This window comes from Heptranchias perlo, chromosome 17 (assembly GCF_035084215.1).
Source record: "Heptranchias perlo isolate sHepPer1 chromosome 17, sHepPer1.hap1, whole genome shotgun sequence".
NCBI lineage: Eukaryota > Metazoa > Chordata > Chondrichthyes > Hexanchiformes > Hexanchidae > Heptranchias > Heptranchias perlo.
In genome coordinates this window covers 3,706,626-3,820,283 of record NC_090341.1, presented here as the reverse complement: position 1 = coordinate 3,820,283, position 113,658 = coordinate 3,706,626, and the positions used below count along the sequence as shown (strand labels likewise).

Genomic DNA, 113,658 nt, shown 5'->3' with positions numbered 1-113,658 from the left:
TACCCTTAAATGACAATTAAGTCACCTCAGTCTCCTTTTCATGACTATTTCTAATGTCTCCTGCTATCTTGGTTGCTCACTTCCAATCATCTTCCTAGGATGGTGAATCTGTTACAAATAGAGTATACTTCCTATGGGTTTAATTATCCCACCTCCCATGAATGAATAATAAAAAAAATCCTTCGGTACAACTGGGTCTACACCTCAAAAATACTTCATTGGCTATGTAGCCCTTGACCATATTCCAAACAGCACTGTGGGGAGTCCCTTCACCATAGACTGTAGCAGTGCAAGAAGGGCAACTAGGGATTGGGAACAAATGCCAGCCTTACCAGTGATGCCCACATCCTGAGAATCATTTTTTTAAAAATGTAAGTGTTGGCCAATAGAAACTGCTGTCTAGTTATAGGTGACTGTTTTAACCAGTTACTAATTTTAGTAGACAACACCTCGCCTACAATACAGGTAAATGTACCTCACACGAGGCTATTACCAAATATCTACTGCCATTCAGTAACCAAGGAAGTAAAGCAGCCATAAAGATCAAAAAGCACATGCATGCACACTGCTTTTCCTCTTAGCATTTCACCAACAAATACACAAAAAGGTTAAAGTTCACATGCATACACTGCTATTAGGAGTACTGAGATCCTGTCCAATGACTGTTCATTTTTTAATTTACTAATCAAATGCAATTAGCCTTATGTAGCTAGTGGCTCTATATTGGACAACACTGCTCTATAAATGCAAGTTCTTTTCTGTCGCTCGTCTCACTCCCATTCAAAAGGTCAGATCGAAACCTCCAATACTGAATTTTGGAATTACAGACTTCTACGTGCTTCAGATCAATCAACCATTAAGAACGGGAGGTGCTTTTTTTTTGCACCCTTCTCTCCCCCCACCCCCCCCCCCCCCCCCCTCTCTTTGAGGGAGGTGGAGTGAAAAATGTAGACCATCGAGTTGGGACAAACTCTAGACTGGATATTCAAGACCCAATGAATGGTTGATTCCTCCTCATTCAGCCAATGTGAGAACTTTTAGGGGATTGGGGAAAACCATTCAAATCAACAAGCCCCAGTCCCTTTCTCATACATCTAATGTCAACTGCACCATATCCCTCATCTTTCTGAAAACACATCTTGTACAGTCTGTTTCAGTTTCCACCTCTGGTCACTTACTTTATCATAACTCTCTACCCTTTGGGTTAAAACATTTCCCCCTGACTTTCCTTCTCGCCCCCCCCCCCCCCCCCCAACTTCCTCGTTTTTAACTTGTGCCTCCTCGGGATTTGAAACCTTTGTCACAAGGAATTAATTTGTATAAATTGGCTTTGCCAATTCCCCCTTCATAATTTTGAAAACATCAATCAGGTTACCTCTAGGGCTGCTCTTTTCCACCCAGCCTGTGAAAGTTTTGTCACGAGGCACAAATAAAATGTTCTATTTTTACTGTGATTATCATTATAGAGGTGGGTCCTGATCACTTAGACTCTTGGAACCAAGTAGAGGGGCCTGGTGTTGACACTTGCCTCAGGTAATTACTGTGCAGTGCTCAATACCTCCAGGCATTGTCAGGTACTCCAGGAGGCTATAAACATACAGATCTCCACACCAAACTGCTTATCTATATTTGAAGATCTCAGTGATCTGGGAGAACTGTCCACCAATTTACAGATGATAAAGATATGTGTGGGTGTAAGGACCTTAGATTATTAAAACAGAAAAAGAAAGACTTCCATTTATATAGCGCCTTTCACGACCTCCGAACGTGCCAAAACTCTTTACAGCCAATGTGGATATCACTCTTGCCTGAGTCAGAAGGTCGAGGGTTCAAGCCCCCCCCACCCCCCCCCTTCCAGAGACTTGAGCACAAAATCCAGGCTGACGCTCCCAATGCAGTACTGAGGGAGTGCTGCACTGTCAGAGGTGTCGTCTTTCGAATGAAACATTAAAAAACCGAGGCTCTCTCAGGTGGATGTAAAAGATCCCATTTGAAGAAGAGCAGCAGGGGTTTCCCCGGTGTCCTGGGGCCAATATTTATCCTTCAACCAACATCATTAAAAACAGATTATCTGGTCATTATCACATTGCTGTTTGCAATTTGGCTGCCGCGATTCCTGTATTTTAACAGTGTCTACATTTCAAAAGTACTCAATTGGATGCAAAGCGCTTTGGGATGTCCTGAGGTGAAAGGTGCTATATAAATGCAAGTTCTTTCTTTTCTTTCATGGTCTGTGCTAAACTGGGTGATCTCAGCTGGAGCTTTACTGAGAAGGGGCAAAATCAGTTGGGGTACCACACTCTGAATCGCTATCCAATAATCCCTGATGTCATTTAGGAATATAGGAACAGGAGGAGGCCATTCAGCCCCTCGAGCCTTTTTCCACCATTCAATTAGATCATGGCTGATCTGTTTTGAAGATTTGAAGGCAGGATCAGGTTTGTCTGTGATATGCATCTCACTTCTCTGCTCATGGTTAGACACTCTACCAACACTCACTGGATGTGAGCAGTGGCGGAGCCAGTCGGGCTGGGGGGGTTGTGACCTTCATTTGAGGTCAGCCAATTTTGTATATCAGGACTTGGTCTAAACTGACTGCAAATAATTTACTCGCTTAACCATTAAATTCACGATGGTGTTGCCGTTTTGAGTCTGATATGAATGGCAACGCAACATTGGGCAATAAATGCGGCCATGCCAGCATCATCCATGCCCTGAGAACAAATTGAAAATAATCTTAGCCTCACAACAACCTGCATTTATACAGCGCCTTTAATATAGTGAAACGTCCCAAGGCGCTTCACAGGAGCGTAAATCAGACAAAAATTTGACACCGAGCCACATAAGGAGATATTAGGACAGGCAACCAAAAGCTTGGTCAAAGAGGTAGGTTTTAAGGAGGGTCTTAAAGGAGGAGAGAGAGGGGGAGAGGTTTAGGGAGGGAATTCCAGAGCTTAGGGCCCAGGCAGCTGAAGGCACGGCCGCCAATGGTGGGGCAAAGTGAGTGGGAGGATGCACAAGAGGCAACACCCTCGGCTTAGGGAAGAATTAAAAGCAGACAGGTCTCCCAATCCTGGTCATTGTGTAGTGGCTCTTGCTGAAAGGTGAGGATGGGGATGGATTGACATATGATGTCCCTTCTGCTAAAACTAACTGTCCAGGCTCAGATATGCAGAATGACCAGTGCATTGGAGTGCAGCAGATGTCAGTCACTCCAACCGATGGGCAGGCTGTCAGGAGAAGAGAGAAAATGACAGCGATTCTAACATGTTATGTGGAGAGACTGGAGAAGCTGGGGTTGTTCTTAGATCAGAGAAGGTTAAGGGGAGATTTAATAGAGGTGTTCAAAATTATGAGGGGTTTTGATAGAGTAGAGAGGGAGAAACTGTTTCCTAGCTACAGGAGGGTCAGTAACCGGAGGACACAGATTTAAGGTAATTGGCAAAAAAGCCAAAGGGGAGATGAGCAGAATTTTTTTTACGCAGCGAGTTGTGATGATCTGGAATGTGCTGCCTGAAAGGGCGGTGGAAGCAGATTCAATAATAACTTTCAAAAGGGAATTGTATAAATACTTGAAAAGAAAAAAATTGCAGGGCTGTGGGGAAAGAGCAGGGGATTGGGGTTAATTGGATAGCCCTTTCAAAGAGCCGGCACAGGCGCAATGGGCCGAATGGCCTCCTTCTGTTCTGTCAGATTCCATGATTCTAAGTTGCCAACTCATCCTCAACATCTCGCTTTAATGGGAAGACCCGAGGAAAGAAAGAGGATGCAAGAAATCTTCCAAAGATTGGTTAAAAAAATACAATGAAAATCGCCCACATTTGATGCAGCCAGGCCTGTAACTCAACTGTAAAAATATCCACAAACAGCGGCGCACAGCGGCAGAGTGTTGGGGAAAGTGGAAAAAGTTTCTAAAGAAACTTACACTTCGAAATGACACCACAGGAGCAAGTGTTGTCGTAACAACCAATCCATCGACTCGCTCCCTGGCCTCAATTAACCCCAAATGGGGAATAACTCTGCGACTTAACAATTAATAATCAAACTTTTAACAGAAAGGAGGCGGCGAGGAACAGGTTAAAACTCAGTCTCGATACATTTTACCTTCAATTTGTTTCATTTTAAAACAGATGAATTGTTGCCCGTCCATTCTTTAAATAATGTTTTAAAACCCATACAACTCTCAGTGCAGCTAAAAGACCAATTTAACAAAAGAAATTCTCTACGGAGTTTACAAGATGAATTCCAGATAATTTCGGATCGACAGATTTTCATGTACAATCCAAATTATTGTCAATCAATTCCGATTTACAGGGAACTTGGATATTTTAAAGACTCGCCGAGATTAGTTATCTGAACAGAATTTGAAATAAAGTAAAGGGGGGGAAAAATGTTTTGAAATTTTCAAGATTTTTAAAAAAATCAATTTGACCCAGAGAGGGACTGGGGATATTTGGATGCTGAGATTATCTTTAATGATGAACGTGATTTTTTTTTTGTAGATTATAAAGTTTAAATAATTTTTGTTCTTTTTTGTATGTGTCTGGGCTCAGATTTGACTCCCGATGAGAAATTCTAACTTACCCAAAAAAAAAAATCAGAACAGCGTTACTGTTAGCGGCCGCGCGGGGCGCGCACTGTGTTAGTTGCAGCAAATTAAAACGCAATTTATTGTAATATTTTGCACTGAAAGCCGATAATTGTGACCCGGTCGGACGGTACACCCTCCCTTTTATGTCGGGGCGCTGCTTTTATTAGGATCTGACCCCCGGGTGGGTTCGAAATCCCCCCATAAAGTGACGACCCCCATCTCTGGGCGTCCCGTGTGCGTGGGGAGCCGGTGTTAGTTGGAGGATATTTTGCATTTAACGTCTGCGGACCCGCCGCCCGCCCGGTGCACCCGGTAGAAAACAGCCCGGGCTACGACCCTGCCTCTCGCCCGGTCAAATCCGGGCCGGGGTTCGGGGGAGAAGTCGGTTGAAAGGCGGTGCAAGAAGCACAAGTTAATGCCGATCCTGGACCGGGCTGTTGATGTTTTCATTTACGTTCGCTCCGAGCGCCCAAATAAGCGGCTGCGCAAAAAAATCCTCCGCAGCTCGTCTTTCAGCACGAATCCTGCAACAAGAGGAGGAGGAATCGGTCCGGGCGACGCTGCATTTCTCTCCTGTGCATTCAATTTGATCGCATTTAACATTATTGATTGCAATTAATTATTTTTTTTTGTTGCAATTAACATTTTTTTTGCGGAATAATTTTATTTTTTTTTGCATAAATAACATGTCCGCAGAAGTGGAGACCGTGCCTGTTGCTCCTGCCGAAGAAGATGAGGAGAAAAGCCCAGCAAAGAAGGCAGGGGCCAAGAAGAAGAAGTCGGGCAAGGGCAAGAACCAGCAGGGCAAGTACAGCGCTCTGCTGGTGGAGATAGTCCAGAGCCTGGGCGCCCGCAACGGCTCCTCCCTGGCCACCATCTACAAGGAGGCCAAGAAGGTGCCGTGGTTCAACGAGCGCCAGGGTCGCACTTACCTGCGCTACGCCCTGCGGGCCCTGGTGCTCAACGGCACGCTGAGCCAGGTGAAGGGCAAAGGGGCCAACGGCTCCTTCAAGATCACCAAGAAGACGGACGGCGGACAGGCGGCCAAGAAGAAGCAGCAGAGGTCGGCGGTGGCGGGCACCAGCAGCAGCAGCAGCAGCCGGTCGACGAAGAAACCCAGCAAGAAAGCGGCCGCCAGCAAGAAAGCGGAGAGCAGAAAGAGCCCGAAGAGCAAGCGTCGAACCGCCTCCCCGAGCAAAGAGAAGAGCAAAAGCAAGAAAGGCAAAGCGGCCAAGAAATCCAAATCCAAGAAGGCTTAAAAGAGGCTATTTTTTTTTTTTTGTTTTTTTTTTGCAATTTAAAAAAAAATGCAGCTGACTTTTTATATTAACGTTTTTCGAGTCGTTGTATAATCTTTTTTTGGAGGGGGGGGGGGGTGGTATTTTGTAGCTTGTGGTCCCATCATGTGACGGCCCGTTTATGGAGAACGCGGGAAGATTTTATTTTGTGTATTTTTTTTTGTGCAAAGCCGATTGAAGTTTCCTCCCTCCCTCCCCGGGATTGGAGCATTTTGGAGTTCGATGTTTGTTGAACTAGAAGTTCTTGTTTTCTTTTAAACAAGGTTGCGAGTTTTATTTTATTTTTAATAATCTAAATCATGATAACCAAACCTTTCGGTGAAAACCTTCTCCCAAATGTTTTTGGTTAATTTCCTGCAGGTGAAAAAATTTTTTTTTTTTTTTTGCAAACTTTTTTATTTTCCAAAACTGGATTTGTATCTAAATTGGTCGGAATAACCTGACTTTGGATCACGGGGATGCAATTTGCTTTTGTTTAAAGTGGGTCCATAAAATTTTTGCCCCATTTTGTTTTTAAAACCCGCGTTAAGAATCATTTAAAAAAAAAAATAATAATTGGCAAGAAATAAAGAAGTTTTCAGGAAAGAAATTTCGGGCCGGTTTTTTAATTTCCCGCTGATTTCGCGGCGACGGGTCGTTTTTGCTTCTTTAAAAATTTTTTTAAATGGATGAGGAAACCGCTCATTTGCTGAACTGTCGCCATGGTAACAGTTTCGGCCAATCACCATGCTGCCAAAATTATTTGTTACTTTGAAGGCGGGAGTTGGGTCTCTGCGCTGATTGGCGGCTGAAATCCACCTCTTGGATCCGGAAGTCCCGGGTTTTAATTGTTTCGCGCCCTTGTTTTGCTTCCAATTCAAACTTCAACCGGGTTAGGAAAAAAAATAAACGAGTTTCTACCTGAAATGCAAAAGGGACCAAAGGTGAGAATTCATTTGCTCTCCCCCCATTTAAAAAAAAAAGAGCTGAAATTGCCCCCCCCCCCACTAAATATAAGTGTCGGTTTGTTTGCAGAGTACGTTTCGATTTTTATTTTTTGTAAATGCACGACAGTAAATCACGGTTAGACTCTCCTCCCACCCCAGTCTGTTGGGTGTGTGACCAGTGTCTCCGGTGCATTGCAAGAATCTTATCTCCAGGTGCCTTTCTTGCGGGTTCAGATTGGTTTATATTGGACGCTGCCGTGGCCGGGGATCCCATTCCTTTTTCAGATTGATTTTTCCGCTTGAATGTCTTGAGAACCAAGTTTTGAGCAGTTTGTATAACGTGTCACAACTGTGGAAATGTTAATGCTGTAACTCTGTAAACCCACAGCCATGCAAAATGAATAAATGTTTTAAAAAGGTGAAACACTGGACTTTTTTTTTCCTCGTCACTCGTACCCACTTCAGCTTCCCCCTGTGGGCGACTGCACCCGTCCCTGAGCCGTACAGATCAGGAAGATGAGTCCCACCGCCCATAATTTGTTTCTGCCTCCCCACCCTCATTAAACTCGTCGTCTCCTGACCTCACTCTCCTGTTTGTACAACCGATCTATCTCCTCTGACCTACTCCTTCCTTCGAAGCTGCTCTCACAGCCAGACTCAAACACTAAAACTTGTTCTCGAACTACCCTCTCTCCAAACTTGCGTTTCTTTCTGGGGTCCAGCACCGAGTTATTGCTTTACAGCCGCCCTTCCTGTACCAGCCCCTCCAGTCTGGGTCCTGGGACTGCTCAAAAGTTGCAATCAGCGTCCTGGGTAAGTACAGCCCGAGCCCCACCCGCTTCAATCGCCCCCCTCTAGCTTCCCATGTCACTGCTCTCCTGATCACTGGGAAAACATGTTAACGCAGATTTTTCTTGCTGGTGGAGGGCACAGAAAAAGAGGGGAGGAGGGGCTGCATTCTGAAATGTGATCTGTCCCCAACTGATTTTTCATCGGTGCACACTATTGTGATCCTTTACACCAGCCACTAGGATTTAAAGGGTTAAGTTACGAGGACAGGTTGCTTAGAGTAGGCTTTTATTCCCTTGCGTGTAGAAGAATTCAGGGGTGATCTAATTGAGTTATTTGATAGGGTAAATAGAAACTATTTCCTTTGCTGGGGAGAGTCCAGAACAAGGGGGCAGAACCTTAAAAATAGAGCCAGGCCGTTCAGGGGTGATGTCAGGAAGCACTTCCTCACACAAAGGGGAGTGGGAATCTGGAACTTCCCCCCCCCCCCCCCCCCAAGACTGGATGTTGGGGGTCAATTGGAGCTTTCAAGACTGAGATCGATGGATTTTTGTTGGGTAAGGGTATCGAGGGATATGGAGATGAGGTACAGATCAGTCATGATATACGTTGACTCCTGTCCGGGAACACCTCATTTTAAAAATTCTCATCCTCATGTTCAAATCCCTCCATGGCCTCGCCCCTCCCTATCTCTGTAACCTCCTCCAGCCCTACAACCCTCCGAGATCTCTGCGCTTCCCCAATTCTGGCCTCTTGCGCATCCCCGATTTTAATCGCTCCACCATTGGCGGCCGTGCCTGCAGCTGCCTAGGCCCGAAGCTCTGGAATTCCCTCCCAGAACCTCTCTACCTCTGTCTCTTCCTTTAAGAACATAAGAAATGGGAGCAGGAGTAGGCCATACGGCCCCTCGAGCCTGCTCCACCATTCAATCAGATCATGGCTGATCTTCGACCTCAACTCCACTTTCCCGCCCGATCCCCATATCCCTCGATTTCCCCTAGAGTCCAAAAATCTATCGACCTCAGTCTTGAATATATTCAATGACTGAGACGCTTAAGATGCTCCTTAAAACCTACCTCTTTGACCGAGGTTTTGGTCACCTGTCCTAATATCTCCTTATGTGGCTCGGGGTCAAATTTTGTCTGATTTACGTTCCTGTGAAGCGCCTTGGGACGTTTTACAACGTTACAGGCGCTGTATAAATGCAAGTTGTTGTTGATCTGATTGGATGGCAGAACAGGCTGGAGGGGCTGAATGGCCTCCTCCTGTTCCTGTTCTCCTTTTGTCCCCTGTGTACCTCAGGGTCTATCACTGGACCCCCTCTTCATTTTTGTGCATTTCCTTGGTGCTACCATTCACAAACAGGAGTCAGCTTCCAGACATACGCTAAACCACCCAATGCGCCCTCTCTGCCTTCTCCTGCTACACTCCCCCATTGCCTAGTCGATAGTAAGATGTCGGTAAGTCAAAATTTCTTCCAGTGTTAGTGTTTGCAAAAAAGCCATCTGCTTTTCACCCGTCCGTGCGTCTGTCGGACTCCCAACAATCTCGGGCTGAGTTTGCGGTCTTGTCGCACTGCGTGACCCTCGTGAGTTTCTATTCTTACGTCCGCTTCCGTTACCAAGACCACCTTGGTAATTGCCACCATCCCTAATCCTCCCCCACCTTCACTGAAACCCCATACGAGGCACATCCCTCACCCAACATCAGGTCATTTATCTTTTGCTGTGCGCAAATTGGCTGCTGCATATCCCTACATTATGTAGAATTACATCGAATGTACAGCACAGAAACAGGCCATTCGGCCCAACAGGTCTATGCTGGTGTTTATGCTCCACACGAGCCTCCTCCCTCCCTACTTCATCTCACCCTATCAGCATATCCTTCTATTCCTTTCTCCCTTATGTGTTTATCCAGCTTCCCCTTAAATGTATCTACACTATTCACCTCAACTACTCCTTGTGGGAGCGAGTTCCACATTCTCACCACTCTCTGGGTAAAGAAGTTTCTCCTGAATTCCCTATTGGATTTATTAGTGACGATCTTATATTTATGACCCCTAGTTCTGGTCTCCCCCACATGTGGAAACATCTTCTCTACGTCTACCCTGTCGAACCGCTTCATAATTTTAAAGACCTCTATCAGGTCACCCCCTCAGTCTTTTTTCTAAAGAAAAGAGCCCCAGCCTGTTCAATCTTACAAAGATTACACCTCAGAAGTACATTATTGGCTGTAATTAGGTCGTGAAAGGCGCTATAGAAATGCAAATACTGTCTTTTCTGATGCCTCTAATGATCACATGTAACATGTTGATTCCCTTCACCGGGGACACTGTTTATTTCCCCTTTTCCCCTTTTGATGGATCGGATATTCAGGATTTTGTGCCACAGAATCCTCACTAGCTCAGGTCTGCCACCTACTGCAGGCCCAGAGGTAGTGCAGCGTTAGCAAATGTGCCTGGGTCGGTTTTGTTCCTTGTTCCTCGATCAGCGGTGGCCATGATGAGTTTAGTCTTTGCTTTCTGCGGGAGTCGTTCTTCCAATAAAAACAAAAAGCAGAGAACAAACTGCAGATGCTGGAAATCTGAAACCAAAACAGAAAGTGCCAGAAACACTTTGCATCCGTGGAGAGAACGGGCAGCAGATATTTCGGAGTATCCTGAAAAATAAGAGGCTTGGTAATCGGATCAGAAAAAGGGGGGAGAGAAAAAACAGACAGAGGAACTGTACCCCAGTGAGAGTCAGTTTCTGTGGAACTGTACCCCAGTGAGAGTCAGTGTCTGTGGGACTGTACCCCAGTGAGAGTCAGTGTCTGTGGAACTGTACCCCAGTGAGAGTCAGTGTCTGTGGAACTGTACCCCAGTGAGAGTCAGTGTCTGTGGAACTGTACCCCAGTGAGAGTCAGTTTCTGTGGAACTGTACCCCAGTGAGAGTCAGTTTCTGTGGAACTGTACCCCAGTGAGAGTCAGTGCCTGTGGGAACTGTACCCCAGTGAGAGTCAGTGTCTGTGGGACTGTACCCCAGTGAGAGTCAGTATCTGTGGAACTGTACCCCAGTGAGAGTCAGTGTCTGTGGAACTGTACCCCAGTGAGAGTCAGGGCCCGTGGAACTGTACCCCAGTGAGAGTCAGTGTCTGTGGAACTGTACCCCAGTGAGAGTCAGTGCCCGTGGAACACGTACCCCAGCGAGAGTCAGGGCCCGTGGAACTGTACCCCAGTGAGAGTCAGTGTCTGTGGAACTGTACCCCAGTGAGAGTCAGTGTGTGTGGAATTGTATCCCAGTGAGAGTCAGTGCCCATGGAATTGTATCCCAGTGTGAGTTAGTGCCCGTGGAACTGTATCCCAGTGAGAGTCAGTGCCTGTGGAATTATTTCCCAGTGGGAGTCAGTGCCTGTGGAACCCGTACCCCAGTGAGAGTCAGTGCCCGTGGAATTGTATCCCAGTGAGAGTCAGTGCGTGTGGAACTGTAGCCTGGTGAGAGTCAGTGCCCGTGGACTCCCTGTCAAGAGTCATCATTCTCAGGAGCGAGGGGAGAACCAGGAAGTGCTCCATTTTTTCTCGTGAACCTTTCCTGTTGTGATTGACTGTGTTCGGGCTGCACACTCCATGTGTAGCAGAAACACTGACTCACAAACTCAGAAAGTTGAGAGTTTATTAAAAGTGAACTGACTTTCCTCTGCAGGCCTGGTTAAAATGAACGGGGTCTTACAGAATGGGTGTGGGCTCAATGTCTCGCTAGGCTGGGACCCCCCCCCGTCTCTGCTGCCCAGTGGTCACCAGTGGGACCTGATGTCTCCTTCATGGTGGGGACATCTAGTTGGATGGTTTTGCTATCTCCTCTGGGTGAGCCACATACAGCATTGGGGGTGACACCTGCCCAGATCCCCAGTCATGGGAGCTACACTGTGTGTGTGTGTACGGCGGGGCGGGGGGGGGGGGCAGGATGGGGGCGGGGGATCGAGACCAGGGTCCCCCTTTGCTTTCAATGTTCTCCCTTCCTCTCCTAAAGGTGCCAACTCTCGCTGGGGTGCGATCCCACGAGCCTGTTGTTCTCTGGTACATCACCCAAGTGGCTATTCCTTCTTTGTGAGCCAAGACGGTGAGAGCTAGTGGGCTCTCCAACCATGGGGGGCGGGGGGTAGCGCACGGGGTGGGGAGGTTCCATATAGTTCATAAGTTCAAATCTCACCACAGCAACGTGTGAAATTGAATTCAGTGAATCTGGTCGTTTATATCTCTCCCAGTCTACTGTTTTTTTGCCTTTGTATAAGTCCTTTTAGTTTTATACAATTTCTGACTCCCCTCGTTTGATCAAGGCTGTTTAATCACACACGTCCAGCTCTTGCCCTGTAGGGGTCTGTACAGGTCCTGGACTCAACGAAATCCCTTCTTTGATCACCTCCCACTGCTCATCTGTAGTTTTATCTGTTAGTCGTTCCGCCCAGTCTATTACGGTCGATTCCTGCCTCCTCCCTCCAAAGTCAGCTTTACCTAAATTAAAAAACCTTGTTTTGTGACCCACCCTCTCCCTCTCACACCTAATATCCAATTCAATCATATTATGGTCACTGTTAGCTTGGTGTTTCCTTATCGTTAGATTATTGACTAATCCTGGCTCATCACTCATCACTAAATCTCAGATGACCTGTGTTCTCTTGTTGGTTCAAGAACATATTGTTCCAGAAAACTGTCCTGAAAACACAGTCAAAAGCAAAATACTGCGGATGCTGGAAATCTGAAGAAACAGACTTAACGTTTCAGGTCGAAGACCCTTTCATCAGATCGTCACAACAGCAGTGAGTTCTGATGAAAGATCTTTGACCTGAAACGTTAACTCTGTTTCTTTCTCCACAGATGCTGCCTCACTTGCTGAATATTTCCAGCATTTTCTGTTTTTATTCCTGAATACACAGTGTTATTTCTGGGTCACTCTGAGGGACAGTGTCATTTCTGGGTCACTCTGAGGGAGTGTTGTTTCTGGGTCACTCTGAGGGACGGTGTTTCTGGGTCACTCTGAGGGACAGTGTCATTTCTGGGTCACTCTGAGGGAGTGTTGTTTCTGGGTCACTCTGAGGGACGGTGTCGTTTCTGGGTCACTCCGAGGGAGTGTTGTTTCTGGGTCACTCTGAGGGAGTGTCGTTTCTGGATCACTGAGGGACGGTGTCGTTTCTGGGTCACTCTGAGGGAGTGTCGTTTCTGGGTCACTCTGAGGGAGTGTCGTTTCTGGGTCACTCCGAGGGACGGTGTCGTTTCTGGGTCACTCCGAGGGACGGTGTCGTTTCTGGGTCACTCCGAGGGACGGTGTCGTTTCTGGGTCACTCTGAGGAAGTGTTGTTTCTGGGTCACTCTGAGGGACGGTGTCGTTTCTGGGTCACTCTGAGGGACGGTGTTTCTGGGTCACTCTGAGGGACAGTGTTGTTTCTGGGTTACTCTGAGGGACGGTGTTGTTTCTGGGTCACTCTGAGGGACGGTGTTGTTTCTGGGTCACTCTGAGGGAGTGTTGTTTCTGGGTCACTCTGAGGGACGGTGTTATTTCTGGGTCACTCTGTCCTGTTGGATTGACTGTCCATGGTTTGTTACGGTGACTGTGGTGAGGAGTGAGGCAGTTTAAATTTCAGCCAGTGTGAGGACTGAACCCTCCCAGAACATTTCCCAATCCCAGGATTGAGCCAAAGTGAAAAACAAACATTCCTCATTTGGGCCTGTACGAAAATTGTGCTTTTCCTGAAGTTCCCTCCGCATTCTCCTCTCTTCTCCTCTCCTCAAGGCGTTGACCTCTGACAGGAAGAGTCCAGTCCCACATCGTCCAAGTGGCCAATTTTCCAGGTGAGAGTTTGAAAGGTGAGCCTCAGCTGGCTGTTCGACTGTGGACGGCATCACAACCAAGCCCTCTCCTCGCCCGATGGCCACACACTCACGCGGAGAGTCCAAGATGGGCCATTTTATGTTGAACAGGAGCATGGGTTCTACCTGATGGTCCCTCTCCCCCCGACGCAGGACGACTGATGTCATTTGCAGCAACTAATTGCCCCCCACCCCAGAAGAGAACAAGAAACCTCTTACAGAGTAAGGGTGAAACCTGGGAACATGGTCTGTATGACTGCACAGATGACAAGGAAACTGGACAGGTCAGAGCTAGGAGCAAGGAAAGACAAAGGAAAAGAGACAGTGGGCAATATAAATGTTAAGTTTTTTTCCTTGGTAAATCTGGTTGAGTTGAGTCCGGTCTGTTCTGATTGAGCTGAGGCTGTCGTTATCCGTATGCCCCTGGGCTATTATGGGGAAATTCAGCCCAGGTTTTCTGCTTCTGTTCTCTATGCAGTGACCTCCCCCGCTCCCCTGGGAAGTGCAGGTGGGGGTTTTGGGCGAGGGTGCGGTGCTGGTCCCTATGCAGGAAGTGGAAAAATGTCACGCTGGGGTGCAGTAAGGGTCATCGTCTATCAGTGGGGCCGAGGCAAATTGTAGTCAGAGTGTGGAGGGAGCTTTACTCTGTATCTAACCCGTGCTGTACCTGCCCTGGGAGTGTTCGATGGGACAATGTAGAGGGAGCTTTACTCTCCGATAAAGCACTCCGGTACATTTTTCTAAGTGAAAGCCAAGTGCAAGTTTGTTTTTGTTGTGATTGCAGGGATCAGGTGGGGTAAGGTGGTGAAGGGATGATGGTTTTGAAATCGGCAGTGAACGTGACCAGGTTATTTGACTGTGGTGGGATCACAACCAGGCCCAACTGTAATCCAGGATGATTAAAACCAATTGTAATATGTCCTGTGCTCAGATTAGACACATCAGGGCATCAAACCTGGTACCTTCCCCTGGGGGAGGTGGCAGGAAATGAGAGAGACTTGTCAACAGGCATTGGTGCAATGAAAGGCATTGTATCAAATGCACTCTCCCCAGCTCCCATTCTTATGCTGCATGTCCACTGAATGATACTCACCTGTACACAGGTAAACGTAACCATTTTGTTGACAATTCTTGCCACAGCTGGTTAACCTGATGGGAATCACTGTAGTTTTGTGCTCCCTATCCCTCGGGCTCCTGCTCTTAGCCCAGCTGTTATTAAACACTGCAAACCAGCAAATAACTTGGATCCTGGAAACTATATAAATTACATAAATAAGGTAAAATATAAAAAAGTAAAAAAGTTATATAAAAATGTAAACTCAAAACTAAAAGTGTACATTATATATAAATTAAAACTGTTATATGTAGCAAACAGGAAACTTTGTTTAAAATTCAAATCCCCCAGGATTTGATGTTTACAAGGCAAAGAAATTTGAGTCAATTTAAGGGAAACAATCTTTCAAGAAGTCCCCATCCCAAAAACATGGATCTCTTTTCATGTTGATATGTTGCATTTTAATCTGCTTCCCCTTCAATAAACACAAAGAATCATTTACAGTTTCACAGGTTTTGCTGACAATCTTTCTTATTCTCCCCTCCCATGTAAATCTAAACAGCCAGTTTGGGGGGGGGGGGGGGGGTTGGGGGCTTTGCCATTCAGTCCATCTTCCTGTGCTTTCCCCCTCCCCTTACTCACATGCACCAACAGGAACCCAGGCTGATTTCTGTCCCACCCCCATCACAAAACCAAACCCAGAGGCCAGTACAGCACCCTTACTCCCATTGGGTGTCAGTCGTGGCTCAGTGGGTCACTCTCACCACTGAGTCAGAAGGAGTTGGGTTCAAGTCTCCCTCCAGGTATTTAAACCCATAATCCAGGCCGACACTCCTGGCGCAGTCCTGAGGGAGGGCTGAACTGTCAGAGGTGCTGTCTTTTGGATGAGACCTTTTTTTTAAAAAAACTAACCTCTCAGGTGAGCTTAAAAGATCCCATGGCACTATTTGAAGAGCAGGAGAGTTCTCCCTGGTGTCCTGGGCCAATATTTAATCTCTCAACCAACATCACAAACAGATTATCTGGTCACTAACTCAGCTATTTGTGGGATCTTGCTGTGTGTAAATTGGCTGCTGCATTTCCTACAGCAGAGACTACATTTCAGAAAGTACTTCATCGGTCGTGAAGCGCTTTGTGGCGTCCTGAGGTCGTGAAAGGTGCTATATAAATGTAATTTTTTTCCATTCTTACTGCGGCCCACTGCCGCTCAGCACAGCTTCAGCCTTTCCTGCATTGGACAGCCCAACGACTTTGCCCACCGAGCAATCAATCAATCTCCCTCCTACATTCCCCCCTCAAACAGCACTGTACCCAAAAAATGATAGAAAACATTAAAGAAATCCAAACATTCCATTTAATAAATTTTATTTCAATTAGTCCCCCCCAAAACAAAAAATAAAATCGTTCAAAAACACTGGATGCGAATAAAGTGCTAAAACTACAGATACAACAAACATCTCAGAATCCCATGGTTTTTCTCTCAGAAAAAAATGGGATAAAAGGAGCCTATTTAAACAGCAAAACATACAGTGGAACCTAGAGCAAAAAGTCAATTTTTTTTCGCAGTAACTACAGTCTCCGTATTGGAAAGTCAAATCAAAACTGATGGCGGAAAAGGAGAAAATTAATTTTCACACCGCGTTCAAAAACACGAACTCTCTCCCAGCCTCGCACACAGTCACTCGGCTATTTCTCGACTGAAAGGGATATCGATGGGGCGGGTTTTACTTTTAAAAAAAACACTAAATATAGCAGCTACAGCTCGGAATGCAAAATATGATTTCTCTTTAAACAAAAACAGATCTGAACCATTTCTTGCGGACTCCATAAAAGTAGAAACGAAAAATTCACACACACACAAAATGGTTATCCGACAGGCAGATTCCGCAAAGCAGAGCGGATTTTCTGACCAAGAGTCTTTTGTGTCGTTTTCCTCTCCTGGTTGGGTCAGTTTGTCGATCTTCGTCATGGAAATGAAACACTTTGTGAGCGGTTACATCAATACTACAATGAAATAAAGGAGAGCAAAGCGCGCCGAGACTGGGGTCCGTGATGAATTTGTTGGATTTATATATTCCCCCTCCCCCCCCTAATAATTTTGTTCCCCCCCCCCAATCAGAAGTTGCTCCACATCAGTCGCAAAACAAAACCCCCTCCATTGCCTCATTTTTTAGAAGTCTGGGTCTTCTTCGGTAAGAGCACGGCCTGGATGTTGGGCAGAACGCCTCCCTGGGCGATGGTCACCCCTCCCAGCAGCTTGTTGAGCTCCTCGTCGTTCCTGATGGCCAGCTGCAGGTGACGGGGGATGATCCTCGTCTTCTTGTTGTCCCGGGCCGCGTTGCCGGCCAACTCCAGGATCTCAGCCGACAGATACTCGAGGACGGCGGCCAGGTAGACCGGCGCCCCGGCTCCGACTCTCTCCGCGTAATTGCCTTTCCGCAGCAGGCGGTGGACGCGGCCGACGGGGAACTGCAAGCCGGCCCGAGAAGATCGGGACTTGGCCTTAGCCCGGGCTTTGCCGCCGGTCTTCCCTCTTCCAGACATCGTTTATTGCTGCTCGGGATACAATCGAGCCGCCTCGCCGATACAGTGTAACAATCGCCGATACAATGTAGCAATCGCCGATTACAATGTAACCGCTCGTCAATTTCTGCTACAATGTAACAACCAGGCAGCGCACGGCAGCTTCGAGAACCGCATTAACCCCGCCCCCCGCCGCGTCACCGCATATTAATAACTCAGCTCCGCGTCACAAACAACTCACTGTCTTCGATCGGATTGGTCTGGCGCACGCCAGCTGCCTCTCCCATTGGAGATAATTTGGATCCTTCATTTGCATATTGCCGCATACGCAAACAACCCATTGGATTGGGAAGGCGCTGTGTTCTTTGGATGGGGTTTGGGGGTGGGGCGTATTGGACGCTTTTCATCCAAACCATCTGTTCATCGTGTGCTTGAAGACAAAAAAAACCCCATGAATTATACACTCATTTATTTATTTGCAATGTTATATTCTCACACACCCTCCTTCCTTTTTTCCCCTGTGCAGTCTTGGTTCCCTGGACTAGGGCGCAGGCCAGCAACCTGAAACAATAACAATTTAACATCTTTAATGGAGAGAAAAATGCTCCATGGCAATTTGCAAGAGGTGGAATGGGCCCTAGCCACAGAAAGAGATGTTAGGCTTGATGACTAACAGTATTTCAATGAGCGAGTGGTCAATCTGTGGAACAGACTCCCCAGGGGGACGGTGGGAGCAGTTAGTATCGATTCATTCAAATACAAATTATTCAGAATGTAACATTTTTAGATCCAGTATATGAGTAATTTGAGACATGACGTGTGTTGAGTGTAACAGGCTCGGGAGGAACAGGTGACTTTGGACCTATGGTTCCTAAAGCTCTCCCCCACTGGGGGTTTCCCTCACCTCATGTCTGGGTCTGTTGTAGACTCACTGATGGAGATTGATTGCTCGGATTGGTTAACAATCCATTATCGTTGTATCCTGCGATTTACCAGGGTGGTAGAAGGTGAACTAGATGGACCCTGGTCTTTTCTCGTTCAGTAATTCCGCTGTTCCTATGCTAAAGAGGTGGGTTTTAAGGAGGGTCTTCAAGGAGGAGAGGGGGGCAATGAGGAGCTCAGGGAGGGATTTCTAGAGTGAGGGCCTAGTCGGCAGAAGGCCCCACTGGTAGGGTAAAGAGATTGGGGGAGAGGATGCACAAGAGGCCAGATTCGCAGAGTTCTATTTGTGGGGGGGGGGGTGAGGGGGGAGTTTGTAGGGTTGGAGAAGGTTACAGAGATCGGGAGGGATGAGGCCATAGTGAGGCAGGAATGAGAATTTTAAATTATAAGCCTTGGCTCTGCCAGTCCTTCCGTATAAACAACTGAGCTGCTTGAATGTGTACCAGAGCATCCAGATGGGATGGGAGGGGAGGGGAGGGGGGGGAGGCTGATCTTTTTCCTGTCACTTCCCCCCTTTCCCCCCACCCCCCCGCCCCCATTGTAGGGAAGCAGACAGCTTTGGTTATGTACTGCTGCCATGGCAACTTGCCCCAAGATTTAATATTAACTATGTGCCTTTGGCTGTTGTGTTATGTACTTAGGACAGGAAAAGGCTGTCAGGCCCATATGCACTCGTGGCACTTTATACTGGACTTGTCCTAGTGTCCCCACCCTTCCCCTCAACCCCCGGAGGAGACAGCAAAACACAGAGACCTGGTGTCAATTCAGGAATAGCAATCAAAGCAAATCCCAGGAGAGCCCCAGCCCATTGGTTATTGCCCAGAATCTTACCTTCCTTCTGTCGTGATTTTGTAATTTTTCAGAAATGCCTCTAATGTAGAAAGAAAGACTTGCATTTCTACAGCACCTTTCACAACCTCAGGACAGCCAATGACGTACTCCTGAAGTGTAGTCACTGTTGTAATGTAGGAAACACGGCAGCCAATTTGCACACAGCAAGATCCCACAAACAGCAATAAGATAAATGTCCAGATAATAGAAACAGAAAATGCTGGAAACACTCAGCAGGTCAGGCAGCATCTGTGGAGAGAGAAACAGAGTTAACATTTCAGGTCGCTGGTCTTTCATCAGAACCAGATAATCTGTTTTTAGTGATGTTGGTTGAGGCCCTTCTCAAGGGCAATTAGGGATGGGCAATAAATGCCGGCCTTGCCAGCGACGCCCACATCCCGTGAACGAATAAAAAAAAAAAAAAATATTGACCCAGGACCCCGGGGAGAACTCCCCTGCTCTTTGAATAGTGTCCGTGGGATCTTTTACATCCACCTGAGGGGGCAGACGGGGCCTCAGTTTAACGTCTCATCCGAAAGACGGCACCTCCGACAGTGCAGCACTCCCTCAGTACTGGTACTGGGAAAGTCAGCCTGGATTCTGTGCTGAACTCTCTGGAGCAGGACTATGAACCCACGGCCTGCTGACTCAGAGTCGAGAGAGTGACTCCCACTGAGTACCTCCCCTCTCAGTTAAGCACCACACCTGCTGGTGTCTCTATCCGTTAAATCTCTTTGTCCTCGGGGATTGTTCCAGATATTTTCTCGTCTGTGTTGAGTTATGGGGAGGAGCCAGGAAGATGTTTAAAGCGACACATTTTGGTGGAAGAGTGAGCGGGAGCTGGTATCTGAGTTTTTTTTTTTATTCGTTCACGGGATGTGGGCGTCGCTGGTGAGGCCAGCATTTATTGCCCATCCCGAATTGCCCTCGAGAAGGTGGTGGTGAGCCGCCTTCTTGAACCGCTGCAGTCCGTGTGGTGACAGTTCTCCCACAGTGCTGTTAGGAAGGGAGTTCCAGGATTTTGACCCAGCGACAATGAAGGAACGGCGATATATTTCCAAGTCAGGATGGCGTGTGACTTGGAGGGGAACGTGCAGGTGGTGTTGTTCCCATGCGCCTGCTGCTCTTGTCCTTCTAGGTGGTAGAGGTCGCGGGTTTGGGAGGTGCTGTCGAAGAAGCCTTGGCGAGTTGCTGCAGTGCATCCTGTGGATGGTGCACACTGCAGCCACAGTGCGCCGGTGGTGAAGGGAGTGAATGTTTAGGGTGGTGGATGGGGTGCCAATCAAGCGGGCTGCTTTATCTTGGATGGTGTCGAGCTTCTTGAGTGTTGTTGGAGCTGCACTCATCCAGGCAAGTGGAGAGTATTCCATCACACTCCTGACTTGTGCCTTGTAGATGGTGGAAAGGCTTTGGGGAGTCAGGAGGTGAGTCACTCGCCGCAGAATACCCAGCCTCTGACCTGCTCTCGTAGCCACAGTATTTATATGGCTGGTCCAGTTAAGTTTCTGGTCAATGGTGACCCCCAGGATGTTGATGGTGGGGGATTCGGCGATGGTAATGCCGTTGAATGTCAAGGGGAGGTGGTTAGACTCTCTCTTGTTGGAGATGGTCATTGCCTGGCACTTATCTGGCGCGAATGTTACTTGCCACTTATGAGCCCAAGCCTGGATGTTGTCCAGGTCTTGCTGCATGCAGGCTCGGACTGCTTCATTATCTGAGGGGTTGCGAATGGAACTGAACACTGTGCAGTCATCAGCGAACATCCCCATTTCTGACCTTATGATGGAGGGAAGGTCATTGATGAAGCAGCTGAAGATGGTTGGGCCTAGGACACTGCCCTGAGGAACTCCTGCAGCAATGTCCTGGGGCTGAGATGATTGGCCTCCAACAACCACTACCATCTTCCTTTGTGCTAGGTATGAGTCCAGCCACTGGAGAGTTTTCCCCCTGATTCCCATTGACTTCAATTTTACTAAGGCTCCTTGGTGCCACACTCGGTCAAATGCTGCCTTGATGTCAAGGGCAGTCACTCTCACCTCACCTCTGGAATTCAGCTCATGTCCATGTTTGGACCAAGGCTGTAATGAGGTCTGGAGCCGAGTGGTCCTGGCGGAACCCAAACTGAGCATCGGTGAGCAGGTTATTGGTGAGTAAGTGCCGCTTGATAGCACTGTCGACGACACCTTCCATCACTTTGCTGATGATTGAGAGTAGACTGATGGGGCGGTAATTGGCCGGATTGGATTTGTCCTGCTTTTTGTGGACAGGACATACCTGGGCAATTTTCCACATTGTCGGGTAGATGCCAGTGTTGTAGCTGTACTGGAACAGCTTGGCTAGAGGCGCAGCTAGTTCTGGAGCACAAGTCTTCAGCACTACAGCTGGGATGTTGTCGGGGCCCATAGCCTTTGCTGTATCCAGTGCACTCAGCCGTTTCTTGATATCACGTGGAGTGAATCGAATTGGCCGAAGACTGTATCCTTCCATCTCCCGTTACTCATTCATTATGGAGCTGCTTCTGATCCTCAGTTGTCCTCTCCCCATCTTGCTCCCTCTTCATCTGCTCATTTGATGAATTTTATTTTTTTTAAGTGTTAGTTTCCACTGGTTAAAACACTCGTGTCAATCAGACTTTCAAAAATTGACTTTCTTTTTCTCCCTCTCTTCTGAAGGCATTGACTTTCCCTGGGGGGGGGGGGTATGGGTTCCACAATACATAAAGGGCAAAAGAGTAACTCGGGAGAGAGTAGGGCCTCTTAAGGATCAACAAGGTCATCTATGTGCGGAACCACAATAGATGGGTGAGATCCTGAATAAATATTTCACATCGGTATTTACGGTTGAGAAAAGCATGGATGTTCGGGAACTTGGGGAAATAAATAGTGATGTCTTGAGGAGTGTACATATTACAGAGAGCGAGGTGCTGGAAGTCTTAACGCGCATCAAGGTAGATAAATCTCCGGGACCTGATGAAATGTATCCCAGAACGTTATGGGAGGTTAGGGAGGAAATTGTGGGTCCCCTAGCAGAGATATTTGAATCATCGACAGCTACAGGTGAGGTGCCTGAAGATTGGAGGGTAGCAAATGTGCCTTTGTTTAAGAAGGGCGGCAGGGAAAAGCCTGGGAACTACAGACCGGTGAGCCTGACATCTGTAGTGGGTAAGTTGTTAGAGGGTATTCTGAGGGACAGGATCTACAGGCATTTGGAGAGGCAGGGACTAATTAGGAACAGTCAGCATGGTTTTGTGAGAGGAAAATCATGTCTCACAAATTTGATTGAGTTTTTTGAAGGGGTAACCAAGAAGATAGATGAGGGCTGTGCAGTAGACGTGGTCTACATGGACTTCAGCAAAGCCTTTGACAAGGTACCGCATGGTAGGTTGTTACATAAGGTTAAATCTCACGGGATCCAAGGTGAGGTAGCCAATTGGATACAAAATTGGATTGACGACAGAAGACAGAGGGTGGTTGTAGAGGGTTGTTTTTCAAACTGGAGGCCTGTGACCAGCGGTGTGCCTCAGGGATCGGTGCTGGGTCCGCTGTTATTTGTTATTTATATTAATGATTTGGATGAGAATTTAGGAGGCATGGTTAGTAAGTTTGCAGATGACACCAAGATTGGTGGCATTGTGGACAGTGAAGAAGGTTATCTAGGATTGCAACGGGATCTTGATAAATTGGTCCAGTGGGCCGATGAATGGCAGATGGAGTTTAATTTAGATAAATGTGAGGTGATGCATTTTGGTAGATCGAATCGGGCCAGGACCTGCTCCGTTAATGGTAGGGCGTTGGGGAGAGTTATAGAACAAAGAGATGTAGGAGTACAGGTTCATAGCTTCTTGAAAGTGGAGTCACAGGTGGATAGGGTGGTGAAGAAGGCATTCGGCATGCTTGGTTTCATTGGTCAGAACATTGAATACAGGAGTTGGGATGTCTTGTTGAAGTTGTACAAGACATTAGTAAGGCCACACTTGGAATACTGTGTACAGTTCTGGTCACCCTATTATTGAAAGGATATTATTAAACTAGAAAGAGTGCAGAAAAGATTTACTAGGATGCTACCAGGACTTGATGGTTTGACTTATAGGGAGAGGTTAGATAGACTGGGACTTTTTTCCCTGGAGAGTAGGAGATTAAGGGGTGATCTTATAGAAGTCTATAAAATAATGAGGGGCATAGATAAGGTAGATAGTCAAAATCTTTTCCGAAAGGTAGGGGAGTCTATAACGAGGGGGCATAGATTTAAGGTGAGAGGGGAGAGATACAAAAGGGTCCAGAGGGGCAATTTTTTCACTCAGAGGGTGGTGAGTGTCTGGAACGAGCTGCCAGAGGCAGTCGTAGAGGCGGGTACAATTTTGTCTTTTAAAAAGCATTTGGACAGTTACATGGGTAAGATGGGTATAGAGGGATATGGACCAAGTGCAGGCAATTGGGACTAGATTAGTGGTATAAACTGGGCGACATGGACATGTTGGGCCGAAGGGCCTGTTTCCATGTTGTAACTTCTATGATTCTATGATAAGCACTCACCCAAAATGGTCACTCTTTATGTCTAAGCCTTAAAATACTTGAAGGGAAAAATTTCCAGGGCCATGGGGAAAGAGCAGGGGAATGGGACTAATTGGATAGCTCGTCCAAAGAGCTGGCACAGGCACGATGGGCCAAATGGCCTCCTCCTGTGCTGTACCTACCATGATACAGTGAGTACTAGTAGGCTATTCTACCATGGGGAGTATCACATCCTAGCCCGGTCCTGTACTCACACAATGTCCCAGAAACACGCACCTCCCGGGATTGGCCAATGCAGTTTCCATGATGTTGCTGTTCTCTCGTTCTCTGATAAGATTTCTTTCACAGTCTGCGTGAAATCAGATCAGGAAGGAAGGAATATTTCTACAGCACCTTCCACCACCTCAGGATGTCCCAAAGCACTTTACAGCCATTGAAGTACTTTTGAAGTGTAGTCAGCATCATAATGTAGGGAAACGCGGCAGCCAATTTGCGTACAGCAAGATCCCACAAACAGTAGCAATGTGATAACGACCAGATCATCGGTGGAATTAGAACTCACATTCTCTGGGTCAATAGACCAGTAACAATTGGGCGGGAGATGATGTGAGTTGGGTAAATTGATGACAAGGTAGATTGTTTGTAAGAAAGATTCACGAGGATGATCCCAGAACTGAGAGGTTATCAGGAAAGATTGAACAGGCGGGGGCTCTTTTCTCTAGAAAGAAGACTGAGGGGTGACCTGATAGAGGTCTTTAAAATTACGAAAGGGTTTTGATAGGGTAGACGTAGAGGAGATGTTTCCACTTGCGGGGGAGACCAGAACTAGGGGGCCATAAATATGAGATAGTCACTAATAAATCCAATCGGGAACCCAGAGAGTGGTGAGAATGCGGAACTCACTCCCACAAGGAGTAGTTGAGGTGAATAGTGTAGATACATTTAAAGGGAAACTAGATAAACACATGAGGGAGAAAGGAATAGAAGGATATGCTGATAGGGTGAGATGAAGAGGGGAGGGAGGAGGCTCGTGTGGAGCATAAACACCGGCATAGACCAGTTGAGCTGAATGTGCTGTAAATTCTATGTAATTCTACGCTTGTTGTAACAAGTACTGAGATTAAAAAGTTAACTTTTAAAACTCCTGGAGGCCGTTGAGATTGGACTCGGTCTTCACTAACAGGCTGCTGAGCAAGGAACAGAAACAAGACAAAGAGCAATTTCTTCTCTGTGCTGATAATAATGTCCTTGAGGCATGTTTATTGGCAACAGTGTGTGGACCCTGCTATCATTCCACACACGAGTGAGGAACTCACAGAGATAAAGTGAGTGGGATGTAACAATTTTTCAGACATGTTGATAAGAATTTGAACAAGGAGAGAATAAGCATTTATATTCCGTTGTTCACAACCTCAGGACATGCAAAGTGCTTTACAGCCACAATTAAGTACTTTTTGAAGTGTAATCACTGTTGTAGAAAACGAGGCAGCTAATTTGCGCACAGCAAGATCCCACAAGCAGCAATGTGATAATGACCAGATAATCTGCTTTGGTGATGTTGGTTGAGAGATAAATATTGGCCCAGGGCACCAGGGAGAACTCCCCTGCTCTTTTTTGAAAGATCTTTTTGGGATCTTTTACATCAAACCTGAGGGGGCAGAGGGGGGCCTGGGTTTAACATAGAAACCATACAAAAGATACAGCACAGAAGGGGGCCATTCGGCCCATCGTGTCCGCCCCGGCTCGAAGAACAACCAGGTGCCCATTCTAATCCCACCTTCCAGCACCCGGTCCGTAGCCCTGCAGCTTACAGCACTTTAGGTGCAGGTCCAGGTACTTTTTAAAAGAGTTGAGGGTCCCTGCCTCTACCACCAATTCAGGCAGCGAATTCTATACACCCACCACCCTCTGGGTAAAAATGTTTTTCCTCATGTCCCCTCTAATCCTTCCGCCAATCAGCTTAAATCTGTGTCCTCTAGTTCTTGAACTCTCCGCTAGGGGAAACAGGTACTTCCTGTCTACTCTATCTAGGCCCCTCATCATTTTGCACACGGCCCCTCATAATTTTGTATACTCATCTGAAAGACGGCACCTCCGACAGTGCAGCACTCCCTCGGTACTGCACCAGGGAGTGCCGGCCTGCATTATGGGCTCAAGTCTCTGGAGTGGGGCTTGAACCCATGACCTTCTGACTCAGAGGCGAGAGTGCTGCCCACTGAGCCCCGGCAAACAGCGTAATAAGGGGCAGGGTCCAGGACTGGGAGCTCAGGCTGATTTAAAAAAAAAATCTTTTCTCCCTTTGCCCTTGAGCCTCAGCTCTGAGAGCTCAGCCTGGATTTTCCTCTCCCTGCCCCAGGGGGACTGCGGACACCCCACCACGACCGATCTTCTGGGTCGGCGGTGGGGGGGCTCATCAACGATGCGGGTGGGCAGCACCGAGAGGGAGGCCGGGCAGCACTGCCGGTCTGAGCAGTGATACAGTGGGACTGGCAGCTGAAGAAGCACAACCCAAACCAAAGTGGGGGGCCGGGGGGCGGGGGGGGTGCGGGGGAAGAACCCCAAAGATCGGACCCCAACAAAGGTAAGGTTTTAGGGCCTGAGGCCGGGGGAGGAGGGGCGAGGGAGGGGGCAGGAGAGGTGCCCACCACTGGGCATTCTCTCCCTCCAAAAGCCAGCCTTCCGCAACTGCCCCCGGGGCCTACATGCTGCGGGTAAAGAAGGGGTAGACGGTGGTTGACCCAAAGGGAGTAGGAGTGGGGGGGGGGAGAGGAAAATTAAGGCCGGGGCGGAGAGGAGGTCCTGAGATTCAAGCCCTGGAGGCAGAGAAGAGTCATGAGGCTGATCCTCAGTGTCGGGGGGTCTGAGTTATGAGGAAAGACCAGAGAGACTTGGAGCATTGAAACCTGGAAGGAGATAACTAACAGGGCATTTTGTTAGACAGTAAACTGTACAGGAAAGGTAAATATCGAACAATATCTCAAGTTACTCCTTAACCCTAATGCCCACTGAGCCGGGGGAGTACAGGTGAGATGTTAAATTGAGGCCTAGTCTGCCCTCCCAGGTGGATGTAAAAGATCCCATGGCACTATTTCGAAGAGCAGGGGAGTTCTCCCTGGTGTCCTGGCCAATATTTATCACTAAAAACAGATTATCTGGTCATTACCTCATTGCTGTTTGTGGGACCTTGCTGTGCGCAAATTGTCTGCCATGTTTCATACATTAGAACAGTGAGTACACTTCATTGGCTGTGAAGCACTTTGAGACCTCCTGAGGATGTGAAAGGTGCTATATAAATGCAAGTCTTATTTATTTTTTATTTTACGAACTCACTATCCTCTCCTATCAGGGATTCCCCCTCACATTTAACAGTTCTCTTTTCACTGATACATTTGTAGAATACTTTACTGTTTTTAATAGTTTTTGAGATTCTCTCCTCGTGCTCCCTCCTTACTCTCCTTATCCATTCGCAACCCCTCAAATAATGAAGCAGTCCGAGCCCGCATGCAGCAAGGCCTGGACAACATCCAGGCTTGGGCTCATAAGTGGCAAGTAACATTCGCGCCAGATAAGTGCCATCTCCAACAAGAGTCTAACCACCTCCCCTTGACATTCAACGATATTACCATCGCCGAATCCCCCACCATCAACATCCTGGGGGGTCACCATTGACCAGAAAATTAACTGGACCAGCCATATAAATACTGTGGCTACGAGAGCAGGTCAGAGGCTGGGTTTTCTGCGGCGAGTGACTCACCTCCTGACTCCCCAAAGCCTTTCCACCATCTACAAGGCACAAGTCAGGAGTGTGATGGAATACCCTCCACTTGCTTGGATGAGTGCAGCTCCAACAACACTCAAGAAGCTCGACACCATCCAGGACAAAGCAGCCCACTTGATTGGCACCCCATCCATCACCCTAAACATTCACTCCCTTCACCACCAGCGCACAGTGGCTACAGTGTGTACCATCCACAGGATGCACTGCAGCAACTCGCCAAGGCTTCTTCGACAGCACCTCCCAAACCCGCGACCTCTACCACCTAGAAGGACAAGAGCAGCAGGCACACGGGAACAACACCACCTGCACGTTCCCCTCCAAGTCACACACCATCCCAACTTGGAAATATATCGCCGTTCCTTCATCGTCGCTGGGTCAAAATCCTGGAACTCCCTTCCTAACAGCACTGTGGGAGAACCGTCACCACACGGACTGCAGCGGTTCAAGAAGGCGGCTCACCACCACCTTCTCAAGGGCAATTAGAGATGGTCAATAAATGCCGGCCTCGCCAGCAACACCCACATCCCATGAACGAATAAAAAAAAAGAATAATCCCTCTCTTAACTTCTTTCCTTAGCTTCTCATATTCTCTGCTATTTTTATTATTTTAATTTGTTTCTAACCTCTTTATTTATCCACGGATTTCTGAAACTTTTTAAAAAAGAAAAATGGTAAATTTTTATTCTGCAACTTGACAATCTCCTTTTTAAAACTATCCCATTATTGACCTATCATCCTGAGTGACAATTTCTCTTTCTGCCTCACCTCAGCTAGCTCACTCCTCATCTTTCTAAAATTTGCCCTATCCCAATCTGGCACCTTTGTTTTTGTACTGACATTTCTAGTTGGACTTTAAACCGTTACTCCTGAGGTGCTCACCCACATTTATCATGATCAGATCATATGTTGAAACTCTACGTGAAGGACTGTAACTGAGGACATTAGGTAGGGTGATTAAACGCTTGGGCAAAAAGGTGGGTTTTCAGGAGGGTCTTAAAGGAGGAAAGGGAACTGGAGAGGTGGAGACGTTTAGGGAGGGAATTCCAGAGTTTAAGGCCTAGGTAGCTGAAGGCATGGCCGCCAATGGTGGAGCGATGAAAATCGGGAACGCGCAAGAGGCCAGAATTGGAGAAGCGCAGAGATCTCGGAGGGTTGTAGGGCTGGAGGAGGTTACAGAGACAGGGAGGGGCGAGGCCATGGAGAGATTTGAACATAAGGTTGAGAATTTTTAAATCGAGGCGTTGCCGGACCAGGAGCCGATGTAGGTCAGCGAGCACAGGGGGTGATGGGTGAACGGGACTTGGTGCGAGTTAGGATACGGGGCAGCAGAGTTTTGGATGAGCTCAAGTTTATGGAGGGTGGAAGATGAAAGGCCGGCCAGGAGAGCATTGGAACCTTACAACAGAGAGGGCGAGGGAGAGAGAGAGAGATGGTGAAAATGGTTTCCCTGTGAACATATGGATACTGACCTCATTCAGTGAGCTAATCTATCTGGGCTCCAATGATTCACACCACATGCTCTGCAGATAACTCGAGCTACTTTTCAAGGTAACATTACAAACTACGAACATACAAAATTGATGGGCTCCTTGCTAAAATCATGTCCTTAATTTCTATCTGATGCGATCTCTGCCTCAGTCAGGAACCGATCCAGCTCCCTCTTGAAGGCAGAGAGTCAGCTCCCACCACACCAGCCGGCAACACATTCCAGAGGCTCACTACTGTTTGGGAAAAGAGGAACCGCCCAACGTCCAGTCTATTCCCACAGTTTAAACTCATGTCCACTGGTCCTCCCCAACCTGTTAAACTGGAATAATCTATCAACAGGGGCGCTATCGAGCCTGTGATTATTTTATAGACCTCTCTCAGGTCACCTCTAAGTCTGCTCTACAGTAAATATGGATTTCCACAACATTCACCTGAGGAAGGAGGAAGCCTCCGAAAGCTTGTGAATTTCAAATAAAATTGTTGGACTATAACTTGGTGTTGTAAAATTGTTTACTACAGTAAATAGACCAAGGTCATTGAGCCTATCTGAGTATCATAAAATCATAGAAAAGTTACAGCACGGAAGGAGGCCATTTGGCCCATCGAGTCCATTCCGGCTCTATGCAAGAGCAATCGAACTAGTCCCACCCTTTCCCCATAGCCCCTGCAAATTTTTATCCTTTCATACTTTAAGCGAGGAATCATTCTTGTAGCTCTGGAACTTTTCCAAGGCCAGTGTATCACCCGCCATGTGGGGGGTGGGGTGGGGGGGACCAAAACTGGGTACAGTACTCTGGATACAGTCCGCCCAGCGACCTGTGTGGTGTTAAAATGATGCCCTTTGTTTGATGCTGAATGGTTCCATTAACACAACCCAATACCCTGCAAAACCAACCCGGTCCACGCGGGGGCGCTCGAGCCACAAATCTCTGACATCAGCGCCTCCACCTTGCGTCTTGTGCAGTGCCCAAGGGGTCCTCTGCAGCACCTTCCAGCTGCAGACGGCGAAAGCGCATCAAACGTCACTTGCTCGCCACGGCTTCTTAATGGTTTCATTTTTTTTATTTGAGGCGGCGTAGAGGATGAGCGGCGGTAGAAAGGAAAGCAAGAAAAGTGAATGTTCTAGGACCCTTTCGGGCAAGCGGAGGAGACAGCTTAAAGAAGGAGCTGGGAGGAGGGGGGGGGGGGGGAGAGGAGGAGGAGGGCGGAGCATGCGCAGTGGCCCGGAGTTCTCTGCTGGCGCCGGGGCTCTTTAGTTCGTCCGGCAGTCAAGCGCGCGCGGGCTTTTGAGCGAAGCGTCGGGAACCTTCCGGAACCTTCCCCGCCCACCGATTAATTCATTAATCAATCACCCTGATTGAAATTATTCATTCTCTCTTCCAGTTAATTGGTGATTTTTCATGAGGTAAAGTGGGTGGGAGGAGGTTATTTTAGTCGGTGTCCGAGCAGGAGCAGCATCATCACCACTTCAGTCGGTCTCCCGCTCCCTCGGTGTCGGGCAACATGGCCCCGACTGGCTCCTCCGCCTCTCCTGCGGAGCTCAAGACCCGCATCCAGACTCTCGTCGACTCGTATCCGGTGGTGGTGTTTAGCAAAAGCTACTGCCCGTACTGCCAGAAGGTGAGTCCGGGTCCGGGTCCGTGGCCTGTTGTGAAGTGGAATTGCGGTAAAGTACGATTAGTTCGCCTCTCCCTGGGGTAGTTTCTTGGGTGATAACAGGCCTAGCGTGTGAGAATATGCTCGAATCTCCAAAGTCATTTCGTCTCTGCTTACTGTATTTCCTTATAAATTCCTATATGTGCATTATATAGGCACTGCCTATGTAAACATGTCACGCTGTAATTGGTGCTGTAGTGCTCCCACCGGTGGGAGATTATAATTACATTGCCCCAATGGCTATTGGTAAAGGAAAGAACTTTCCTATATATGGTGCCTTTCACCACTTTAGGAAGACCCAAAGTGCTTTGCAACCAATGATGTACTTTTGAAGTGTCGTCACAAGTTTTTGTGGGATAAATATTGGCTAGGATACTAGGGGAGAACTCCCCTGCTCTTTAAAATAGTGCCATGGGATCTTTTATGCCCACTGGAGAGGGTGGATGGGGTGTCTGTTTAATGTCTTATCTGAAAGATGGCTCCTCTGACAATGTAGCACTCCCCCAGTACTGCACTAGGAGTGTCAGCTTGGATTATGTGCTCAAGTCTCTGGAGTGTGGCTTGAACCCATAACTTTCTGATTGAGGTGAGTGTGCCAGGATGTTAATGTGCTGAATGCAGTGATTGTAGAAGTGTTGTAAGTAACTCTCCAGTCTGAATTACTTTTAAAAAAAAAAACCCTCTTAAATGTATGTCTTTCCCTTGCCCCCCTGCCCTCAGGCAAAGGTGGTAACTAATGCAGGGGTATAACTTGTATGGTGCTAGCAACCATCCTTTATCTTGTCCATATAGCTATTTATGTAGCTATTTGAGCAAGATGAAGTAAGGAGGGAGGAGGCTCACCTGGAGCACAAACACTTGAATTGCTTGTTTCTGTGCTCTATGTAATTCTATTTATATGTGAATGTAGAGTTTTCAGGCTATTTGACTGTGGAGAATGTCACGAGCCCAATTCTGTTCACAAGTGGTTTCTAATATAGGTTACTGCATTAATGCATAATAGTGACTCATGTGTGATCAAAGATTAGCTTGAGTCCTTGTACAAGCACCACTCCAGGACTTGAGTACATAATCTAAACCAATGCTTCAACATAGTACTGAGGGAGGAAGTGCTGAATTGTTGAAAGTGCATCTTTTGAGATCAGAAATAGCAGCAGGAGTAAGCCATAGAGCCCCTTGAGCCTGCTCTGCCATTCAGTCAGATAAAGGCTGATCTTCTACCTCAATTCTACTTTCCTGCCTGATCCCCATATCCCTTGATTCCCCTAAAGTCCAAAAATTTATCTCTGCCTCGAATATGAGATGAGACTTTAAACCAAGGTCTTGTATGCTTGTTCATGATGTAAAAGATCCCATGGTGCTATTTGAACAGGAGAGTTCTCCTGGTGTCTTAGCTAAGTTTCTCCCTCAACCAAAGCAAATTAACTGGTCATTTATGTCATTCACTTTGTAGAATGTTGCATTTGCCTACATGTAGTGACTGTATTTCAGAAGTAATTCACTCCATGTAAAGGTCTTCTCACATCCTGAGGATGTGATAAGCTATGTAAATAAATGTTTTTGTTGTTTCTGTCTTAATGTGGAGATGCCGGTGATGGACTGGGGTTGACAAATGTAAGGAATGTTACACCACCAGGTTATAGTCCAACTGTTTTATTTGAAAATCACAAGCTTTCGGAGGCTTTCTCCTTCGTCAGGTGTGTGTGGGATACACACTCCCCTGACGAAGGAGAAAGCCTCCGAAAGCTTGTGATTTTCAAATAAAACAGTTGGACTATAACCTGGTGGTGTAACATTCCTTACATTATTTCTGTCTTACCCCAGTAACCTTTTGCTTTTTGTGTGGCACTTTGCAATGGCCTGAGGCTATTCCCTGCCACAAAATGCAGAACGGAATCACCAAAATGATGACTGGGATGAGATGCTTTAATTATGAAACTAGAGAAATTGGTCTCCTCTGTTTAGGAGGAGAGCTAATAGAGGTGTTCAATATTGAGGCAAAATTGGGGTGGGTTGTTGAAGAGGTAAATGGGGGGGGGGGGGGGGAAGAAAATGTGAGTCTGTAACTGGAGTGCATAAATTTTTCAAGACAATGAAGGGAGAGGTTAGAATTTTTTTAACGCAGAGGGTTGTAAGCACATTGAATGACCTACCGCAAGTAGTGGTGGAAGCAGAATCCATAGTAGCTTTTAAAATGGAAGTGGATAACTCTTTGGGTGGGAGGTATTTAAAAGGGTATGGGAAAAGGGACCTGCTTGCAAAGCAGGCACAAGTATGATGGGCAGAATTGTATCTTTCAGTGCTATAAAATGGAATCTGAGATCCTCCCTGGATTACATGGTTTAGTACCACATAATACATTTACCATTGATTGAGGTAGCATGTTCATTTTTTAATGCAGCATTTTTCAGTTTAACCAATTGGTTTTCAAACTCTAGTCCATAGACTTGAGGTGCCCATGGAGTAGTTTGGACAAGATGTACTGCAGCCGTGTCTTATTCTGTGTGGTATATCTTGTTTTCTGTATTTGTTGACCCACTTATTTCTCTGTTGTATAGCAAAAGCAGTTTCTATAACCATAATGCTGCTGGGCAGCTGACACTTTTTAAGCATTTAGGATGGAGACTCTGGATGTGTATTAATAGTTACAAGTCCATCATACAATAGTTTGAAAATTATTGGTTTAACCTCCCTGCTAACCTTTTTTAAAAACCTGTGATTTTGTTGAAAAATTGCATATGTAATTGTACTATTGCCATATTAAGAATGTTCAACTGTCAATTTGGGGAGGTGGGACTGTGTTGAATGTCAGAAAAATGGAAGACATTCTTGAAATAACTTCTATTTGTGTGCTTATTTTAAAAAGACATATGTAGAAATGTACACTATATTTTCTCACCTAGTGTGGCATAGTTACTGTTGCAAAGCTGAAGCTAATGTGTTTATACATCATTACATTGACTTGGTGTTTAACACTCCCAATTTCTGTACAGTCTCTACTATGCAGTAGAATAGTATAGTTGATAAAATATTTGTGATAAAAACACTAATAGTACAAAGAAAAGCTTGTCCTCCCTGTGAATCCTCTAGGGTGGAGGGCAGGCAAATGCACTGCTTCCCAGGGTTCTGCAACCAGCTGCTAGAATACATGACCTTGGAAGATGCCTCTAGTCAATGCATCATGCTGTGACACATGTTAATATAGCAGCAATTCTCTTCCTCCCTTCTGTATTGTGCTTGCTCACTAGTCACTGACTATCAGGAGCTAATTAGTATATTAAGATATTTTAATTTAGCCAATCAATCTGAATGCAAACTAGCAACTAAACCATACAGACTAGAAGGTCCCAGGTTCCATTCCTGTTCTATGGTGAGCTAGCTGATCTCGTCAGGGCCATGGTTTGTGCACGAAAACCAATCTCTTGCCTTTGGTCTGGAATGGAAATAATTGGCCAGGGAATCCCAGTTCTGACAGCCACATTTTCCAGCAGTAATAGTTATCAGGTTCTGGCAGGATTAGTTTGGCTGTGATGTTATCAAAGGTCAAATAGGCTGCCTACACTTCTGTGTTTGTGTATAAACAGTCACCATGTGGGTGAAGTACTGGAGCCCTGCCACTACCTGTGGAACCACACCCCAGCAAGAGTTGGCACCTTCAGGATGGGAGGATAATGTATAAGCCTAGTGTTTTTCTACATTGATTTATGGTGCAAAATACTTGAGTACTCAGCCATACACATGGTGAATGTGGACATTTTTAGATCTGTTTGCAAATGTTTCTTTTCCTAATGCCTGTCTCTTGGTTTTTTTATAGGTTAAAGAACTGTTTAGAGCTCTGGACATTGATATTCATGTTGAAGAACTTGATTTACTAGGTAACATTATTCTTTAAGCTTTTATATTTTGGACACTAATGTTTTTTGCCTTATTCCATTCCAAGATACTGTTTAATATTTGACATGCTACCACTTATCAGTGTAGACTTGACCTTTAGTAGAACTTACAAGTGAAGAGGAAAAGTGCCGAGTCATGCAGAGCAAGGGAAAATATTCAAACTCCAGTCCAAGTTGTTTTTGAAGATGGTTGGGAGATAGCTGTGTTTATTTTATGACTACATTGCATAATATACAGTGAAGCTGCTGTTGCATTGTATTCGTGCCTTTCTTTTAATTCTTAATTTTCTTTCCTCTAAAGTGCTAACACAGTGAGGTATAGTTCTATAAGCATGGCAACATTCCAGTGTCTCACCTGAGTGGTTAGTCAGTCATCAGGCTGCCTGATATTGAGGAATATTGCTTTTCAGCAGGAGACACTGGATAGTGCTCAGGACTAGGAATCTTATTTATTTTAAGCTCAATTGTGCCTCAATTTAAAAAAAAAGAGACCAGGTACTTTCCACTCTGAAGGGTTGAGTTAAACTGGTTGTTGCCGAGTGCAGCGATCTGAAAGAATTTCACTGATCCACCCTCTTGGTCAGAGAATGGTATATAGCATAAGGTGAAAGACTGCACTTGAGAGTATTTTATTTAGTTTTTGTCCCCCTCCTACTGGAGGGAGGAGAAGGAAGATATCCTGCCATTAGAGATGGTTCAGTGGTGGACTACAGAATTTAGGGGACTGAGCTATGGAGTGATACATTATTACCTCTTGAGGAGTAGGAGAGGCTTTGATATATGACTGGATTTGATAGTTTAAAAACAGGCTTGCTTTGCTGTGTGGGTGATTCGAGCACCAGGGGAATAGTTTAAGATAATGAAAGCTAAATATAAATGGGTAATTCAGGTAGAATTTCACCAACAGAAGGTTGATCAACATATGGAACAAATTGCCGCTGCAGTTGTTCAAACAGGAAATGAGTTTAGAAAGGAAATTGGCATCTGAAGCAATTCATGAGTGAGCTTGCATTTATATAGTGCCTTTATGACCTCGGGATGTCCCAAAGCACTCTACAGCCAATGAAGTACTTTTGAAGTGTAGTCACTGTTATAATGTAGGAAACATGGCAGCTATTTTCCACAGAGCAAGATCCCACAAACAGCAACAAGAGACAGGCATCATTCAGAATGATGCCATTCCATGAAAAAGAGGGGATAATTGGGCAGACTAGATGGACCAACAGTTTTTTCCTGTAATAAACAGCATCCTTGATAGCGACAAGATGGTGTGTAGACCAGTAGCTTTCATCTCACTGAAATTGCTTTTAAACTATCAAGACCCCAGTGGGTTTCCTAAACCCAACAACTCAAATTGGAAAGGTGTTTAAGACGTGAAGCAGTCCAAAACATAAGTCACGGTATGTATGGCTCAGCACAGCCAAGTCCATACCAGTAAGTCCTTTTTGTTTGGTGCAGCTCAGTTTGTTTTTCGTAATGCCTGGTCTACCCTTCCTTTTCCAGCATCCAAGACCAGACTCTTGCTATTCTAAATTACCAGATGCTGATGTTATTGGGACATTTGAGTGGACTGCATGTCATCCACAGCACACAAGTCTCTTGTATTACAGTTGCAGATTACAGAATTTTTGTTTGGCCACCTTGCTATCCTGATACTAAGTTATAATTTTTTTTGCACATGGTTTTTCTTTTTTTGCAGAGGGTGGAAGTGATATGCAGAATATATTACAAGAAATGACTGGCCAGAAGACTGTTCCCAGTGTATTTGTTAACAAGGCTCACCTGGGTGGCTGTGACAAAACTGTGCAGGTAATGAGGTTTTTGGTGAAAATACACACTAGGAATATTCCATACAACTTTAAGTTTATAAAGGAAATAACTTTAACATTTGGCAGCAGCTAGACAATTGCACTTATTTATGCTTTATGGTGGCCATGATTTTGGAAATGCAGTGTGACTGGTTTAAGAAAATGCAGTCTGAAGTGTAATTTAAAAATTGCAGTATTGCCTATGGAATCCATTAAATCAGTGTAGGGACTTTGTTGGTGTATGCATTGCCTGGTATGGTGATTGAACTAGTCAGACCAAGAAAGTCCCAGGTTAACTGATCTCCCCTGAGGTTGTGTTAGGGGTGTTACAATTGGCCTCTATACCCAGGAGAGGGAAGGAAAACAACCAGAGTTTCTGCTCCCAATTGTTGCCCAGTGATCTTTGCTGGAAAATATGCATGTTTGGACATTGGATGTGTGCAAGATCTGAATTAGTTGTGGTGCTCTGTTTCTATAGTTTGCTGACATACACTGGGTGCTCAAAGAATGAATTGTGGAAAAAGTTAGTTTTGCTGAAGTTAACTGTGATCCACTACTGTCACTGATGTGTACTCTTACCTGCTTCAAAGAAGGGTTCTGAAAAAGTTGATTTGGCTGCCCTGCAAATTTCTATCTTGGGCAAGGTGACTGGTTGGTGATAGGGGAGTGGGAAGAGAAGAGTGCTTTCTCTGCATCTACCCCCATGGCAGGGGTTTCCTTTTTAGCTGTAGTGTTATAGAATTTCTTCCAACCCAACCTGAAGGGAGAAACTTCCCATGAGAGCAGCCTGCTGGATACCAGCATTGCCATTTAGAAAAAAAACTTAGTACGGAGCAAGGCTGTATTTGAGTGCTGAATGCCAGAATTATAGAATCATAAAGTTACGGCACAGAAGGAGGCCATTCTGGGAAAGAAAAGCTATCCAGCTTAATCCCACTTTCCAGCACTTGGGCCGTAGCCCTATAGGTTATGGCACTTCAAGTGCTTATCCAAGTACTTTTTAAACAAGTTGAGGCGTTCTGCCTCTACCACCCTTTCAGGCAGTGAGTTCCAGACCCCCACCACCCTGTGGGTGAAAAATTTCTCCTTGGCTCCCCTCTGATCCTTCTACCTTAAATCTATGCCCCCTGGCCACCAACTCTTCTGCTAAGGTCCTCCCTGTCCACTCTATCCAGTCCTGTCATAGTTTTATATACCTCAATTAATCTCCCCTCAGCCTCCTTTGTTCCAAAGAAAACAACCCCAGTCTATCTAATCTTATAGCTGAAATTCTCCAGCCCTGGCAATCTCCTGTGCCCTCTCTAGTGCAATCACATCTTTACAGTAATGTGACCAGAACTGTACGCAGTACTCAAGCTGTGACCTAACCAATGTTTTATCCCGTTCCAGCATAACCTCCCTGCTCTTGTATTCTATGCCTTGGCTAATAAAGGAAAGTATCCAGTATGCCTTTTTAACCACCTTATCTACCTGTCCTGCTACCTTCAGGGACCTGTGGACATGTGCTCCAAGGTCCCTTTGTTCCTCTACACCCCTTGGTATCCTCCCATTTATTGTGTACATCCTTGCCTTGTTTGCCCTCACACATTACCTCACACTTCTGTGGATTGAATTCCATTTGCCACTTTTCTGACCACCTGATCAGTCCACTGATATCTTCCTGCAGTCTACAGCTTTCATTCTCACTATCAACCGCATGGACAATTTTTGTATCATCTGCAAACTTCTTGATCAAGTTCAAATCATTAATATATACCACAAAAAGCAAGAGACCTAGTACTAAGGCTTGTAGGACCCTACTGGAAACAGTCTTCCAGTCGCAAAAACACCGTCAACCATGTCCCTTTACTTCCTGCCACTGAGCCAATTTTGGATCCAACTTGCCACTTTCCCTTCGATCCCATGGGCTTTTACTTTTTTGACCAGTCTGCCATATGGGACCTTGTCAAAAGCCTTGCTAAAATCCATGTACACTACATCAAATGTGTTGCCCTCATCGACCCTCCTTGTTACCTTGGCTAGAATGCCAATCCTTTCTCAATACAGTGGTTGTGCCTCTTCTGGCAGGGAGATCAAAAATGTTGGGTAATTATACATATTGTATTTTGTTTGTTCTTGCTGCCTCCTTTCCCATTTGATGACTGATTTGTTTAATTGTTGTGCTGTCTAATTGACCATTTGACTGCACTATCTATGTGTGTGTGTGGGGGGTTTTCTCCTGTAATTGGGTGGCTTAAATGTGTTGATTTCATTTGGCTACTTCATTTCCCATCATCCAAACCTTTAAAATGAAATATTTAACACTTGCTTGAATTTTTTTGCAGGGAGGCAGGTAAGGAAATTAATGTTCCTTAAAGTAGGACCTGTGTAGCTGGTGTGGGAGGGAAGTCCATAATGGAATAATTGTCACTGGATTTTTATTCTTGTCTCTGAAATTGAAAATAACAAAGTAAAAAGTAGATCCATTGCTCTAAGCAACTTTTGATTTAAACTTTAAAAAAAAAACAATGGTTTTAACTACAGGTTGGCTAATTTACTCATTTGATTCAGTTAGGCATCGCTGCACCAAAATGCTGCTTCAAGTAGTTACAAATGATACATATCTAAATTGGACATTCCACTATTAATTCTTGCCATAGGGGATAAGTTTCATTTTGCTAAAAATGAAATTGACTATCCCTGTGCTCCACTTCAAGCTGGTTTCATTTTGAAGCTGCTTGCTTGTGAGTAGCCCTGATTGAGACTGGTTTCTCTCTCCAGTTTCCTTTCTTCCCCTCCTCCTTGAATGCATTGACTGCTTGCTGGGTATGGTTCCACAAGTGCCCTCTGAAACCCCTCCAAATGACCATTATTCATATGTGATCTTGATGGTTGGTGTTGGCATGTTTTGGGGGGTGGGAGGTGGCATCACAGCCAGGTCCCTGTGCATCTTTCCAGCTTTGGGGAGGAGAAAGAGGACCGGAAAAGGAGGCACAAGATGATCAGGAGCAGGAACCCTGTCTTTTTCCCCTCTGCCCCAGGACTAATGGGGAAACTGAGACTGATTTGTAATGCCATACTGCTGCTGCTGTGGCCTAAATCTGCCAACTGAGCACAGGTCAGGGATTGAGCTAGGATATTGCAAAAACTGGCTTCTATATAGAGTAAAGATAACCGTACAATAGCCAGAGACCTGTCCCAATATGAGATTGTGCACTGTGTGGTGACTGGTCAAGAATACCAGTAACCCTAATGATAATGAATGCTGATGGTAATGTAGTGTTTGCTGTTGGTAGTTGGTCTGTTTCAGAACATGGTTCTGACTTGAACCTTTCTCTCTCTGGCAGAATGAAAGGCAGTGGGGAACATTAATTCCAATAATTGCTTTCTAGGGAGGGAGGAAGGAAGACAGAAAATTGTGAGCAGTGGGAAGAGTAACTTTTTAGTGAAAATCCAAAAGGGAAAAGAAGCTAAAAGGTAATAGGGGGTGGGATGCTAGTATGGGATTGAGAAATTAAAATATAGAAGCAAAGAGAAGGGAGACACATCAGCAAAGATCAGAGGGATATGGAGCTATGGTGGGTAAATGGAGTTAAGCTCCAGATCAGCCGTGATCTAATTGAATATAGTGGGGCCAAATGTCCAATTCCTTTACAATATTGTATCATAGGAAATCTGGCTACACAACAATCTCAAGTGATTTGAGGAATGGAGCACTATCCATTCCTACGGCAAGGATGATATAGGTGGGTTAACCCTAGTTTGAAAATTCCTCTTGTCAACCTTGGGGCACTCCACTGCACAAGTGTGACCCTTCCATTTTCCACACTAGCTGTCTGAGATACCTTTGGGACTGCCTGTTTAATGTTGCTGTTGTGGACTTAAGAAAACCAAGCTATCCTAAGAAGTATACTTCAGTAGTTGTGTTTTTCCTGCAGGCTCACGAAGATGGTTTGTTGACCAAACTCTTGGAGGGAGGCGAAATGTATGACTATGACCTCATAGTTATAGGTGGTGGTTCTGGAGGACTTGCAGCTTCAAAGGTATAGTGTGCATAGCTGCTGGCTTTTATGTTGACAGTGAAAATAAATACTGGAAAATACAATCTGATAGTAGCTATCCATGGAATTGTTGCAATTAGGATGCATTTCTTGTGAAATATGGCCCAGGCACTGCTTAGCGACCCAGCCCACCTTATCCAATTAATGTCAAATTTAACCGATCACATCAGTTTGTGTTTTGGGGATTTACACTACATATTCTTGAGTTCAGCATCTCTGGCCACTCGTAAGTGGACCAAATGTACCATACAAATCTGTGTACCTTTTCCTGCCCAATATCCAGGTAGATAAAGTTATGAAAAGTTGACCTGACATGTTAACTTTCTTTCTCTGCAGGTGTTGGCTAACATGCTCAGTGTTTCCAGCATTTTCTGTTTTTATTTAAGACTTTTAGCTTTATGCCAAACTGAGGCCCTGACTGCCCTCAGGTGAACGTCTGATCTGAAAGACTGCACTTCTGACAGTGCAGCACTCCCGTAGTACTGCACTGGAGTCTGAGTGGGGCTTGAATCCATGATAGGCAACAATGCTACCACTGAGCCCAGACTGACACCTTGATGCATAATATCTTCAGCATACCAGACTGAAATGTATATTCTTTGCAGCTTGTAGAAACAGCTAGTGGTAACCACTTTTAACCCTATGCTTCTACTATCAAAGAATCCAATAAGTCATGGAACCATCGCCAAGACTGTCCACTTCCACCTCCGAAACATCACCCGATTCTGCCCTGCCTCAGCTCATCTGCTGGAACCCTTATCCGTGCCTTTGTTACCTCCTAGACTCGAATATTCCAATGCTCTCCTGGCCAGGCTCCTACCTTGTACCCTCTGTAAACTTGAGATCATCCAAAACTCTGCAGCCCGTATCCTAACTTGCACCAAGACAGACCTGCTCACCCATCATTCGTGTGCTTGCTGACCTACATTGGTTCCTGGTCTTGCAACGCCTCAATTTAAACACTTTCATCCTCCAGCCCTACAACCCTCCAAGATCTCTGTGCTCCTCCAATTTTTGGCCCTAATGCGCACCCCCCCCCCCCCCCCCCCCCCCAGATTTTCATTGCTCCATCATTAGCAGCCATGCCTTCAGGTTCCTAAGCTCTGGAATTCCCTCCCTGAACCTCCACCTCTCACCCCTCTCCTTTTTAAGATGCTCCTTAAAACCTAGCTCTGTGACCAAGCTTTTGGTCACCTGTCCTAATATATATTTATGTGGCTTGGTGTCATAATTTGTCTGATAACGCTCCTGTGAAGTGCCTTGTGAATTTACTATATTAAAGGTGCTGTATAAATAAAAGTTGTTGTATTTTCCTTTAGCCTCAGTATGTCAAGGCATGGGTGGGGCTCTAAAACCAAGTACGAGCAGGTGTGTGATGGCATCTTGCGAGGTGCCTTCTCTGTAGTATGGTGGGATTGTATGTTCAGATATCTTATCTGACAGTGTATTGGCATCCCAGTTAAGTATGCCACTGTACTGTTGCACAACTTTATTGATAAGTTCCACTGGTTCCTGTGCTCACTCATTCCAATAAAAATGGGAATTCTAATGGTTCAAGGAGTGGTTGTATAGAATTAAAGGTTTCATTCTTTAGATTATGTAAAGTATCTACTTACTGTGTGACCTTGAGCTGGGTAGAATTTTTAGTTGCATTGGCTAATTCTAACTTTTTTAAACCATAAGTTAGAAAAATGAAACCAGTATGTTGCACCTTTTTAGCATATAAAAGTAGGGGGGGGGGGGCATTTTTCTAGGGATATGGGGGTGGAAAGGAGAGGGTAGGCATTGGGCCATAGAAGAATCAGCTTAGATAGAGGTGGCCTTTAAAGGCAGGAAGAATAGTAGAGGGGTTGCTTTTGACTGAAGGCTGTGAGATAATCCAGTAATATTGATGTCTGACATGAAATCAAATGGCTTACAAGGGTAAGTAACTTTTATTGATTGCTTGCATAATTAATGTTAGTGCTGAAGTGAATATGGGGAGATAAGCTAATCCAGCACCATATTATTTGGAATTATGCAGTGCTGCCCTGAACCAGCTCAATTCGCTTGGAGCAAGTAAAATATTTTATTTGGCAGCTCCCAGCATTCTTTTGATTTAAATCATAGAATAGTTACAGCACAGAAGGAGGCCATTCGGCTGCATTGAGCCTCTGCCTGCTCTTTATATAAGCAATCAAGTTAATCCCATTCCCTCTGTCTTTCCCCATAGCCCTGCAATTTTTTTCTCAAGCATTTATCCAATTCCTCTTTGAAAACCACGATTGAGTCTGCTTCCACCACCCTTCCAGGTGGCACATTCCAGATCATAACCACTTCTGTGTTTTTAAAAAGCTTTTCCTCATGTTGCCTTTTGATTCTTTTGCCAGTCACCTTAAATCTGTGTCCTCTGGTTTAACTGAAATGTCTCAAAGACTTATAATTTGTATGTATTTATCAATTTTTTTTTTATTCGTTCACGGGATGTGGGCGTTGCTGGCGAGGCCAGCATTTATTGCCCATCCCTAATTGCCCTTGAGAAGGTGGTGGTGAGCCGCCTTCTTGAACCGCTGCAGTCCGTGTGGTGACGGTTCTCCCACAGTGCTGTTAGGAAGGGAGTTCCAGGATTTTGACCCAGCGACAATGAAGGAATGGCGATATATTTCCAAGTCAGGATGGTGTGTGACTTGGAGGGGAACGTGCAGGTGGTGTTCTTCCCATGTACCTGCTGCTCTTGTCCTTCTAGGCGGTAGAGGTCGCGGGTTTGGGAGGTGCTGTCGAAGAAGCCTTGGCGAGTTGCTGCAGTGCATCCTGTGGATGGTGCACACTGCAGCCACAGTGCGCCGGTGGTGAAGGGAGTGAATGTTTAGGGTGGTGGATGGGGTGCCAATCAAGCGGGCTGCTTTATCTTGGATGGTGTCGAGCTTCTTGAGTGTTGTTGGAGCTGCACTCATCCAGGCAAGTGGAGAGTATTCCATCACACTCCTGACTTGTGCCTTGTAGATGGTGGAAAGGCTTTGGGGGGGTCAGGAGGTGAGTCACTCGCCGCAGAATACCCAGCCTCTGACCTGCTCACGTAGCCACAGTATTTATATGGCTGGTCCAGTTAAGTTTCTGGTCAATGGTGACCCCCAGGATGTTGATGGTGGGGGATTCGGCGATGATAATGCCGTTGAATGTCAAGGGGAGGTGGTTAGACTCTCTCTTGTTGGAGATGGTCATTGCCTGGCACTTATCTGGCGCGAATGTTACTTGCTACTTATGAGCCCAAGCCTGGATGTTGTCCAGGTCTTGCTGCATGCAGGCTCGGACTGCTTCATTATCTGAGGGGTTGCGAATGGAACTGAACACTGTGCAGTCATCAACGAACATCCCCATTTCTGACCTTATGATGGAGGGAAGGTCATTGATGAAGCAGCTGAAGATGGTTGGGCCTAGGACACTGCCCTGAGGAACTCCTGCAGCAATGTCCTGGGGCTGAGATGATTGGCCTCCAACAACCACTACCATCTTCCTTTGTGCTAGGTATGAGTCCAGCCACTGGAGAGTTTTCCCCCTGATTCCCATTGACTTCAATTTTACTAGGGCTCCTTGGTGCCACACTCGGTCAAATGCTGCCTTGATGTCAAGGGCAGTCACTCTCGCCTCACCTCTGGAATTCAGCTCATGTCCATGTTTGGACCAAGGCTGTAATGAGGTCTGGAGCCGAGTGGTCCTGGCGGAACCCAAACTGAGCATCGGTGAGCAGGTTATTGGTGAGTAAGTGCCGCTTGATAGCACTGTCGACGACACCTTCCATCACTTTGCTGATGATTGAGAGTAGACTGATGGGGCGGTAATTGGCCGGATTGGATTTGTCCTGCTTTTTGTGGACAGGACATACCTGGGCAATTTTCCACATTGTCGGGTAGATGCCAGTGTTGTAGCTGTACTGGAACAGCTTGGCTAGAGGCGCAGCTCGTTCTGGAGCACAAGTCTTCAGCACTACAGCTGGGATGTTGTCGGGGCCCATAGCCTTTGCTGTATCCAGTGCACTCAGCCGTTTTTTGATATCACGTGGAGTGAATCGAATTGGCCGAAGACTGGCTTCCGTGATGATGGGGATATCGGGAGGAGGCCGAGATGGATCATCCACTCCGCACTTCTGGCTGAAGATGGTTGCAAATGCTTCAGCCTTGTCTTTTGCACTCACGTGCTGGACTCCGCCATCATTGAGGATGGGGATGTTTGCAGAGCCTCCTCCTCCCGTTAGTTGTTTAATTGTCCACCACCATTCACGACTGGATGTGGCAGGACTGGTTTTAACCCTTTTCTGTAACTGACCATTGAGATTTTGTCTTGGCAATTTTAGGCAGATTGAGTGCAATAGGTTGGATTAGACTGAACCACTAATTCTATACAATGGAATAAACAGTGACTTTTTGTTTACAAATGATTAAAATTTGTCTTTACTGTTTACAGGAGGCTGCCGCCCTGGGAAGAAAAGTCTTGATGTTTGACTATGTTGTGCCAACACCTATGGGAACTGCATGGGGTATGTCTTTTGTGCCTCTTACTTTAGCAGGAATTTTTTTCTGCATTTCAACATACTTTTAAATTTCATCACTGCACTGTGAGCTAACTTGCACAACCTAATCAGGCTGTAGATTAGACTTCAGATCCTTTTGGTAGATTATTTTGCTATACTTCTACATCTCAAACCTGGGTTTAGTCCTACCCAAAACAATGGGATTGAAATGCTCTGATCGATTCCTACATGGGTTTGGATTGCTTGTAGCTAGCATCCTCAGGACCAGAGTACTTGTCACAAAATTGTATATAACTGCACAAAATTTACTGCTCATTCTTGATTGAGATTGATACCAAGATGCCTACCTTTGGGGGAGGTGTGAAATCTAGATTTCAGTTTTATGTTCAAAACATCTTTTATAGATTTCAGGAGGGTGTTATCTTTAATCTGGAAAAAATATTTATGGTTGACTGTACAATAATGTTGATATTTGGACAGTTCTTTTGAACTAATTCCCCCCCCCCCCCCCCCCAACCTTCCTGTCTACAGGACTTGGAGGTACCTGTGTAAATGTAGGTTGCATTCCAAAGAAGCTGATGCATCAGGCTGCTATTCTAGGCCAGAGCCTAACGGATTCACGTAAATTTGGCTGGGAGTTTGATGAAAAAGGTAAGATTTCAAGTAATTCAGTTGCTGTTTTGAATATTTTGGGTTTTTTAAGCTGCTTTGTTCACATACAAGACAGCTAGTCAACACAACCAAAAGATCTATAAAATAGATGGGGCTATTTCCCATGGTGGGGAAAATTGAATTCAATAAATCTGATTAACTGTAGGCTGGCACCAGAAAATGATTGAAAGCTATTGGTTTGCTGTAAAAATCCAATTAGTTCATTAATGCCCTTCAAGAAAGGGAACTTGCCACCTCTACCTGTTCTGTACTACCTGTGACTCCTATCCCACAGTTGGTGGTTGACTTGATATTCCTGGGATGAAAGGACAGTCCTATGAGGGAAGATTAAGTAGATTGGGCCTATAACTCTGGAGTTTAGGGGAATGAGAGGTGACCTCATTGAAACATAAGATTCTGAGAAGGCTTGACATGTTAGATGATGTTTCCCCTGGCTGGAGTGTCTAGAACTAGGGGACATAGTCTCCGGGTAAGGGGCTGGACATTTAGGACTGAGATGAAGAATTTCTTCACGCAGGGTTGTAAATATTTGGAATTCTGAGCCTCCACAGCCCTCTGGGGTAGTCACTGAGTATATTAAGGTGGAGATGGACAGATTTCTGGACTCTAAAGGACTCAAGGGGTATGGGGATAAGGTGGGAAAGTGGAATTGAGGTTGAAGATCAGCCGTGATCTTATTGAATGGCAGAGCAGGCTCGGGGGGCTGTATGGCCTATTCCTGCTCCTATTTCTTATGTTTCTTATACCCTCTGATCAAGCAGCTCAATTGTAAAAGCCTCTTGGAGGTGGGTAATAAACGTGACTGTCAGTGTTGCCCACACCCAAGAACTTTTGTTTAAAAACATTTTCCTCTTTTTTTTCCCCCACTCAGCCACTGGTTGTTTGAACTGGACTTGTGTGAAGGGAGTTTACTGTTAGAGCTACATGGAAACAAATCATTCAGCCCAACCAGTCAACATTATCCCTCCATACAAGCAAATAGTCCTAATCTCACTTGCCCATCTCGGCCTGGGTCGCAAAACATAGTTTAGATTTTATGATTTAGAAGCCACAACTTATTTGTAGGTAAACAAGTGCAGGGTAGAATTGCTGCCTTTAAATGGTTTGACCTGTTTAGTTTATTTGGAACAGTTTAATCACTGCATTGGGAGTTTCTCCCATAATGGAAATATTTAGTGTTGTCAGCAGTAAAACTAAGATTCTGGCTGAGACAATAACATTATCAAAGCTAAGGAAAGTGGTCTTGGTTTATATGAATTACAGTTCACCACAACTGGGGCAAGATGAAAGAAGCTATCCAGAACTACATTGGCTCTTTGAACTGGGGCTACAGGGTGGCATTACGGGACAAGAAAGTAACTTATAATAATAGCTACGCAGAGTTTGTGGAACCACACAAGATAAAGGTACGTAATGTCATGTATTTGTTCACTATTACTTTAACCATTTTCTGGAATTCCTCTCCCTGCTCTACCTCTTTTTTTAAAAAAAACTCTCTCCTATTTGGTAAACAGAACAGATGTTTGTTCCCTGTATGGTGATACTAGGTTGCAAGGCTTGGAATTTGTTCATGTTCTAATATAGTGGTTACTGTTATAAGTTGGATACCCAGGTGGTAAAGGATAGAATACTAGACCCTGGTCTTCAGTTGCTTCCAAGCCTTTATTCACAGATCTACATTACATGCACCACACCCTAGATAAGCTATCTTATATGGATACAAGAGTCCATAGTTGGTACACACCACCTGAATACAATGAACACTAATTGATATAAATCATGGATACAATTAACAGTTACATCCCAGGCAGAAAATTACATTTTTTTCCCCTCATCTGATTAGAATTAGCCAAATTGCAAAATCTGTCTGAACTCCAACTCTGCGCAGCATCACAATTGACATCTTTTTTTTTAAGATAAAAGCATGAGGTAATTGGCAACAAAGTATAATGAAGATGTAATGAAGCAAATGTGTGCTTTGTGCACGCCTTTTGGTCTGGGAATTTTTTTTGGACACTGGGAGTAAGGGATATATGGGGATAGAGCAGAAAAGCCAATTGAAGTAGATCAGCCATGATCTTATTGAATGGCAGCTCAGGCTCGAGGGGCTGTTTGGCCTACTCCTGCTCCTATTTCTTATGTTACTTATATTCTTAACACTCATGGTTTATTTTGTCTTAGTGTATTGATGCCTCTGCCAGATGATTAGTTGGCTTTGGTGTTTCTCCACAGGAACCTCATTGTTGCAGTCATTGTAAAATGGTTCACTTTTTAAATGGATTCAGGGCAAGGAGAGAATAAGATGGGTGGGTGTGTTCTGAGGTTTTACAAAAGTGAACATAATCCAGATTGTGTTACAGCCTATAACCTGCTAACATCCTCTTTCTGCCTCTCCTCTTCAGCCTTGCTGTTTAAAATCTAGATATTCTAATGTTTTTGCAGCTTCTTGGTGTTGACCAGTGTCTCAAAAAAAAAACAGCTTAACTGGTTATTTCTCAGTTGTTTGTGGGACATTGCTATCTGTCATCTGGATGCTGCATTTGCCTGCATAAGTGACCACACTTCAGAGTGTGGATTGATTAGGGAAAGCCAGCACGGATTTGTTAAAGGCAAATAGTGTTTAACTTGAGTTTTGATGAGGTAACAGAGGGTAGATGAGGGCAGTGCAATTGATGAGTATGTGGAATTTCAAAAGGTGCTTGAGCTGCATGGTAGGCTTATCAAGATTGCAGCCCATGGAATAAAGGGGACAATAGCAACACGGATACAGACTTGACTAAGTGACAGGAAAGAGTAGTGGTGAATGGTTGTTTTTCGGACTGTAGGGAGGTGTGCAGTGGTGTTCCCCAGGGGTTCGGTGCTGGGACCACTGCTTTTCTTGATATATATTAATGACTTGGGTGTACAGGGCACAATTTCAAAATTTGCAGATGACACAAAACTTGGAAGGGTAGTAAACAGTGAGGAGGATAGTGATAGACTTCAAGAGGATATAGACAGGCTGGTGGCATGGGCAGACACTTGGCAGATGAAATTTAAAGCAGAAAAATGTGAAGTGATACATTTTGGTAGGAAGAATGAGAGGCAACATAAACTAGAGGGCACAACTCAAAGGGGTACAGGAACAGAGAACTGGAGGTATATGTGCACAAATCATTGAAGGTGATGGTGGGTTGAGAAAGCAGTTTTTTAAAAAAAGCATACGGGATCCTGGCCTTTGTAAATAAAGACAGAGTACAAAAGCAAGGAAGTTATGATTATCCTTTTTATAAAACGCTGGTTTGACCACAACTGGAGTGTTGTGTGCTGTTCTGGGCACTGCACTTCAGGAAAGGTGTGAAGACCTTGGAGGGTGCAGAAGAGATTTACTAGAATGATTCCAGGGATGAGGGACTTTAGTTACGTGGATAGACTGGAGAAGCTGGGGTTGTTCTCCTTGGAACAGACACAGTTGTGAGATTGGATAGAGGTAGTCAAAATCAGGACAGGTCTAGATAGAGAGAAATTGTTCCCTTTGGTGGAAGGGTCAAGAACCAGAGGACATAGATTTAAGGTGATTGACAAAAGAATCAAAGGTGACATGAGGAAAAACTTTTACACAGCGAGTGGTTAGGATCTGGAATGCACTGGCCGAGGGGGTGGTGGAGGCAGATTCAATCATGGCTTTCAAAAGGGAACTGGATAAGTACTCGAAAGGAAAAAATTTGCAGGGTTACGGGGAAAGGGCAGGGGAGTGGGACGAGCTGGATTGCTCTTGCACAGAGCTGCACGGACTTGAATGGCCGCCTTCAGTGCTGTAACCTTTCTATGATATCCATTAGCTGGCTGTACACTGCTTTGGGACATCCTGAGGACATAAAAGATACTTATCAATTACATTTCTTATCTGATTTTTAGAATTCGCCGCATTGCAAAATCTGTCTGGACTCCAACTCTGAGCAGCACCGCAATTAATCTGTAGCTTTAAGATAAAAGTTTGTGTTTTATAGTAATCGGGGTATTGGCAATGAAGTATAAAGAGGAAGGTGTAACGGGAAGCAAGTGTGTGCAATATGCATGACTTCAGATCTGGGAATTTTTTTGGACACTAAGGAAATCAAGCAAAATGGGGATAGGGCAGGAAAGAGGAGCTGAAGTAGAAGATCAGCCATGATCTTATTGAATCCGGAGCAGGCTCGAGGGACTGTGGCTATTCCTGCTCCTATTTCTTATGTTCTTAACGCCTCGATTTAAAAAAAAAAATTCTCATCCTTGTTTTCATATCTCCCCCGAGCCTCGCATCTCCCTATCTCTAAAATCCTACAGCCCTCTGCGATCTCTGCTCCTCCAATTCTAGCCTCTTTTGCGTCCCGACTTTAATCGCTGCATCATTGGCGGCTGTGCCTTCAACCGCCTAGGCCCCAAGCTCTGGAATTCCCTCCCTAAACTTCTCTGCATCTCTACCCCCTCCTTAAAACCTACCTCTTTGACCAAGCTTTTGGTCACCTGTCCCAATATCTCCTTTTGTGGCTGTCAAATTTTGTTTGATAATCGCTCCTGTGAAGTGCCTAGGGATGTTCTACTATGTTAAAGGTGCTTTATAAATGCAAGTTGTTTAATATGGGTAGTCTTGCTCTTATGACTTACCATTTCTGGAAAAGTGGTAATTTTTAATTTAGCTACCTTTCCTCTTTTGGGACAAGGGGTTGGGTAGAGCAGTTGGTTAGATCATGTATTGCATGACTACAAATCAAACTCTCGCTAACTTTAAAAAAAAATCTGACTAAATAGAAACGTATGGATTAATTAAGAATAACCAATATGAAGGTGGAGGGCATTTAGAATGAAATGACCACATTTGATTCTCCCTTCTGGGTCAGCTTATAGGCTTATTCAAAGTATTGGTCTGGAGATGCTGTGGGGAAAAATGGCACAAGCCAACATATTCTGAATCACAGAAGAAACAATTTTGTAGAAGCATGGAAGTCTATAGAACAGAAGGCTTATTTGGCTTAACTCTGGCTGTTTGCTAGAGCAAACCAGAACTAATCTTGCTGCTCTGCTGTCTCATAGCTTTGTGTGTTCCTCTGATGCACATACATAGCATTTTTCTCTTAAGGTGCCTCAACCACTCCCTGTTGGAGAATGGAATGCTTTGCAACAACCCTCTGTCTGCAAAGAAATTCCTCTAACATTTCTCATCAATTTAAAATTATAAAATAATACTAGGATAGTCCAAATCATCTGTAGATACAGAAGAAAAGTGGACACAATACTTACCCCTAGGGTACACCACTTCTGACCTTTTTCCAAACTTTGTTTCCTGTCCACCAACCAACTTTTTATCCGTTCTGCTACATTCTTTTTATACCATATGCCTGAAAGTTTCTATCAAGTTTCTTGTGCAACACCTTATCAAATGCCTTCTGAAAATCCATATGCAATAGACTCTGCATTCCCTTAATCCTCTTCAAAACTATTAAAGCAAGTAATGGTTGATTAACACCTTTTGTGTTGGCTATTCTTAAATAACCTGTACGTTTCTAATTGCTCACTAAATTCCCCTCATTTCTGACACTACGGTCACCTGTGACTACCGGTATTTTACCCTAATGGTGTACAGCTTGAAGTGCACTCCCTAAACACAACAGTCTATAATTGTACACTTCATCAGGACATTTCAACATTTCTGCTAGCATTAAGCTTTACTGAATTAAGTCCTAGTGACAGCACTGTAATGACTGGTTAGGGTGTTATTGGCATAGACTTGTATACAGTTCTCTAGTCACTCTTTTTTGGCTAGGGGATGGTGTGATTTTATGTAGTGAAGAGGACAAGAGAATAACAAGTAATGGCAGTAGATTAAATTTCAGGGTTTTGCAGGTTGGTAAAACATGGAATGAGTGGGCTTTCCTGATCCTGTTATGGTGCATGGGTATATTTTTTTCTGTTGGTATAAAAGTTGGCTTGAGTATATGGCAGGTTTGCCTGCTTTATACTTGCACCAATTTTACTAACTGAATGGAGAAAAATATACCCACTAGTAGCAGGATTTTGGCAGCATGCTGTAGGGGAATAGCATAGCTTGATTAAATTTTCTTTGTTCAGTTTGTCTTGATTTGTTTATAATGGGCTATATGCTCCATGATTTTTTTTCTCCACTGCCTTTCATTTGAGCTGCCTCTAGAATTTTTGTTGAGCAGAAATCCATGTTTTAAAGATTTTTTTTTTTCATCCTTCATCCTTTCACTTTTTCTCCTCCCACCCCCAGGCAACCAACAAGCGAGGCAAAGTGACCTATCACACAGGAGAAAAATTCATCATAGCGACAGGCGAAAGACCTCGTTATTTAAATATACCAGGCGATAAAGACTGTTGCATTACCAGGTATGCTTCCTTCCCCAACATAGAAAATAGGATCAAGAGTAGGCCCTTCGGGCCTGCTCTGCCATTCAAAATGATCATGGCTGATATCTAACTCGGTGCCCTGTTCCTGCTTTTTCCCATATTGCTTTAGCTTTAAGATCCACCCTTTTTACCTGTTTTTGGTACAACTGCGATGGCAGGGAGACGACCTGCTTCCGAGCTTGTCGCAGCACTCCTTCGAAAAGCTGATTACAGACAGGCGTGCCCTCAGGCTCCTGGAAAGCTTAGTGGGTAAACGCACCACTTGCTCTTATAGTGCCATAAAGATTAAAGTCCCAGGTTTGATCTTGGGTCTGTGCTGAGTTTGCTAACAGTGGTTTCCTGCCCCTGATTGCTATCCAGTGACTTGCTGGAAGTTTTGTCATGTGTGGACTGGATCTAGCTTGCCTGTGGTTCTGTCTCTGCTTTCTTGGCTCATATAAAACTTGGTCATGCTATTGGAAGACTACTGGCACCAATGGAATTAAGATAGAGATGGTCAGTACCTTCTGATGATGCAAGCAGGAAATAGAATTCCTTTTTTTTTAAAAAAAGCTGTAAGTGGGGGGGTGTTCTGAATCTGTTTCTCTACACCCCCCCCCCCCCACCAACTCCCAAACCTTTCTTTTCTCCTTCCTCCTCACTAGATGAGAGCTCAAGGTCTCATTGTGAAGTAAGGTTGTATCCAGAGCTGTGTTGTTTAATCCCCAGCTATGAGGGTGGAAGAACCTGTTACGCACAAATCTGTAATACTTGGGTTTCCAGCAGTATACTTCTCAGTCGGCTATATTTAAAGAAAAAAAACTTTAGTCTAAATCTTAAGACAAGGAACTGTAGAGCAGTTAAAACTATGTTCAGCAAAGGAAATGGTATCACCTGTATTAAAAACAAAAAGCTATTATAATGAAACTCATTAAAATAGTTTTCCCTCCAATGCCACATGGCCTCTCACTGGAGGGCAAATGCCTCCAGTGTTTCTGAAAGTGGCTGAGGCGAGTCTGTTTTCCTTTCTTCCCAAGGTTATAGATGTGTCCATTATCCTACTTGCTTTTGTTGTACCTTTTTATGCACTAGAGCGAAGTGCCTTTATGAAGACTACATTGAATACATGAACAGGTCACCAATCTAACCCACAAGTTTGAATTGTAACTGGAAGCGAGAAGGAAACTGGTATATTGCTCAGTTAGTAAAGCAATCCATTCTTGTGATGCTCATTTGCTTTTCTCATTTTGTTTCTGCAGTGATGATCTCTTCTCTCTGTCTTACTGCCCAGGGAAGACTTTGGTTGTGGGTGCTTCCTATGTTGCATTGGAGTGTGCAGGGTTCCTTGCTAGCCTGGGATTGGATGTTACTGTTATGGTGCGCTCCATTCTTCTGCGAGGATTTGACCAGGAAATGGCAGAGAAAGTAGGAGCACATATGGAAAATCATGGGGTGAAATTTCTGAAGAAATTTGTGCCGACCAAGGTAATGCAGCATGTTATCTGCATAATGGCTTTTAAATCTTGCCATACTTAAAATTATATAGGAGCAAGGGCGCTACCATAAATTGGGCAATATATAAACAGTTAGCCTTGAGTTTTTGTTTCCCTGTTTGATGGGGGATGGGGGGGGGGGTGGGTGGCAGTGGAGGAGAGAGAAGAGACAGCAAATAAGTTCACTGCAGCAAGCTATTCAGCAGTTAGTTGTTACTTGTATTGCTGTGGCTGGGACCCCTGTGTTCATCCATGGCATTATAAATACAGTGCCCAAATGCTACCCAGATCTCAATCCAGGTGTGAGATTAAAAGTATGTACTTCAAGCCTGCTAGTACTATTAATGTATCTAAAATGTTAGGTGTGATATTGTAAGTGTTTTGGGGTGAAATGGATGGAAGGAAAAGTAATGATGTGAAAAGGATATTGAGCACTAATGGTGTTTATAGCAGAGCTATGTGTTCTGTGCCAGTAAAGACTTTCTGTAAAGCTTAACCATCTTAAGTTGCTCTGAGGTTGGGGAATGTGCATATTTCTTGCAAGCCCATTGTAAAAGAAAATACTAGCATCTCCTGTGGCAATACTTATGGTAATTTGGAGGTTTTATAGGAGAGCTATTAGTATTACCAGAGACATTGTCTTATCAGCATTTGGGCAGTCTGGCTGTACTGTGATGGGGATCTCTGGATTCAACAGTATCTTGGGAGTGGTTTGGGTGGGGGGGCGGGGGTGGTCCCAGGAACAACCTTTGTTCAACCAAGTGCTTTTGGGGCCAAAGTCCTGGAGATACTGGGGAGGGTGGTCTGGTAGCACTAGGGTTGTTCTGTGATGTGGGATTTGGGAATGTAGCAGAGGTGGATGGGTGTGGGAGAAAGGTCTGGAGAGGGGCCTTGAGGTACAGCAGGACTAGGGAGGAGGTTTTGGAGCATCAGGTAGGGCAGAGTCTGGCAGTATTGGGAGTTGCTGGGATCTGGCAGTATTGGGGGAGGAAGGAGGAGAGAGCAGGATTTAAAAACTTGGGAGAGTGTGTGCTAGAGAATGGGACGTAAGCTGCCGTTGACCCCTTTTTAAACTTGGGTCCAACAACCCACAACCTCCAAACCACATGCCCTCCCGTTAGCCTCCTTCCTTGGCCATGTAGCCCTGTTGGACCCTTAATTATCTTTCTCTCTCTCACCCACCCCCTTTTCCCCATTGTCGTTTGTTCCTGTATATACTGCTGTAGATTTTCTGCTGCTTAAAATTAAAGGGCAGGAATTCATAGACTGAGGATGCACCATTTGTCTGTGCTCCTGGTGTGCATCAAGCATACAGAAGCATAACATTTTAGTGCACAGTTGGTGACTTTGCCCACTTATACAGTCTTTAAATTTCCAGAAAACATCAAATTATATCTCAGCTCAAGTTCATTTTTTTATTTGTTCATGGGATGTGGGCGTCGCTGGTGAGGCCGGCATTTATTGCCCATCCCTATTTGCCCTCTAAGGTGGTGGTGAGCCGCCGCCTTGAACTGCTGCAGTCTGTGTGGTGACTGTTCTCCCACAGTGCTGTTAGGGAGTTCCAGGATTTTGACCCAGTGACTATGAAGGAACGGCGATATATTTCCAAGTCAGGATGGTGTGTGACTTGGAGGGGAACGTGCAGGCGGTGTTGTTCCCATGTGCCTGCTGCTCTTGTCCTTCTAGGTGGTAGAGGTCGCGGGTTTGGGAGGTGCTGTCGAAGAAGCCTTGGCGAGTTGCTGCAGTGCATCTTGTGGATGGTACACACTGCAGCCACTGTGTGCCGGTGGTGAAGGGAGTGAATGTTTAGGGTGGTGGATGGGGTGCCAATTAAGCGGGCTGCTTTATCTTGGATGGTGTCGAGCTTCTTGAGTGTTGGAGCTGCACTCATCCAGGCAAGTGGAGAGTATTCCATCACACTCCTGACTTGTGCCTTGTAGATGGTGGAGAGGCTTTGTGGAGTCAGGAGGTCATGCAGTTTCCAAATTTTATATAACATTTCCTTAAGCCTCAAAGGTTGTTACCCAATTGCCTTTGTAGATTGAGCAGCTGGAGGCTGGAACCCCTGGAAGAATTAAAGTGATTGCACAATCCACACAAAGTACAGAGGTCATTGAAGGTGAATACAACACTGTGAGTATAATGCTTTTTGCTGCCCATCTATTTTGATAGGTAAGGTGTGTTGCAGAAACAAAATTACAAAATGATGGAACATGGAGAAACCTACCATTTAAAAATTGTATGGCAGACATTAAAACACCACCCCAACTTTTCTCATCAACATTGAAGGAATTGATTTTATGTAAATGCATTTTAGAAAGTATTTTTGTATTTTTTTTCTTGCAGTAATTTTATACTGGGTTCCATGGGCAAAAGCAGCCATCCAATACCTTTTTCTTTGTGAGCCTACACTGAAAGTCAGCAGGCTATCTGACTGGAAGGGCAACTGAGCTAAGACTAGTGCCAGGGTTAAGGACCTTTCCTCGTGGCTGGAAAAGAACTTGGAGCATGAGGGGGAGGATCCAGTTGTCGTGGTCCATGTAGGAACCAATGACATAGGTAGAACTAAGAATGGGGTTCTGCTGAGACAGTTTGAGGAGCTCGGTTCTAAATTAATAAGCAGAACTTCAAGGGTAATAATCTCTGGATTACTACCTGAGCCACGTGCAAATTGACATAGGGACAAACAGATCAGGGAGCTAAAGGCGTGGCTGAGTGGTGGGACTGGTTTCGATTTTCATAGGGCACCAGTACTGGGGAAAGAGCTGTTTTGTTGGGACGGGCTCCACTTAAACTGGGCTGGGACCAGCGTCCTGGTGAATGGAATAACAAAGGCTGCAGATAGGGCTTTAAACTAAAAAGGGGGGGGGAGGGGTCAAGTGAGGGGAAATTTAGAAATCTAATCAGGAAAGTCAAGGCAACAGAGCAGTGTAGTGATTTGGGTATAGATAAGCAGTGTGGGGCAGAGTATACCAGTAATAGTGCATCAGCAAATAATGTCAAAGCAGGTTAAAATGTCAAAATTAAAGGCTCTCTATCTGAGTGCACAGAGCATTTGTAACAAGATAGTTGCACAAGTAGAGATAAATGGATTTGATCTAATAGCCATTAGAGACATGGTTACAAAGTGTCCAAGGTTAGGAATTAAATATTCCAGGGTACATGAGTTTAGAAAAGACATGCAGAATGGAAAGGGAGGGGGTGTAGCCCTAATAATAAAGGATGACATAAGGACAGTGGTGAGAAAGGGTCTTGGCTCAGAAGATCAGGAAGTAGAATCAGTATGGGTGGAAATAAGAAATAACAAGGGGCAGAAAACATTTGTGGGAGTAGATTATAGGCCCCCTAATAGTAGCAGTACCATTGGACAGAGTATTAATCATGAAATAATAGGAGCTTGTAACAAAGGTAATGCAGTAGTCATTGGGGACTTTATTCTTCATAGACTAGGCAATTCAAATTGGCAAAAGTAGTTTGGAGGACAAGTTCATGGAATGCATTTGAGATTGGTTCCATGACATATTGCTCTAGGAAACCATCAGGGAACAGGCTATTTTGGATCTTGTATTATGTAAGAGACAGGGTTAATTAGTAATCTCACAGTAAAGGATCCTCTGGGGAAGAGTGATCATAATATGATAGAATTTCACATTGCGTTTGAGAGTGATGTACTTAAGTCAGAAACTAGTCTTAAACTTAAAGCCATTACAAGGTATAAGGGGCAAGTTGGCAAGGTAGATTGGGAAACCAAATTGAAGGGTGTGATGGTTGAAAAGCAGTGGTGAACATTTGAAGAAATAGTTCAATATTCTCAACAAATATACATTCCATTGAGAAATAAAAACTCCACAGGACAAGTACTAAAGAAGTTAAGGAGAGTATTAGATTGAAAGAAAAGGCCTATAATGTTGCCAAGAAGAGTAATAAGCCTGAGGATTGAGAGTTTTAGAAACCAGCCAAGGATGAAAGAGAAAATAGAATATGAAAGTAAACTATTAAGAAATATAAAAAGGATTGAGCTTCTAAAAGTGTGGCTTAAAAAGGGAGAGTAGCAAAATTAAATGTTTGTCCCTTAGAGGCTGAGACAGGAGAAATTATAATAGGGAATAAGGAAATGGCAGAGATGTTAAACATTTTGTATCTGTCTTTACAGAAGACACAAAGCACAGTGGAAATAGTGGGGATCCAAGGGGTAAATGAGAGTGAGGAACTTCTAGTAATTAATATCACTAGAGGAAAAAGTACTGGAGAAACTAATGGGACTAAAAGCTGATAAATTCCCTGGACCTGATGGCCTACATCCTAGGGTTCTAAAAGAGGTGGCTGCAGAGATATTGGATGTGATTTACCAAAATTCCCTAGATTCTAGAACGGTCCCAGTGGATTGGAAGGTAGCAAATGTAACCCTGCTATTCAAGAAAGGAGAGAAAAAACAGGGAACAGCCTGACATCAGTCGTCAGGAAAATACTGGAATCCATTATTGAGGAAATGGTAACAAGGGCACTTAGAAAATCATATGATTCTGCAGAGTCAACATGGTTTTATGAAAGGGAAATTGTGTTTCACAAATTTAGTTTTTTCAGGATGTAACTGCAGGGTAGATAAGGGGAAACCAGTGGATGTAGTATATTTGGGTTTTCAAAAGGCATTCGATAAGATAAAAGGTTGCTATGCAAAATAAGGGCTCATGGGGTTGAGGGTAATATATTAGCATGGATAGAGGATTGGTTAAAGGACAGAAAACAGTAGGAATAAACAGGTCATTCTCAGGTTGGCAGGCTGTAACTAGTGGGGTGCCGCAGGGATCGGTAGTTGGGCCTCAGCTATTTACAATCTATATTAATGACTTAGATGAAGGGACCAAGTGTAATGTATCCAAGTTTGCTGACGATACAAAGCTAGGTGGGAAAGTAAGCTGTGAGGAGGATGCAGAGTCTGCAAAGGGATATACAGGTTAAGTGAGTAGGAAAGAAGGTGGCAGATGGATTATAATGTGGAGAAATGTGAGGTTATTCACTTTAGTAGGAAGAATATAAAAACAATATTTAAATGGTGAGAAACGATTGAGTGTTGAAGTTCAGGGAGACTTGGGTGCCCTCGTACAAGAAACACAAAATTAGCATGCAGGTACAGCAAGCAAATGGAATGTTGGCCTTGCAAGGGGATCAGAGTACAAAAGTAAGGAAGTCTTACTTTTGTACAGGGCTTTGGTGAGACCTCACCTAGTTCTGTGTACAGTTGTGGCCTCCTTATCTAAGGAAGGATATACTTGCCTTTAGAAGCAGTGCAGCAAAGGTTCTCTAGATTAATTCCTGGATTGAGTATTCTTAATGAATACTTTGCATCTGTCTTCACAAAGGAGAGGGATGATGCAGGGATTGAAGTTGAGGAAGAGTGTGAAATATTGGATGGGATAAACATAGCGAGAGGAAGTATTAAGGGGATTAGCATCTAAAAGTGGATAAATCACGAGGGCCAGATGAAATTTATCCCAGGCTGTTAAAAGAAACCAGGGAGGAAATAGAGGCTTTAACAATCATTTTCCAAACTTCACTGGATACAGGCGTAGTGCCGGAGGATTGGAGGACTGCTAACGTTGTACCATTGTTTAAAAAGGGAGCGAAGGATAGACTGAGTAATTACAGGCCAGTCAGCCTAACCTCAGTGGTGGGCAAAATATTGGAATCAATTCTGAGGAATAGGGTAAACTGTCACTTAGGCACGGACTAATCAAGGACAGTCAGTACGGATTTGTTAAGGGGCGGTCGTGTCTGACTAACTTAATTGAATTTTATGAGGAGGTGACGAGGGTAGGACAATTGATGTAGGCTACATGGATTTTAGCAAGGCTTTTGACAAGGTCCCACATGGATCCCATGGGCCTTTACTTTTTTGACCAATCTGCAAGGGAATGTGGCAATATTTGGATCCAAAATTGGCGCTGGCAGGAAGCAAAGGGTAATGGTCGACAGATGCTTTTTGCGACTGGAAGGCTGTTTCCAGTGGGATGCCACAGGGCTCTACTAGGTCCTTTGCTTTTTGTGGAGTACATTAACGATTTGGACTTAAACGTAGGGGGCATGATTGAAGAAATTTGCACATGACACAAAGATAGGCCGTATGGTTGATAGGAAAGCTGTAGACTGCAGGAAGATAGCAATGGACTAGTCAGATGGGCAGAAAAGTGGCAAATGGAGTTCAATCCAGAGAAGTGAGGTAATGCATTTGGGGAGAGCAAACAAGGCAAGGAAATACACAATAAATGGGAGGATACTGAGGTGTAGAGGAAGTGAGGGACCTTGCAGTGCATGTCCACAGATCCCTGAAGGTAGCAGGACAGGTAGATAGGGTGGTTAAGAAAGCATATGGAATGATTTTTTTTATTAGCCAAGGCATAGAATATAAAAGCAGGGATGTTGTGCTGAACTGCATAAAACACTAGTTAGGCCGCAGCTTGAGTACTGCGCACAGTTCTGGTCGCCACATTACAGGAAGGATGTAATTGCACTAGAGGGTGCAGAGGAGATTTACGAGGATGTTGCCAGGACTGGAGAATTTTAGCTATGATGACAGATTGGATAGGCTGGGGTTGTTTTCCTTGAACAGAGGAGGCTGAGGGGTGATTTGATTGGATAGGAATGACCTATTTCCCTTGGCAGAGGGGTTAATAACCAGGGGGTGTAAATTTGAAGTCCTTGGTAGAAGGATTAGAGTGGAAATGAGGAAAACATTTTTCACCCAGAGTGGGTGGGGTGGGGTCTGGAACTTGCTGCCTGAGAGGGTGGTAAATAAACCCTCAACTCATTTAAAAAAAAAAAAAAAAAATCTGGATGTGCACCTGAAGAACCGTGACCTGCAGGGCTATGTACCGAATGCAGGAAAGTGGGATTAGGCTGGGTGGCTCGTTTCTCAGCTGGTGCGGACATGGGCCGAATGGCAGCCTCCTGTGCTGTAAATTTTCTAGGATTCTGAGTTGTCCGAATGAGGCAAGGTTGAGTAGAATGGGCCTATACTCTCGAGTTTAGAAGAATGAGAGGTGATCTCATTGAAGATATAAGATTGAGGGGGCTCGACAGGGTAGATGCTGAGAGTTTGTTTCCCATGGCTGGAGAGTCTAGAACTAGGGGGCATAGTCTCAGCTTAAGGGGTTTGCCATTTAAGACTGAGATGAGGAAGAATTTTTTCACTGAGGATTATGAATCTTTGGAATTCTCTACCCCAGAGGGCTGTGGCTGCTGAGTTGTTGAATATGTTCAAGGCTGAGTTAGACTTCTGGACCATAGGGGAATCAAGGGATAGGGGAATTGGGCAGGAAAGTGGAGTTGGGGTTGAAGATCAGCCATGATCTTATTCAGTGATGGAGCTGGCTCAAGGGGGCATGTGGCCTATTCCTGGTCTTCATCTGACTCACACTTTGGATAGCAGTGGGGAAAAGTAAATTTTACTTGCCACAGTTCAGTATGCGGAGTCCAATTATGCATAATTGGACTCTGATTGGGATTAGTTAACTCCAAATTGACCAGTGATCAAACTAGGAGGAAAATATGATATAGCAGGAGATAGGGATTCAGCTCATCATTTTGCTATCCATTTAAATAACACAAGCTGCAATTATGCTGCTTAAACAGCACGTGTGTAAAGTTTATCTAAAGTGCAAAAGTAGACTAATTTGAAGCCATTTAATTGCATATATAAAGTGGGGAAAGGGTTGATACTTAAGATTAAACTGTTCCTGTAGTGCAGATGTTTTTTCAAAAACTGTTGCTTATCTAGCTGTAGGCCTACAGATAGGGTTTTAATTGCAACTCCACTGCAGTTACATGAATAACCATGGTAATTTGTTACTTTTCATAATCTGAGTCCTTATAATTAAATAGGGGAGAAGGTGGGGTGTGGTAGCTAAGGGACAAGGGGTTAAATATCAATTACTGTATATTTTAAATAAAACATTTGCAACTGTACTTAAACTTTGTATGTAAAGCAGTTTTGTTTCACAAGATTGGAAACGTGCCCTAGTATATAAGGGAATCTGATTTCATGGTAAGTTCTTAGCGAACAGAGGGAAGTTCCATTTTTCTAAACTGCTGGAACCGTACCTTTTTTAATAATTAACAGAAAACTCAACACTATTTTTCCTCTAGGTATTAATCGCTGTGGGACGTGATGCTTGTACCAAATACATTGGCCTAGACAAAGTTGGTGTTCTTCTCAATGAAAAGTAAGTTGTGTGTTTTTTAAATTAAAACTTCCAGAAGAATGCTTGAAATGTCAACTTGAGTCTAGTCTAAATTCCAAGAAGTCCTTTTGTATAGCCTGATGTACTGGATTACTAGGTGGCAATGGGTATGAGTTGGATTTTCTCCTTACTGTGTCCTGTTGATTTCTTGATCTTTTCCCACATAGCTGTGGGAAAGTTTTAATGCATTTCAGAAGTTTGCAACAACTTGCATTTGTATACACCTTTTTTAATGTAGTAAAATGTCCCAAGTTGCAAGTGAGTTTTTTTAGCAAGGTTGATGTTGATGCCAACAAGCAGCTGGCTCAGGAGCATGCTGGATACCTGGGAGTAGGTTGCTGATACCCTTGGCTACAGGTGCTATGTGGCTGAAGAGACTGGGCAGGGAGAAAAGTTAAACCAAAATTGATACCCTCCCAGAACTGGATGGTGAGATGGGGTAGATGCCTCTTTGATGTGGTTCAAATCTAAGCCAAGCTGATGGGGGGCTAAAGTCTTCTGGCTCCTCTGGTTATAAGAACTCTACTTGAAATGTTTGGGCATTCTCAGACTAATGGGCATGATTCTATGACAAAATTGCCTCTAATTTGGCACAAATTGACCACTCAAGATGGCAGGTGGGGTAAGCAGATAAATGTCACACTTGTATTCTAGAGGGTGTTATTAATGGAGATTGAGGCTCATTGTTGCAACAGAATAGAGGTAGCTTTAATTTGCATCTTTGTGCTATATCTATATGCTTTAGATGTACTCAAGAAGGAGATGGATATATTTCTTCCTGCTTTTTCCCCATATCCCTTTAGCATTAACAGGGTACTGAGTTAGATGGTCAGCCATGATCTTTTTGAATGGTGGAGCAGCCCACTCTTGCTTCTATTTTCTATATCTGATTTAGAAGTGCTTAATGGTGACAGAGTACTAGAAAACACTTTCCATTTTAGAGACTAACTTCCCTCATAAATTACAAAAATTCTCAATTTGATACCTTCTAAAAATAATGCATTTTAACTTGAGATATTCCTAGTCCACAGATTATTGGTGTGGTTGATGGGGGTTCTGTTTCTCTGCAGGCATTAGGCCATGGAGTCCGTCCAATTTTATGGCAGCAAACAATTGCCGTTTCCTTTTAAACCAGTCAAGTGTCAGACTACAGTGCAAGCAAATATTCATTCAATTCAAAGATCACATGAAAGACTCTCATTTATATAGAGACTGTAACTTAGCTGGGTTCTGTGAAGGTCATCCTGGTGATGAATATAGTATCCCCTCCGTGCTGCCTGTAAGGGGTCTGCATGAAATAGTATTTTGGGAGATCTAATTGCAACATTTGCTAAGCACAGGTCCACAATACAGATTGCTCAATTGGACACAATTTGACAATCGATGGGCTGCAAGGTGTTTGCTGTTTGGGTCTTGTGTGAATAATGGCCACTTGAGTGAAGTACTGGATGATGCCTGGTGCCATTGCAACCGTACTCCAGTAAGGAGCTGGCCTCACCTTTCTGGAGGAGAGAAAATTGATGTAGAATTATTGGACTATACAGGAGTTGGGTGAAAGAGCTAAATTTCAAATGCAAAAAAGTACCACCATAGCTGCTTAATTCATATTCTGTCTAATGTAAATTTGCTTGTGTGGCTGGAACAAAATTGGCACTGCACAAACATGGACCACGGAATGTCTTCAAAACTTCAGTTCCGTGCTGCAGGGTTTCCAGGCAACGGATGTCATACTGCCTCTGCAGCACCTCTATATTGATCCTGCGCCTCTTTGGGTTACTACGTGCATGTACTTCCAGTCTGTAGCAGAATAAGAGTCTGGATTTGAAGCAAAGTCTATGTTTATGCAGGATTTTGGTTCCTTATCTCATTGTAAGCAAACAGAAGCCAGTTTGCAAACAACAGTCACCTGTTTTAAAAGTAATTGGATTTTTTAAGATGTTCTTTGTAAATATAAATCTGTGCAGGTTTTTCTCCATTGATTTATCAGAATACAGCTCTGGGTCTGAATTCTAAACTGATAGTGTGTATATATTAAGTGGTATTGCTGATTTTATAATTTAGACCTAAAGTAATGTGATTATATAATCAAATACACAATTTGGAATCTGCTGTCCCTTTACTGTGATGGGGAAACAATAGCAACTTTTTTCAGGGTGGAGATTTCTACTTTATCATAGTACTTTAACCTTCCAGCATTCAAATGCCCTCACAAAGGAATCTTGAGAAATTCTCATTCCCAATAAAATGGAGATAGGAGTAGAATTACTGGATTATTAAAAATTGACATATTTTGGATAATCTGCTCTCCCTCTATCTTTCCTCTTTCCTGCCCTACCAGGTGATGTAAATTCACTTGTATAGCAGCTTTCACATTAAAACCAAGAATTTAATAGAGACTTTTGCATCCTCAAGATGTAAGTGCTTTGCAACCAGTTAATTTGTGCTGAAAAATGTGACAGCCAATTTGTGCACAGCAAGGTCCCGTAAACAACAAATGAGATGAAAAACTATTTAATCTGTTAGTGTTTCAGGGAGGGATGTTGGCTGTGACACCAGAAGAATTCCATGCTTATCAAATGCCATGGTTATTTTCTTTAAAAAACAATTAAATTCATCTAAACAGACAGGCAGAATCTCTGTTTAATCTCATCCAAAAGATGGCCCCGACACTGCAGTACTGAGGAAGTGCTGGCCTAGATTGTACTAGAGTCCTGGAGTGGGGATTGAACCCACAATCTTCTGACTCACTGCTACCAACTGAACCAAGCTGACAATTTTTGAAGTGCAGTGACTGTACCATTAATTTGTGTGAAGTACAGTTAATGGACTCAGGCAGTCCTCCAATTCTTTGCCTAAATGATTGTTATTTGCTTATCAGTGATTTGCGGGATGACTGAGGAGAAAGGGAGAGATTATAGGGGAATTGATCTTGTCCTTCCCTGTGTTCGAGTGAGGATAACAATGGGAGCTGGAAACTTCTCCCTCTAGATGGAGACACTGCTATTTAATTATGGTTTCCACCCCCTACATCCGGCTTTGCTGCTACAGCTGTAATTTAGCTGATTTTTTTGTATCTAGTTTTTCTTTTGAGAATTGGAAATGCAAATGCTCACCCCTGCATCTAGTGAACCAGATCCAATTCTAATGTCTTAAGGTTTCAGTAAAGCTTTATGGCAGTTGTGAAATTTTCACAACAGGATTTCTCATGTTTTCTTTCCCCATCCCACCAACCCCCACTGGGATTTGTCATACTACAGTTACATGTTATATCATAGAAGTCTTCCAATTAATGGTGGATCGGTGAAATATAAAATGCCAAAGTAAACGGGAATAATTCCTGCCAAAAAAAGTAAAAATTGTGTGACTGAAAACTCCATGACTAAGATCTGGATTTCACTGTAGATAAATTCCCTGCTTTTTTTGGCAAGTGGAGGAAGGAATGAGTTGGCAATTTTTAACTTGACTGCAATCCAACACGTATTAGGGAACGCCCACTGTAAAGCTGAAGTCAGTTGCATGTGAAACTTGCACTTGGAGACCAGTGTGTCTCCTGTGGTGTCTGGTGGCTCTATGTAACGAGCTACTCCTGAAACTGCTTGACATTCCACATGAGTCTAACCACCTCCCCATGACATTCAACTGCATTACCATCGCCGAATCCCCCACAATCAACATCCTGGGGGTCACCATTGACTAGAAACTTAACTGGACCAGCCATATAAATACTGTGGCTACAAGAGCAGGCCAGAGGCTGGGTATTCTGCAGCAAGTGACTCACCTCCTGACTCCCCAAAGCCTTTCCACCATCTACAAGGCACAAGTCAGGAGTGGATGGAATACTCTCCACTTGCTTGGATGAGTGCAGCTCCAACAACACTCGAAGCTCTACACCATTCAGGACAAAGCAGCCCACTTGATTGGCACCCCATCTAGCACCCTAAACATTCACTCCCTTCACCGGCGCACAGTGGCTGCAGTATGTACCATCCACAGGATTCACTGCAGCAACTCGCCAAAGCTTCTTCGACAGCTCCTCCCAAACCCGCGACCTCTACCACCTAGAAGGACAAGAGCAGCAGGTACATGGGAACAACACCACCTGAACGTTCCCCTCCAAATCACACCATCCCGACTTGGAAATATATCACCGTTTCTTCATTGTCGCTGGGTCAAAATCCTGGAACTCCCTTCCTGACAGCACTGTGGGAGAACCTTCACCACACGGACTGCAGTGGCTCACCACCACCTTCTCGAGGGCAATTAGGGATGGGCAATAAATGCTGGCCTCGCCAGCGGCGCCCACATCCCATGAACGAATAAAAAATAATACTGCTGATAGCTTTCAGCTTCTGTCAAGTGTACATATTCTAGCTGCTGCTTACAGTTGCTTAATCACTGCTGAAATCCCAATTACAACTCTGATCTTACTGGAGGCATATGAAGTTTTCATGTAACTTATTTCAATTTTTACTCACTAGGGAAAATGCCTAGCAGTGCAACTTTGCATTTAGTCTCCCTAATATGGGTTATACCATATTGTATTTCATTCCAGTTTAATATAGTGCTGGTGGTTATAGACCTGTTACTGACTGTTGAATTGAGAATAGTGCTTAACATTAAAAGTTTGATAACGCTCCTGTGAAGTACCTAGGGACAGTTTATTACATTAACGGTGTTATATAAATGCAAGTTGTTGGTTTAAATGGAGTTTGTTTTTCTGATCTATTGCTGCTAGAACATGAACCCTAGTGACAATGCTGCAATAATATTTTCTTCTGCACCAAGTCCATATCTGTTTTATTATCTGGTAGCCTAACCAGTGGGGCAGTGTAGCATCCATATGAATTAATGTGCAACTTCAGTATTACACAGACAGTAACTGACAGTGAAGGCATCTTTTTGCTTGAGTTATGTTTCTTACTGACTTCAACTAGCAAAAACAGTTGGTAAGACCAATTTTCTGTGTCAAGCAGCTAGTTCTGGTTCATTGAAACCAAACTTCTTTGACTTTGCAGCAATGCACAAACCTCTGCACTATTCCAGTTACTGGAGGACTGGACATTTATTAATTTCCTTTTTTGACATGACCTTTTCTCATCCTCAATTGCCTGAGAGGATTGAACTGTGCACGTTATCAGTGCCACAATTTCACCTAATGTGAAACCTGCAGAGGGCCTGGGACTCTGACGCAGAGTCCGTTCACTGCCGCAATATGACTTTTACATCATGACAAAAACACCCTTCCACTCTGAACCAGCTTGACACATTTGGCCTGGTGTTCTTATGGCCAAGCACAAGAGCTGTGATTGGGTTTAGAGGTTACCTGGATAAGATAAGCACACCATTTGAATAGCTTTTATGAAGTAATAAATGAAGCAGTGGCTTCTAATTTCAGCCGTCCCTAGAAAGGTGCAGTTCCTCATTGAGGTAGATGTCTTTTTAAATTTTTTCACTGAAGAAAAGTACACGCTACAAGGGGGTGAATGGAGACTTCAGAAATTGCCAGTTGTGTGCATGAATGTGCCCTTACTGAATTTTTGTTTCAAGGGACCCATTTTTGGTGGGAGAGGTGAGGGCAGAAGGAAAAATGCAGGAAGAAAGTTTGTGTCCATGCACATGTTATGAGATTGACCTATGAAAATAGTTTGACTTCTCAGCGTAAAAGTAGTTCCATCATTTTCACCTTTTCTAATATCTGCCATATGGACATCTGTGTGTAATACTTCTACAGTAAAAAGTAAGCTTGTGGATTCATGAGTGCCTGGAGCTAAGAAATTTTAAACTGGTATGCTAGGTTGTTGTACCTGTTGGGAGTGATGTGGTTTGTGTGGGGAGATGTTTTATGGTTTGCTTTATGCCTGTGGTATTTATTTTAGTATAAAATTGGCTGATTTTATAACATACCTAATGCAAATAAAGGTGTATTTTAAGTGCTGCTTATAGATGGGGAATAAAAACACAAATAAGTTCAGATAATTTAGTGAGGTGCCAATACCGGCATGACTGACCATTGTATTAATTAGCATATTGGCTGTAATTTGTAACACCAAATCAGTGTGAATTTTCTGGGGAGGGCTCAAATTTGGAGTGTAGCTTATGTCAGTGCAGTAAATATTCCATTTTGGATAGCGCAATGGTGTTTCATACTTCTGTAACATCTGTATGGAGTCACATTTTTAAAGTTGGCTAAACTAGACTGAATGAAACAGCACCATGTCTGGCCTGTAGGCTTCAAAACTTGTCGTGTGCGTGCGTGTCCCCCTCTTCAGTCGTAAAGTATTGATAACTGTTAGGACTGGACGTGCATGTAACGCCCTTGTGCAGTGATTACGCTGATATATGGGAGTGTGGCCAAGGACTGTACTCGTCAAATAGCAATGGACATGAATGTTTGGATTAGGGATGTTTTCTTTTGGTGGACGAACATGGTATTTTAACTTAGGATTTTAAAACATAGGATCTGTCTTGCCCTGTGAATGTGTTGTGCTTTTGCTGAAACATGGTCTGAAACCTTTGCCAAAGCTGCTAGGAGCATGAGATTTTTAACCTTCCCTTTAAACAGCTGTCTTAGCATCTTGTAATGTATTGTGGATGATTTGTTTGTGTAAATTGATTTACAAGCTAATTGTCCCCTTTCTCAATAGTTGAAATGGTCAATCTTAAAAAAAAAAAAGAGGTGGGGTCTAAATACTAATTTAGACTGTTGTAAACAATTTTACAACACCAAGTTATAGTCCAACAATTTTATTTGAAATTCACAAGCTTTCGGAGGCTTCCTCCTTCCTCACGAATGTTCCACAACATTCACCTGAGGAAGGAGGAAGCCTCCGAAAGCTTGTGAATTTCAAATAAAATTGTTGGACTATAACTTGGTGTTGTAAAATTGTTTACAATTGTCAACCCCAGTCCATCACCGGCATCTCCACATCATAATTTAGACTGGTTATCAAATATCAAAGTTGGATTAGCTTAAAGCAGTGTTTTGTTGCAATGAATTTACTTTTACATGCATTCTTAGAAATGGGAAAATCTCAGTGGATGATCAAGAAAGGACCAATATACCGTACATCTATGCTATAGGCGATGTCATTGATGGCAAGCTGCAGCTCACTCCTGTTGCTATTCATGCTGGGAAGTTGCTAGCACGCAGACTGTATGGAGGTGCTACTCTGAAGGTAAGATGACCTGTTATCTGTACTATGGCTGAACTGTCATTGCAAAATCTGCATGTCTTGTGTGGCTGCCCCAACAGCTTATTTGGTAACAAGATCCTGGGTTCAGTTTCTGGCCTCCTGAGTGACCTGGCCTCAGCAGGAGCAGTGGTAAGAGCCTTTGTCTACCTTGGATTGAAGAGGAAGATGATCAGTCACTGTTCCTGCTCCTGACATGTTATCTGGTGTGCCCTGTTGTGAAGTGCTCATGTTTGGACCTTGGGTGAGGAAGACGATCAGGCTCTGCTCAGATAACCTGCTGTTGCTCTGCCCTAGCGTGCTCAGAATGGCTATGGGAGAGGCACCTGTGGGTCTGTAGCCCATGAGCCAGTGCCTATGGCGAAGGGGTGTGAATTACCCCAGATGTAGCCACTTTTTGTTTTACATAAACCTTTTTGTCATTTTATATGTATTTCCCTTGGTATCAAGATATAAACCAGTAGGAATGTAACTTGCAACATTGGCCTTCAACACAGTAAGTTTAAAATAAAACTGCATAGTGACAAGTACTGCAGCCCTTTGATTTCAAACAATTTCTTTTTCAGTGTGACTACGTCAATGTATGCACAACCGTCTTTACCCCTTTGGAGTATGGATGTTGCGGACTGTCTGAGGAAAATGCGATAGCACTTTATGGCGAAGAGCATATAGAGGTAAGACCTGATACTGTCTTGAGTTAAATGGAGACCTTGTATCTGTTTTTGTCTCAAACTCCCTTGTGTGGCAAGCTGAATGGGTTTCTTACTCCCATAGGGCTGTTGCTATTGAAGAGACACTTATGTTCATTTTATAAAAACTGACCAGACATGGAATTAAGAGCAGGAGTAGGCCATTCATCCCTCTCGAGCCTGCTCTGCCATTTGATAAGATCATGGCTGATCTGATTGTGACCTCAACCTTACTTTCCCGTCTACCTACTATAACCTTTGACTCCCTTGTTAATCAGGAATCTATCTAACTCTGCCTTAAAAATATTGAATGACCCTGCCTCCACCGCTTTTGGGGGAAGGGAGTTCCACAGACTCCACCCTCCTGAGAGAAAAAAATTTCTCCATCTCCATTTTAGATGCCATTGGCTATTGTGTTTGCTCCTTGGTGTGATCATTGAGATTTGAACTTGCTTAGTTGTTTAATTGATCTTCATTTCTGTATTCAAACAGTACAGCTTGGCCTACTTACAACTTTGGTACCTCATGCTACCTGGACCAGTGCTGGCATTTTAACTGCTTATAAAAGCAGGTGGTCACTGGTGAAGGAATAATCATTCTCATTCTGGGTTTTTGAGCAAAGTATTGGACATAAAAAGGCTAAATAGAATAGAGCACCTATTTTGCACTTGTAGTAAATGTCAATTGCTGCTGGGAGTACCAAAGCAAGATGAAAACTCAGAAGGAGCTGGGTATCTTAGACCTCTCCCAAGCTACCATTTAATTGAAACTATGGATAAAATGTTTAACCTAAACTTGTCTTCAGTTGGTCGAATCCTGGAAATGGAGCTTAAAAGTTCAATCGACCAGTGATGTAAATGTGACCAGTGGATAGATTGTAATCTAAAACTTGCCTTGTGCTCCTGTACAGAAAGCTTCTAGAGCAATGTCTCCTGCATATGATGTGGCATTTGGTCCTAGGCTTTGTCAATGCTGCTGTGACAGTGTGCTTTAAAGGGTGTGCAAGAACCAACAGGGATGAGTTTCTTTCCTCTCCCACGCTTCCCATGTAGGCTGGGATTGGGGACTTGTGGGATCAGTGGTGCAAAGCTACTCTTCATTTTTGTTTTGGTCTTTGTTATTGCTGCTGTACTTTTAAACAAATGTCTAGTTAATTACTCTGAGCTTCTATTATGCTGGTTACCCAATTTTTTAAAAAACAGAACATTGTTTTGGGAGGCCTGTATGGGGGAATCAAATACATAATGCCCATTCAATGTATCTCTGGTCCTGCTAGGCAAAGGTTCCTTCTGATTGTTCAGTGACTCCTACTGAGGTGCGTGTGCCCCAGTGGTTGAATAGCCTGCTAGGTTTTGCTGTCTAGACTTGCATGAGAAATGCTCTGTTGGGTAGGATACAGGAGAAGAGGAAAGCAATGTTTGTTTGGGGGGAAAAAGAGGAGGAGAAGGAAGAGAACTGATGTTCCCTATTGCATGTTTTGAGCTCTAATATGGTGCTGACTAGAATTTGTTCTGTTGACCTCCATGACTTCAGTGTTATGAACTTTAAATGCTGCAGTTTCTGGTGAGAAGGAATTAAAATGTAAATAGATCCTTTCCCTTGTATGTGGGCTGACAGTCACCAAGCATGAGGGTTATTGTGGGAAAGGGAAGTAACAGTGTAAAGTTTACTCTTGGAGTTACATCTGGCACCCATCAAGATATATGACACCTTTTTAATGACTGCCTTATATCTTGCTGTGCTTGGATTTCCTTTACTCTGCTCCTTAAAGGCTCATTTTAAATAGTTGGCTAATGCTAATTAGTCTGGTCTGTACAGAGTATGACTGTGTTCAGTGTTGCAATGGGTGGGGAAATTCTTGGCAGTAGTGTGTATTTGGTAACTCTTCAGTACTGCATACTTTTTTTTGGCTGCCCTGCTGAGGTCTTTCTCAGAGCCTGACTGGGGGGGGGGGCAGAAGAGGACCTGAACATGGACCTTTACTGCTTTAAAAGCAGCTTCTGAAAAGGGGGAGGGGCAAGTCGGTAAATGGCTTTTAGTTTCAGCTTGTCTACCCTCATATGGCTGAAGCCAAGTATGTAAAATGTGATGCAAAGCTGCATGTTGCTATTCTAGCTCGGAAGGTTGCTGGAACTCTAGTACTGTGGTAGCTCACTTCCTCCAGTTCCTGCATGCAAGGACATGAGTGGTACCAAGCCTTCCATAACCTATAAGTGCTCATTCTTATCTGCTGAACACTGTTTTGAAGAGGGGTAGGGGGGGTGGTGGGTTTAGGTGGGTGAAGGAACTGTGATGACTCTTAAGGATTTGGTTTGTTTATTTTTTCTCCTGCCTTTTCTACTGAAAAATAATGGTAGAAAGTTTAATGACTTCTTTGGATTCATTTCATAAGGGTAGTTAGAGTTTAAAGTACTTTGTTTTCCCAAAGACTTCTCAAATGTCACAGCTTTTAGTAACCAAAAGAGCACTTGAACCTGAAGGTTGTGCTTGGCCCATGGGGCCTATGCTGGCCACAGAGGCTAATCTTCAATGAATTTGTGCATTTAATGAAATAGATTTTGGCAACAGATGGGTGATGTTCGAGGTGGAAGTAGACATTATGTTGGAGAGGATATGGGATAGCAGCTCAGCTCAGGGTCAAATAGGGCATCAAGGTTGCAAATAGTCTAGGTTAGCCTGAGTGGTTAGTGAGGTGGATTGAATTTGGTGGCAAGGGTATGGAGTTTGTGGCAGGGGCTGAAGACAATGGCTTCAGTCTTCCTAATGTTTTACTGGATGAAATTGCAGCTCATCTAAAATTGGATGTTAGACAAGTAGTCTGACAGTATGGAGCCAGTGGAAGGGTAGAGAGAAGTGGTGACGGGGTATGGTAGGTGTCATCAGCATAGGTGTGGAAGCTAACTCTGCCTGTAGATAATGTCAGAGAAACAGGAAAACTAACTGTTGTGGGTAATGCCAATACAAAAATTGCATTTTTACAATTTCTGACAAGCTTTGTCACAGTTCACTTTTGCCACAAGTTTTGTATAGTATCCTTCAACTTGGTGAGTAACATCATGGGCAATCCACTACTTCTCAAACAAATGAATGTTACTGTTGACAATGAAAAATTGATCAAATTTACTATTCATGTTGCTGAACTACCCACAAGAAGCTACCCATATTTTTGAAAATACTGCCAGAATGCTTCAACTTTTCATCTGCAATTTATGGAGAGAAAAAGTAAATCCATTTGCTCTGTTGGGTGTTGTTTTCTTCTATAAATTGTGCTGAATATCCATCTTGTGTATTTCAGGTGTATCACAGCATGTTCTGGCCACTGGAATGGACCATAACCGCGAGGGATAAGAATGGCTGCTATGCCAAGGTGATTTGTGTGAAGCTGGATGACGTAAGTTTTTTTTCTTTCGGTTGCCGAATTTTTGGGAATGTCGTTCTTGTATAGTATTTACTTTTGGGTGCTTGAAGTACTTCAGTTGCTCCTTCATCTCTGCTCAAATTGCATGAGTAGGTTCTGTAACTTTGATTTGGAGCAGAACTTCACAGGAGTGTTGCACCAAAAGTACAATTTTAGAATACAGATGTACAATTCTGTTACATGCATCTTACATGTGGTTACTGTGAGTAACAGTAATCATGTTCCTTTCCAACATTGTGCGCTTTTTATACCCTGAACTAACACTTAAAAGAACAGTAGCTGAGTAGACTGAATTATTCACGAGCACCAAATGATCAATCGCAAGTTTAGCTGAAGTTCCGATGTTGCAACCCATTGTCTGGAAACTGAAGGGTAAATACTGCCACGCCTGAATGGGTTCCCTTGTCTGTGCCATTCAGGCAAAGGAGGATTTCTCTACTCTAGTACAGCTATTTCCATCCTCAATTGTTTGATGTATTATCTAGTTATACACCCAAAAGTGACAAGTGGGATAAGATAAGCTGATGATATTTTGACCAAAAATAAATAAAAGAATCTACCACTGAATTTCCAAATAGTGGTGTAATGTTATCAGGTAAAGGAGAAATTGTACTGTATTTGCAGTGTCAGTCACTGCTGTATAGACTTTGGTGCTGCCACTTGTATTTCAGTATTTTCATGTGGAGATGCCGGTGATGGACTGGGGTTGACAATTGTAAACAATTTTACAACACTAAGTTATAGTCCAACAATTTTTATTTTAAAATCCACAAGCTTTCGGAGGCTTCCTCCTTCCTCAGGTGAATGTGGAAATGAAATCCTCGAACCTATCGCATTTATAAATCACAGAACAATGCCTGGTGATTACAGATAGTCTTTTCAACTGCCTGTTGCCAAGGCAACCAAAGTGTTCAGACAGATGGGCGTTACCTTACAGGGCCACCGGAAATACAAACGGCCAGAACTAAAAAAACAGATGTGGAGATGCCAATTTAAAAAAAAGAGCAAGAGGCAGAAACATAGAAACATCCGGAAGGAAAAGACAGCAATTGACCCGTTATATTAAAAACAGATAACATTTGTTCGCTAGTGGGGTAACGTGTAGCGTGACATGAACCCAAGATCCCGGTTGAGGCCGTCCTCATGGGTGCGGAACTTGGCTATCAATTTCTGCTCGACGATTTTGCGTTGTCGAGTGTCTCGAAGGCCGCCCTGGAGTACGCTTACCTGTAGGTCGGTGGCTGAATGTCCTTGACTGCTGAAGTGTTCCCCGACTGGGAGGGAACCCTCCTGTCTGGCGACCGTTGCGCAGCGTCCGTTCATCCGCCGTCGCAGCGTTTGCATGGTCTCTCCAATGTACCATGCTCTGGGGCATCCTTTCCTGCAACGTATGAGGTAGACAACGTTGGCCGAGTCACAGGAGCATGAACCATGCACCTGGTGGGTGGTGTCCTCTCGTGTGATGGTGGTATCTGTGTCGATGATCTGGCATGTCTTGCAGAGGTTACCGTGGCAGGGTTGTGTGGTGTCGTGGACGCTGTAATCACTGTATCTGTAATCACCAGGCATTGTTCTGTGATTTATAAATGCGATCGGTTCGAGGATTTCATTTCCACATTCACCTGAGGAAGGAGAAAGCCTCAAAGCTTGTGGATTTTAAAATAAAATTGTTGGACTATAACTTGGTGTTGTAAAATTGTTTACAATTGTCAAATTTTCATAGTTTGCCAACTGTAGTATTTTTTTTAAAAAAAACCCTAGCAACCATTCTAGATTCTGTCTTGAACATTTGGAGTTGTGTAACATGGTGGGGAGAGGAAGAGAGGTACTGATGGTTACAAGTCTGTCACTGCTGGGAGTAATCTGATTTTGGAGCACAAGATACATGCAAAAAACATTAACATGTATTGACTTAATGTGTGTTTCTAGTGCATTGATACCAATATCTTAAGCCCAAGAAAACCCCAAACTTAAAGCTTGCTTATTTCCTGTTCCTAGAATAGTTACAGCACAGAGGCCATTCGGACTACTGAGTCTGTGCCGGCTCTATGAAAGAGCAATCCAGTTGATCCCACTCTGCTGCCCTATCCCTGTAGCCCTGCAAATTTTTTCCTTTCAAGTACTTATCCTGTTCCCTGTCAAAGGCAATGATTGAATCTGCCTCCACCACCCCACTCGGGCAAGCCAGATCCTAACCACTCGTTTTTAAAGTTTTTCCTCATGCCACCTTTGGTTTTTTTGCCAATCACCATAAATGTATGCCCTCTGGTTCTCTATCTACTGTCAAGACCCTTCATGATTTTGAATACCTCTATCAAATCTCCGCTTAACCTTCTGTGTTTCAAGGAGAACAACTCCAGCTTCTCCAGTCTATCCATGTAACTAAAGTCCCTCATCCCTGGAATCACTAGTAAATCTCTTCTGCACCCTCTAAGGCCTTCACCTACTTCCTAAAGTGTGGTGCCCAGAACTGTGGCCGAACTCTTGTTTTACAAAGGTTCATCGTGACTTCCTTACTTTTGTACTCTGTCTCTATTTATAAAGCCCAGGATCCTGTGTGCTTTTTAACTGCTTTCTCAACCTGCCCTCTAACGATTTGAGCAATTTTACCCACAGATATCCCTGTTCCTTTTACCCCTTTTAGAATTGTGCCCTTTAATTCCTCATTTCTTTCTACTGAAATACATCACTTCATTTTTCTGCATTGAATTTCATCTGCCATGTGAATGCCCATGCCACCAACCTGTCTATATCCTCTTAGTCTATCACTATCCTCGTCACTGTTCACTACCCTTCCCAGTTTCGTGAATGCAGCTACAACAGAGTCCCGAAGGCTGTGTTGTCTGCCCAGTGCCAGGGTTAAGGACATTTCCTCGTGGCTGGAAAAAACTTGGAGCATGAGGGAGGATCCAGTTGTCGTGGTCCACGTAGTAACCGATGATATAGGTAGAACTAAGAATGAGGTTCTGCTGAGACTGCTTGTTTGAGGAGCTTGGATCTAAATTAATAAGCAGAATGTCAAAGATAGTAATCTCTGGATTACTACCTGAGCCATATGCAAATTGGCATAGGGACAAACAAATCAGTGTTAAATATGTGGCTCGGAGCAGTGTGGGATACAGGGGTTTCGATTCATGGGACAATGGCACCAGTACTGGGGAAAGAGGGAGCTGTTCCAATGGGACAGGCTTCAATTGAACTGGGCTGGGACCAGCGTCTTAGCGAATTGAATAACTAGGGATATAGATAGGGCTTTAAACTAGAGGTGGGGAGGGGTCAGGTGAGTGGATTTCTAAATTTCCCATCAGGTAAGTCAAGGCAACAGAACAGTGTAGTGATTTGGGTTTTAAAAAAAAGCAGTGGGGCAGGAAGGGACAGAGTTTAACCCATAATAGAGCATCAACAAGTAAGGTGAAAGCAGGAAAGAATGGTTTTAAAAAGTCAAAATTAAAGGCTCTCTATCTGAATACACAGAGCATTCATAACAAAATGGATGAATTAGTTGAACAGAGATAAATGGGTTTGATCTAGTAGCCATTACAGAGCCATTGTTGTAAAGTGACCAAGATTGGGAACTAAATAGTCCAGGCTACGTGACATTTAGAAAAGACAGGCAGAATGGAAAAGGAGGGTGTAGTTCTAATAATAAAGGATGACATAAGGACAGTGGTGAGCTAGGATCATTGTACTTCCTGATCTTCTGAGCAATCAGTATGGGTAGAAATAAGAAATAACAAGGGGCAGTAAACACTGATGGGAGTAGTTTATAGGCCCCCTAATAGCTACACTGTTGACCAGAGTATTAATCATGAAATAATAGGAGCTTGTAACAAAGATAATGCAGTAATTGTGGGGGACTTTAATCTTATAGACTGGGCAACTCAAATTGGCAAAGGTAGTTTGGAGGATGAGTTCATGGAATGCATTTGAGATTGTTTCCTAGAGCAATATGTCATGTAACCAACCAGGGAACAGGCTATTTTGCATCTTGTGATAAGACAGGGTTAATTGGCAATCTCACAGTAAAGGATCCTCTGGGGAAGTGTGATCATAATAGAATTACACAATTGAGTGAGAGTGACGTACTTAAGTCTGAAACTAGAGTCCTAAACTTAAATAAAGCCAATTACATAGGTATGAGGGGTGAGTTGGCTAAGGTAGATTGGGAAATTAAAGGGTATGATGGTTGAAAAGCAATGCCAACCATTTAAAGAAATATTTGATATTCTCAACAAATATATACATTCCATTGAGAAATAAAAATTCCACTGGAAAAGTGATCCACCCATGGCTAACTAAAGAAGTTAAGAATAGTATTAAATTAAAAGACTAGGCCTATAATGCTGCCAAGAAGAGTAGTAAGCCTGAGGATTGGGAGAATTTTAAAAACCAGCAAAGAATGACCAAAAAATTGATAAAGGGAGAAAATAGAATATGAAAGTAAACAAGCAAGAAATATAAAAGATTGTTAGCGCTTCTACAAGTATGGTAAAAAGGAAGAGAGTAGCAAAAGTAGACGTTGGTCCCTTTAGAGGCTGAGACAGGAGAAATTATAATGGGAATCAGGAAATGGCAGATGCATTAAGCATTTTTTCTGTCTTCACAGTAGAAATAACAAAAAGCATGCTAGAAATAGTGGGGAACCTAGGGGCTAATGAGTGAGGAACTTAAAGTAATGATCAGTAGAGTAAAAAGTACTTGAGAAACTAGTGGGACTAAAAGCCAGAAAATCCCCTGGACCTGATGGCCTATGTCCTAGAGTTCTAAAAGAGGTGGCAGCAGAGATAGTGGATGCATTGGTTATGATCTTTCAAAATTCCCTAGATTCTAGAATGGTCCCAGCTGAATGGAAGGTGGCAAATGTAACCCTGCTATTGAAGAAAGGAGGGAGAGAGAAAACAGGGAACTACAGGCCAATTAGCCTGATATCAGTTGTCAGAAAAATGCTGGAATCCATTAAGGAAGTGGTAGCAGGGCACTTACAACATCATAATGATTAGGCAGAGTCAACATGGTTTTACGAAAGGGAAATCATGTTTGACAAATCTTAGTTTTTTGAGGATGTAACTAGCAGGGTAGATAAAGGGGAACCAGTGGATATAGTATATTTGGATTTTCAAAAGGCATTTGATAAGGTGGTTATGCAAGATAAGGGCTCATTGGATTGGGGTAACATATTAGCCTGGATAGAGGATTGGTTAAAGAACAGAAAACAGTAGGGATAAATGGGTCATTTTCAAGTTGGCAGGCTGCATCTAGTGGGGTATTGCAAGGGTGCTTGGGCCTTAGCCATTTACAATCTATATTGACTTGGATGAAGGGACTGAATGTATGTACCATACCCAAATTTGCTGATGATGCAAAGCTAGGTGGGAAAGTAAGCTGTGAGGTGGACACAGTCTGCAAAGGGATATAGACAGGTTAAGAGAATAGGCAAGAAGGTTGCAGATGGAGTATAATGTGGGGAAATATGAGGTTACTCATTTTGGTAGGAAGAATAGAAAAATAATTTTTTAAATGGTGAGAATTATTAAATGTTGGTGTCAGACACTTGGGTGTCCTGATACAAGAAACAGTTAGCATGCAGATACAGCAAGCAATTAGAAAAGCAAATGGCATATTGGCCTTTATTGCAAGGGGGTTGGAGTACAAGAGTAAAGAAGTCTTACTACAATTATACAGGGCTTTGGTGAGGCCACACCTAGAGTACTGTGTACAGTTGTGGTGTCCTTATCCAAGGAAGGATATACTTGCCTTTAGAGGTGGTGCAACACAGGTTCACTGGATTGATTCCTGGGATGAGAGGGTTGTCCTGAGGAGAGGTTGAGTAGATTGGGCCTATACTCTAGTTCAGAAGAATGAGAAATAATCTCCTTGAAACATACAAGGGGGCTTGACAGGGTAGATGCTGAGATTGTTTCCTCTGACTGGAGAGTCTAGAATTAGGGGGCATAGTCTCAGGATAAGGGGTCGGCCATTTAAGACTGAGATGAGGAGGAATTTGTTCACTGAGGGTTGTGACTCTTTGGAATTCTCTACCACAGAGGGCTGTGGAAGCTGAGTCACTGAATATATTCAAAGCTGAGATACAGATTTCTGGACTCTAGGGATACAGGGATTGGGCAGGAAAGTGGAGTTGAGGTCAAAGATCAGTATATACTCACTGCACAACAACCATTACTGAGTTTATATAATAAACACTCCACATTTCAAATAGATTCCTGTCAGGTTATCACATTACTATCTTAAATATTGTCATTTAAAATCCATAGGTTGGAAATGAGATATCATGATGCCATAACTTGTTTCTTGTATGCAAATAGCAAACATAGTCCCAATTTTTTAAAAACCTTTTTTAGTTAAAAGAAAACTTGTACAAATAACACACTGATGCGATCTGCAGAATACCAAAAAGTAACTGCTTAAATTAACTTTCCTTCTGGCTCTAGTATAGAGTGGTGGGATTCCACGTGCTTGGTCCGAATGCTGGTGAAATCACTCAAGGTTTTGGTGCAGCGATGAAGTGTGGCATCACCAAATATCAGCTGGACAACGTCATTGGCATACACCCAACTTGTGCAGAAGTAAGACTTTGATTTTTCTCTCTCTCCACCTTTTCCACCCTAACATCTTTCCCATGAATGCCTTTATCAGCTACTGTATTGCAAAAAAATTAATTGAAAGTACATGAGCGCATTGTGACTTTTCATTCACTTCCCCATTTATTTTCCCTTCTGAATAACACTAGTGTGTGGTTTCACAGGTGCCAGCACCCTCTGGTCCAAATGACTCTTTTGTGGGTGGACTATTTAATTGTTAGGGAGAAACATCAACACAGCTTGACCCTGTCTGCTCTTTAAGTTTCTTATGCTTTATTTTTCCCAGCAGGAAGCTCTGGATAGATATTAGAGTCCCCTTCCTTAGCTCAGTGACGGGCCAATTGTAGTGCCCCATAGCTACTCAGCTAGCTCAGCACTGACCAGTGATTGAATCTCTAGAGAAACTGGCCTTTGGTATCTTGCCCATAATGTGTTTGTTTGCCAAATGTATTATAATTGGGTTATTTGACTGTGTAGTGAAAGGCTGGGGTGTGGGCTTTGTTGCATATTTTGGATATCATTCAACAGGGTTACTTCCCTACTTAGAACAGAGACAATAAATAGGAATATTTTTTCTGGTAATGATGAATCTAGCTTTTATTATAAACAGGGTTATTTATCCTGTCTCCCTCTTCTACTTGCAGTTTGTTATTAGTGTTTTTGTTTGCAGGTGTTCACTACTATGAATATAACAAAACGATCAGGTATGGACATTACCAAGAAAGGAGGTTGCTGAGGTTAAACCCTGCTGTTGTAAAGCTGCTGCCCTCTGCGCGCGCACTTCCCCTGCTCTGTGGCTGGTTCAACCTGCGTCTTGCTCCACTCAGGTAAAACTAAAATAAACCACAGCAGGAACAAAAAAGCCACCATGAAACAAGTCGAAATGGTGCAGTGCCTTGAGGTGCACTCAGCACCAGCCCCAGCAGAGGATCACAGGTGTGCGTGGGGCATGCAGCGCAACGGCGGGGGGTAAACCTCGGTATGAACTTTGACCCCAAACCTGCTTGGAAGGGCATGGAAAAAAGTGCTTCCTTGAAGTTTTGGCCTGGAACCTGATCAGAGGCGGGCCATGACGGATGACTAACAAGCAAGGTCTGGAACTTCTACGTCCAATCAAATGACTGCGCTTCCTTGTGTGGTGAGACTTTAGTCTTGAACAGTTTGAAGTCTCACCTGATAATACTGTTCCTTGTTGCTTTAAAAAAAAATGTTGGACTGCTGATGAGGATGAGATATATTGTTTTTCCCTCTGCACATTGTAGGTAGCTAGCATCATTGTACTCAATGCTTGTATGTTTTAAAAAAAATCAAGAACTTGTCTGTAAAAGAACATGTCATGTTTGAGTCATATTTAAACACTGTGTATAATATCAATCTTAAACCTTTTTCACCAAAAAAAGCACACTTGATTATGTTTTCAGGAAGCATGGGTCCTGAATGCGTTTTTGTTTGTCTTGAGTGAGGACTGCCTCGTGTGTAACTGTCTACACTTTGCTATTCTATCCCTTCTTTAAACTTAGCAAAGTCTATAATGGGAATAACCAACCACTGCAGACCAGACTTGATAGATGTGGGTGTTCTCTTTTTTAAAAAAAAATGAGTTGGAATCTGTATCTCTAAACTACTTTTTGCAGATACTTGTATTCAAAATTGGTGTTTCTGTAGTGGAATTGGGAGTTTGAATAAAAGTGGGTCTGTTGTTAAATGAGTAAACTTTTTTTGTTTTGTATTTCTGTGGCTATCGAAATGAGTGCTGGACTGCTACTTAAAAGCTGTTCAAAACTTTATGAAGGAGTTCTAGCTTAAGTTACACTGGTTATTTTTGTTTCAGAAACCAGCCAGTTTAAAACTCTGCTTTGCTGTACTCCCTTTCACTTACTTTTGTTTTTGTTAAATTTAAATGGTCTGTGTTTATCCAATATCGCTTTCTGTTGCTTTCATTTCTCCTCCTTTTCCCATACTTTAAATTTAGAACACTTGCATACCAAGCTCGGTTTGGATACATGTACTGTCACATTTTGTGGCTGTTTGAGGGTAACCATGCAGGTGCTTGATATTGGGATGATTTAATCTTTTTTGCATTTGTTTATCACTGGTGCCTATCTGATCGGAATTTTTTTCAGTCGCATTTGATTGTATTCAGCCTCTGAGCAGCACTAACTCGAACAATTCATTGTGAACAAAGTTTGTTATCCAAAATTCATTTAATAAAATCTATATGGAACTCAACTGTGTGTAAGGAGTGCCCTTATGTTCAGGCAACTAGACTTGGTTGGTATTGTAAATGTATTTGTGGCATATCGGTGTTGCAATTGAGTTGAATGTGGCTGTTGCATCGTGTATTGGGGAAGTGTCTCTTTGCTGCTGAAGTACATTTTTTGACCCATTTTCATTTGTGTAAACTGTGGATTTTAATAGTTGTAAAGACAATGAGCTGTAGAAGTTTACAGCACAGAATGGGGCCATTTGGCCCATTGTGTCTATGCCAGTTTGTTGCTAGAGCATTTTGCTAAAACCAGGGACTAACATTTTAGTACAATCCACACTAAATGAGAAATTCATTTATATTCAAGAGTTGATAAAATGCAGGATTGACTATCTCTTCTGAATTCATCTAAACATAGAATGGATTGCGTGCTGGAAAAATGCAAGAAAACCATGTGGAAGCCTTTTCAGTTGAAAGTGCCTGGGCTGATTCTCAGTTGTAGCAACTGAGACACCTGAGCTGCTCTTTCCCTCCATTTTACTTCAATGGAAATTCTGCTTTAACCTAAATTGCTCCCTTCCTCCAGATGTCACTGGCTTCCCTTCCCCTTATACATTCAAAATCCTCACCTTGCCCTTTCTTTACACGCTCCATTGGTCTTGTGCATTCCATTCTCCACTCCCCTCCATTGCCACCACTGGTGACGGAACTTCCAGCTGCCTCAGTCCTATTTGGAAATCCCTTCCTAAAATTCTCCACCTCTACCCTGAGCATCATGGAATGATACAACACAGAAGGAGGCCATTCGGCCCATTGTGCCTGTACCGGCTCTTTAAAAGAGCTATCCAATTAGTCTCACTCCCTGCCCAGAGTCCTGAGAATTTTTCCTTTTCAAGTATCTAACCAATTTTGAAACTTGATTGAATCTGCTTCCACCACACACTTAATCAGTGCATTCCAGAACATAACTTGCTGTGTTTTCAAAAAAAAACTCCATTCCCCTCTTGCTAACAATCTTAAATCTGTGCCCTCTGGTTATTGACCCACCTGCCAGTGGAAACAGTATCTCATTTACTCTACCAAAACCCCTCTAAATCTCCCCTTAACCTCTACTCTCAAGAGAAAAATCTCACTTCTCTAAACTCTCTCCAGATTTTTTTTATTCGTGGGATGTGGGTGTTGCTGGCGAGGCCAGCATTTATTGCCCATCCCTAATTGCCCTTGAGGTGGTGGTGAGCTGCCGCTGCAGTCCGTGTAGTGAAGGTTCTCCCACAGTGCTGTTAGGAAGGGAGTTCCAGGATTTTGACCCAGTGATGAAGGAACGGTGATATATTTCCAGGTCGAGATGGTGTGAGACTTGGAGGGGAACGTGCAGGTGGTGGTGTTCCCATGTGCCTGCTGCCCTTGTCCTTCTAGGTGGTAGGTCGTGGGTTTGGGAGGTGCCGTCAAAGAAGCCTTGGTGAATTGCTGCAATGCATCCTGTGGATGGTACACACTGCAGCCACGGTGCACCGGTGGTGAAGGGAGAGAATGTTTAGGGTGGTGGATGTGGCGCTAATCAAGCGGGCTGCTTTGTCCTGGATGGTGTCTAGCTTTTTGAATGTTGGAGCTGCACTCATCCAGGCAAGTGGGGAGTATTCCATCACGTTCCTGACTTGTGCCTTGTAGATTGTGGAAAGGCTTTGGGGAGTCAGGTGAGTTACTCGCCACAGAATACCCAGCCTCTGACCTGCTCTTGTAGCCATAGTATTTATGTGGCTGGACCAGTTAAGTTTCTGGTCAGTGGTAACCAGATAACTGAAGTCCCTCCTCTCTGGAGAGTGTGCAGAGGAGAGTTACCAGAATGGTACCAGGGATGAGATTTCAAGGATACATCCAATTCCCTTTTTTAAAAGGAGAAATTCGTAGTGCTATGGGGATAGAGTAGGGGAATTGGACTAATAGACTAGCTCTTTCAAAGAGCCAGCACAGGCTCGATGTGCTGAATGGCCTCCTGTGCGGTATGATTCTATAAAGGTAATAATTGATAGTGTCACTCATGTTGGGTGTTGATGCTTTAATGTACAATGAAGTAAAATCCATTCCTAACCTGTTGTATCTACCAATTGTGGGGAGGGCGAGTATAGTGGTAACTGTACACTTTGCAGAAGCTTGTAGGATATAGAATTTCTTTTTTGCCATTGTGCTTTCCAGTACTATCTGGTGCTGAAGGGGCTTTACCTCACCACAAACTGATTTGAACCCTTGGAGCAGAGGCCAACTTGTTTTGGTACTGGACACCAGATCCATTGGTGTCAATTTACTTCATTGTATTAACTTGCTACTTCCATAGTGTTTCTTCTCTGCAGCATGAAGGGAGCACTGCACTATCAGATGAGATGTTGGGGGTGAAGGTGTCCCCAGTGTCCTGGCCAGTGTTTATCCTTCAACCAACATAATTTTAAAAACAGATTATCGGGTCATTATCATCAATGCTGTTTGTGGGATCTTGCTGTGTGCAAATTGGCTGCTGTTTCCATACATTAAAACAGTGACTACACTTCAAAAGTACTGTATTGGCTGTGAAGCACAGTGGTGAAAGCTGCTAAATAAATGTCTTTCTATAACTGTTATGCTTTCTGTTTTTGGTTCTGCAATCTGATCCAGTAGCAGCCAATCAGAAGCTAAGCAGGATCCCTTCATGCAAACACAAACCTTAGAGGTGGCGACGTGGTTTGTTTGAGACAAATGGTGTGTGGTTCAGGAAAATGAAAATTATGGCCCAGGGTATCAAATCAGTGTCAAATGTACAATTGTGCACTGCATAGTGTTTTTAGAGCACCAAAGTTGGGTTCAATTTAACCTGCTCTGCTAAGACTCTCATCTGAGTCAGAAGGCTGTGAGCTCACGACACACTCTAGGCTTGTATGTCTAGGTTTAACGTCTCATCCGTACTGTCTTTCGGATGAGACGTTAAACCTAGACATACAAGATCCCACTGTACTATTTGAAAAGCAGGGGAGTTTCTCCTGGTGTCTGCCAAGACTTATCCCTCAACCAACATCACAAATGTTATCTGGTCATTTATCTCATTGCTGTTTGTGGGATCTTGCTGTGTGCAAATTGGCTGCTGTGTTTCCTACATTGCAACAGTGACCAGGCTGTGAAGTGCTTTGGGATGTCCTGAGTTTGTGAAAAGAACTGTTATTTATACAGTGCCTATCAGATAGTGATTGTATCAAAGCAGTTACAATTATGTGCTGTACATGCAGGAACTGCATGTTAGAAACAGGAAGTTACTGATGGCCATCTGTCTGCTAGAGCAGTACTAAATGTTACAAGAAATGCTTTAACCTGTTTTTCCCCAATAGCCTAGTAGATAACAGCACTCTCTGCTCTAGTGTTTGGCCATAGAGGCAGGGCACATTCCTGCCCTATGCTGAGTTAATTGATCTCAGCCAGAGCTGGACACGGAATGCCACAATTGGCCTCAATATCCCTGGGTTAAGGAGAGGGACGTGAGCCAGAATTTCCTCTAGTCACTATCCAGTGCCCCCTCACCCCCTTTCCAGGGCCTATAAAATGTGTGTGTGGGTGTCAGGTGAAGATAAAATTAAATTTGGCTGCGACATTCCCTCGCTCGATCAAATAGCAGCCCACGCTCGTTGCCTGGGCTGACAAAGAATAGCCAGAGGTCAGCAATGTTAGGGTTAGGGTTGCTGATTGTCCTGGTGTCTCCAGGACAAAAGATAAACCTCCCGGGCCTACAAAAACCCTAGAGAAAAATCATAAGGGCATTAAAAATAAATCAAAGATGAGGACGAAAGGCTGTTCGACCAACAGTCAAGGATGATCTAATCGGGTAAGGATGAGTCTGTTGGCTTTCCAATTAGGCACGGGAAGGTGGGGCGGTAAGAGCCTGGACCTGTCGGGTGACAAATGGTGGGGGAGGGGTGGTTGGAGGCATGAGGGCCTGTGATCCCATGAACGGCAGTGAGATAACAACCAGATAATCTTTTTTTTTTAAAAAGTCGTTGGTTGAGGGATAAAGAGTGGCTAGGACACCGGGGCGAATTCCCCTGCTCTTCAAAAAGGGCTGTGGGATCGTTTACGTCCACCTAAGAGGGCAGACGGGGCCTCAGTTTAACATCTCATCCGAAAGACGGCACCTCCGACTGTGTAGCATTCCCTCAGTACTGCACTGGAAGTGGTAGCCTAGATATGTGCTCGAGTCTCGAGTGGGGCTTGAACCCACAACCTTCTGACTCAGGCAAGAGTGCTACCTAACTGAGCCATGATGTGGAGATGCCGGTGATGGACTGGGATTAACAATTGTAAACAATTTGACAACACCAAGTTATAGTCCAACAATTTTATTTTTAATCCCACAAGCTTTCGGGGGCTTTCCCCTTCCTCAGGCGGTGTGGAAATGACATTTTCGAATCCTTCGCATTTTAAGATCACAAAGCAATGCCTGGTGATTACTACCCGTTGCCAAGGCAATCAGTGAGCAGACAGAAAGGTGTCACCTAAAAAGGCCACCGAATATACAAACCCCCCAAAAAAAGAGAGAGAGAGAGAGAAGGAAGACAGTCAATGACCTGTTATATTAAAAACAGATAACATTTGTTCGCTGGTGGGGTTACGTGTAGTGTGACATGAACCCAAGATCCCGGTTGAGGCCGTCCTCATGGGTGCGGAACTTGGCTATCAATTTCTTCTCGACGATTTTGCGTTGTCGTGTGTCTCGAAGGCCGCCTTGGAGTATGCTTACCCGAAGGTCGGTGGCTGAATGTCCATGACTGCTGAAGTGTTCCCCGACACGGAGAGAACCCTCCTGTTTGGCGATTGTTGCGCGGTGTCTGCATGGTCTTGCCAATGTCCCATGCTCTGGGGCATCCTTTCCTGCAACGTATGAGGTAGACAACATTGGCCGAGTCACAGGAGTATGAACTGTGCACCTGGTGGGTGGTGTCCTCTCGTGTGATGGTGGTATCTGTGTCGATGATCTGGCATGTCTTGCAGAGGTTACCGTGGCAGGGTTGTGTGGTGTCGTGGACGCTGTTCTCCTGAAGGCTGGGTAATTTGCTGCGAACGATGGTTTGTTTGAGGTTGGGTGGCTGTTTAAAGGCGAGTAGTGGAGGTGTGGGGATGGCCATAGCGAGGTGTTCGTCATCATTGATGACATGTTGAAGGCTGCGGAGAACATGGCGTAGTTTCTCCGCTCCGGGGAAGTACTGGACGACGAAGGGTACTCTGTTGGTTGCGTCCCGTGTTAGTCTTCTGAGGAGGTCTACGCGATTTTTCGCTGTGGCCCGTCGGAACTGTCGATCGATGAGTCGAGCATCATATCCCGTTCTTACTAGGGCGTCTTTCAGCGTCTGTAGGTGTCCATCGCGTTCCTCCTCGTCTGAGCAGACCCTGTGTATTCGCAGGGCCTGTCCATAGGGGATGGCCTCTTTGACGTGGTTAGGGTGGAAGCTGGAAAAGTGGAGCATTGTGAGATTGTCCGTGGGCTTGCGGTAGTGAGGTGCTGAGGTGCCCGTCTTTGATGGAGATTCGTGTGTCCAAGAAAGAAACTGATTCTGAGGAGTAGTCCATGGTGAGCTTGATGGTGGGATGGAACTTGTTGATGTTATCGTGTAGTCTCTTTAGTGATACCTCACCATGGGTCCATAGAAAGAAAATGTCGTCGATGTATCTGGTGTATAGTGTTGGTTGGAGGTCCTGTGCAGTGAAGAAGTCCTGCTCGAACTTGTGCATGAAAATGTTGGCGTATTGGGGTGCGAATTTGGTCCCCATGGCTGTTCCGTGTGTTTGGGTAAAGAACTGGTTATTGAAGGTGAAGACATTGTGATCCAGGATGAAGCGGATGAGTTGTAGGATGGCGTCCGGAGATTGGCTGTTGTTGGTGTTGAGTATTAATGCTGTCGCAGCGATGCCGTCATCGTGGGGGATACTGGTGTACAGTGCCGAGACGTCCACCCTAACCACGTCAAAGAGGCCATCCCCTATGGACAGGCCCTGCGAATACACAGGGTCTGCTCAGACGAGGAGGAACGCGATGGACACCTACAGACGCTGAAAGACGCCCTAGTAAGAACGGGATATGATGCTCGACTCATCGATCGACAGTTCCGACGGGCCACAGCGAAAAATCGCGTAGACCTCCTCAGAAGACTAACACGAGACGCAACCAACAGAGTACCCTTCGTCGTCCAGTACTTCCCCGGAGCGGAGAAACTACGCCATGTTCTCCGCAGCCTTCAACATGTCATCAATGATGACGAACACCTCGCTATGGCCATCCCCACACCTCCACTACTCGCCTTTAAACAGCCACCCAACCTCAAACAAACCATCGTTCGCAGCAAATTACCCAGCCTTCAGGAGAACAGCGTCCACGACACCACACAACCCTGCCACGGTAACCTCTGCAAGTCATGCCAGATCATCGACAGATACCACCATCACACGAGAGGACACCACCCACCAGGTGCACAGTTCATACTCCTGTGACTCGGCCAATGTTGTCTACCTCATACGTTGCAGGAAAGGATGCCCCAGAGCATGGTACATTGGCGAGACCATGCAGACGCTGCGACAACGGATGAACGGACACCGCGCAACAATCGCCAAACAGGAGGGTTCTCTCCCTGTCGGGGAACACTTCAGCAGTCATGGACATTCAGCCACCGACCTTCGGGTAAGCATACTCCAAGGCAGCCTTCGAGACACACGACAATGCAAAATCGTCGAGCAGAAATTGATAGCCAAGTTCCGCACCCATGAGGACGGCCTCAACCGGGATCTTGGGTTCATGTCACACTACACGTAACCCCACCAGCGAACAAATGTTATCTGTTTTTAATATAACTGGTCATTGACTGTCTTCCTTATCTCTCTCTCTTTTTTGGGGGTTTGTATATTCGGTGGCCTTTTTAGGTGACACCTTTCTGTCTGCTCACTGTGATTGCCTTGGCAACGGGCAGTAATCACCAGGCATTGTTTTGTGATCTTAAAATGCAAAGGATTCGAAAATGTCATTTCCACGCCGCCTGAGGAAGGGGAAAGCCCCCGAAAGCTTGTGGGATTAAAAATAAAATTGTTGGACTATAACTTGGTGTTGTAAAATTGTTTATAACTGAGCCATGGCAGCCATCTACTTAGGTGCTTGTCCTCTCTGGAAGGAGAGGCCTAATGGAGCAAGAAAGCATTGATGGGGTGATAAATATGACCATCTGAACAAAAATTTCAAGAACAAGGAGGTGTACAGTGGTGTTCCCCGGGGGTCAGTGCTGGGGCCACTGCTTTTCATAATATATAATAAGGACTTGGGTGTACAGGGTACAATTTCAAAATTTGCAGATGACACAAAACTTGGAAGGGTAGTAAACAGAGAGGAAGATAGTGATAGACTTCAAGAAGACATACAGGCTGGTGGACTAGGCGGACACGTGGCAGATGAAATTTAACGCAGAAAAATGCAGTGCGATACGTTTTGGTGGGAAGAACGAGGAGAGGCAATATAAACTAGAGGGCACAACTCAAAGGGGTACAGGATCAGAGATCTGGGGGTATATGTGCACAAATCATTGAAGGTGGCAGGGCAGGTTGAGAAAGCGGTTTAAAAAAGCATACGGAATCCTGGGCTTCATAAATAGAGGCAGAGAGTATGGAAGTCATGATGAACCTTTATAAAACACTGGTTCGGCCACAACTGGAGTATTGTGTCCAGTTCTGGGCACTGCACTTCAGGAAAGATGTGAAGGCCTTAGAGAGGGTGCAGAAGAGATTTACTAGAATGATTCCAGGACTGAGGGACTTTAATTACGTGGATAGACTGGAGAAGCAGGGGTTGTTCTTGGAACAGAGACGGTTGCGAGGAGATTTGATAGAGGTATTCAAAATCATAAGGGGCCTAGACAGAGAGAAACTGTTCCCGTTGGCGGAAGGGTCAAGGACCAGAGGACGTAGAGTTAAGGTGATTGGCAAAAGAACCAAAGGTGACATGAGGAAAAACTTTTTTACACAGCGAGTGGTTAGGATCTGGAATGCACTGGCCGAGGGGGTGGTGGAGGCAGATTCAATCATGGCCTTCAAAAGGGAACTGGATCAGTACTGGAAAGGAAAAAAAATGCAGGGCTACGGGGAAAGGACAGGGGAGTGGGACTAGCTGGATTGCTCTTACCTAGAGCTGGATTGGACTCGATGGGCCGAATGGCCTCCTTCTGTGCTGTAACCTTTCTATGATGCTAAGGTTGTTTCCTCTTCCCTCCTTCCTTCCTAAAAGAAACCAGGACCTGCTCGCAATTCCCTATTGACCCCACTGAGGTGCCCCGGTACAACCTTCGAGGGAGAGGTCAGATTCCACATTGGGGCGTGACTGCATTAAGTGTCGGCGGAGATAATTCTCGCGCACGAAGTGGTTGGCGGTGCCTTTAAGTGGCTGCTATGTTTTGGTTCGAATGGTTTTGAAACGCTTCTGTTCTCGGAGAGAAATCAGCGAGTGACCCTCCCAACTCACCACCCAAAAGAAAAAAGGCGGATTTTGGGTGTTACCGGTATCTGCAGCGCCGGGAGATCTGGAAACCTGCAGATTATTGGGAGCAGTTTGGGAATTGCAGGGTCGCCGTTTGCTGAATCCACCTGGAGCGCCTTTTTTTTTAAATTAAACCCCCCCCCCCCCCCACCTTGTTCTAAGACAGAAGGGACACTCAGCCCAGGAGGGGCTGCTGATGAAGATTTGTCCCAGGACAAGGGAATCTTCGCTAGGGAACCCGAGAAGGTAAAGGGAAAGGACAGCGGCGTTAGTAACAACTGCTTCTAATCGCAGCAGCGACCCTGACCCCCAATTCAAAACCCCTGACCTTAACCCTAACGCCAGAGCGAACCCTAAACCTGACACCTTGACCCCAACCACTGGCCCAAAAAGCTGTTGAGCCTGGGGTGGTCAATTGAAAATTTCAAAACTGAGATTGATAGATTTTTATTGGGTAAGGGCATTAAGGGTTACAGAACCAAGGCGGGTGGTTGGAGTTAAGGTGCTGATCAGCCACGATCTCATTGAATGGTGGAACAGGCTCGAGGGGCTGAATGGCCTACTCTTGTTCCCAACCCTAACGCTAACCCCAACCCCTAACCACTAACCTAAACCCAACTCATTATCCTAACCCCCAACCCTAACTAACCACTGACCTTAACCCTCAACCCTAACTCTAATCACTGAAACTAACCCTAACTCTAACCACTGACCTTAACCCCAACCCTACGCTAACCACTGAAACTAACCCCCAACCCTAACTCCTAACCATTAACCTTAACCTTAAACCTAACCACCATTGTGAGATCATCGATGATGCAGGCCGACTGCGCTGTCAAAGGTCACTCTGAAAAGGAAGGTCGAAGGGAAAGGTCAAGCCAAGGGAAAAACTCCTGTACTCACAAATAGAATTTCAATCATTGTCTTTAAAATTGATCCTTGGTACAACTATGTAGACGTACATTGTGTTGCTACAACATCTTGCATTTATATTGCGCCTTTAATGTGGGAATTCGTCCCAAGGCGCTTCACAGCTAAGTAATCAGACAAAAAATGGACGTTGAGCCAAAGAAAGGGATATTTGGAGGGGTGGCTAGGAAGGGAATTCCAGAGCTTGGGGCCTAGATGGCTGAAGGCATGGCCGCCAATGGTGGGGCAAAGGGAGTGGGGGATGCACAAGAGGCCAGAGTTGGAGGAACACAGAGTACTTGGATCATTGTAGGTCTGGAGGAGGTTACAGAGATAGGGAAGGGTGAGAATTTTAAATTGAAGGTGTTGTTGGACCAGGAGCACAGAGGTGATGGGTGAGTAGGACTTGGTGCAGGTTAGGAAACAGGTATGGATGCGCTGAAGTTTATGGAGGGTGGAGGCCAGCCAGGAAAGCATTGGAATAGTCAAATCTGGAAGTGACAAAGGCATGGATGAGGGTTTCAGCAGCAGATGAGCTGAGGCAAGGCCGGAGACGGGCGATGTTACGGAGGTGGAAGTAGACGGCCTTGGTGATGGAGCGGATATGTGGTCAGAAGCTCATCTCAGGGTCAAATAGGACGTCAAGGTTCCGAACAGTCGGCTGCAACCTGAGACTCTGGGCAGGGAGAGGGATGGAATCGGTGATTAGGGAACGGAGTTTGTGGTGGGGACCAAAGTCGATGGCTTCGGTCTTCCCAATGGTTAACTGGAGGATATGGTGGCTTATCCAGAACTGGATGGCAGATAAGCAGGTTGACAACACAAAGACAGTGGAGAGGTCGAGGGAGGTGGTGGTGGTGGAGAGGTCGAGGGAGGTGGTAGCGAGGTGGTGGAGGGGTCGAGCGAGGTGAAGAGGTAGAGGGAGGTAGAGAGAGGTAATGGAGGGGTCAAGCGAGGTGGTGGAGGGGTCGAGGGAGGTGGAGAGGTAGAGGGAGGGAGGTGGAGAGGTAGAGGGAGGTGGTGGAGAGGTAGAGGGAGGTGAAAAGGTGGAGGGAAGTGGTGGAGAGGTAGAGCTGGGTGTCAGTGCACACATGGAAGCTGACGCAATGTCTCCTGCTCTCACCGAGGGGCAGCATGAAGATGAGAAAGAGGAGGGGGCCACGGATAGATCTTTGGGGGACTTCAAAAGTAACAGTGCAGGGGGCAGGAAGAGAAGCCATTGCAGGAGATACTCTGACTATGACTGGATAGATATGTGAAATCAAACGAGCACAGTCCCACCCAACTGGACATTGGAGGAGAGGCGTTGGAGGAGGATGGTGTGGTTGACCATGTCAAAGGCTGCAGACAGGACGAGAAGGATGAAGAGGGATAGTTTACCACGGTCACAGTCACATAGGATGCCATAGGTGACTTTGATAAGGGCTGTTTCAGTACTGTGGCAGGGGCGGAAACCTGATTGGAGAGGTTTAAACATGGAGTTGAGGTAAAGATGTGCACGGATTTGGGAGAGGACTTTGGAGAGGTAAGGGAGGTTAGAGATGGGGTGGTAGTTTGCAAGGTCAGCGGGCGGGCTGGTTGCATGGGCGATTGCAGTGATCACTCAATTGGCTATTTTTCATGTCTAAACCTTGACAGACTATGCAACCACGGGGTTTTTCGCAGCCAGGCTCGATGTGGTCCTCACCTGGTGTCCATGACTACACATTCCAGCATGGGTCACTGGAGAGTGATCAGGAGCAGGAACTCTGGCTGAATTATCCCCTTCCTGTCTCAGGAGCGCAGTACTGAGGTCAACCCTGGGCATCCGCTGCTATCCCAGCTGAGACCAGTGAAGTGAACCACACTTAGAGTCGAACCAGGAGATTTTGTGGCCTAAGTTGTGAATACTACACCCGGCCCATTCACCTACGAGGCTATTGGGTGAGTAGGAAAACTTACCAACTTTTTATGATCATTTTCTAGTGTCCCTTTACCTAAATGGGGGATGCCCAAACTTTTTTTCTTCGTGGGCCACATAGGTGTGTATCATGGAGCCTTGGGGTGGGGGTGGGAATTGACTCTTGCCTCGTGCTCTAAACTTGTATTTGTCACAGAGCAGGATCGTTTGAGCAGCCGACACCAGCCGGCGAAGGGAGCGTCCCACAACCTGAGCAGCACCAACACAGCCTGGTACGCTTGACCGTGCGAGTCCCTGAGTCGACCCCAAGGTGTGCGACGAGATCGACCTTTGAAGCATGTCCGCGGCAGCACCTCGGTGAGCGAAACAGCGAACTGCAGTGTGTACAATTCACGCTCGGGGAAGTCCTAAGAACCGTGGGGTGTAAATTGGTCTCGAGGGCCAAGCACAAACCGGGCAATGACGAATTGGTCGCCCGTTTTACACCCGTTGACTTCAATGCAAAATGGGGTGGAGTGCAAAACATAGAATTACATCGAATCTACAGCACAGGAACAAGCCACTCATAGGGACATAGGAACAGGAGGAGGCCATTCAGCCCCTCGAGCCTGTTCTGCCATTCAATGAGATCATGGCTGATCTGTATCTTAACTCCATCCACCTGTCTAGGCTACATTTCCCTTAATATCCTTGGCTGGCAAAAATCTGTTGATCTCAGATTTAAAATTATTAATTGAGTTAGATTCTCCTGCTTTTTGTGGGAGAGAGTTCCACACTTCTACCACCCTTTGCATGAAGAAGTGTTTCATAAGATAAGAACATAAGAAACAGGAGCAGGAATAGGCCTTGCGTCTCCTCGAGCCTGCTCCGCCATTCAGTAAGATCATGGCTGATCTTCTACCTCATCTCCACTTTCCTGCCCAATCCCCATATCCCTTGATTCCCTTAGTGACCAAAAATTTCCTAATTTCTCTCCTGAATGGCCGAGCTCTGATTGAGCCCAACTGGTCTATGCCGGTGTTTATGCTCCTCACGAGCCTCCTCCCTCCCCTCTTCATCTCACCCTATCAGCATATCCTTCTATTCCTTTCTCCCTCATGTGTTTATCCAGCTTCCCCTTAAATCCATCTACACTATTCACCTCAACCACTCCTTGTGGTAGCGAGTTCCACATTCTCACCACTCTCTGGGTAAAGAAGTTTCTCCCGAATTTCCTATTGGATTTATTAGTGACTACCTTACATTTATGGTCCCTGGTTCTGGTCTCCCCCTTGAGTGGAAACATCTTCTCTCCGTCTACCCAATCGAACCTTTTTGTGATGTTAAAAATCTCTACCAGGTCACCCGGGCTGTGATTTCGCTATCGCTCAGTTTGCGTTACTGCTCGAGACGGAATTATACCTCCACAAACCTGCAAAATGAGTCCTCTCATTGCCAACTGTCCGCTTTTTCCAAAATACCAATCCCCACAGTATGCACACTTCTGATCTCTTCTTCACCACCCCCCCCTCTCTCACGCCAAAAATAATTAATTCTGATCTCGCCTCTGTGTTAGAAGGTGGTGTGCTCAAGCCTCACTCCAGAACTCAGACTGATGCTCCCAATGCAGTACTTAGGGGAGTGCTGCACCGTCGGAGGTGCCGTGTTTCGGGTGAGATGTTAAACTGAGGCCCCGTCTGTCTGCCCCTTCAGGTGGATGTTAACGATCCCACAGCCACTATACAAAGATGTAGAGGTGAGTTCTCCCAATGTCCTGGCCAACCCTCCTCCCTCAGCCACCACAATCAAAAAAAAAACATTCACCCCTTTCTGTTTGTGGGATCTTGCTGTGTACAAATTGGCTGCTGCATTTGTCCACAACGCAATGACAGCACTTCAAGAATATGCCAATGGCTGTGAAGCAGTTTGGGACATTCTGAGGATCGGAAAGGTGCTATATAAATGCAAGTTCTGCCTTTATTGCACCGTCATCACATATGTAACTTCTACGGTTCCATGCAGGGCAATGGGACTAGTTTTGGATTGCATAGAAACAATGGGATCGGTGGCTTCCTTCTGCGCTCTAAGTTTCTATGGTTCTGATGCAGGTCTTGTAGCTAAACCAGGCACATATAGGAACAGGAGGAGGCCATTCAATCAGATCATGGCTGATCAACTCCATTTACCTGCCTTAGTTCCTTATCCTTTGATTCCCTTACCCAACAAAAATCTATCTATCTCACTCTTGAAAGCTCCAATTGACCCCCAGCATCCACAGCTTTTTGGGGGAGAGAGTTCCAGATTTCCACCACCCTTTGTGTGAAAAATTGCTTCCTAATAACACTCCTGAACGGCCCAGCTCTAATTTTAAGATTATGTCCCCTCGTTCTTGATTCCCCACCAGAGAGAATAGTTTCTCTCTATCTGCCCTATCAAATACTTTTTACATTTTAAACACCTCGGTCAGATCACCCATCAACCTTCTAAACTCAAGGGACTACAACCAAGTTTACTTTAGCTTTACTCTGTATTTAACCCGTGCTGTACCTGCCCTGGGAGAGAAAAAAAACAGGGAATTACAGACCAGTTAACCTAACATCAGTAATGGGGAAAATGCTAGAGTCTATTATAAAAGATGTGATAACAGAACACTTGGAGGGCATTAACGGGATTGGACAAAGTCAGCATGGGTTTATGAAAGGGAAATCATGCTTAACCAATCTACTGGAGTTTTTTGAGGAGGTAACTAGTAGAATAGAGAGGGGAGAACCAGTGGATGTGGTGTACTTGGATTTTCAGAAGGCTTTTGATAAGGTCCCACACAAGAGGTTAGTGTGCAAAATTAAAGCACATGGGATTGGGGGGAATATACTGGCATGGATTGAGAATTGGTTGACAGACAGGAAACAGAGAGTAGGAATAAATGGGTCTTTTTCCGGGTGGCAGGCAGTGACTAGTGGGGTACCGCAGGGATCAGTGCTTGGGCCCCAGCTATTCACAATATATATCAATAATTTGGATGAGGGAACTAAATGTAACATTTCCAAGTTTGCAGACAACACAAAGCTGGGGTGGAATGTGAGCTGTGAGGAGGATGCAAAGAGGCTCCAATGTGATTTAGACAAGTTGGGTGAGTGGGCAAGAACATGGCAGATGCAGTATAACGTGGATAAATGTGAGGTTATCCACTTTGGTTGTAAAAACAGAAAGACAGATTATTATCTGAATGGTGATAGATTGGGAAAAGGGGAGGTGCAACGAGACCTGGGTGTCCTTGTACACCAGTCGCTGAAAGCGAGCATTCAGGTGCAGCAAGCAGTTAGGAAGGCGAATGGTATGTTGGCCTTCATTGCAAGAGGATTTGAGTACAGGAACAGGGATGTCTTACTGCAGTTGTACAGGGCCTTGGTGATACCACATCTAAGTATTGTGTGCAGTTTTGGTCTCCTTGTCTGAGGAAGGATGTCCTTGCCATGGAGGGAGTGCAACAAAGGTTTACCAGACTGATTCCTGGGATGGCAGGACTGACGTATGAGGAGAGATTGGGTCGACTAGGCCTATATTCACTAGAGTTTAGAAGAATGAGAGGTGATCTCATCGAAACATATAAAATTCTAACAGGACTTGACAGACTAGATGCAGGGAGGATGTTCCCGATGGCTGGGGAATCATAACCAGGGGTCACAGTCTCAGGAAACGGGGTATGGCATTTAGAACTGAGATGAGGAGAAATTTCTTCACTCAGAGGGTGGTGAACCTGTGGAATTCTCTACCACAGAAGACAGTGGAGGCCAAGTCATTAAATATATTCAAGAAGATAGATATATTTCTTAATGCTAAAGGGATCAAGGGATATGGGGAAAAAGCAGGAACAGGGTACCGAGTTAGACAATCAGCCATGATCATTATGAATGGTGGAGCAGGCCCGAAGGGCCGAATGGCCTACTCTTACTCCTATTTTCTATGATTCTATGATTCTATATGCTAAATGGATCATCAATCGAGGCCATATGGGTTGAGCTAAGAAATAAAAAAGAGGCAGTCACACTACTAGGAGTGAACTATAGACCCCTGAATAGCAAAAGGGAGATAGAAGAACAAATATGTAGGGAAATTTCTGAGTGCAAAAATGAGAGGGCAATAATAGTCGGGGACTTCAACTACCCTAACATCAACTGGGATTCAAACAGTGTGAGGGGCACAGAGGGCGCAAAATTCTTGATCGTGTCCAGGAGAACTTTTTTAGCCAGTACGTGACAAACCCAACAAGAGGGGATGCAATTCTAGATTTAGTCCTGGGAAATGAAGATGGGCAAGTGGATGAAGTGACAGTGGGTGACCATATTGGAGATAGTGACCACAATTCAGTTAGTTTTAGCATTATTATGGAAAAGGACAGAGTTAAATCAGGAGTAAACGTTTTAAATTGGGGGAAGGCAAATTTTACAGAACTAAGAGGTGATTTGGCAGAAGTGGACTGGACACAACTACTTGAGGAGAAATCAGTGGCAAGCCAGTGGGAGGCACTAAAAAGTGAAATTCTACAGGTACAATGCAGACACGTCCCCTCAAAGAAAAAGGGTGGCACTGCCAAATTTAGAGCCCCCTTGTTGTCTAGAAGTATACGGGGCAAGATAAAGCAGAAAAAGAAAGCTTATGACTGTCACAGAAAACTAAATACTGCGGAAAGCCTAGAGGAGTATAGAAAGTACAGGGATGACGTAAAAAAGGAAATAAGGAAAGCAAAGAGAGAGCATGAAACAATATTAGCTAGTAAGATTAAAGAAAACCCAAAGATGTTTTATCAGTACATTAAGAACAAGAGGATAGCTAAGGAAAAGGTGGGACCTATCAGGGATGATAAGGGTAACTTGTGTGTAGAAGCAGAGGATGTGGGTAGGGTTTTAAATGAATATTTTGTCTCCGTATTCACAAAGGAAAGGGATGATCCGGACGTAGTAGTTAAAGAGGAGAGGTGTGAAATATTGGATAAGGTAAACATAACGAGAGAGGAAGTACTAAAGGGACTGGAATCCTTGAAAGTTGATAAGTCACCAGGGCCGGATGGATTGTTTCCTAGGCTATTGAAGGAAGCCAGGGAGGAAATAGTGGATGTTCTGAGGATCATTTTCCAATCCTCACTATATTTAAGCTGATTGGCGGAAGGATTAGAGGGGATATGAGGAAAAACTTTTTTACCTAGAGGGTAGTGGGTGTATGGGATTCGCTGCCCGATTTGGTGGTAGAGGCAGGAACCCTCAACTTTTTTAAAAAGTACCTGGACCTGCAGCTATAGTGCTGTAAGCTGTCGGGCTACATACCTTGTGTTGGAAGGTGGGATTAGAATGGGCACCTAGTTTCTCTTTGAGCCGGTGCGGACACGATGGGCCGAATGGCCCCCTTCTGTGCTTTATCTTTTCTATGGTTCTATGGAGCTTTACTCTGTATCTAACCCGTGCTGTACCTGCCCTGGGAGTGTTTGATGGGACAGTGTAGAGGGAGCTTTACTCTGTATCTAACCCGTGCTGTACCTGCCCTGGGAGTGTTTGATGGGACAGTGTAGAGGGAGCTTTACTCTGTTTCCAACCCGTGCTGTACCTGCCCTGGGAGTGCTTGTTGGTGACACTGGGTTCCCAAAATGAGAACATGTCCCATTTGACATCCCCCATATTGAAGAGCAGAAAAAGTTGTTTAAAAATATTTTCTTATTGCTCCTTTCTTTTCTCTTAATATAGGTTGCAGAACGCTGGTGATCAAATACAAACCGGAGCAGAATATGAGAGTTTTGAAGCTAGACTAAAAATGTTTAATGATGGCGACAGGCCAGGCATGACCCCCTCATCGATGTCAGGGGGTTTGAATAACACCCAAGTCCTGAATTTCAACCCAATTTTGACGTCGAGGTTTGCTTTCCTCAGAAACCGGACGGAAGCCTTGGGAGGTGAGATCCTTTCAGAGATCCCGGAATAGACCCGTCTAACACAGGCTAGGAAACAGCATGGCCAGCTCATCTGATGGATGAGCGGGTAGAGGCATCGCTCAGTGTAGAGGGAGCTTTACTCTGTATCTAACCCGTGCTGTACCTGCCCTGGGAGTGTTTGATGGGACAGTGTAGAGGGAGCTTTACTCTGTATCTAACCCGTGCTGTACCTGCCCTGAGAGTGTTTGATGGGACAGTGTAGAGGGAGCTTTACTCTGTATCTAACCCGTGCTGTACCTGCCCTGGGAGTGTTTGATGGGACAGTGTAGAGGGAGCTTTACTCTGTATCTAACCCATGCTGTACCTGCCCTAGGAGTGTTTGATGGGACAGTGTAGAGGGAGCTTTACTCTGTATCTAACCCATGCTGTACCTGCCCTGGGAGTGTTTGATGGGACAGTGTAGAGGGAGCTTTACTCTGTATCTAACCCATGCTGTACCTGCCCTAGGAGTGTTTGATGGGACAGTGTAGAGGGAGCTTTACTCTGTATCTAACCCATGCTGTACCTGCCCTGGGAGTGTTTGATGGGACAGTGTAGAGGGAGCTTTACTCTGTATCTAACCCGTGCTGTACCTGCCCTGGGAGTGTTTGATGGGACTGAGTCCCCAGTTGCTGTTCTGCGTTGAGTTAGCTGGTCCCGGGAGTTGCTGTCGGAATGCTTCATTTGGTCGAAGTGCCCCTGGGCTGGGGAGGGGAAGAATCAGGGAACATTCCTACTCCTGCTGGTATCCAGTGACTCCTGTTGGGAAGTGGACGTGTGTGGATGCCAGCTGAGGACAAGTTTGTGCAGTGATGCCTCCCATTGTTGAATAGCCAACTGGCACTTGCTTCTTGATTTGTACCTGAGGACATTCGTGAACCAGTTGGGTTTTTTTGACAATCTGACAGCTTCATGGTCACTTTTACTGATATCAGCCTTTTATTTCCAGATTTTTATTACATTGAATTATATCGAGTCTATAGCACAGAAACAGGCCATTCGGCTCAACTGGTCTATGCAGATGTTTTTGCTTCACACGAGCCTCCTCCCTCCCCTCTTCATCTCACCCTATCAGCATTTCCTTCTATTCCCTCATGTGTTTATCCAGCTTCCCCTTAAATGTATCTACACTATTCACCTCAACCACTCCTTGTGGGAGCGAGTTCCACATTCTCACCACTCTCTGGGTAAAGAAGTTTCTCCTGAATTCCCTATTGGATTTATTAGTGACTATTTTATAATTGATGACTCCTAGTTTTGGACTCCCCCACAAGTGGAAACAGATCAAACCCTTTTATTATCTTAAAGACCTCTATCGGGTCACCCCTCAGTCTTCTCTTTTCTAGAGAAAAGAGCCCCAGCATGTTCAATCTTTCCTGATAGTTATAAGCTCTCAGTTCTGGTATCACCTTGTGACTCTTTTTTGCACCTTCTCGAATCCCCTTTTATAATACGGAGACCAGAACTGTGCACAATACTCCAAGTGTGGTCTAACCAAGATTCTATACAAGTTTAACATAACGTCCCTGCTCTTCGATTCTATCCCTCTAGAAGTGAACCCCAGTGCTTGGTTTGCTTTATTAACCTGCGTCGCTACTTTTAGTGATTTGTGTATCTGTACCCCCAGATCCCTCTGCTCCTCTACCCCATTTAGACTCTTATTATCCAAGCAGTGTGTGGCCTCCTTATTCTTCCTACCAAAATACACCATCTCACACTTACCTATATTGAAATTCATTTGCCAATTAAATGCCCATTCTGTAAGTTTATTAATGTCCTCTTGTATTTTAACACATTCTTCCTTTGTATTAACCACAACCCCCAATTTGGTGCCGTCCGCAAATTTTGAAATTGTACTTCCGATTTCCGAGTCCAAATAGTTTATGTTAATTGTGAACAACAGTGGTCCCAGCACCAATCCCTGGGGAACACCACTTCCCACCTTTTGCCAGTCTGAGTAGCTACCCTTAACCCCAACTCTCTGTTTTCTGATTTGTAGCCAGCTTGTTATCCATTCTGCTACCTGTCTGAATCCAAATACTCAGACTGCTATGGTGGGATTTGAACTCGCATTCTCTGGATTATTAGTCCAGTAACAGCACCACTACAATACTGGATCACCTTGGGGGGACACCTTAGCATTGTAGAGACCATAGGAAGGACAGCTAAACTGACACCAGGAACTGTGCACCTGACCTATTAGGAGAGAAAATAGATATTAAGAGTATTTACACCTGGGAAAAGAGGCTCAGGGAGACCTTACTGAGGTCATCAAGATTCGAAGGGGTCCAGAAAAACCCTAATAAATTGCTTGTTGTAGCTACAAACGTTTGAACCCGGGGTCAGGGACACGAGCTCACAAGGAAGAAGGGGAACAGATCCTTTAGATATAACTGCTTCACCAAGAGGTTGGGGGATGTGCAGATCAGGTTGCACGGGGAGGTAGTCGGGGTCGATGGTGCTGGCAAATTCAAGAGGGAGCTGGATAGACGTTTTGCCGAGAAAGGGTTTGAGGGGTATGAGAGGAACATTCGCATTGGGAATCTTACAAACTTTGGAACCAGCCGAATGGCCTGCAGTGGTCTCCGCCAGTCCTGTGCTCCCCTATGTTCTTATGGTGATGGTTTGGCGATTACAGCCCCCACCGCGTACAGCGGGAGCGCTCGCGCTAACGCGATTTGCCCGCTACACGCGCTGCACGGTGGAAACCATCGGATCGAAGCTGCCCGGAGCCTCCGTCAGCTGTCGGAGCTGTTAACAACTCCTGAGACTTTCGGGCAGCTTCGATCAGCTGATACGTTGAACGTTGAGATCAGGCCAAGCTCTGCTACAGTGTCTCGGTCCTCGGGGGTTCTAACACCTGCCTCTTTCTGTTGCAAAGTGGATTGGATGCAGCCGTAATAAAATCGGCTTTTAAATCAGTAAGTACTGTACTGAACTGCACAAAATAGCCTTATTAACCTGCTTAATATGGCGCCTGTGGTGATGGCAAATGGTTAGCGCCGTTTGGCCGATATAGGCGGCCGCCTGTGATAAGCATCCCGGACGGTGTAAGTGGTGGGGATTATATTAAACTTTCTCTGTTCGATGTAAAGTCATTGTTTCCCTTTCCGCCCTCCAGTTACCTACAACAATAAGATACATCGACTGATCGTGTTGGATAGTCTGGGCTGTTGTAGCTGGTCCGTGGATCCCGGAGGTGGAGGTAGGCTTCTCCCGAGGTAACCTTTAACCGTGCACAATCCGGGGCCTCTGCGCATTCCTGAGGGAGAGTTAAGTTTCCAGAGATGTGTTCGAGCGAGACCCCAGCAGCCTGCTCCGCTCCGGTGGGTGTTGCACTATCCCTTGGCTTTATAAGCCGTCGCTCAGCGGGTAGCACTCTTACCTCTGAGTCAGGAGATCACGGGTTCATAGTCCCGCTGCAGAGCTTTGAGCACATCATCTAGGCCGATACTCCCGAGGCAGTGCTGCACTGTCGGAGGTACCATCGTTCAGATGTGACGTTAATCCGAGGTCCCATCTGCCCTCTCAGGACGTAAAAGATCCCGTGGCCACTATCTCGAAGAAGAGCTGATTAGTTCTGTCGGCCCTCGCACACTCGGATCTAGATTGAGTTCACCCATCACTCCTGTGCTCGCTGACCTACATTGGCTCCCGGCCCACCAACGCCTCGATTTTAAAATTTTCATCCGTGTGTTCAAATCCCTCCATAGCGTCACCCCCCTCCCTATCTCCTCCAGCCCCACAACCCGCCAGGAACTCTGCGCTCCTCCAACTCTGGCCTCTTTTACATCCCCCATTTCACAAAAAATACAAAGGTCCATCTACTTCGCATTCGACCACCCTGGTAGTTGCCTGAATCAACGCTAATGGATTGTTGACCAATCCTAGCACTCAATCTCCATCAATGAGTCTACAACAGACCCAGACATGAGGTGAGGGAAACCCCCAGTGGGGGAGAGCTTTGGGAACCATAGGTCCAAAGTCACCTGTTCCTCCCGAGCCTGTTACACTCAACACACGTCATGTCTCAAATTACTCACATACTTGTTCTCAAAATGTTATTTTCTAAAAGAAATCTAATTGGTATTTGAATGAATCGATACCAGCTGCTTCCACCATCTCCCTGGGGAGCCTGTTCCATGGATTGACCACTCGCTCACTGAAATAATGGTCCAGAATTTGCTAGAGTGGACACCAGGGAGAACTCCCCTGCTTTTCTTCGAAATAGTGGCTGTGGGATCTTTTACGTCCAACTGAGAGGGCAGACGGGACCTCGATTTAATGTCTCATCTGAAAGATGGCATCTCCGACAGTGCAGCACTCCCTCAGTACTGACCCTCCGACAGTGCAGCACTCCCTCAGTACTGCTTCAACAACAGTGCAGTGTTCCCTCAGTACTGACCCTCCGACAGTGCAGCACTCCCTCAGTACTGCTTCAACAACAGTGCAGTGTTCCCTCAGTACTGACCCTCCGACAGTGCCGCGCTCCCTCAGTACTGCCCATCCGACAGTGCCGCGCTCCCTCAGTACTGCCCATCCGACAGTGCAGCACTCTCTCAGTACTGACCCTTCGACAGTGCAGCACTCCCTCAGTACTGACCCTTCGACTGTGCAGCACTCCCTCAGTACTGACCCTCCGACAGTGCAGCAATCCCTCAGTACTGACCCTCCAACATTGCAGCACTCCCTCAGTACTGACCCTCCGACAGTGCAGCACTCCCTCAGTACTGACCCTCCGACAGTGCAGCACTCCCTCAGTACTGCCTCAACAACAGTGCAGTGTTCCCTCAGTACTGACCCTCCGACAGTGCCGCGCTCCCTCAGTACTGACCCTCCGACAGTGCAGCACTCCCTCAGTACTGAGCCTCCGACAGTGCAGCACTCCCTCAGTACTGAGCCTCCGACAGTGCAGCACTCCCTCAGTACTGACCCTCCGACAGTGCAGCACTCCCTCAGTACTGACCCTCCGACAGTGCAGCACTCCCTCAGTACTGACCCTCCGACAGTGCGGTGCTCCTTCAGTACTGACCCTCCGACAGTGCAGCACTCCCTCAGTACTGACCCTCCGACAGTGCAGCACTCCCTCAGTACTGACCCTCCGACAGTGCGGTGCTCCTTCAGTACTGCCCCTCCGACAGTGCAGTACTCCCATCAGTACTGCACCGGGAGTGACGGCCTCTCGGGAAGATGCTGACAGGGAGAGTTCCACCAGCACTTACTGCCTTCAATGGCCATTCTTCCTGCTAGTTCCCCCCGGTGCCCTGGGGCCAACATTTATCCTCTCAACCAACATCACTAAAACAGATTATCTGGTTATTATCTCATTGCTGTTTGTGGGATCTTGCTGTGTGCAAAATTGGCTGCCGTGTTTCCTACATTCCAACAGTGACTACACTTGAAAAAAGTACTTAATTGGCTGTGAAGTGCTTCGGGACGTCCAGAGGTTGTGAAAGGCGCTATATAAATGCAAGTTCATTCTTTTAGAGTGTGTGCGGGATGGGGAGTGGGTGAATTGAGCAGGGCGGCTTGGCAAAAATGTGTTGAAAAGAGACTTATTTCCTTGCGTTCACCCTTTTACTCCGCTGCAGGTAAAAGGGAAATGGAGTTTCCCAAACATCAGTACGGCATTTTGAAGCAAATTATCTACTGCAGCAAGTTCAATGTTTACTTTGCCCTTGGAAAGGATTGTTCACTGAAGGTACGTTAGATCTTATTCGATTTTTCCCAAGGCGCTTCATGGGAGCGATTATCAAACAAGATTTGACACCGAGCCACATAAGGAGATATTAGGACAGGCGACCAAAAGCTTGGTCAAAGAGGTAGGTTTTAAGGAGCGTCTTAAAGGAGGAGAGAGAGGCGGAGAGGTTCAGGGAGGGAATTCCAGAGCTTCGAGCCTAGGCAGCTGAAGGCACGGCCGCCAATGGTGGGGCAATTAAAATCGTGGATGCGCAAGAGACCAGAATTGGAGGAGCGCAGAGATCTCGGAGGGTTGTAGGGCTGGAGGAGCTTACAGAGATAGGGAGGGGCGAGGCCATGGAGGGATTTGAACATGAGGATGAGAATTTTAAATTCAAGGCATTGCCGGACCGGGAGCCAACGTAGGTCAGTGAGCACAGGGCTGATAGAATCATAGAAAGGTTACAGCATGGAAGGAGGCCATTCGGCCCATTGAGTCCGCGCCGGGTCCATGCAAGAGCAATACAGCTGGTCCCACTCCCCCGCCCTTTCCCCGTAGCCAGGCAAATTTTTTCCTTTCAAGTAGTTATCCAGTTCCCTTTTGAAGGCCATGATTGAATCTGCCTCCACCATCCCCTCGGGCAGTGCATTCCAGATCATAACCACTCGCTGTGTAAAAAAGTTTTTCCTCATGTTACCTTTGGTTCTTTTGCCAATCACCTTAAATCTATGTCCTCTGGTTCTTGACCCTTCTGCCAATGGGAACAGTTTCTCTCTATCTACTCTGTCTAGACCCTTCATGATTTTGAATACCTCTATCAAATCTCCTCACAACCATCTCTGTTCCAAGGAGAACAACCCCAGCTTCTCCAGTCTATCCACATAACTAAAGTCCCTCATCCCTGGAATCATTCTAGTAAATCTCTTCTGCATCCTCTTCGCATCTTTCCTAAAGTGTGGTCCCCAGAACTGGACACAATACTCCAGTTATGATCGAACCAGTGTTTTATAAAGGTTCATCATGACTTCCATACTTTTGTACTCTATGCCTCTATTTATAAAGCCCAGGATCCCATATGCTTTTTTAACCACTTTCTCAACCTGCCCTGCCACCTTCAACGATTTGTGCACATATACCCCCAGACCTCTCTGTTCCTGTACCCCTTTTAGAGTTGTGCTCTCTAGTTTATATTGCCTCTCGTCATTCTTCGTACCAAAATTTTGGGTAGGAGGAACGAGGAGAGGCAATATGATGGGTGAACGGGACTTGGTGCGAGTTAGGATACGGGCAGCAGAGTTATTGGATGAGCTGAAATTTATGGAGGGTGGAAGGTCATTTAAGAAACCGTTGGATGCTGTGATGGGGTCTGAAAGGTGTCTGGATGGATGAGCCAGGATGGGCCAAAGACCTTCCTCACTTGCGAGAATCCGGGGGGAGGGTGGGTAAGGTCGCCAACCTTCCAGGATTGCCCTGGAGTCTCCAGGAATTGAAGATTAATCTTCAGGACACTGCTGGGAGCAAAAGCCCAGCGGGAAAAAAAAATCATAGGGGCAATAAATTTTCTTTGAAAACATGGTTGTGGGCAATTTATTGGAGGAGTGTGAAATATTGGATGGGATGAGCATAGCGAGAGGGGAAGTATTAAGGGGTTTAGCATCTTTGAAAGTAGCTAAATCGCCAGGCCCGGATGAAATGTATTCCAGGCTGTTAAGAGAAGCAAGGGAGGAAATAGCAGAGGCTCTGACCATCATTTTCCAATCCTCCCTGGCTACAGGCGTGGTGCCGGAGGATTGGAGGACTGCTACTGTCCCATTGTTTAAAAAGTGAGAAAGAGATAGACCGAGTAATTATAGGCCAGTCAGTCTAACCTCGGTGGTGGGCAAATTATTGGAATCGATTCTGAGGGACAGGATAAATCGTCACTTAGAAAGGCATGGGTTAATCATTATTAGCCAAGGCATAGAATATAAGAGCAGAGAGGTTATGCTAGAACTGTATAAAATACTGGTTAGGCCACAGCTTGAGTACTGCGTACAGTTCTGGTCACCACATTACAGTAAAGATGTGATTGCATTAGAGAGGGTACAGAGGAGATTTATGAGGATGTTGCCAGGGCTGGAGAATTTTAGCTATGAGGAAGGATTGGATAGGCTGGGGTTGTTTTCTTTGGAACAAAGGAGGCTGAGGGGAGATTTAATTGAGGAATATAAAATTATGACGGGCCTAGATAGAGTGGATAGGGAGGACCTATTTCCCTTAGCAGAGGGGTCAGTGACCAGAGGGCATAGATTTAAAGTAATTGGTAGAAGGATTAGAGGGGAGCTGAGGAGAATTTTTTTCACCCAGAGGGTGGTGGGGGTCTGGAACTCACTGCCTGAGAGGGTGGGAGAGGCAGAAACCCTCAACTCATTTAAAAAGTACCTGGATGTGCACTTGAAATGTCGTAACCCACAGGGCTACGGACCAAGTGCTGGAAAGTGGGATTAAGCTGGATAGCTCTTTTTCGGCTGGCACGGACACGATGGGCTGAATGGCCTCCTTCTGTGCCATAACTTTCCATGATTCTATGATAACATTTTCATTTATTAGTTATAAAAATATTGGAGATGGGGGAAAATTGCTGTTTGATATGGCAGGGCGGTTGGAGGTAGTAGGTCATGTGATGAAACCTCCAGGAGTACGGCCAACCAGAGATGCAACTCGAGGGCAGGGGCAGCGTTGATTGGACCCTTACTGCACTGTTTCCTTTTGTCCAGGTGTACAACAAGGATTTCTTTGAAACATTCGCAGTTCTTAACTCAAACCTGCGGCTCGTGAAGTCCATAATATTCAACCCAAAGACCGACGAGCTTATCACAGGAGGGGTCGGGGGAGTCGAGGTAAAAGTCTTGCGACTTTCTCTTCCGTAAGAGAAATTTCCGGTAGCCATGGAAATAGTGGATGCATTAATTGTCATCTTCCAAAATTCTATAGACTCTGGAACAGTTCCTGCAGATTGGACGGTGGCAAATGTAACCCCACTATTTAAAAAAGGAGGGAGAGAAAAAACAGAGAACTACAGACCGGTTAGCCTAACATCAGTTAGTAGGGAAAATGCTAGAGTCCATTATAAAGGATGTGATAACAGGACATTTAGAAAATATCAACGGGATTAGACAAAGTCAACATGGATTTATGAAAGGGAAATCATGTTTGACAAACCTACTGGAGTTTTTTGAGGATGTAACTGGTAGAATAGATAAGGGAGAACCAGTGGATGTGGTTTATTTGGATTTTCAGAAGGCCTTTGATAAAGTCCCACATATGAGGTTCGTGTGCAAAATTAAAATACATGGGATTGGGGGGAATATACTGGCATGGATTGAAAATTAGTTAACAGACAGGAAACAGAGTAGGAATAAATGGTTCTTTTTCGGGGTGGCAGGCAGTGACTAGTGGGGTACCGCAGGGATCAGTGCTTGGGCCCCAGCTATTCACAATATATATCAATGATTTGGATGAGGGAACCAAATGTAATATTTCCAAGTTTGCTGACGACAGAAAACTAGATGGAATCGTGAGTTGTGAGGAGGATGCAAAGAGGCTTCAAGGTGATTTAGACAAGTTGAGTGAGTGGGCAAATACATGGCAGATGCAATATAATGTGGATAAATGTGAAGTTATCCATTTTGGAAGGAAAAACAGAAAGGCAGAGTATTATTTAAATGGTGATAGATTGGGGAATGTTGATGTACAAAGGGACCTGGATGTCCTTGTACACCAGTCACTGAAAGCAAACATGCAGGTGCAGCAAGCAGTTAGGAAGGCAAATGGTATGTTGGCCTTCATTGCAAGAGGAATTGAGTACAGGAGCAAGGATGTCTTACTGCAGTTATACAGGGCCTTGGTGAGACCACACCTGGAGTGGTCTCACTCCAGGTGTGGAGGGAGTGCAGCGAAGGTTCACCAGACTGATTCCTGGGATGGCAGGACTGTCGTATGAGGAGAGATTGGGTCGACTCGGCCTGTATTCACTCGAGTTTAGAAGAATGAGAGGGGATCTCATTGAAACATATAAAATTCTGACAGGGCTAGACAGACTGGATGCAGGGAGGATGTTTCCCCTGGCTGGGGAGTCCAGAACGAGGGGTCACAGTCTCAGGATATGGGGTAGGACATTTAGGACTGAGATGAGGAGAAATTTCTTCACTTAGAGGGTGGCGAACCTGTGGAATTCTCTACCACAGAAGGCTGTGGAGACCAAGTCACTGAATATATTTAAGAAGGAACTGGATAGATTTCTAGACACAAAAGGCATCAAGGGGTATGGGGAGAGAGCGGGAATATGGTATCGAGATAGAGGATCAGCCTTGATCGTATTGAATGGCGGAGCAGGCTCGAAGGGCCGAATGGCCTACTCCTGCTCCTATTTTCTATGTTCCTATGTTACTTCCTATGTTCCACACACACCGCAGGGGTCACTGGGCGGTGATCAGAAGCAGGAATCCACAGGCCAGAACTGCAGAAGCCAATTATAACCCCATACCCCAGCCGCCCCCTTCCCAACTGGCTCGCTTGGGATCTGCTAATTCACCGAGGATTGAACCCGGGGCCTCCCCGATCTGTGAGGGTCAGTACAAAACTGGGCTGTGCTTTTACACACTGAGACTCAGGGGTTGGTGGGGGAGTGTGGGAGCTTACGCTGTCCCTTTATTGCGGAGGGTGCCCCTTTAAATGACTCCATTTTTCCCCCCCTCTCTCCACAGCTTTGGAAGTACAAAATAAACCAGAAGAACAGCAATAAGATCGTGGCCATGTCCAACTATGAGCTTTTCCTGAGGTATTGTGAGATGATGGAGTAAACATTTTAAGATAAAGTACTGTGTACTAAATATGGATCAGCAAAGAAATGTTTTTATGTCCTGTACGTTGCATTAATAATGCTTTTAGATTAGTGATAAGCATATCACTTGGTGCAAATCCGAACCTTACAGACCCAGAGGCGCCCTGGTTTGATCCCTGGCCGGGGTTGCCAACTCTGGTTGGACGTAGTCCTGGAGGTTTCATCACATGACCTCCGGCCTCCAACTGCCCCACCTCCACTCTCACGCCATTGGTTGCCCAACACGTCCATCGTCACGTGCCCACCCCCCCTCCCCCCACACTCCCACCATTGGTCACCCGACAACTCCACCTTCACGGTGCCCCCACCACTCCTGCCATTGGTCACCCGACACGCCAATCTTCGCACTGCCCCCCCCCCCCCCACACTCCCGCCATTGGTCGCCCAGCACCTCCATCCTTATGGTGACCCTGCCCACACAATCCTGCCATTGGCCACCCGACATGTCAATCCTCGCTGTGCCCCGCCTCTACACTCCCGCCATTGGTCACCTGCCATGTCCATCCTCACGGTGCCCCGCCTTCCCAACTCAACGGGATAGCGAACAGACTCTTCGTTCCCCGATTGGATGATTCTTCACTGTCAGTCAAAAAGACTTTTTTCCCCAATGTTTGATATTTTTATAACTAATCAACAAAAATATTCAAAAAAATTTTTTTTTGAAGAAAGAATTTTTTTAATGACCCTATGATTTCTCTCCTGGGTTATTTGCTCCTAGCGGTGTCCTGTTGATTCCTGCAGTCTCCAGGGCAATCCAGGTGGGTTGGCAACCCCCTATCCCTGGCCTGTGCTGAACCGACCTTGCACTTTGCGGCCTTGCACTTTGCCTCAGTGCCCTGAGTCAGGCCTCCTGCTCCCCGATTGGTACCCTAGCGATTTCCTTCCTCAGCAACGATTGTCAAGTTGAGGATGGGAGGTTTCCTGTTGGGGGGTGGGGGTGGAGGAGGGAGCCATGGTGTATGTGAGCGCTAACCACTATCTCTGTAACCTCCTCCAGCCCTGCAACCCTCTGAGATCTCTGCACTCCTCAACTTCCGGCCTCTTGCGCATCCCCAACTTCCTTCACTCCACCATTGGCGGCCGTGCCTTCAGCTGCCCAGGCCCTAAGCTCTGGAATTCCCTCCCTAAACCTCTCCGCCTCTCTCTCCTCCTTTTAAGATGCTTCTTAAAACTTACCTCTTTGACCAAGCCTTTGGTCACCCGTCCAAATATCTCCTTCTTTGACTCAGTGTCAGATTTTGTCTGATTTACCCTCCACGTAGCACCTTGGGACGTTTTACGGAGTTAAAGGCGCTATATAAATGCAAGTTGTTGTCATATTTATCCAATTCCCTTTTGAAAGTTATTATTGAATCTGTTTCCACCGCCCTTTCAGGCAGCGCATTCCAGATCAGAACAACTCGCTGCGTAAAAAAAAAATTCTCATCTCCCCCCTGGCACTTTTGCCAATTATCTTAAATCTGTGTCCTCTGGTTACTGACCCTGCTTCCGCTGGAAACAGTTTCTCCTTATTTACTCTATCAAAACCCCTCATGATTTTGAAAACCTCTATTAAATCTCCCCTTAACCTTCTCTGCTCTAAGGAGAACAATCCCAGCTTCTCCAGTCTCTCCACATTAACTGAAGTCCCTCATCCCAGGCACCATTCTAGTAAATCTCCTCTGCACCCTCTCTAAGGCCTCGACATCCTTCCTAAAGTGCGGTGCCCAGAATTGGACACAATAGTCCAGCTGAGGCCTAACTGGTGATTTCATTTTGTCTGATCACGCTCCACCAGTGATGGAAAAAAGCAGAGGGAGTTTGAACAATACCATCAAAATTGAGCCAAAGAAGTAAAAGAAAGAAAGAATGGACTTGTATTTCTACAGCACCTTTCGTGACCTCAGGACGTCCCAAAGCGCTTTACATCAAAAGCAGTATTTTTGAAGTGCAGTCACAGGAAACACAGCAGCCAATTTGCGCATAGCAAGATCCCACAAACAGCAATGTGATAATGACCAGATAATCTGTTCTTAGTGATGTTCGTTGAGGGATAAACATTGGCCTCAGGACACCGGGGAGAAGTCCCCCTGCTCTTCTTTGACATAGTGGCCGTGGGTTCTTTTACATCCACCTAAGAGGGAAGACAGGGCCTCGATTTAAGGTCTCACCCGAAAGACGGCATCTCCAAAAGTGCAGCACTCCCTCAGTAATGCTCTAGAGTATCAGCCTCGATTATGTGCTCAGGTCTCTGGAGTGGGGGTCTTACCCACGACCTTCTGACTGAGAGGTGAGAGTGCCACCAACTGAGGGTGACCAAAAGCTTGGTCAAAGAGGTAGGTATTAAGGAGTGTCTTGAAAGGAGGAGAGAGGTGAAGAGGCTTAGGGAACGAATTCCAGAGCTTAGGGCCTAGGCAGCTCCGTTTTTACTATGTTAAAGGTGTTGTATAACTGCAAGTTGTTGTTTGACTGAGAGCCCACCATAAGTGTGTCCTTTACATGTTTTTCCAGGGCTGACTATCCCCATATGGGAGGAAACTGGGTGACCAAGGTGGAGCTGGATGTCACCAGCCAGCAGATCTTCTGCTGCTCCATCCAGGCCCTGTTTTGTTACGACACGGAGGGGAAGCTGCTCCTGCAGATCCCCAACCCCCACAAGAGTTCGCCCACGGCCTGTATCTACTCTCCCTACACCAAGGCGTTACTGACCTGCTCCGGAGACTGCGAAAGTAAGAGGCAACGTTTGCATTCAATTGTGGCTTTCAAAAAGGAACTGGATAAATACTTGAAGGGAAAAAATTTGCAGGGCTACGGGGAAAGAGCGGGGGAATGGGACTAGCTGGATTGCTCTTACAAAGAGCCGGCTCGGGTTTGATGGGCCGAATGGCCTCCTTCTGTGCTGTAACCACTCTATGATTCTATGATTCCCACCTTATCTTTCGTTCTTGTCAGGCAACCGAATGACGCTGGGGCTAAAAAGGGGTTAAATTACGAGGACAGGTTGCAGAGACTCGGCTTGTATTCCCTCGAGTATAGAAGATTAAGGGGTGATCTGGTCAAGGTGTTTAAGATGATTAAAGGATTTGATAGGGTAGATAGAGAGAAACTATTTCCTCTGGTGGGGGGAGTCCAGAACAAGGGGGCAGAACCTTAAAATTAGAGCCAGGCCGTTCGGGGGTGATATCAGGAAGCATTTCTTCACACAAAGGGTGGTGGAAATCTGGAACTCTCTCCCCCAGAAAGCTGTTGAGGCTGGGGGTCAATTGAAAATTTCAAAACTGAGATTGATGGATTTTTGTTGGGTAAGGGGATTAAGGGTTACAGAACCAAAGTGGGTAAATGGAGTAGAGGTACAGATCAGCCATGGTCTAATTCAATGGCGGCAGAGGCTCGAGGGGCTGAATGGCCTCCTCCTGTTCCTATAGAAGATTAAGGGGTGACCTAATTGAGGTGTTTAAGATGATTAAAGGAGTTGATAGGGTAGTTAGAGAGTTGGAGGATGGGCAACCAATGCGGCCTTTCCAGCAATGCCCACATCTCAAGAATGAATAAATAAGGCGAGGGAGTTCCATACTTTTGAGATCCTGGGAGACAATCCTTCCATGGCATCATCCCTCGAGTTTGGAGAGGGGGTTGTGATGCAAGAAAGAGGGAATGATGCCATGGAAGGATTGTCTCCCAGGATCTCAAAATTATGGAGCTCCCTCGCCTTATCTTTTCATTTTTGAGATGTGGGCGTTGCTGGTAAGGTTGCATTGGTTGCCCATCTCCAATTTCCCTTCTTCCTGAACCGCTGTTGCCGTTTTGATACAACTGAGGGGCTTGCTAGACCATTTCAGAAGCGCAGCTAAGAGTCAACCACGTTGGTGTGGGGACTGGAGTCATGTATAGGCCCAGACCGGGTAAGGACGGCAGGTTTCCTTCCCTAAAGGGACATTAGTGAACCAGTTGGGTTTTTACGACAATCCGACAGCTTCATGGTCACTTTTACTGGTACCAGCTTTTTACTTCCAGATTTTTAAAGGCAGGATTCAAATTCTCAAACTCACGTTCCCTGGATTACTTGTCCACTGATGTGACCGCAACACCACCGTACCCCGTTAACTATTCCTCAGCATTGTTGTAACGCACTTTGTGCTGGGGTTGCCAACTATGGTTGGACGTATTCCTGGAGATTTCATCTCATGACTTCCTGCCTTCAACTGCCCTGCCCCCCGCTCTCCCGCCATTGGTCGTCCAACACATCTATCCTCGCAGTGTCCCGCCTTCCCATGCCGATTGGATGATTCTTGACTGTCAGTCAAGACAACCTTTATCCCCCCCAATCTTCAATATTTTTGTAGTTGTTTAAAGAATATGAAATAAAACATAGAGTTTTTTAATCGCTCCCTATGCTCCCCGCCCCCAACCCGGGGTTTTTGCTCCCAGCAGTGTCCAGGCGACTAATCTTCAATTCCTGGAGACTCCAGAGCAACCCCGGAGGGTTGGAAGCCCCTCGTTTG

At 45.0% G+C, this 113,658-nt stretch overlaps 3 protein-coding genes across 3 annotated transcripts; 2 read left to right on the top strand and 1 right to left on the bottom strand.

The window, feature by feature from the left end:
- Positions 1 to 5,086: 5,086 nt before the first annotated feature.
- On the top strand, positions 5,087 to 7,239 carry h1-10 (H1.10 linker histone). Its single transcript, XM_067998378.1, has one exon. The coding sequence runs from the start codon at positions 5,278 to 5,280 to the stop codon at positions 5,848 to 5,850; it is 573 nt and encodes a 190-aa protein (XP_067854479.1). The 5' UTR covers positions 5,087 to 5,277; the 3' UTR covers positions 5,851 to 7,239.
- Positions 7,240 to 15,848: 8,609 nt separating this feature from the next.
- On the bottom strand, positions 15,849 to 17,211 carry LOC137333989 (histone H2A-like). Its single transcript, XM_067998377.1, has one exon. The coding sequence runs from the start codon at positions 17,042 to 17,044 to the stop codon at positions 16,664 to 16,666; it is 381 nt and encodes a 126-aa protein (XP_067854478.1). The 5' UTR covers positions 17,045 to 17,211; the 3' UTR covers positions 15,849 to 16,663.
- A 12,591-nt stretch (positions 17,212 to 29,802) lies between these two features.
- Positions 29,803 to 81,370, top strand: txnrd3 (thioredoxin reductase 3). Its single transcript, XM_067998376.1, has 16 exons — positions 29,803 to 30,193; positions 34,044 to 34,104; positions 35,822 to 35,931; positions 39,848 to 39,952; positions 44,411 to 44,483; positions 45,009 to 45,128; positions 46,413 to 46,555; positions 51,400 to 51,515; positions 52,775 to 53,000; positions 55,049 to 55,141; positions 61,151 to 61,227; positions 68,264 to 68,420; positions 69,002 to 69,109; positions 72,420 to 72,515; positions 78,992 to 79,126; positions 79,812 to 81,370. Exons 1-16 carry the CDS (start codon positions 30,077 to 30,079, stop codon positions 79,875 to 79,877), a joined length of 1,803 nt encoding a protein of 600 aa, XP_067854477.1. The 5' UTR covers positions 29,803 to 30,076; the 3' UTR covers positions 79,878 to 81,370.
- The last annotated feature ends 32,288 nt before the right edge of the window (positions 81,371 to 113,658 follow it).

Excerpts from the sequence above, each read along its gene's own strand:
- h1-10 (XM_067998378.1), top strand. The coding sequence starts at position 5,278 with ATGTCCGCAGAAGTGGAGACCGTGCCTGTTGCTCCTGCCGAAGAAGAT.
- LOC137333989 (XM_067998377.1), bottom strand. The coding sequence starts at position 17,044 with ATGTCTGGAAGAGGGAAGACCGGCGGCAAAGCCCGGGCTAAGGCCAAG.
- txnrd3 (XM_067998376.1), top strand. The coding sequence starts at position 30,077 with ATGGCCCCGACTGGCTCCTCCGCCTCTCCTGCGGAGCTCAAGACCCGC. Across the intron at positions 35,932-39,847 it reads GCTGTGACAAAACTGTGCAG|GCTCACGAAGATGGTTTGTT; the intron begins GTAATGAGGTTT and ends TTTTTCCTGCAG. Across the intron at positions 45,129-46,412 it reads CTGGGAGTTTGATGAAAAAG|TTCACCACAACTGGGGCAAG; the intron begins GTAAGATTTCAA and ends TATGAATTACAG.